This window comes from Rhea pennata, chromosome 7 (genome assembly GCF_028389875.1).
Source record: "Rhea pennata isolate bPtePen1 chromosome 7, bPtePen1.pri, whole genome shotgun sequence".
NCBI lineage: Eukaryota > Metazoa > Chordata > Aves > Rheiformes > Rheidae > Rhea > Rhea pennata.
In genome coordinates, this window is record NC_084669.1 from 23,167,065 (window position 1) to 23,311,243 (window position 144,179).

General features: G+C 39.3%; 2 protein-coding genes and 1 long non-coding RNA gene across 9 annotated transcripts; 1 reads left to right on the forward strand and 2 right to left on the reverse strand.

Moving 5' to 3' along the window:
- Positions 1–9,542: 9,542 nt before the first annotated feature.
- On the reverse strand, positions 9,543–90,432 carry USP54 (ubiquitin specific peptidase 54). 5 transcript variants are annotated; one of them, XM_062579576.1, is made up of 26 exons: positions 90,359–90,432; positions 88,574–88,701; positions 66,694–66,727; positions 65,271–65,381; positions 64,087–64,990; positions 61,982–62,074; positions 51,606–51,740; positions 48,904–49,017; positions 48,667–48,749; positions 45,387–45,492; positions 42,074–42,220; positions 40,860–41,009; positions 39,243–39,411; positions 35,575–35,745; positions 31,289–31,420; positions 30,670–31,050; positions 29,012–29,243; positions 27,677–27,813; positions 24,671–24,844; positions 21,470–21,589; positions 20,168–20,360; positions 16,317–17,770; positions 14,000–14,118; positions 13,201–13,338; positions 11,721–11,907; positions 9,543–10,963 (listed from the first exon to the last, which is right to left on the reverse strand). In XM_062579576.1, the coding sequence occupies exons 5-26, from the start codon at positions 64,231–64,233 to the stop codon at positions 10,305–10,307; spliced, it is 5,241 nt and encodes a 1,746-aa protein (XP_062435560.1). In that variant the 5' UTR covers positions 64,234–64,990; positions 65,271–65,381; positions 66,694–66,727; positions 88,574–88,701; positions 90,359–90,432; the 3' UTR covers positions 9,543–10,304. The 5 variants fall into 5 exon arrangements, with proteins under 5 accessions (XP_062435560.1, XP_062435559.1, XP_062435562.1 ...); XM_062579575.1 differs by lacking the exon at positions 65,271–65,381; XM_062579578.1 differs by lacking the exons at positions 21,470–21,589; positions 65,271–65,381.
- Positions 90,433–113,784: 23,352 nt separating this feature from the next.
- Positions 113,785–119,443, forward strand: LOC134143031 (uncharacterized). Of its 2 annotated transcripts, none has more exons than XR_009959006.1 (3): positions 113,785–114,066; positions 114,608–114,673; positions 119,416–119,443. It is a non-coding gene; the product is annotated as an uncharacterized LOC134143031 (long non-coding RNA). The 2 variants fall into 2 exon arrangements; XR_009959005.1 differs by lacking the exon at positions 119,416–119,443 and adding an exon at positions 115,669–116,089.
- Positions 119,444–121,430: 1,987 nt separating this feature from the next.
- On the reverse strand, positions 121,431–138,432 carry MYOZ1 (myozenin 1). 2 transcript variants are annotated; one of them, XM_062579926.1, is made up of 6 exons: positions 138,232–138,432; positions 136,053–136,154; positions 134,258–134,439; positions 125,440–125,674; positions 122,814–122,973; positions 121,431–121,988 (listed from the first exon to the last, which is right to left on the reverse strand). In XM_062579926.1, the coding sequence occupies exons 2-6, from the start codon at positions 136,126–136,128 to the stop codon at positions 121,757–121,759; spliced, it is 885 nt and encodes a 294-aa protein (XP_062435910.1). In that variant the 5' UTR covers positions 136,129–136,154; positions 138,232–138,432; the 3' UTR covers positions 121,431–121,756. The 2 variants fall into 2 exon arrangements, with proteins under 2 accessions (XP_062435910.1, XP_062435911.1); XM_062579927.1 differs by lacking the exon at positions 136,053–136,154.
- Between the last annotated feature and the right edge of the window lie 5,747 nt (positions 138,433–144,179).

Consider the following 144,179-nt stretch of genomic DNA (forward strand, 5'->3'; position numbering starts at 1 on the left):
TAGCAGCATTCTTTCAAATGAATCCAGTCAGATCTAGGAAACAGCACATAACATATAAGCATATTCATACAAATGCGGTGTATCTGTAGTTGCCACTTTACATTTCCCCTAATAATACAAGTTCTGTACATCTTTTGTATTTAGTTGTACAAACTGCTTCACACTATAGATGAGGAATTTAAGGAAGAAAAGCTGTTCAGAGGTAACAGTTTCCAGCAAGGTGTTTTTCTTGCACTATTCAGGTCAAAGGATGACATCTCAGGTGAGTAACTGCCATCCTGAGCCTGAAAAGCTGTTTGGCTTAAGCACAGATATATTAAAATTGATGGATTATGTGAGAGCTCAGTTTGACTTCATTTTTCATTACACAGCCAAGCACAGTCCAAGCACGTATTTTTGAATGAAATACCACTCTAAACTTAAAGACATTCATCAAAAACAACTGGTAAGCTTAAAGGAATCAGAATTATAATCCTTTGAGGGTATTAATGGAACATGTAAGACTCTAAAGTTTCAGAGAATAGAATTCTATTAATTCCATGTCCACAAGTAAAATGTGCGTGCGCACACACACACGCGAGAGAGAAAACTGAGATATGTAAGAGCATCATAAAAGAAATCATAGATAAAAATTTTGGATTAATCACTAAGCTTTCCAGTAGCAGGAACTGCTGTTTCCATAGCATGTGTGTGTACCAGACAGTTCAGACTACACAGTGAGAGCATGGGATAGGAAGGACAGGTAAATAACTGTTGCTTCTATTGACTTTAGCACTAGTTTAAAGTCAGTCTGCGTGAACAGGGAAGAAAATTAATTCAGACTCTTCTTTAGAATTAAGAGAGGTTCAATAATAAATGCAGTTTGAATGTTTGACCGTGTGAAACACCTGAGAGATTCTCATGAAGGAATTCATTTGTCTGTATACTCCAAAGCAGATAAGGAAGCCTGAAACTTTATCAAGTGTTGTCAGGAACTACCTCTTTTCCTTACCTGAAGTGCAGCTCCAAGAGAAATGCCTCTGAGGTTCTTTAAGCCACTCACTTTTCTCATGAGCCCACAGCAAACATGCATCTTGTCTCCCTGGGGTGTGAAGAGAAAGGGGCTGACACAGATAGAGCTCTGGCTGGGGAAAAAAGTATAACATAATTTTATTTTGTCACGTTACCGTGAGAGAAGGAGACATCATCAGCTTTTGGATAGCCTATTTAGTGCCTGCACACTGAAATGCTTCTAGTCATATCCAGGCATCACCTGAAGAAAAAGCCCATACAGCCAAAAGCTTGCTGTTCTTTTCCCATAAATACATGAGGATGATGTGGTAATGTTCCCTACATATCACACCTCCTTTAAACATTAAAGATGATATTTTGAATGACTATCTTTTGGATAACAATAGTTCTAAAGAGAAGTTAGCTAGCAGTTACCTTGGGGTTTTATGGTTAATTTTTTTAACATTTTCTACTATGGCTCAATAAAACATACAGCATTTACCTTTGTCATTAGGATCAGAACTTACATTAAGGAGAGAGAAAAATAAATAGAGTATAGAACTACACGTAAGCTTTTTAGCCTCACAGTGAAGCTTTTTCATGCAATATTGTCTTTAAATCTACTAGAGACTCTGGAAGGAGCATTCACATTGCCCCCATATACCTACTGTAACATCACAGTGAAAGCAAAGCTAATCGATTCAATGCATCTTGCGCTCAAGGAATAAAACAATTTTCACTATAACCATAATTATTATGATTGCAGGAACTTAAAAATACAGTTACAAATAGACTTCTACCTGGCCTTGCAGGTAGAAGTCAGCATGCCTGGAGGGTCTGACAGGTTACCACAAACCTCACACAAATGCAAGGCAAATAAAACCATTTCTGAAGAGCAGAATCACATTTTGCTTCCTGTTCAGCTTTGCCACCAAGTGGCCATTCCATTCCACTCATTTTAATATCTAAATAAAAAAAAAAGGGGGGGGGGGTGAGAAAGAGTCTGATTCCCATTCTGACTGTATAACCAAACCTTTCATCTCACTAGATTGCTATTTGAAAAACTGCTTTCTTATCAGAGAAAAAAAAAATTCAGCAAGATGCAATCACAAGTCACACCATGGGAATAGGGCCATGTGGGATGCAGATGATCCCTCTCTTACTCCCACTCCATCTCAAAGCAGTACATACTGGAGCTGTGTGAAAAGAGGTTTAAACTTAGAAGTGTCATGTTAAATCCTCAACTTTCATGACACCTTCCCCTGACTGAGCAGTTCAAGATACAGTAGTAAATATATCTGAATAAACAGCCACCTGAGACAACAAGTGCAGTTTAAGTTCATACAGAAATTAGATATAAAATGACTATGTGAAATTTTGTAACTATCTCATGCAGGAGGCCAGATGACCAGAATGGTCCCATCTGACTGTAGAAGCTACATATCTTTAAAACTGGCACAATTCAGTGTCCCAGAATTATCTAATTATCCAACGAGGACTTTTTGAAAACTCTAAGAAATAAATTGAATCACAGGAGATAGAGAGATATGTTCCAGATCCCAAGAGAAAAATACATAGATCAAATCTTGCAGAGATAAACCAGGTCTGAGAGGGGAAGACATGCTATAAGCAGGAGAACAAGATGAGACAAAAAACTTCAAGAGGTTGTTCCATTTTATGGATTCTCACTACTGTATGCTTGAAACTCTCCTTTCTGAATTTCCAGAAATGGTATCATAGTTGGTACAAACTGTGGGACTGCCTCAGAACAAGCCACAATCTTTTTAACGCATTTGACAAATCACCACATCAAGTTTCAGTACAAATACTTGAATGTTTTCTTTTAAAAGGACACAAGATTTCCCTGCTGCCCCAAACCATGTTTTTATGCAGAACCTTATTATGCATAACACCAGGACATCATTCAGAAAGACTGAAAACAGTCTTAGGCCAGTTTCTCCAGCATCGCAAAAATCATCATCACTGCAATATAACCTCTAATTGTCAATGTCAGCTGTCAAAATGGTGAATAGGAATGGGGAGCCAATTACTCCTTCGGTCTCTCCAAGACATTAAGGTATGTCAGCAACGAAAAGGAAAGCCTTTGGGCCAGCTATGTGTTCGTTTTGCACACATACACATGAATGTCACAAGGCTTCATTATTGTTCATCCAGTACTGAAAAGCTGTCTTGATTTTAACAGTAAGAAACAAAAATATCAGATAGCTGCTTTTAAAAACTACAAGCTACTTTTTATTATTGCTCCACCCCGTTACACTCCCTTCCTGTACTCATTTCCTTGATAACCTCTATTTATGAAGAGGCTATAAATACACGGACTACATTTAAAAAGTTAGTCTCGGCCCCAGTCATTCTTAGTATATCACACTTGTGAAAAATAGGATAAATCAATCCAACCTGTGCCACTTAGCCTGAATTTCAGGTGATTTCCTCTTACCATCATCTATCAGTCACACCTCTAATTTCAATCTGGCACCTGATGGTGCCTGAAGCTCTAGCTTAGGTTGCTCAAAACATTGCTCGCTTTTTATGCTTAAAGCATTTCTTCCCCCTCCCTTACTATCTAGTTCAAACTTTTCCTTCCTTAGCTTTAAGCTATTGATCCTTCTCATACCATCTGAGACCAAGCAATTCCCTCCCTTCATTTATCTTACTACCTTGATGGTATTAATAGACTATGATCCAGTCACCTCCATGCACTCTAAAATTGAGTTCACTCTGCTTTTTGCTGTCCTCCTTTGTGTTCTCTCTAGTTTTCTTACAGTCTCCATAAGCAAAAAGAGACTTGACAAAATATTCAAGGTAACAAGGCCTGTGTATGGGACCTTATTGATATAATCAATGATCTTGTTGCTATAAAACCAAAGCTAGGGTGTATACCAATGGATTTTTATTTTGATGAGGTATGTCAATCCGTGAATAAAATGGCCTGTAAATCAGAGAAATCTCATTATTTTAAAAGCAAACTACAGTGGGAACAAACAAAAAAAAGGCAGATATGACGACTCAGTCACTGAAGAGTATATGCTATTCTAACTCTTCTCTCATAAAAACCTGGCCACCATTACTGGATGCCAAGAGTGTAACCATGCCTTCAACCTACCCCTCTGCATCCTTTTACCAAGCTACTGAAACCAAACACTATTAAATATTAATATGGGTTAACAGGAAGTAAGTGATCCATTGGGACTAGATAGCTTAGAAAAGCGTTGAGCCAAAAATGACCCTCAGAAGTGGGCAAGCCTAAGGTCATGCTTAAATTGTTAAACAAATGCAGAAGAGGATATCCCAAAGTAATTCTACATGAGGATTTAAAAGCTTTGCTTCTGTGTTTTGTCCTGAGAACTTCATATATAGTTAGAATTATAAAAACACTGAAAAGACATCGGGCTTTTCGCAGGAAGTATGAAAAGATGACATTACAGGTTTATTTTATGAACTGTTACATCTCAGCTTTTCATATAAATTATATCCTTGTGTTCAAAGCAGTTTATTCTGAAAAGTCAGCTGAGATACTCCCACACACATACTTTTCTCTCTTCTATTCAGATATTGTCATAAATACTTGCCTTCTGTCTGGTATATGATAGCCTCTCCTAAGTCGCTAAGGGGAGTCCACAACTATACCAAAACCAGTAAACAGCTGAAATGTTTCTCTAACATCTATCTGGAGAAACTCATTGTGAACTGCCAAAATGAAAATCCATTTATATATGGTGTCAGCTGATTAGGAACAGTTAATACATGGGGGGCATGAACAATTGGTTATTTCTTGTTAAATATACTTAAAAACACATATCCGAGTTCTAAAACTTGTAACTGGTTTAGTTGCATGACGGTAACCTGCATTTGACTGACATATTTTATATATACAAAGAAAAAGTCTAAACTAGTATAAGAAGTTGGGCTTAGTATGCTATGTTGGAACTACCGGAATTCAAAAGCAAAGTATTTTCAAGCAATAAAACATGGAGCTCCACCACAAACAGAACCTAGAGATTTTTCAAATAGCATATAACTTATGATGATAAATTATACAACCATATATATCACAGCAAACACCTTGTCAGACAAAAAAGGTAGAAACATGCATTCATTAGTTGAATTGGCCTTATACACAACATTTCAGCCAAGTAATTCATGGACACTAAGTCAAGATCTTGTAATTCAAAGCAAGTTACTTGTGTTCTGCTATTTACTCTATAATCTTCACATAGATACTTCATTTTAACATGTTTGTGCTTTAATGTGCTTTAAGATATATACTTAAGACAATCTTGAATACATTCATTGTCCAGTAAACTATTGCTGCTAGTAGTTCTATGTCTGGAATTCCCTTACCTGAACGTTACATAACAATTCGTACAAATCTTTAGTAAAAACCCCTTCAGATAAAGAAACTATAGATAACTCCAGACTACCATCAAAATCATTTGTCAGAGTAGTATAACAATAAAATAAAATTTAACAGTATGAAATAATTCTTAGATTTGGTCTATTACTAAAATGAAGCTTCATTTATGTTCATTATGTTCACTTTTCTCAGGTATTCATATTTAAGATTTTAATATATACACATGTAATACTTCTCAAGCCTATCATTCATGGATGAATCATCTAGGATTAAGCAATCCCAAGGTCAAGATACGTCTCCCTTAATTAACCTAATTTAAGTTAGTTCACAAACGGATACTTGATTCTTATCTCTCATGAGTATATTCAGCACTCGCTCACTCAAGTGTGAATACTTAAACAATATTGCTGATGTCAAATAAAGAAGTTTAGGTTGTTTCAACTGAACTTGCATCCATTTGCATTCACTTCCATAAATATACTAGCAAACATAATCAGTATTCTGAAGTGACTACATGGCTAGTCTTAGTTGGTATTTTTCCATTAATCGAACAGTAATCTTATAAAAGTTTCCTAAATTACATTTTCTTGATTTTTAAGGATAAATTTTTTCTCTTCAATAAGCTAGAAGAATGACACAGATGAAAAAAAACTTCAGCATGGAAGCACGGTGCAAAATAATGCAACAAGACAAGAAGTCGGTCTAGCATGCTTTTGCTAAAAGATGTTCTGAAGCTTTAAAAGGAAACTCTATGACAGCAACTGTGAAAGAACTAGCATAAAAGGAATGTTACAGATGTCTAACTTGGCTTGAAAAGTTTCTGGACTATGCTGTGACAAAATGCTAACGGCAACAAACACAAATAGCTGAAGATCTCATACTTTTGCTTTCCGCCACCCATGGTTCTAAACAGAAGACAGCACAGTGGTAGGAGACTCCAAGATGCATCTAGCATAAAGGAGGTATTTGTAAAATCCAAGCATATTTTTATCTTTGCTCCAGCTGGAATAAACACTTACTTGACCTTTACACTGTTTGTCCAATGTCTGTCTCTATTTATACATATAGCAGTGGTATGTAAGTGTTTCTGCGCAGGTTCTTCTGCAGTAGCATGAACATTATTATTAGAGAGTTCTATAAATTGCCTGCTCTCCAGAATACATGAGTCAATCTTCCCTCTTCGAACGCTTTAGCAGGCCAACTGATGCTGAGGACTCTCTCTGTCCAGGAATCTATCTATTAAAAGAAGGAAAGAAAATTCAGACAGATGAATTACTGAGTACTCTTTGGAAAGATGGAGACATTTGGGGGAGAGACTCAAATGTTCTTTTAGCTCATTCTTTTCACCAATCCATCTGTTCCCCCCACTCTTCAATTCACCAACTCTTTTTCTTTGGCTTCTCTTCTCTTCCCCTCCCTCCAGAAAAGATACACAGATCTGTCCATTTTTCATTTCAGTGCATAAGTCAAATTACTCACTCATGACATAGATGGAAGGGTTTTTTTTTTTTTTTTACTCCATTGCCAAAATAGGTAAATATAAAACATGGTATTAAATGCAAAACCTGCATGATTCTCAGTTTTCTGGAGTGCTGTGTGCAACTTGATACTTCTCACTCCAGCCATCACTGTTAAATCAGTGCAACTCCAGCAATCTTAGTCATCACAGAAAATATCAGCAAGACAGTTCCTTTCCTCTTCCCAAATTCCACACCTTTTAATGTGGGCACAGTGGTCTTCATTTAGGAAGGACTGGGCACTTGCTTTCCCATGTACATAAAGATTGTATTTACACATTTGCTGCTGCTAGAACACCAAGTTACTCTCCATTCTATTATTTTGGTTTTCCTTATATAACTGGCTCCAAACTCATATTAAAAACACATTAGAGATCAGACAAATACAGTGAACGATAATGTTTAATTCTAGGAGAGCTGAAATTAAAATAATTTAAAATATAAATTTTATTTTCCTTTCACTTTAAAAATTCCATCTATTAACCTACACCTTGCAGCTGGTGACAGACAAAGGGATATTTTAGGAAGAAAACCTTGGTCATGCTGCATTAAAGCTTACATACTTTAAGGAGAAAGATTGTTCCAAAACAATTTTTGAATTCATAGGGGAAGCCACCCTCCTCACCTTTCCTGTAGGCAACAATGAGCTACTAAACATACAACTGATTTTCTAGGGTTCAAATAGCCAGTAAATACCACTGAAGAGATTTACAAGTTATCAGTGAGTCAACTGAATTGTAACTTAAGTATTAACTTACGAGTCACTAAGACTTGCAGAGATGAGCTCCAGGTGAAGCAAGCTTTTTTTCAGGTTTGTATTTTCCCCCACAGTAAATATATGACTGAATCTACCTTATTCTATTTTGAAATACTGTCATAACACTGGATATGAAACACTTTGGAGGTTGTGCCCATTTCAAGCATCTAGTCCAGCTAATTGCACAGTGAACAACAAAGATAGGTGTGTGCATGTGCATGCATGTGTTTGTGTGTAATTTTGAAGCCTGGTAGATTAAATTATAATGGAGGTGTGAAAAAACACAGCTAGGCAAATAGCTAGGCTTAAAATAATAATAATAAAAAAACCCACCAAGTGTACACACTTGCTTTAGTTACAAATGCTACATACTACATACTGCTCCTCGAAGCAGTGACTTTACTTTGTGCTTTGGCAGATTATGTTTTTGGTAACTGAGTTCAAGCCTCACTCTGCAGCCTGAATTTTATGGAGCTGTAGGTAAGCAAAGCATCAAATACTTATCTATGCCCTCATTTGGCTGCTGCGGCTACCATAACTTCCTCCAACTGCTACAGGTGACAAAGTACTGAAAGGAAGCAGAGACTGCTTCTGCCCAGGTTCCCTCTACTCCAACCACGCTATTCTACCAACGAGTCAGAGGCAGAGAGACCGGGAAGAGGAACGTTTCTGTCACTTATACACCACACACCGATTCAGCTCCACACTGGAGTCACTTCCTACAAGCAGACTTGTAATTGCTACAGCTAGAAACTTACCAGTATATCGCAGGGAGTCCAAATGGAGCCAGGGAGACTAAGTCCATACGTATTTTGAAATTCAAACTTAAATCAAATAGTTGCTTCAGTAAAATAATGTTCCACTTCTTTATATTTACAAAATTGGATCAGGAGTCCTTAAAAATATCTCAGTAGTACTGTTGAAACCTTTATGTTATTAAGCTGGCAAAAGCATTAAGTGAAAGAGTCAAAATTAGGTAGCACTTTTTTTTTTCTTTTTCTTTTCTCTCTTTTTTTTTTTTTTTTTTTGAAAGGGAGAGATGGATGAACAGGATGTTTTTGTTCTGGTAACTGGAGCTAGTGGGGGAAGTTATGTACAGAAAAAACATGCAACGCAACACAATATAGTTGCAGGAGACTATTACAATAACAGACATAACAGAAATTATTTAGAAACAAGAAACTGAGAGAAGACATTTATTATAATAATTTTGACTCAAAATCTCAGACTGAACAGCAAAAACTGATAAAATTCCATTAAGCACTGAGGTGCAAATCCTGAAATTAACTGGGAATTAAAATTAACACACAGACAATAGAGAGACCAAATTAGCATGTAGTACACTAGAGGGCAGTCTAGACCTTCCACTGGCTGGTTGGGCTAGGGAAAATCAAATTTGCAGTCCTACTCTCAGTTTTAAAGTAAATTTAAAGTAAATCACCACCCTCCCATACTTGTAACATCTCCAGATGCCATACATGAATGCCTTAGCAAGACCAGGAGCGAAGCTCTTATTCAAATCACATTTCTCACCACAGCAGTGAATTCTAAAGACCCTTTTCTATGAGATTAAAACTCCTGGCCGTGTACACTACCACCTTGCACATATTTTATGCCCCCCCCATCATGAAATCACAAAATACTTTCTAAGGGGCATTGGTTATTAGTGCCCTTTAAGAGGGGGGAGTTAAGCACAGAGTAGTGATGAAACACATGAAAATCCAGTAGCAGAATTACACAACTCCTCATCACATCCTTCAATCTAAGTATTTATATAATAAATGTTGTTAATGGACTATAACAAACAACTTAGTTTAGTCAGCGTATAAAAAAAAATAAATCAGCAATTTCAGGCCAACTGATAGTAAAGCCAAACAGCAAAGAAAGCTCATACACAGACAAGTAAATAGAACTATTTTCATAGATTTATTTGAAAAATACTTACAAAAGCAAGTATGTTTGACACTAAAATAGTTAAACTTATTCTGTGTTTACATTGGTATAATTAAGCGTGCAGCATTAACAGTCTTTTCTGTTTGAAGCATTGTTAGTTTGCCTTAAGGAAGTGGGGAAATTTCTGGTTTACTGATGAACAGTGTCTCCCTGCCACTTCCTCAGCAGCAAATATAGCTGTGATCTCTGTCCAAGATCTCAGCACACTGAAAATTGGGTTTGCCTCACTAACTGCCAGCCTGGCAAATGTACATTTATTGGAACCTGGAAGGTAGGTCATTTTTTTCCCCTAGTAAGGAACAGGGGGGAGGAAGGAGAGGAAAACAAAAGGACTGCCTTTGTATACAAAGAATTAACCAAAGCTACATTTAATGAAAGAGTCCTTAAAAACGTCCTTTTGGCCATCCTCCTTTAAAACATGCAAAACATACCCGTAACCAATGCCCCTTAAGCTTATCTTTCCTATAGCACTTTTTTGTTAGGAGAGGCTGGGACTAGTATAGCCATCCATACCCCATCCAGACAGCAGTTCAGTAGTGTCAGGAAGAAATACAGTGCAATTAGTTTCCACATACTGTATAGCTACATTTTAAGACAAAACTGGCACAGATACCAACTGAAGAAGTTTGCCGTCTCTTTATAATCTACACCCAGGCAACAGCTATAGTCTGTTCTCAGGGGGATTTCCAGGGTGCAAGGAGTGGAAAGGATCTCACCAGCCATTATTTTGCATGGTGCCAGTAGCTGCTGTTGCTCGGGCCAGCATATTTCTGTGTGCCTCAGAAGCAGAAGAAAAAGTCCCATCCATCAAGTGAACTGGCAGTATTCGCCTTCTGCCAGGCTGAGGGGTATAGCTGTTCTGTCGCCAGTCTTCCTCTGGGGGCATATCAACTCTCCTTGGACCTGGAGCCTTAGTACAAGAGGGGGGCACAGGACAACCTTGAGGAGCACCAGGATCCCAAGAAGGCTCACGTGGTATTCTTAAAGTGCTATAGTCTGTGCTGCATGGCAGCCTGCAGCTGACTGTATAGGATTCATGCATCTGACGTTGTGAGGGCTGCTGGAGAAAGCCCTCCTGTAACCTTTTGGCAGCCTGGCCAGCATACCCACCCCAGAGCGTGGTTCGTTTATCTGGTAACGTGGCTGTTTGTTTAGCAGTGTAGCTTGTGTTCAGCCAGCGGCCAGTGACACTTGATGCTCCACCTCCTAAATGCGGATTAACAAGAGGCCTTTGCCCCTGGGACAGGGTGCCTTTGGGTGCATAAGGTAGGCTCCCATAGCTCAGTGCCACACCTGGGTAGTCTTCACCTTGGAAAGCTTCACCCCTGTCAGGCACAACCAAAAGTTTCTGGATGATGTTCTTCTGATCTCCTGGGTGGGGTAGGGAGGGAGGGGAAAAAAAGCAGGAGGGGGGAAAGACAAAAGTAAAAGCTTTGCTTAGTTATGTTTTATTTATTGCTGTTTCCTCACAGAACGCAAGTGACAGTAAAAGCTAAACTAAATCACTAGCACTTCCAGTTACTGGTTGACGTGCAATTCTGAATGAAAATTAGCAGCACCTGTTCTAGCATTAATTTTCCTTTCTGCATTTCCTCTTTGCCCTATGCTACAGCTACTGTCACAGGCCTCACAAAACAAAAGATTTCTCTCTTGTGTTATCAAGAAGGAATCCCCCCAAAAAAAATTCAAAGCTGATAGATCAAAACAGTTTTTTTTTACACATGGAAAAAAAAATCTCATGCAGAAATTAGTTACTTCTACCAGTACAACTGTATGTGTGTTCTGCTCGAATTAGTAGCTTGTGGAAAGATTCTTATATGTAACTACATAGTGATGGGTTTTACTCCTACTTTTACACAGAAGAAAATACCTCAAAAATGTGAACATGATTTTATATTAAGTAGTAGTCATCATGTTTCCATAAAGATTATTCCCTTCTGTTACGTCCACTTAGCACAGCATCACTGAACATCTCAAAAGGGACAGAGAAAGAGAATTGATTAATCCTTCCAAATTTCTGGAGGAATTCAGGCAGATAGTGAAACACCATTATGAAAGACAAGCCTTGTAGAGCTGTATTTCAGCAGTACTTCCAATCATGAAGGAGGATGAAAAATCCTGTGATTACCTGATGTTTTACGTGCCTTGCCCACCATGCTGGGCATCAGTGCATCATGGGGTAGGTGCTGCACCTGGTTTGGGTTGTGCTGGGGATCAAAGGGAAACACGGGAGGATCATGGGGGAAAGGAGGGGAGGTGGAGCTGCAAGAACGGTGGCTGGTTTCCACTGGCATTTTCCTCATGTTTGGTGCTTCCTTTTACAAAATGAGAAAGGAGAAGAAAAAAACATAAAATGATGAGTAAACACAAAGTTGGGTTGAATCAAGCAACAACAGTGGTGATCCAAGGAAAGGGATGAGTCACTGGAACAAAAACATGCATCTGTATGTGAAAAAAAAAAAAGCAACTCTAGCCATCCATTAAGGCTCTCACTGCAGCAGTGATCACTTCAACTGACTGGAAATACACCAAGGAAAAGAAAGCCATGGAGTTTTGGTTCACACTGGCACATTAACAGGTAAGTCACTGACTTGAGCCTAGAGACTAACTTGAACAGTAGCAATAGAGAGCCATCAGTCGTCTCCATTATAGGGATAAAACCTTCAACAGAGGGACCAGCGGCCAGCTCGGGGTTTTAACTTGCTTCTGCCACCACTCCCAGGCATATATCAAAGCCCTCAGTAAAGCATGCCGAGGAGCAAATACTCATATTCAAGATTACAAGTTTACATATTCCTGGCTCATGGCAGTCAGCCCAGTCAGAAATTTATCAACCAGCCTGAATAACTAATTTTGCAACTCATACTCTATGCTTATTATGCAGTTGGTTTCAAATCAAATCTTAGACACAGTTAATAAATAAATAAATAAATAAAAATAATTAGATTCAAGCCAAACCTTTGTATTAAGATCTGGTTATGTTGTTGGATCTGGTTGTTACAACAACAATAATCTATTACTGTTTTCCTCACTGGCAGTTTTAACTTACACTTAAGACTGCTTAACAAAGATAACACAGGAAAGTCAATTTCTCTCTATTTTTAGTTGCTTCCTCTATGTAATTGGCAGCATTATGTACCATTACTTAAATTATCTACCCTTTATGCTTACTTTTACTTGCTAAAAATGCCACTTGCTGAATATACTCACAAGAGAGCAGAAACTTTCACATGACTACTGTAATCTCTTTTTAAAGTCACAGGTGTATTAAGAACTTTATTGAAACATAACTCAGAGTCAACAGAAAAAATGTTTTTATACTGGATGACTTTTGGTATCAGCAAGTAATACTAACTTGCAAGCTCATCAGCTGCAATTGGTACAACTCTATGACAACTCCTGAAGAAGATGTTATTTAAATAAAAGTTTATTCTTTTTTCAAAAAAGAGAGCAAAAAATCCACAAAGATATCATCATCTTCCATCACCTTGCTTGCTATCCAGTTGTCTGCTGTCTTATTTATTATCTACTAAAGGCAGACAAAGAAAACACGAATGCTAGATGCAGCTGATGGCTCTTCAGAAAACTGTACATCATATTCAACTTACAAAACTCTGAGAAGAGACCAAGGTCTCCTCTCTGTTTGTGATGACTGTCCCACTGAGACTGCGAGCAATGCGCCGGAAATTCTCTGCACTGTACATTTCCTCCTCTTCTGGTTCCCTATGTTCTCTGGTATACGTGACCTGCAGAAAACAACATAAATTTCAGAAAAGGTCTCTCCGTAACATCAATTTTGCATAGTAATTATCGAGAAGGTATCAACTTAAATCTAACAGACCACAGCAGTGAAATTCTACAACCTTTTCTTTTCTAAAGTCCTTCATTCAGGTCTTAGCTCAGAGTGAGAGAAGCTGGCAACAGATGGAAACTTCTTTCTGTTGTTGACTCTGACCAAGGAATACTACCATCCATCAACAGACTGTAGCAAACACCAAATTAAACTCTAGTCCTTCAAAAAACACAGTGACACAGTCAACGAAAGAAAGTACCAGTTCTAGTGCAGGTGGTGATAATAACAAGACACAGTTTACGTAAGTTGCAACACATAACAGTTCACGATATGTTTGAATAGACTTAGACCTTAAAGTTTTCAGGGGTGCATGACCTTAAGGTCAGAATTTAGATAATTTTATTGCATGCAAGCTGCATGCAGCACAAGTCACTCATATTTTACCTAACTAATCCTGAGCTGGACTGCATTTAAATTTCTCTGATCATTGATTAACATCAATGATTCCACTGCCTTTTTACAACGTGTTCCACTTCTCCCATTGTAAATTCTTTCACTCACACAGTCTTAGCCCTTCCCTCCCTCCCTAGCATGTCTTATTAATGCGTTGTCACCTTGGAGACAGAAGAGACACTGGATCCATACAGACTGCGCTCGATCTCTGCTGTTGGAGTTTTCGAGAGACCCATGCCACTTGTAGCATGCAGCTTCTTCACATTTAGGTTTGCAGAGACTGGGAAAGAAACAAAAATGGTATGGTTAAACTCCAGGCTTGAATGAATATTATGATACAATTTTATCTGTCTTAGATCTGACTCTGGCACAGAAATACAAATATGTACTATACACACAAAATGAGAAGTAATTAGAGATTCTTTTAACATTAATACACAAGCTAACTCACAGAATCCCCTAGGGAAGAAAGTTTGTTACTCCTGTTTCACTTGCCCCTGTGCAGGCTTCTAGGGAACAGTTACTGAACATATAACAGAGTTAAGCTACCTAGGGTAAACAAGACACCATCTTTAAGTTGTGCCTCCCCTCCCCCAGCACACTGTCTATTCCCTTCTAATGCTACAGTTTATCAGCCATTTGTTGTGCTTGTTAACTGTGTAAAAGCATTATTTTTAAACGAAGATGACCATGGTTATTTCATTTCAGTGCAATCCCACAACCAGTAATAAACTGAAACTTCTTAGGAAATATATAGGCAGATCAGTGGCCTAAAAATAAAAATCCATCACAGGGAACCTATCTATAAATAAAGAAAAGTTGAGGTGCTGGTAGCACTGCATTTCCTGCATTGAGAAAGTGTTTGGAAGATTCTCTCTTTGGGCCTTCATTCCCTGGTATAAATCTCTAGTAACAGAACGGTGGCATTTTCACCATGATTCTGAATACAAAGGTCTGACAAAAATAGTTGCTACAGGCCAGAAAGCTTAAAAGACATTTGTACATGAATAGATAATCCAAGACAGAAGTGAGAAAGAGCTGTCCCAGATCCACTCAGGCAAATTTCATCCAGTTCATTACAGTAGATGAATTGGATCAACTCAAGATCCAATCAAAATTTTAACAGAATTTGCCAAATTTAGTAAGAAACATTTGAAAGTCACAGCAAATCAGAAGTAAAGAGCTCACATGGAATTTAAGTTTTGCAGAGTATCTACATCTCACCCCTCAGGTACAAAGTGGGAAAACAGGAGAGAGAAGAGTCAACATAAGAAATACGGGATTTGATGACAGTACCCTTTGGCTCCAGTTAACGCTAAAGCAACTGTTAGATATCTAGAAAGAGGTTCAAAATCAGTATGCTAAGGAGGAACACCTAGAGACCTTCTGATCCAAGCCCATACAAGAGTACCAGTGATGACAGATCTTGCCTAAGCCTAAAAGGAAACCAAAGACCCTGAATGCAAAATGACCTTCTTAAGATGTGTTATCTGGTCTGCCAGTGTACCGCAAGACAAGAGAATTTCATAGAGTATTTGAGCTGTTGAATAAAATCTGTTCAAAAAGAGTTTATTATCAATATTCCCTCTGCCCATAGCCTGGCTTCATCTGTCAGAAAGGATGGAGGCTCCACCCCCATGGGTGCAGGGCAGGAAAAAAAAAACTGCCTTGCATATATATTGCACCACTTTGGTACCTACAAAATTTTGGGTAGCCTTGTATTTGATCAAAAAATTTGTAGCTCTAATGCAATGGCATGGAGCCTAAAGAACTTTGTTTCACTTGTGCTGAGCAGAGAATCAATGCTGTCCTACCCCAGGCAGCAGATTAGGTCAGCTTAAGTGGAACGAGACCACTAGCATCAGACTCTAATTGACTGGGTGGCTCCAGCAATGTCAGAGCTGTTCTCACCAAAAGCAACTGAATATGTTAGCTTGCTTTTGGCACCAACTAATCTAAAAGGTCTCAAAGATAGTGCAGATCGTGCTCCCATGGGACCACTTTCACAAGTAATTTTTCAGAAGCTCTAACAGATCTGTAAACACTTCTATGAGTTTTTCCAGGTGCAGATTAAATTCTCACATATTAATCGGTTAGAATTCACAAATTTGGAAAACATTCACTTTGGACAGAAAAATAGCTTACTGAACTCCAGAGGTGATGTAGGACTTTCAGACAAATTCAGTAGTCTTGGCCTAAACAGCTAGTTCTCTGCTTGAAAATAGGATTAATTATTCCTTTGCTATTCTACAGATACCTTCTGTTTGCCAAGATCAGTGACTATTCTGCAGCCTCCCCAGGCTATGACAGTGCTTCTGTCTTTATGGTCAGAAAGTTTTCAGAATCTGCAACCTGAAACTTTCTGTATCTGTGTACAAATTCATGCCCATTTAACTAAACTGATGTGAAAAGATACCTTCACCTAATAGTGGTGTACGCAGGCAGGTCAACCAAGAAAAACAGCTGCAGAATTCTTACCTGATTGGTCAAATGGATACCTAGCACTGTCCTGTCTTCCCAAGAGAGGTCTAGGGGCCTGAGATGCCTGCAGACTAGTCTGATAGAGGGATTCCAGTTCTGAGAGCTCCTGTTCTGTATCTTGATTCCACTGTGGATGCAGATGTACTGGGATCCTGCTCAAGTCATCTCCAACTGCCCTCTGATCAGAAAGGGATGGACTCCTCCCAGGTACAGGAAGCCATTCAGTTTTCTTATTATCCTTCTGAGAACTGTAATACCTAGTAACGTTATTCACCCAACGGTCCACAGGCATAGAGGCAACCATGCTACTAGCAGCTCCATTGTCCCCCTGCTTCATTCCTCCATCATGACAGTGCCTTTCCAGGTAGGGTGCAGGATCTGCTACATTTTGTCCACCTCTTCTACATAGCTCTTCGCTGTGAGGACAAAGACTCTTAGAAGCAACAAGCTGGGCACTAAAGCCCTCCAAAGAAACTACCCCATCCCTAATATCCACAGATGACTGCAATTTTTCAGAAGACTGGTTTCTGTTCTCTTGGCCTTGATGGATTAGCTGTCTGTAACCAGAGGGTGAAGGGTTGATAAAGGATTTTTGTATTAGATTTGGAGACTTCTCATCCTGACACACTGCAGCAATCCAGCCTTTTTCATGAGCACCCTTCCTCTGGGAGACTGCATGCATTTTCTGAAACTGCTCTGCCAGTGAACGAACATGTCCCTTCATACTAAAAGCCTCAGATTTACAACCTTCTGCTGTGCCATATTCATTCTGTGAGGGTGATAAAATCTCATGGCTGTTTGCTCTGGAGTACTGATTTGTTTTCTGGAAAGGATCCAGGGAGCACTGCAGTGAAGGGGATGAAGCTGCAGGGGTCATTGCATGATAGTCCCCTAAATGATCAATGCTGGCCTGTACTGGAGAACTTGAAAGTTTCGAACAAGGACTGTGCTGGCCATCTTTTCCAGGAGATGCTGCTTGTGGTGAATGTGTACAGGGAAACAGTGTAGGCAAAGACCCAGAGTTTATTGTGTTAGCCTTGGTTTTGTACTGAGATGTGAGAATAGCTGTTATGTTATGAACCTCTTCTAACTTGCTGCTACTGCAGCATTCCCTATAGTCTTTTGGTCCTGTGGCTGTGGTCTCAAATTCCACACTATGGTGGGCATCATTCTCAGTTCTTGCAGACCTCTCTGCCAGCCCTTGCCTACAGGGAAAAGAGGGAACTTGGTCATGAAAATCAGCAGAAGCAGACTGAATGTTTGGAGAGCTCCTGTTGGATGGATTGCTTTCAGAAGGGGGCAAGGAGGAAGACTCTGGATATAATGATGAGTGCAATTCATGGCAGGAAGCAGGTGGGTGGAAGAAAGAACTGGACCCAAATTCCACTTCTTTGTTGGGTTCCAGTGGTACCTCCTGGCTCAGCAGTACTTGGAGCGGGCCAGTCTGTTCACTAAAACACAGAAGGGTAAATGATTAGCAGTAGGTATTGCTTACGTTACCCCTAGGATGCAGAGCTTACACTGTGATGTACACCTCATGGTTTTCTTCACTTAACTGGATTCTAAAGAACTTTGTATTAATTCAACGGGTATATACATGTTAGTTCTTTGTGTCCAAGTCTTATTTTTTTCTACTGTAATTGATCTATTGAATCCATTTCATATTTTAGGAGTATTTTTACTATAAATATGCTTTTTATAAACATCAGTATTCCTGTATAGCACCCTAGGCACTTTAACCAGTAGCCTGAGTGCGTGCATAGAGATAACTATAAGAATAATAAATATAGCATTTATATAAAATAACCCCCCTCCTTTCCAGCATTGACATCTTAGATATTTTTGTGAATATTCTGGACAAGTTCATGATCTGAACATGAACTGACAACATTTCCCATAAGGTCCTCTCTCTTCAGGTAACTCTGTGAAGAATGAGTTGAGAAATGGAAGAAATAGGTTGAAATCTTTCTCCTATTATCTTTGTATTCTCAGCTTTGACATATTTATCCAACAAGTTAAAGTCAGATAAAGTTCAAGTTAAATACATAACTATTACTTTCTAATAATTTATATTTTATATATATTTCCATAGAATTTTTTGTACTTGTCTTATGTACAAATGTAAGACAATTATGTCATTGAGTCACACTTGTGCTTGACATTTTTCTGCACTTAGTTGGCATTTTGACGTGCAGACAGGAAAAAAAAAGTATCAGATCCAAGTGCCTGTGGAAAAAATGGAGAGATACAAACAGCTCATAGAGAACTTAAGGAAATCAGTCTAGTTTAAAAGCAACCAAACTGAAAACTTCTGTTACTCAGAGCACTGTTTATCGTTTACTAGAGTAGCACATTAAAAAAATATGAGTTTGCAGAATCAACGCTGCACTCAAAAACTTGGTGCAATTATTTTAAAGGATAAAAGGACTCTCCTATAACTATGCTTTGTTTCTTTCTTGAAATGCAAAGGATAAAACTTATGAAGAACTGGCTGATATGCATAGCAGAATAACTTTGTCTGTGAGTAATTGCAAACTTTGCACTGTTTACAGAGTTATTTATATCAAAGCAAGACTATAAAACTCTGGTTATGAATAGATTATCTTTTCATTGGCTGCAACATTAACATTTGTTTCAACAGAATTTTTTGCAAAAGTAATGTTCTTTTCACAGAGCAGCAGTGAGTAAGTTCAGCATTAACGGAATTAGTTCAGAAAGTTCCTTTTTCTTTCATTTTCTTAGAATCTGCCAAACTACATAATCGGGGCTTTGCATTTCTCCTGTAAAAGAGGATGTAATGGATCCCTGATTGACAAAAAGATCAGCCCTCATTACATATAATTCAACTACTGCAGGAAAAGAAAAGAACATTTTGAACTATAGCCTGGCAGGTGTGCAAATTAACTGAATTGCAGTATGTAACTGCATGTGGTGTTCTAAAAAAAAGGAAAAGAAAAAGGATTCTCACATGAGATGTCATCTAAGCATCTGGTAGCACAGCATATAAGAAAGGGAAGAGGAAAGAAAAGTAACAAGAAGCAGCCTAGAAACTATGTAGGGATAATCTAGTGTTTGAAGGGAATGGCATGGGAAGAAAGGAAGATTAAGATGCATGCTAAAGAGGGAAGGAACAAAGGATCAGTTAGAGCACAGAGTTCATTGTGCTACAGTTAAAATCAGTACGTAAGAAAGAATCATGAAGAGATGCTGAAGAGGCTGCTAAGGCCAGCCAACAGGCAGCTGGGGAGCACAGAAAAAAAATGAGAAATGGCATAGCGTCAATGAGGGTAGTCAAGGTGATCAGGATCTAGATATGAGAGCTGTACCAGTGCCCCACTAGAGAAATGGACTATAAAAAGATCAATGTATTTGACACCTTTCAGACTACAGACCACTAATACACATGTTGATTGCTGTCCCCTACATAAAAACTGCAACAGCAAGAATTTCACTATAGTACTCTTTTACTGATTGAGTCCTGAAATTACTCCTGATTCTAAAGTTACACATTTCATCTTAATACACACATCCCACACATCCCTGTGTGATCAGGCTAATATAGTATTTATTGTATTCTTTCCCTCAGTGCACAAAATGTTGGTGCTGTCAGGTGCTAGAATTTGCTGTCATAGACCACAATTTGAACATGTGCACAGTGAACTATGCTACAAAAAGAAGAGGTAGCTGACCCTCCTATAATATGATTTAACTTAAGGAAGAAAGAAATGAAGAGTAACACCACAGGATTTGGACTATCCAGGGGAATATATAGAGTCCACTATTTCTTTTCAGATTGTACTGCTCATAGATGCAGCTCAGGTCTGGTCTAGGCGATATACTTGGACTACCTTGTAGACTGGGCCATGGTGCCACCCTGTGGTGGGTGGCAGGTTGGCGGCGGCAGCGGCTGCGATGGCTGTTGGTGCTGCATGCGATCCTGGAGGCTCCGGGCTTTTCGGATACTGATTTGCAGCTTCTTATCGACTAGGGCTCTGCTGTGAGTGCTAGAGCTGGCATCATGCATGGCAAGTCTTAGTTTAGCTAAAATGCAAAAGAAAACACAGCAGAAACAAACAAAAAAAGAAAAAAAAAAGAATAAAATTGGAAAAAAAAAAGAAAAAGATGCAGCAAGAACATAAAACATGGACCATGCGAATATTGCCATGAAAGAGTTCACAAAGATGCTACTGTTTCCTTTAATGCACATTCAGCTTAGCCATGTGTCCAAACAAGTTAATTGAAACTAAACCAAAATGAAGTTGCAAAAAATTATTCATGTTTCAGCCAAACTTCTCATCCCCCTTACACAGATTCTTTCCAGCCCTACCACAATTCTACTTCATTCTTCACCTATCCTTCTCTTGTATCTGGGACTTTCTTTATGTGTAGAAGTAGACAGATGGGATCTGAAATCTAGCATGCATCTTGTTGGAATGGAAGCTAGTATGTATAATAGCAGTACATTAATCTGCAGTCCGTAAGAGTCAATTTTTAGACACAAATGCACAGTAAATACCCACTCTGTCTGCAACTCTTCTGTACAGAAAGGGAAGAGTGTGGAGTGAGACAGCCAGCCAATCATAATGAAAAAGACTGAAAACAAAATGAAATCACATAGCACACATTCCCAAAGGTCACAGAATGCACTTAGCACATCAGCGGCCTGATTTTTTTTTCTCCCCCTGAGACTCAGCTACAGCATAGCTCATTCCTTTTGCTCTAGAAGACTCTAGAGTGGGCTACCTTTTCTTCCTATGCTGCACCTTCCTTGAGGACAGGTGAATTTAATCCCTTTTGTAACTACTGGAAAGAGTTGTGAATTGAGGGCACAGCGGCAGGAGGAGATACCTACACCAGGTGCTCATTGAAATGCACCTATTAGTATCAAAAAGGACATCAGTGCTGAACTAAGCAAGAGTAAAGGAATGCTAACACAAAAAGGAAAGGGGACGAAGGGAAATGGGACTAAAATCCCCAAAAGGTAACACTTGAAAAAGTAAAGGTTCTGTCTCCCAACACCTTCCTAAAGACCAGAAGGATACCCATATTACCACCTGACCATTTAAGGTGATTCATTATTACAGACTTTTTCTCTGTGATATTAGTAAATTGTCAGAAGCGCAACAGCTCAAGCAGTTAGAGTTACTTACATATAGCTTCGTTACATAGAGCCAAAGCTGCAGCACAATCCCCCTTCTGCTCCTGATTCAGCGACTCTTCAAAGATTGAGTCTGCCTCCTGCATGGACTTCTCAAAGCCATCACTCCTCCCTGCAACAGGCAGCACCCTTCATTTTGTTTTTATTCTTTGTGGAATGCTCACTTACCCTCATCCCCATTTGTGAGCACCAAATTCTTCCATATATTGCGTCATTGATGGTAAGCCTCTCACAGAGGCTGCATATATCCCAGACCACCTACTGCAACATCTAAACTTCAACAGAAGTGTAAAATGAGCATCTTAACATATTTAGGTCATACAAGCACACAGTATGAGCTGAAAATTATGTGAACCAGGTTTTTTCCCCTCAAACTTTGTTTACCTGAGAGGGTGTACTAGCTTGATGTGTTATTTTCAGCAACCTAAACCGGTACAAAAGATTGTATGAACATACCACAGACTCAATTCAGATGACTTCTGTCAAGTACAAATTGGCCTGAATTTATAATTATATCTAAATCAAAATGTAAAACAATTAGTAAAACAAACACAGCAGGTCAGGGTTTTCCCTGAACTACATTATCACAAGTCCCCTGCCAGAAATCATCTGTCTCCTCTCCAGATATCCAATTACTTCCATACAAAAGGTCTTCAATCTGAAACACCTGAGATGCCCAGGGGACAATACTCAAGACTTGAGTGTGAGTGTAAATGGCTGCAAGAGACTCTTCTACAAATGCGTATTAAGTGAACACACTCACTGCTGAACAAGGTATTACAGAATACGAAAGTCTAATGGTCTTGTAGCTTTAGGAGGAAAAACACAAGGGGAAAGAGCTGAGAAAAAAAAAGAATTACTAGTCTAGAATTCTTTGCGCAATAAGTAAAAACAAAACAGTGCTGTAGAAAAGGATAAATCATCCTTGGATACAGAAGAGAAAGAAAAAGCACTGTATCCTGGCATAAGAATAATTGAGACAAGAAAATACCTAATCTTTTGTCATTTAATAGACATTATGCAAGTCATGCAGTAAAATGTATAAGATCAAACAAGGCAAGAGAAAATAAAATAAACTAAAAATTCTCAAGCTTTATTTTTTAAATTCTCTTGCTTTGGTAGAAAATATGAGTAATTTTCTCAGTCAAAAAGAAAGTATACTTCTTCAATTTGCATAATATATATGCTATGGCTTGGTCTGCTCCTTAACACCCTCATGGACACATGCAAACAAACTTTCTTATTCCATGAACCCCGAATAATTCTTATGAAAAGCATTGACTGCAGAGAGAAGCGAGAGTTGTTAGTGCAGAGAATCAATCAAGCAGCACCATCAGTTCCAAAATCAAGGCTACTGAGGCTCATAATCAAGGCAAGTATAACTGCAGTTAGCTTTCTTTGTATGAATTTAGCAATTTACTTGAAGGAAATGAGTCACAAATGTTCTGAAGTTCTGTGTACAAGCCTTCCAGGCAGCCAGGCAGTCTGATAATGTTAAGCTATTATATTTCTGACTGGGGTGGGGAGAGGCTTCATGGGAACAAATGAAGATCTTCCCAGCTCCCAAGTCAGTGACTAATAAACTCTTTAAACCTTCTAGTACAGTCTTCCCAGATTTTAAGCACTTTTTTTTTTTTTTTTTTTTTTTTTTTTTTTTTAAATAAGGAAGAGCTTAGCAATCTTTGCTTCTACCAACTAACTCAACAGGAGACCAAAGGGGAATGTCTTGGAGAACTATGCTGCTATCTCTGGGGTAGGGGGAGCAGGGAAGACAATACTTGTGGTCAAGAAGAGAGGTTACATTTTCAAATTTCAAAACATTAGCATTACAAAAATAAACACAACTACTAATTAAAGTATCTGTCCACTTTAGCAGATCAGAATTTTTCAAGTGGTTACTTGCAGGTCACAGCAGAACCATAAGACATAACCAAGCAGCTCACTGACAGCCAGCAGAAGTTACAAGAACATCCCCAGAACCGCATGTTCCCACAGAGATCACAATTTCCAATGCTGTGACACAGTGGCATTGCAGCTGCCACTGAGCAGCTGGCATGCCTGCAGGCTCCAGAGAGCTGGCTGTGATTTGGAGTGACCCCGAGCTGCAGCACACAGGCCCCTCAGCTCTTAAGGCCCTTCCCTACGGCAAGAGGTTTGAACAAGCACTGAGAGCCCAGGAGGCCTGGTAAAACAGGCAAGCACAGGCCAGAGCAACTCAGTGTGTTTGCCCCATGCATTTTCACGCATTCGTGAGGGCAGAGTCTGGGCATCCACAGCACTTGCCTCGGCTCTGCTGACCCACCAAGAGCCCCAGCCTTCAATTTGTTGCCAAGCTTCAGGCTCCATACTCAGCTCTGGCAACGTACTTCATCCCACCTCTGCTGTAACTCCCCTGACTGGCTGACACCATCTGGGAGACTGCAGACTAAAACAAAGGTGCTGCATGTGAATCCTGTCAAGCTCCTTCTGCTTCAGCTTCCTTCTTCCAGTTACACCTCCTTTTCTGCTGCTGTTCCCTGTCAGGATTGTGAGAGGCCAGGGAAAAAGACAGATCCCCTTAATGTTTGACTTCATTTCTTTTTTTTTCTATTCTGGTCCCTTAGGAAAGATGTGTATGCTAAACACTGTCCACACTTTTGACATTAGTCCCAGCAGCAGGAATTATAAAGGCAGGAACAAGCAGAATTATTTAGGCCAGTAATACTGCCAGAAAGAAACAGGAAAAAAAAAAAAAAAGAAAAAAAGAAAAAAAAAAACATGGCCTAATCAGGCAAGCTCTGCTGCAGGTGGACCTAGACAGTCTAAAAGTACAAACTGCTCTGCTGTTTTCAAGAGGTTGGTCAAAGCCTTATGCAAAATCTAGAGATCAACATTGGTAACAGTGCACATCACCACACAAAAACGAAGAGGTGCAAATAGAGTAGAGATATCTCTGCAAAAGGCAGCTTCGCTTTGCTTATTTAAGACATAATTTGGTCAAAATATAACATAGTCTCTAGTTCTCAAATACGTTTTTCTACACGCTATAGGACTGAAATTGATGCTTTTCACCAATAGAAGATAGAAAAATTTTACTCTAAAGGAGGAGGAAGAGAGGGACAGATAGACACTTACAATAGAAAAATGTAAGTCCAGAAGTTCAAAGAACTTCAAAACTACAATCCTGTACAACATACTCCACTCAAAAAGTTACCCTGATTCTGTAGTTCGTCTAGATCCATGAACCTGCTGGGACGAGGATTAAAGCCCATTGCTGCCTCCATTTCCTTTTCTCGTTTCCTGCGTAGTTCTTGCTCCTGTGCTCTCCTTGCCACCTCCTCTTGTAATTCATCCAGTTCACTCTTTAATGGGACAAGCATTTCCCCACCTTAAAAAAAAAAAAACGTTATATTTGATAGCAAAAGATAGAAAACCTCTTAAAGTTGTTTTTCTATATAGTTACTCTATAACAGTACTTTTTTTTTTTTTTTTAATCTTTTCCATAAGCTTATTTTAGGAAAGGAATAAAAAGAAACACAAGACTGGCTAAAGAGCACCTGAAGAACATACAAAATTTGTAATTAGCAAAACAATGCTGAGAGCATACTTATTTTATTCACTGTATGTGGGTTAGGTTTTTTTGAGGAGGCTGGATAGTGCTTCATTGTTACTTCAGTCAGTGGCTACAGAAACCCTTACTTCGACACAAAGGAGAAGATGTACAAATAGCATGTATGAGGAGCAAGGGAAAGCCTTATGCCGACTTAGCAATATTCATGGAATTATGTCTTTAACTCAAATTTGTGGTTTTAAAGATCTCAGTTTATGTATTTCAGACTTGGACTGCACAGTTCAAGTGTTCTCAAATGGTTTTGTTAGATGTGCAATTTATATCAACCTAGTAAAAATTAACAATGTCATAAGAGACTAGGTTGAAAGTGTGGGGAGGTTTGTTTTGTCTTGTTTTTTTAACTCTAAACTGGATCCATAGTAGAGAGCTATATTGTTTCACCTGTACAGGACTCTGTCTGACAGCAATAAATGGATTAAAAGAGCTGTGCATATTTAACAGTGTTGCCAGTAGGTCAAGGGAGGTAATCCTGCCCCTCTACTCAGCCCTGGGGAGGCCTCATCTCGAGTACTGTGTCCAGTTCTGGGCTCCCCAGGACAAGAGAGACATGGAGCTACTGCATGTCCAGCATAGAGCTACGAGGATGATCCGAGGGCTGGAGCATCTGCCCTGTGAGGAACGGCTGTGAGAGCTGGGCCTCTTCAGCCTGGGGAAGAGAAGACTGAGGGGGCATATCTTATCAATGTGTCTATGTACCTGAAGGGAGGGTGTCAAGGGGACGAGGACAAACTCTTTGCAGTTGTCCCGTGTGACAGGACAGGAGGCAATGGGCAGAAATTGAAGCACAGGCAGTTCCGCCTGAAGGTGAGGGGGAATTTCTTCCCTGTGAGAGTGACGGAGCACTGGGACAGGTTGCCCAGAGAGGTTGTGGAGTCTCCTTCTCGGGAGATCTTCAAGGCCTGCCTGGATGCAACCCTGTCTAACATGCTCTAGGTGACCCTGCTTGAGCAGGGGGGTTGGACTAGATAATCTCCAGTGGTCCCCTCCAACCTTACCGATTCTATGATTCTATTAAAAGAAAAAGTAATATTAATTAGGAAGAATACAATGTACATTAGAAAATAGCAGGTTGACCTGCTAGCAGAGCAAGACCATCGAATTTCAGGTTACAAATTCCGTCTTATTAAATTTTACTTTGAAAACTTGGAAGAAGGCATATACGAATGTAAACACAAATAGCTTTTATAAATAATCAAGACCATCCATATGCCAAATCAAAAGCTTCAACTATGAGTTTGAGCATCATCTAGGATACAGCCTTGATATCAATAGGAATTCTGGATCTACTAATAAATGTTGATGCTGGTTTTATCACTAAACTTCACTGGAACTCTTAGCAGAAAAATGGCACTGTCCACCTCTCACAGCTCAGAGCTATTGTCAACAGCACACAGCATTTTCCTATATTATAAATACCTGGTTAGCTTAAAAATACGAGAAGTACTCTAAGTACATCTCAAGACTTAATTTTTTAAAGCAAATTAATAAGCAATGCCAAACAAAATTGAATTGTTATAGTTAGAAAAATCCCACTCTATTATGCTCAGGGAAAGATTTCTTTTTCCCATACTCCAAATCTGTTGTTCATTTACTACTTGTATCTTGCATACTTTGATACAAATTTTACAATATGTGCCACACTCCATCCATCTCTCTGCCCCAAGCAATTTGGTCTCCACTTGCCTCCTCTGTATTACTGACTCCAGTAGAAATGCTGCAGTATTGCTCGCAGCTCCCCTGGAGCACAGCCTGTCCCTGGATCCATTGACCCATGAAACAGAGTGGAACAGAGAGAATCATTTGAAGAGAGAACTCTACATTGATGCTGAATCCTTGAGGCTTCTTATCATGCTTGTAATTTGTAAACAATACTATGCCAAGATAGCCAGATCATTAGCTTTGGTAAGTAAAAGACTCCAACTGAATCTGCGTAAGTAGATGAAAAGGGAAGAAAATAATCACCTATCACAATTTCCTGATACTGCAAAAAGCAGTCTTCATTCTCAATTCAACTATGGCATTTATTCAAAAAATAAAATAAAATAAAAAAAAAAATCTCCCCTCCTCCTTCCCTCCCTTTCCCTTCCCCATACAGTCTCTGGAATAAAATATTTGTTCAGAAGGATAAATGAATGGAATGTATATCTGCAGAAAAGCTCCTCTTTAGCTCAATCTTCTAATTGTTATCCGTTCTCATTTCTGAATTTTAAAAGCCATTATAAGCTTCTTTTCAGGCTTCATCAATCCTACCAAGTTATTATGAATCATTTTTGGGAAGGTATTTTCCACTGATGGCAGAACACTGAATTATGGGAAAGACTAGGAAACACAGCTTTACTTTATTAGTTAAGTCAATGTTTAAAACAAATGCTAGAGCAACATGACCAAAGAAATATTCCAATAAATTTTTTGCAATCCCTTCTGGTAAACTGAAGTCATATCTTGCAAAGCTGTATCGTATTCCTTAACGTTTCTTTTCCCTTTCTTATAATTTCACTGTGAAGATAAACATGTAGAAAGTAAAAAAACTCCTCCAACACAATTTATCTTACAGAACCACTACTGTTGAAGTGAGGAAATACATTTTACCATTTCCAATGGGGTGCTGGCTGTTCACCCAGCTCCCAGTTGAGGTGGACTCCACTTCCAAGATGCTGCTGCTGTGAGACTTCGGAATGTTACGCCAGGCAGGAACCAATCCACCAGCTCGCTTCATATGGACATCCCTCCAAAAAGAGAATAATTACAGTTCATCATCTTACTAATCCTTTCAGGAGAAGCGAACTCTATATTTCTCAGCATCACAAAAATATTTATTTCCTTTTAACCACCACAGCTCCATGGAAAGAATACCTAAAGACTACCATAGGAAAACCTTGGGAGAAACAGGGGAAGACAAGGCAAATGGGGGAGGAGGAAGAATCTAAACTCCTTCACATGTTCTATTTTCCGTATTTGATTCTCTCTTGACACTGGAATCCCTGCAAGTCCCTGAGTGTAAGAAACACCTTCTCCTTAACACAAACCTTCAGTTACACATCTGATACAAAAGAGACAATAAAAATTGCAAAGTCTCCCAACACCTAGCTTTTCCTGTTCATTTGCTACACACCTTAATCCCACAAAGTGTGAAAAGAAGTCACAAAGAAAAGAAGTCTGGTAAGCATGCTCCCCTTGAGAAGAGTGTTTGCAGGTATTGGTATACCTCTTTGCTATTTACCACACATCATTTGCTCAAATCCTCACAGTTGATAACTGTGGAACTTGATAGAAAATCCCTACTAAACAGAGTACTTGTATTTCCATGGGAGAAGGTGAGAAGTAGCAAACACTAAAGACATACTTCGATAGCTGTTATCAGCAGGCTCTTGGACCTTAAAATTTACTGCTCCAGCCTTAAATAATCTTAGATTATGACAGTCAGAGTTGCCAGAGCCAAGGTGGGAAACACATTGTGCTGCCTATTTATTTTTGCATACTAAATATTGCAAATGTCTTGCAAGTCTTCAGTGAAGCTCTCAAACTGAAAAGGTCACAGATATCCCTACAAGACTAACTATTTCTGATTTTGTACAAGGATTATACTACCTAGTTTGATACTTTAGCTTTTAAATCATAATCTAAAGGTACAACTCTGTTTTAGATGCATAATTTTAGCTAACATTTCTCATTCAATCGAATTCCATTTCTCTTCCTTCTCACTGTCAATATTGCAGTAAGAAAAGGAATCAAACTTGTTCAGGTTCTTATTACGATTCTATTTCTTCCCTGCACAAAAAATCCCTGTATCACAACCTAGGATCACCATTTTTGGGGGGTCTGTTAAAAAAAAAAAAAAAAAAAAAAAAAAAAAAAACACTCACTCAACAGTGTTATATAACAACAACGAAAAAACTTTCACAAATGAAATTTGCTAAAATCTACCTGTGGGTGCTTGAGGTTTCCGACAAGGGCAAGTCCAGACTAACTGGGCTGTTGCTGTTGCGTTCACTGCTCTCATAGCCAGACTCCATCCTCTGTATTAGATGAGGACGCTGTTCCACCGTATGCTGTGTTCCCCGGCCAAGCATACCACGCTTATATCTGACACTTGATTGGCTTGATCTCGTTTCTTGAATAGCACGGTCCTTCACCTCATTCTCCATAAATTCTTTACCTGTCAAGATAAAAGAGCACAGGTCAGTAGAAGATCTAAACTTCTTTCTAGTAAATTATCATATTTTAGCTTTTCAACTGTGCTTAAACCAGAAATGTTGCCTTTTGCTGGTCTTACTCGAACTTAGAAGAAGCAAGGAAAAAAAAATGCTTTGATAGTGTTCCTTGTAACATTAATCTATTCAACAAATTTATTTTGGAATCCCCTCTGTGGTATAACTTACCATATTCAATTGATTTTTTGTGCAGAAGAGTAAGAATCAAATCTGGAGAGAAAAAGAAATCCCTTCCTCCCCATAACAATCTGTATTTGTGAAAGATCATTATATAGTACACTTAATTGTGCCATTAGTCTTTTTGGTTTATATTTGTTATTCTATCCTGTCATACCTACTTCAGACACTGCACTTTTTACATTGTTTACTTTGCCATTTACGATTTGAAGAGGCTAACATAATATTAGCTCATGTAAGACAGGCAAAGTGGTTTTTGTGCCCCCCCAATCCTTGCTGGTTTTAATGTGTTCCTACCTTTCTCTGCTTTACTCTCTTTCTTTCCTTTTTCTTTATTTTCCTCCTTTTCTGCAGGCCTCCAAATTTCTACAGCTACATGCCCATTAACCACAAACCTAATGACAGTCACACAAACCTCTTCCTTCTCATCCAAACTCTATTAAGGTATCTCAGAAAAGGAGTGTAGCAGCTCCAATAGCATAAGAGCATACATGACATGAATTGGCAAACACTTGCTCTCCATATCCTTCACAGTTTCAGGAATAAACCTGCTATTGATAGGGAGTAAAACACCATGATATATTTTACAGATCAGAGGAAAGGGAGTGAGGCACTGTGGAAAGAGAGAAAAATGAAGCCCAAATTTGGTTCACAAAAGATTTCACTACCTTCAAAAACCATACAACTGAGGACAAAACTTCTAGACACAAGTTGAAAAGCTGCTACAGTGCAAAATGGTCCCAGATGAATTATCGTTCACTGCCAGGCTCTTATCCTCATAAGAAGCACTCAGCACTAGTACATGAGGTACTCATGTCCCCATAGTCTGAGATGTCACGCAACAAATACCATGATGGGCCAGATGAACCTGAGACCAAACAGAAGACCGTTCCATATGATGAACTTACAGATATGTAACAATCTAGCCCAGGATCTGCTTAAGTAGTGCAGATAGCAATCTTTCTCCTACTATTTCCTTAAGTGTGCAATTTAACAAATGGGAAAACAAACAGAAATATACCGGAAACATGCATACCCACACAGAAACTACTCAAGGACATGACTCACCACTGACCTAAATGCCATGTTCAAAAACACTTCCCTATTTTACTTAAATAAAACCAGATAGTGGGAAAGTTACAAATTCCACACATTAAAGTACTCTGAAATAAATCTTTCTTCTTAACCTCTTACCTGCATCTTCAGAGAAGGGGCTAAGCTGGGTATAGCCACAATGTTTCCTCTTGTCCTTACTGAAGATGCTGTCTATGTTCAGAGACTCTCTTTTGGGTCTCCAGGTTGGCCGGTACCTGCTAGATGAACTAGATTTAGATTCACTGCTGGTACTCTCCATTTCCCAGTCTCGAGAATGTGCAGGCAGGCTTTTTGAGGGTCGTGTTTCTGCCTGATCCATACCACTCCCTCCACGAGGAGAATTCTGGTTGGTTTGAGAAATCTGCTGTGGTCTGCTGTGGATCATATTGCTGACTGTCTCTTTAAATTCCCTCAGTCTGCTGGTGCTGCTGGATGGTTTGGGGGCAGCTCTGGGGGCTTGTTTCTCCTTCAAGGTTTCTCCTGTGGTTTACAAAAGAGACAGCAAAGCAACAAAAATAACTTCAGATTAAACTAGCAGCCCTATTCACAGCATTTTTCTGCAGGCTTAGAGAAGTAATATAAGCAAAAGTAAGGAGATCAAAATGCAGACACAAACATGAAATAGGGAGAGAAATGTACATAAACATTGAGGATAATCAAAAACAAGCAGAAAAGGATGTTTATATTTGAAATAAAAAAAAAAAAAACACACTCTTACCTTCACTATGGTATCCCGATGACTGTGCCTCATCCGCTTTTCGCCGAGAACGGCTAGAACTCCTTTTGCGGTCTGCCAGAGAGCCCTTTTTGGAAATGTGCCTCTGATTACACTCGCTGTCAGTCAGGTGTCCTGAAAGGATAGAAGAACACAGTTTAGATGACAAGAGCCCTTGGACTGAGTGTCCTGTGTGCTAAGAATAGTAGAGCTCTCCTGATTCTCAGGAACAGCAGACGCTCCAATGCTAACTGTCAGTTTTTGGTAAGCAAAACTTTTGCTTTAAATAATGTGTACCCAAAAGTTTTTGGTTTTATTTTCAGGTTTTCTGTTTAGTTGGGGGTTTTTTTTTTAGGTCACAAAAGAGCAATAAGGCCCCTCCAAGGGGTTCTCTGATTAATGAGAGAACTCATCTACAAGGAGAAAAAGTAGTTGACTGCGCCTTGTCTTCCAGCACTCTTACATCTCTAACCACCACAGACACAAACCTTCTGAGCACAGTTTGCTTGCCGCTATTCTGTTCAGTGAAGGCTCAAACACATGAACAATTTACCATGTAATAATACATTACTGCACATCATCAGTTGCTCTGTGCTAACCATTTGCACTCCCTTCGCCTGCAGCAGATACTAAGTAACTCAAGTTAGTTTAGTCTACAATGAAAGAACCTCAGTTAGCTCTCAAGGGCTAAGCCAGCTAATTCAAATCTGCCACAAGCTAAGAGCATACACACAAACCATCAGCATGGATTAGCTGACACACAGCCATGTACCCTTACCATGGCTCATGTGCCCGAGTTCTAACATTCTCTCTTGCACACAATTTATTCCCTTTTACCTCACATCAAATGATAACTGATAGAGTATTTAGATAGGTATGACAGATTTTCGTGTTACCATTTCTTTTTTTTATTTTATAGTTTTCACACATTCACAGTCCTAAACCTGCAAGCACAAACACGTTTGTGACTTTACTCACGTGAGCAGTCCGAAGCAGAGATGCAGGATAAGAAGGGAATTTATGAATAAGCTACAAAGACTTTTCTCTATTGTTTATTCTACCAACTTTCATCGTGCACAGGATGATAAGAAGTGAAAATCTCTATTACCCAATAGCTGATTAACAGTCCCCAGACTGCACAATTGGTTGTTCTGAGCCTGCCCCTTTCTCTAGGGAGGTCGTATCATAAAAGTACAACACTGAACAATATTTGAAGTAGAATTTACAAATAAAATCATACCTTTGAGGCATATTAAAAAGCAAAAGAATAATTCATTTCAGCTATGGTTGCTACAAAAATATAACAATACACAAGTAGGAAGGAATCCAAGAAACAAGAATCAAGCAATACAAAGACTTGCATTTCTATTCATTTGTGAAATAGAGAGTGATTTTGTAGTTCTAACTCTTTAGGAAGACATAGAGAAGGTAGAGGAAACTAAGGAAATAACAAGAGAAATGTTGGCAGTAAAGACAAAGATGTACAGCATTTAGATGATTGGGCATGAGTCAGTCAGTGCTTTGGGAGAAATGCTTTCTTCCACAACATGGACTGTCATATATCTTTTATGGACTGAAAGAACTCTAGTATCTTGTACCTTGTAGAAGCTCCCATCACAAAAAAGGGAGCGTATGTTTTACTTAAGAGTGTAAAACTTCTCTAGTTAAACTTGTTTTCCCCCAAAGTTCTTTCATCCTGGAAAGAGTTTTTGGTTAGCATCTTTTAAGTACTCTAACAAAACAGTTAGAGCAGAGAATCTATTTAAAGATATTTACTTCTCCTGGAGCTAAGGCACTCTAAATACACTAGTTTAAAAGCCCAACTTTTGGAATGAAGGCTGCTAGCTTTGTTAGTATTTTCTCCTTCTTCCATAAACTGCAAATTTGGTCATATTGTTGCTGAATAATTATTAGCCATGGAGCAGAACACATGCTATGCTGTCTTTACCTGGACCCCTCTGGAACACAGTCTAATCCCAGGTAATTCATGAATAAAGGAAATAACTCCCCAGAAATATTAGCTAACAGTTTTCAATCACTTTGTTGGACTGACTGAAATAACAAGCCAGGATTTCTCTCCGAGTGCCTGCCCACACGCATACAATACATCCCTTGCTGAATGCATTGCTAAGTACCTCACACTCCAGGGATCAGATGGTTTAATAAGCAAGAAGTAATATTTGAAAGAAAAGGGGTTTTTTTTTTTTGTTTGTTTGTTTTTTGGTGGAACTGGATAGGGTGGGAGAACATGTTAGAGAAAGGAATGAAATCAAACAAGTCAAGACAGAAGTCCCATGCCCTCCCACTGAGATTTCAGGTGTATGAGTAGGGCAGCCAGAATACGCACATTTTTCTCAGCAGCAGAGGTTGGTAGGAGCAAGAGAGAACTTATGTAGCCACTCTTAATGCCCCCATCCTGAAGCACCCAGGCGCCTGAGGTCATACAACCCAACGGTGGTCCTTCCCAGGAGGATGATGTGATAGGACGGAGTCCATATTATTCTGGGTTGGAGGAGTGGGGTAAATGGCCATTAAATGAAGAATTCTGCTCTTGCCCAGAATGATTCAATAGCAGCAACAGTTGACAGTGATCAGTGTGGATGGCTTTTTTACAGCCTCAAGGATCAGCATTTGATGGCTGAGCAGTTGTATGAGTTGGCAGACTGACTTTTTTTGGAAAGGTGAAAAAAGGGTGAGTGGAAGAAGGGGGGAATGCCCAGATAGGTAACTAGCTAATGGGGACAGACCAGCTACAGCTAAGGCTGAATCAGGGAAGACAAGGTTAACTGAAATTAGGTGGTGAACGACGGGCTAGAGCTGAAGGGAATGACACAGGATAAAATCAGTAGGAGAAGAAAGAAAAAGAAAAGGAAGAAGTCACTAAAAACATAATGTAACAAAGTTACATGCTGAACTTCACCTGCAAACATGCTAGCATTGCAGGGAGGGACCTAATACAATGTTTGTTCCACTTTCTCAGGCTATATAAATAACGTGCCAACAATATTTTCAACTTTTTCTTCTCAGTGCTCTTAAGATCAACATAAGTTCTGTTTCTTCATCACTCTCAAATTCTACTCCAACTTTCTCACACTCTACCTAGAACTACGACTGCAAGCTACAATGCTAAATATTTGATAAAACATTAAAATTATCTTCAGACTATCTATAGCCATGGATTATCAGTTACTAGGACCTCTGATGAAGAAAAGAGTGCTGAAGAAAACCTATTTGAAACTTTTTTTCCCAAGTTTCAGTGTGAAAAATATTTGCTCTATAGATTGTTTCCAATGGACCAGAGATACACATATTGTTACAAGAGAGCAAACATTTTCCAAGCAAAAGGACAAGAACCTGATGCAATAACTGGAGACATTGTTTCAACAAACAGTTGTTGATTCAACGCTTATGGCCTCTTACAGAGCCTTTTCAAGGATTAACTAAGTAAATTTTTGGCTAAATTTAGCAAATCATATTTCTGATGCTTGAGAAGTTTTGATCTTAACTGGTGTACTTTTTCAGAAGTGATGCTGTAAGATAGCACTGAATGTATAAACAGGCTGACTGGGGTCAGCAGACATGAATAATAGAGAAGATCTAAACCTTCAGATTTCCAGTTAACCTCTTTTCAACTACAAAGTCTTCGGGTAGCCTGTTCTGGTGCCTGAAGGAACATAAATAGATAAATTCTCTTCCCACTACAGAGTCTCATTTAATTTGTCTCCACAGCACACGCAGGAAATCATCTTATGCTCCTCACTAGTGTGGTAAATACTGCTAGCACCCACTTACATACAGTGTCCTTAGTGCCCAAGTAAGGGAGTTGCAGGTGATGAGAGCACCTTTCCCAGACAGCCACTATTCCTGCAATGAAGTAACTGCCATAGGTAAGTAAGCAGTGCACACAACACATTAACAGCTAACTACAATGGCACCATACAACAGATTCCAAGTTGCAGAATTTTAGGTGCTAGAGTTTCGAAGAGCAGGTGGGATTGTTGCTAACAACAGTGAGAGATATATTAAGGACCCAAGGAAAGGTGTCTATTTATATTTTTGCCTGGCTAGATACAAAATCTACGGAAGTAGTCTACAAAATACCACAAGACATTTAAAACTACACCCATCTTTGTGAATACAATGGTTCTTTACAAATCAAGCCAAAAACATTTAGGATACTAAAACTGTTTACTATTCTGTTCTATGTTGTATATAAAGAGATTTTTCACTGAGCTTCTCTATAATCATATTTATGACAATGATTACATCAATGTAACAGTATATGCTACCTGTGTCCCTGCTGCTCTGTGAAGCGGCATCATTCTCCACGTTGTAGATGACCGTCCCCTGCGAGTCAGAAGAGAAGTGACTGACCACAGACTCGTGGTGCGCCTGTTTATAAGGATAGCTGTCTGTAGAGGAATCTGTCCTGGTATCGCTCGAGATGGAAGGTTCTCTCCCTAATGAAGGAAACAATGTCAAATTTAAGTCTCAATTTGGGCTAAAAAGTCAGGAGCAACTAAAAAAAGAAAACAGGAATGGAATACAAGAAACTAAAACAGAAGTTTCACTAAAGTTACAAGTTTAACCTAAACAGAAAAACAGAGTATCAAACCCACTCAAACTCAGATTCAAAAACGCTAGAGCTTATGGGAAAGTTTCTTTAGTTTGAGATGGTTAAAAAAACCAACATATCTTCTGTAAACTTTTATTTTTTTTCTTTCTGTTGACTCCAGATTTACCTCTTCATTATGCAAAACTAAACCATGTCCACTGGACTGTCAAAGTACACTTCTGTACCATAAAATTATTATCTAATTCCAAGTCTGTCAAATGTAATTAAAATACGAAATTCCCTGCCCCACAGATCAAAGTTAAAAAATTAGTCAAGTTCAAAATATAAGGATAACAAGACTATCCTAAGTTATAATAGTTAATAACACATTTTAATTATTATGAATCAGAAGGTTATCTAATAAAACTTTACAGTGAAATTTTATCAGTCTAAGGCAAAGTAACATGTTCATTCTTCAAGAAGCCAGTACTGCTCCACTACACTAGTGGAATACTGAGACAGATGAACCATCATGATTCAATTCCAGTACAGCTCTTCCTAAACTCATTAAAACAGGAGAAAAATACAGCCTCCTCCCTCCCTCCCTTTCAGTCCCTACAAGTAACAATCTGAATAGTTATAAAACAGATGTTTTATGTACGTGATGTACACACTCCTTTAGGCTATTAATTTCATATGTTTGTCTCAGTGAAGAAAAAAGAAGAAATTAAAGAAAAAAATATTGTTCTTTTTATTTTGAAAACATTCAGCTTGATGGTGCTTCACATTTTTGGTTACAGCAAGTCTTGTAGTTGATGTCCTGTATAAAGAAACATAATGGCTTCTTCCTGGATAAAAGGTTTACTGGTCTAGTAAAATATAGAATACAGCTGTTACAGGAGATGACAGTCACAGAAATAAAGGTGAATGCAGGCAACAGGAATTAGTGCTGTGGTGCTGCCTGAGTACCAGAAAACAATCTGTAAACTGAATTCTCTAGTCAACAGATTGTCAATAATATTAAGAGGAACTGTTTGTACTTTGCTTCACAGCATTTTGTACCAGCAGCTTTGACAAGCTCTCCTCTGTAATTTGTGGTATCAGATCTTGGTGTGATGGGATTCATTATTAGTCCGCTTCATATAAGTTCAGGAACAGTATTGTGATTTAACAACTTAAAAATAAGCAGATTTATTCATTTCTGAACTATGCACTTTGGATATCTGATAACACTGAAGAGATCAGAAGCAGTCGTAGCTGCACTTACAGAGAGACAAAAAGGCCATTTTAAAGCAGTATATTAAGGTAGAAAGTTTTTCAAAGTACTTTCTTCCAATATCATATTAGATTGACTATATTTAGCTTTCACATGTTCTTTTTCACTCCTGTGTTGATGTCAGCTGGATATCAGCAAGGCTAGAAAATAATTTATTTCATATTTCATAGGAAAACATGTACAGTTAGTTTTCTCCTGGCACTTCAAGCTACAGCGTCTTACGATTTCTCTCATCAGCTTTGTATCAATGTTGAACACTGCAGACAACATGAATAAATGTTGAGGGACTTGCCAAGTCTACTTTTGAGATGAAAGAGCAAGTTACTCACTAAAGCCTCCTGAGTTTCATCTCAAAGGAAGCATCTTTTTATATTTTAATTATATATATATATATTCATCATCAAAGCTTCCAAAAGTCATTTCAGGACACAATAATATAATATATATATATTATATATTATATTATATATATATATTATATTATATTATATATATATTATATTATATATATTATATATATATTATATATTATATAATAATATATAATACTTTGGTGACATTGAGCAGAAGGGTCACCTATGTATTTCCTGCAGACCAACCAGCAGAAGAGCAAGGCCAGTTTACAGCATATATTGACCAAAAGGTTGTAGAGGTGCTCACTATGGATAGACAACATAGAAGGCCCTCTTCTCCCCAGTCCAGACTTCCGAGTTTTCTTCTGAACAGGAAAATAAGTTTATAAATTGCAAAGCATCTTTATCAAGTGATGAGTGAAGGATGTCTTACTACTGTTTCTGTTTACATTTATTTTAAGAGATTGCAGATTTCTTTCATTATTACTAGATTGTCAACATAAAACCAAGCAGACAGCAAATGTTCTCTACAGAGTCATCATCCAGGAAACAGAAGGACAGGACAATTAGCTGTAGCCAGGAAAATTATAAAATATTCTTGGAATTATAGTTGTATAAATAGGCTAAATTCCTGGAAGAAAGGTATTGTATTTATGGTTTTAGTCTCGCCTTGTTTTTCTTGGCAACTTATAAACCCATCTTTTACATGGAATATTTTCTGCAAACATCCAAAAATAGAAAGAAACAATCATCTTTTTCAAAGCCATTACAATATAAACTCACACCCAATTTCTATTCTTCAATCTATTTGGATTGCAATTAAGTCTTTTTCTCAGAATGTATCTATTCCTCTTTAAATGACACCTCAACCTCAGATAGTGTGACCAATGTCCAAAATTTTCCAGAACTTCAATAAATCAATATTCTTCAGATCACTACTGGTAACTTCAGCAGAACTATTTCTAACTTCTGAAGCACCTAATTCGGACATATCCTTCTAGTTCAATGGATTGCCTAAAACGCGTGGAATTCAGGAAGTATTAATACGTTGAAGGCCTCTTAGATGTCAAAAGCTACATGTCTTCAGCCATACATGTTTTCTGACACAGAAGAGACCACAAAGAGTTAACAAGCAAATATGATCTAAGGGCATAAGCCCTTGCCAATCCCTTGCCCATTACTCTCTGGAAAATGAGTTCTCATCTGTTCTGTTACTTTACCTGAGTGAAAGACAAGCGAAAGCCTAATGATAACCTGAAATTGTTTTCTCTAAGGTTTTTAAAACCAGTATTTCTCCCCCTCCCCGCAACACATCCTTTAACCATCCTAGCAAAGGCCTCATTCGTGATGTGGCCTTCAGGTTTCCTTTCCCTTCTGAAACTTCCCTTCTGAATTCAAATTTACAACTTCCTTTAATTTTCATATGTTTGTGCATCTCTGCTCATATTCCCTTCCTGTTAAAACTGCTGACGGATTTATGAACTTAGTCCCTGGAGTCATCAGTTACTGTTCCTCTGTCTACTCCACAAGTCCTTCACTTCTTTTTACAAACTTTTTTTTCTAAAAGTTTACTATCCAAACAATCAGTAGTGACTTGGATTGAAAGAGAGTGGTTCAAATGTAAAACACTGAAATTCCTGTCCAAAATTCTAGATCAGTTTTGACAAGTGACAAAGACCTCTGCTAACAAAAACACACTTAAAATCAAAGAAAAAGTTTTCACACATAGCATTACAGTATAAAAGTATAAGGTATACAGGCCAGACTGCTTACCTGAGTCTTCACTATCATAGCAGATCCTGCTATATTGCTGAAAATCCACTTGGGGGGGCAAGTCTTGTGTTGACACAGGAGTTCCTCTTGGATCTGCATACAGCAGCAGCAAAGGCTGATAATGACCCTTAATGCACTTTGTCACAACATCTTTCCATTTTGGACCAATCTGAATTAACAACAAAAACACACACAAGAACAACAAGACTTTCTGTCATCACTTTTTATCATGAGGTCTTCTTTTTCTCCTATTTCTTTTATACAGATTGATTTTTCACTGACATTTGTTCTTAATTCCTTCCAAATCCAGTACTGAACAGGACTCATCAAGTCTGATTGTTGGTCACATGCTGGAAAACACTTTAAGATGGACATAAATTCTAAAATGTAACTGAAAGCACAACTATCTCTTAAGATGGCATTTTCATATCTGAGATGCATTTAAGAAAAATGGTATTATTTGTGATACCAGTTAGTCGAGAATACAATCTTAGAACACACTGGAACCAGCTCAACTAAAAATCAAGATATTCATCACCTTACAATTAAATGAATTGCAATTTCTGCTAAAAATAGAACTACAATAATACTCCTCTCCTTTCAGAGACCTTTTCTTCCACGCAAAGCTTTTCATCTTATGAAATGTTTTAACTTTTCATCAACAAAAAGAAGGATTTGGTAACCAAATTTCTTAATAAATCAATCAATCCATAAGCATAAACACAATTAACAATAAAGTGCATCTTATCAGATTTCCAGTATCGTGGCAAATTCATGTCAAAGCTAACCACTTTGGTGTGTGACCCTTTCAGCTGTTACAGAATCAATGCAATCATTTTCCATTTTGACAGGTTAGGCAGTAATTCACGTAGCCATGTATTAAGACAGGTTTCATCTAAAAAACTGAACATCTATTCCAATCAATTTGTTCCACACATGGATATTCTACTAAAGTGCTGCAGTACCTATCCCTTGGCAAGGTTTTGCTGCAGGGAAATGTGACTGTGAGGAAATGGAAGGATTAGACCTTTCCCTCTGAGACTCTGCTTGGCAGGACTACAGGAGAAAATTTTCCTTTTTCATGTTTGTGCCTTTATTACAAGAGGGAATAAAGGGAAAGAGGGGTGAAATAAAGCCAAACAAACTAATGGGATATAGTAATGATGTGCTAAGATCCTAACACTGGTGTCCAATGTCAAGGACCTCATCCTTGGTGAGAAAAAAAGGCACTAATATCAGAAAAGGAGAATGTGTTAGAGTACAATCACTACAGAAGACTGGCATCTAGGTATTTCAAAAAAAGAACCTGAAAAGCAGGAACTAAATAGCAATACTGCTTGCCAGTGAGGGAAAGAGAGGTATATAAGCCAGGTGCATATAGTAGGGTTTCAAACAACAGCATAAAGACAAGTCTGGCAGCTAACAGAAAAGAACTAAGGAGAAGGCTTCTGAGACTTCTGGTATACTTTTTTCAGAATGCTTTACTTTCCTCAGAAAAAGGACCAGAGTTAAGTATCTTGAGTGGACAAATACACATCATTTCTGGAAGTCTGTAGAAAACAGACAAGTAGTTAACAAGTTCCTAACAGATTATTTTTCTAAACATTATTTTCTCACCTCTTTGACATGAGCATCATCAAAGTACATCCACTTGCGGATTTTAGTTTGAAAGAAGAAGGTAGAATAATGTTTTCCATAGTAACAGATCATTCCCACCAAATACAGTTCTGAGTGCTTTGCTCTGTCATCAGTTACTCTGAAAAAGAGCTTCAAGACGAGAGATAAGAGAAACAAAAGAAGAACTTAATAAGATGTCCAGCATTGTACACATTGCTTTGTTTTTGAAGACTTCAGAATACTATAGAGATGCATCAGGTGTTTTTACTTCAAGAGATGGAGAGCACAGGGCCATAAACACTTAGCTAATCAATGTTAAAGCAAAACCAATGACATGAACCAGAAACAGCTTCCTGCCAACTCATCACACATCCAAGAACAGTCAGTCTTGAAGACTGTGGCTATCCATTAAGGCAGGCATTTACAACAATGACATAATCCCTTTTTAGAATCCGAAGTATGGTTATACTATGAAAATTTTAGAAGCAGCACTTTGCACTGCAAGAAGTTCCCTGTCTATTCTCTGTGTTATGTTCACTGATTATATCAAATATGATTAAGAACTATTCTTCATTCCTCTTTGCTTTGCAAAAATAATGCAGTTGATAAAGCAAACAGAGCTGACATTTATTCTGACTTTAGCGAAGAGAAATTTAAGACAATAGCCAAATAAAAAATGAACTGAAGATATATATATAGGTCCATAGAATCTGGCATACAAATTGTTTTCTGTTTTTTTAATTGACCACACTTTTTAAAAAAAATACACCAGGCTGATATTTTAGTGCATTACTGCTTTACTATAAGGACCATCTTCTATTTTGTAGTCACATTTCCATTAGCTTGCACTGATCTCATTTCACTATGCACTAATGCATAGATTTTTTTTTTGAATATGATGTCCCACTGTTACAATAATAAAAGAGTTGCCTTGTGTTATACCAAAAATTTAGCTCTCAAAATTCTTCTAATGCAGAATGAATGAATCCTCCAGAAGGATTCCAGGTCTCTACCTCTGGAACTCAAATACTACTTAATTTAACTTATCATTTAATCGTATGATGCCAGCCACCATTTCTCAGAGTCTGCTCAGTTATTTATAACTCCTAAGTATTATGACCATATCTTCAAATGAAGGGAGGATTTAAACAAGTTAAGAATCAAAGCAGGGGAAGGGGGGATGGGGAGAAAAGAAGGGGGAAGAAAATACTCACATCTCCCAGCTTAAGACAAGTGCCCAGGCTGTGAATAACATCCTCAGCAAGATCAGAGTGGTCTGAGTCCCAAACCAAGCCAATAGTGATAATCTGTGGGGAGTTCATCAGCACACGACGAATACGGATCTTTTCCCCACAGTTACTCTGAAGATTTAAATAAAACAAAACACTGAATACATATATTCTATTTATTGTAAGTTAGTTCAAGGCCTGTCCACATTTCAAAAGTATTGTTTCCAAAGAGAAAGCGACATAATGCAGCAAATACAACATGCTCCGTATCAGGACGGCAGACTCACGCCACAGATAAGGAGCGATAGCAAGGGTGTCTGGCATTCACGGGCTTTGAAGTGAAAACTGCGGATTCTTCCTCATGCTACTGATAGGGATTAAAAGGTATGACATCAGTAGATGCTTATGAACAAACACATATGAAAGAATCTGAAGACATTCTTAGAAATTAGAGGAAAAGTTCACTTTCTTTTGATCAAAATCTGAATGATGTTTACAGAGATTGATGCTTTAAATGATTGTGTCAGAAAAATACTTCAAGATGCTGCCTGCTCAAAGCTGGGTGGTTAGTCTGCAAGGTAACTCAAGTATCTCATTTAGACAGGATAACTTTTGGAGATAGGGGTTTGGTTATGCTGCTATTCAAATAGATCTGAGGAGTGGCTGCTAGATGATCAGGAGAATGAGAAGTGCTTCCCTCCCCCATATTGGTTTTTCATTTCCCACTTCCTTTCCCCCTCACTTTTTTCTTTTGCTTTTTAAATAAGCACCAGTGCTTCCTAACTGGCCAGTTTCCCTCACTCTCTAGGCAGAGTACTTTTCAGAGATAAGCTTGCTTGTGAGGCTAACAGGCTTGCAGTGGTCCTTCCAACTCACTGCACGTTGGGATTGTGCACCTCTTTGAAGTGTCATGAAAGAAATTCACTAAATTAAGAGATTATCACTGTAATTTTAGCAAGCAATTCATTATTGTTTTCCTTTTTTCAGGACAACTATGACCAAGTCCCTGTAGAACACTCACTCACTCCCCAGGGCAGTTACACATGCACCTCTGCAAAAAGACTCTCAGTACAAAACTGTTTTTCCTAGAATAGCCTCTCATCTCTACAGAAGCTAGTTTCACAATTGGATCTAATCACGCCTGACACTGCAACCTGGGAAGAGATCATGAAGGATTTTTCCCCACAGCAACAATCTATAAAATTAATCAGGATGTCAGTACCAATAATCAAAAGGGGGGGGGGAGGGGAGAGAAAAAAGCTTGGGTTTATTAAGTACAAGGCAGTGGAAAAAACAGAAAAAGACAAAAAGATTTTTTTACAGGTACAAGAGCGTGATATTTAAATGTACATACGAGGTTTTAATATTAAGATGTCTATATTTGCATGTTTTCAAAGTACAAGTGGTTTTGTGGATTACTTCACAACAACAAACCAATCTCACTTTAAAATTCTCTTCTTTGCTCCAACTAGCTAACTAGAATTTTCTGCAAGATGGAAAGAATGTGGAATCCTGATAAAAAGTCTCCCTTGCATGACTTTTAGGCCACTTTTAGCTAAGCCTCAAGAGAAAAAAATTATCAAATAAACAAAAGGCTTTCAACAAAGACAATGAGCAGTGAGGACTGGCAAGCAATTTTATCTAACTGATAAAATTATTTCACAGTTAAACAGCAGTTCACCTTAAAAAAATACTGTCTTTATGTTACAGTTCCCCTATACTTTGATTATTAAATAGCTAGGCTCACATGAATCTTCTGAACAAAAATCCAGTATCTTCTCATTTCCTTTAGTCGGATAAGTGGACCACCGTTAGCCTTTTAATCCAAAAGAGAAATGCCTACATGACCCCCAGGGAATGGGTATGCAAACCATTCCTGTTAGAGCCTCTATTCCTGCTAGAAGTACCTGTCTTATGTTCACAGCTCAGTTTCATTGAGGATTGCGGAGGCCTCTAACACTACCACTGCATGAAGCAGTAATTATGCAGCCATTTCCCGTTCTCTTCCTCAATACACAGGAAAGTTTGACCATCACTCTCCTTGCTCTTACACAAGGCCCTGGATCTGAACATGCTCAAATTAAAAGGTGGAACAAGACATCAAATTCTTGCTTTTGAAACCAAGCTCTTACAATTTTTTTAAAAAAATCCTCATTTTTATGTTTACATTAAAACTTACGTTAACCGATAAACAGATCAGCTGAATTTAATTCAGCTGAATTTTTTCAGACTTACTGCATAACAAAATGAATTTTAAAAAAAAATTTTAATAAAAAGCAACACTCCATGACTAGCAACTGGACATACACAATCATTTTTAACACTACTTTAACCACTGAAGTGGTTAAACACCACTTTATCATTCACCATGACTACAGCCCATGTTTTCTAGTCATTATCTCCTATACTCTGAAGAGCATACCTGACTCGGAAATCCCAAAACAATACTATCTCAAGTTTTCTGCAATGCGCTTTGCCTGTGACATAGCTCTTGGAGATTCACGACGTAGCCTGCAAGCCCTCATCCAAACCCTCACCCTCATCTGCTGCGGTATTCTCCGGCAGTGAGAACTGGCAGTTCTTTTCTCTTCCCCACTGACCAATGCTTTGACTATACGATGTAGTACAACAGTTTGGTCCACATTTTCATTCATTCCAACTGAGAGGCAGTAACAAAGTCAAATGGAAGTTTATCTAGGCAAAACAGTTCATCCTGGACTTGAGGCTGCAGCGATTAATATAAAAGCTCTGCCAACTGTGCCACAGCATGGTACTACCGGAAAGACTCTACAGGAAGCAAATAATTCTTTTTACATGCTAGCATTATAGATAAAGGATGCTGCCCTCAACTGGCTACTTCACAAAAATAATTACTGCAGAAACTCGGTAAATAGTGCGAACAGCATTCTAAAAAGCATAGCAATAAATAAAAATAATAATAAAAAAAACACTGCCAACTTACAGAGATCTCCTCTAAAACAAGACAGCCTCCAAATACTGTCATTTCTGTTTCTTTAAGTAAGATTCCAGAACTTTCCTCCTATCCTATACCCATTCCTGTTCTTACCGCTTTTATGTCCAGAGACACTCATAACATTCATAGTTTTCCCCTTCCTATGTTAAACGAAGTACTAAATTCAAACCCAGAAAAAACTATCGTATTGACCCCTTTTAACATTATTGTGAGCTAAATTTTGAAAATACTCATGAGTTGCAAGTACACATTGACATAACCTCCTTTGATTAATCCTCTTCTGTCCTTCTTTCCCTCCACTATAAGAGAACTAAGCATACTAACCGGACAGTTTCGTAAGTCTCCCATAGTGCTGGCATTCTGTAGTAGCTCTCCAAACATATCTGGAGTGGGTTTCTCTCGTCTCTCCAGCATACATATAGCTTGATTGCTTCCGTATAGAGAAAGCATGGAAAAATGTAAGTTTAGTAACAAAATTCAATAACAAAATAAAATAAAAACAAAAAAACACATCAAGTAAGAATATTTAAGTTTTATTTAAATTTTATGACAGTGAAACTTAAAATGCACAACATAAAACTGATTAAATATCAAGAACTATCATAATTTTCCTGTTTTCTAATAAATAATACCCTGATACATAATGTCTGCCAATAATCTAAAGAAAAACTGGAACAAGATGGAATGTTAGGTAGCAGCCACAAGGGGGAACGCAACCTGGGTTTAGAGTGTTCTTCATGCACTGGTCAAGTAGTACCCCTGTTGACAGAGATCTACAAGAGAAAAGTAACCAGCAGTTTCCAAGACAACCTTTTTCAGCTCTGTAACTGCATGCCTCTCATCCAAGAAAACAAACAAAGAGAATTTCTCACATCAATAAAAACTTCAAAAACAAATGAACAATTGATTTCTGCCTTTATCAGATTTAGGCAGCTTTTAAACAAACAGCCATCTACTAAAAGAGATACTTCTCTCCTCTAGAATACAGGTAGTAGAACAATTTCAACGCTAGAGCTACTGCTTTACGCACTGTCTCCTTTAGAGAAAGGTCATGGTGACTAGAAGTGTCCCTCAATGACTGAGAAAAGCAAACATCACATCCATCTTCAACATGGACAAGAAGGAGGACACGAGAAACTGCAGGCTGGTCAGTCTCACTCCAGTCTCTGCGGACATGTTGGACACGAAGGATTGGGAGCAGCCAACACAGATTTACCAAGGGCAAACTGCCTGAGCAACTTGATTATCTCCTACCATGAAACAGCAGTATTTTGTATTAGTTTGTAAATGACCAATAACCCATGTAATGAAAGAAGGCTCAGAGGAGATGGACGCAGGCAACATGCCCTTCAAGTTCAGGAAGATGCAATTTGGTAATCACAACTGTTGCACAGAGAATGAACTTTATTTTAGCACAAAGGGGGCCATAGGTTAACTTTTGTTTTAGATAACCAAACGTAAATTTGGTGAAAATGTTTCTTTCCAAGTTGAACAAAGAATGTGAATGTCTCCCTGCGATTAGCCAGATGAGCATGGGGGAAGCGTACACATAGCTCAGCCAACATAGAGCACAAAACCTGAATGACTAACAAAGGAATTTATGAAGAGAGCAACAGGCCGGAGCTGGCTTCCACCCATGTATTCCTTCTTGGCAACAGGAAATGCCCAGTGTTGTGATGGTTAGCATATCATAGACATTGATAATAACAATTTCACTTGCATTGATTTCAATATACTGCTGTATCACTCTGCTAAAGCAAAAATCCTGTGTAATACCAAATATCTTTAAATTAAACTTTAATATTAAACACTGCACTCTCCATATGGGCAGAATATCTTAAAGAATCTGATCAGAGAGTATTGGACTCTGACATTGTTGTCCTGTTCTCTCCTGCTATATTCACACTTCAGTGATCAAAAAAAAGAACAAAGATCTGAAAAAAGCACAAGATGGCCTGTTTTATTGATAATGATTTTTTCTCATTTATTTATGTGTTGGATGAAATCACAAAATAAAGTGGTAGGTAGCATCACTCTGGTAATATTTCACTAATGGCTCAAACTAGTTTATAAGCACTTTGGGGGGTATTTATGGAAAAAAGGCGGATGTACTTGCTAATGTATTGAATCTGTTGAGGCAGATCCAGAGGCACTGTTTCATTTTCCAGATTTAAAACAAAAAGATTTAAGAGGGTCCACAGAGTCACTGTGGAGGAAGGGGAAGTGCAAGGAATATCACTCAATTTTTAGCAAGATTTTGACACAGTGGCCTACAGCATATTTGTGGCCAAAACTGTGTGGTGTGGCTTGGAAGGGTGGAATACAAGGCAGACAAAAATCTAGCTGGACCTTCAGGCCCATAGGATCAAAGCATTATCAGCAATCTGTTATGAATGGTGCTCCTCAGAGGTTGATACTGGGGCTGATGCTACTTAAAATGTGTTTTAAAAATCTGGTAAATGAAATGGAACACAACCTTATCAAGTTCACGGACGACACTAAACCAGAGGGAGCAGTCAACAGGTTAGAGGGCAGGGCTGCTATTCAGAAGGACTGTGACAGGCTAGAGGAATAGACTCTCACAAACCTCATGAAGATCAGTAAAGGAAAATATGAAGCTTTGCACCTGGAACAGAGTATACTAAGCGCAGCAATACTGGCTGGGCACTGAATGGCTAAGGAGCAACTTCCCAGAAAGCTGACTGGCAAGTCAGACCTAAGTGTTCATCACAGTGATGAACACTAACCAAATACTGGGCTTCAGCGCACAGGTTTAGGGATGTGATTACTCCTCTCTACTCAGTAATCATGAGGCCGCATCTAGAATACTGCGACAAGTTTTGTACTTCTCCACCTCTTTTCCAGTACAAAAGAGATATGGATAACTGGAAGAAGTCCAGTAGAGAGCCATAAAAGATGATTATGGGACTGGAACAGATGACTTCTAGAAAAGGCTGAGGACACTGGGTTTATTTAATCTGGACAAAAGTAGGCTAAGCTAGGGAAGACCTAACTGCTTTCTTCAGCTAAATAATGGGGGTTATAGAAAGACGGTGCCAGACTTCATAGCAGGGCAAAGAGAAAGGACAAGAGGAAATAGTCAAAAGCCACAGGAAGGGAAATTCTGACTGGATATAAGGACAGAGTGGGTTGAGCACTGGAGCAGGCAGTCCAGAGAGATGCTAGAATCTTCATCCTTGTAGGTTCTGAAAATTTCACTGGACAAAATCCTGAGCAACCTCATCTAGCTTTGAAATTAGCCCTGCTTTGAGCAAGAAGATGGACCTGATGTCCACCAAAGGTCTCTCCAGCATAAATTATTTTGTGTTTTTTCTTTTCATCTCTTGCTTCTTAACTCACTGAACCCAGTATTAAAATCTTTTTAAATATGAATGAGTCCTGGCCATCAGAGTTAAACAGTTTCAGAAATATCAACAACTAGGCACACTGATCCGTAGCTAAACTGGTATCTTCTGCTCTACTAAACCTCATGGTCTCTATCATAGCTACCAAAACTAAGAACAAATCGCATTCTGAACACGGAATCTTGTGAGTGCCAGTATAAATAAGCCAATTTCTCTTCCCTGTAAAAATGTCAACTCACCAAAGAGAGGTTGTAGAGATGTAATGTACCATCTGGATGAAAGGCAGTGGATCAGAGGTGGCACCACAGCTAGTACAAACACACTAAAGAAAAAGGAATATATTGACAAGGTTAAACTGGTATTTCCACAGCACAACTTCCTTTTGTGTTTTTTTCACCATGATAACACACACCTTAAGAATGAAAATTTGAAATTGGTACTTGGTGATTTGTGTAAAGTAGATACTATTACCTCACCTGTTCAAACAAAGTCATTGCAAACTTCTGATGTGAAACACAATGTGGTGCAGTGCAAATATCTTCCTTTGTCTCATCTGCAATGTGGAAGTGAATTCGCATTAACAGGTTTTCCTAGTCCAAGAGAGAAAAAAAATGAGAAAGCATTAAAATCAATTAAAACATAGATTAAAAGCAAATTAAGTTTAAACTGTAAGAGCATATCAGATGCAACAAATAATGTTATAGTAGAAGTGCTATTTACAGAGATAGAATGCTCTTGCAAAAATTCTTTTTTTTTTGAGTTGCTTAGAAAACAAGTTGGTATTTCTTTGATATAAAACGTCTACCATCTCTCTGATTTGAAATGCTACAGGAAGTAATCAAGTACTTTATCAGCACAGATGAAGATTCTATAATGATTTTTCCTGACTGTTTCTCAAATATCAATGGGTTTGACACAGTGCAATGGGCAGCACTGCTCTGCAGTTTTAAAAACAGAGAGCTGCCACTAGCTAGCAGTTAACTGCTTAATTCTTCCTTATCAATACAAAGTAACTTCAATCAATTCCTATATAGCACAATGACTTTAAAATATGATAAATAATCTACATTCTAGCACAAGAGGCTGGGGATACTTAATAAATGAAGAAGCAGATCATATTCTGTAAGAAACAAAAGCATTAAACATTTTCTAGAAATTATTTCAGACAACTCCATCTGTTTTTACATTCCCAGGAGTTCTTGTTCTAAGACCTTCTTTCCTGCCATTGATGCCAACATGTATCTGAGGGTGCCAGAAGTCTACCGCCACCTCTTCCAGCAGTAGAGTCTTCCCTATCAGCTTGAGCTACCCAGATGGTTCAGAAGTCTGAAATAATCAGGTCAAGATTAATTATTAGGCAAAATAGCTCTGCCCCACTAAAATTTTCCTTGAACTTTAGAATCTAAACTCTTCTTCTGGTATTTAAAATAAATCTCTGCCTCCAGAGCTGAAAAGGTTAACTAAGTGAAAAGCTACAGAATTACCTCTGCTGTCATTGTGCCAACATGGTTAACCTAACATAAACATGCTTCTGGGGACTCTTACTGCAGTATTAGAAGGGCTATTTGGATCTGCATTCTAAAAAACAAAATTAAAATCAGAAGTTCCCATACTCTAATACATACGGACCTCTGTTCATGTGCTATTTGACAGAGCTGTGGTGACAGGAGCTCCTATGTAGGTAGATTTCATTTGTTTAATTTTGTGGCTTTATTGGCATGATCTATTTCCATTTTAGACACATTCAATAAACTTTTTTATTATTATTATTCCCTGTCATGGTATCATCCAAGCACAGGGTAGCCTGAGGTATCGTAAGTTCATTATCAGTCCATTTAGTCTCGGAGAGAAACCACAAAGTCTGCTTACATTTATCTCATTTATATGAGATAAATGCATCTTACAGTGCAACTGTCAAATTAGGTAGGTATAGGAATAAAAGATTCTTTGTACAGGAAAAACTCCAGTCTGAATGATGCTTTACTGAAGTTTTACCTTGCAGTAGTAAAACCTATATATTTATACTTTAGTTAAGAATTAACATCCTTCTCACTATCCATATACACATATCCTTGGTCACATCAGGGACACAATCATTTCCAGGAGGGGGATCAGCCAATATGTCAGCAAGACAAAATTGCCTTCTGATTAAGTTAAAGAAATTTAAAAGACTAAAAAAGGAAAAGCAGGAAATGGGGATAAGGATAAGATCTGAACAGAATGAAAGAGTTTTAGTACAGGAAGAAAGCAGGTAAAAAAATCTAGGGATACAAGATTTGTGTAAAAGTCATCTCCTAGCCACATAGATGAGATAATCAGCCTAAGTAAAATTGTCAGATGGTTTACAAACAGGGTAAGAGAATTATCTGGAGCCAAACCTTTTGTTGTTGCTCACCTCCACTTACAAACAATTGTGTTGCCTGTGCTCACATTTTATAAATACAGGTTGAAGGGGCTGAATTCGGTCTATTTATTTATTTAGACTTCTCCCTTAGCTAGCATTTATAAAAAGGTAATTTCAGGATATCTGGCAAACAAAACACCCTTTCATTCCTTTGAGGTGATCCATAAAACTAGAACCTTGCATCACTCTTGCAGTGCCTAGCGTATCAGTACAATCATCATGAGTATCCAAAAAATAATAGGGGAAAGAAGAACCTCCATCAATATCTTTATTTATATGAAGGTTATAGAAGCAAGCAAGCAATTTGCAACTATTAACAATTTTGCTAATGCTGACAAAGCCTTTTTGGTAATGACTAGCGTTAAGCGTTTTCACAGAAGAAAATTGTATTACTTCCTTTGACCAAGGACACAATGCTTGTGAGGTTTCACCATCACATCCCATATCTTTGCAGAATTCTGCAAAGCATAGAGGCTTTTTTTTTTTTAATACAATTCCTAGCTACACTTGAGACTGCAAGCAGTATGTATGCAAATAAAGATTTAACTGAAAAATGGATAACACTGGTATTTTCATTTCCAATTCACTAGTGACAGCTCAAACCAAATGCTGATTCCCCACTGAAACGCTTCAAGCAGAGGAATTTCACTTTTACAGGCCACATATGCAAAGTTTGTTGGGATTTGAGAGGAGAGAAAAAAAAAGAAAGAAAGAAACATTGTCTAGTGGAGTTTTGCACCTATGTCTGTCAGACCATCTTTCAATTATACTCACAAAACACTCAGCAGCATCATCCATAATGCCCAGCTGGAAGCGCTGCTCATCCTGAAAAGTCTTTGCAAGAGCAGTGCGTAGAGCATCAGAAGGCAATACCTTTTCACTGCTACATTGAAACTGGTTGAAGATACCCTAGAAGAAAAAGTAGTTTTGTTACTGTATTTTCCCACACAAACTCACAAATTATCTGAAAACAAACAAGAAACCCCTAACTCATTTTAATCAAGTAACATATAAAGTTATTTGTATTGTACAGGAAATACAAGAGAAAATCCTAGAGGTTCCTCACAGGAAACCATACCCCCTTTGTGGTGCTTTCCTTCCTTTCCTTTCAAAGAGCAAAAATCCAAGACAGACATGCTGGAGAGCCTAGGGTAAATTTCCCTCTATGTTATCACCCTTGGGTCTTCCCCTAGATTTAATTCCTAAAGTAAATAAAACAGACACCAAAACTATTCCTCGTTTATTATTACTACCTCTCCCTCTCCAAATCACTCTCTCTCTCCCATCCCAACAGCTTTCTTACACATCCAATAGCTTTCCTCTTACAGTCAACTCTTTGACCTCTTAGTCTTTAACAGTCACAACCTGCTGCTTGCAACATTTCATGATTTTACTGTCCATTAAGTCCAAGAATCAGATGTTGTGTGGGTCAGCACGCTCGTGAGAAAACACAGGACATGAACAGTACCTCCTACATTTGGCCAACTGTTCACTTGCTGCCATAAGCCTGCATTTTCAAATCTGTAACTCACAGATTATCTGGGTATTCATTTGAAAGGAACAGTATTTCTACCCAGATGCTTATCACCTGAAGCGTAGGTTAAATGCATGACAGTTCAGTACATAGTCCCAAATGATTTAAACCTGCTTTCTGACATAAATATGTAGTTAAAAAGATCTTCTGAACAGAGTTATTTACCCTCTTAATTTTCACTGTGTCCCTCTACAAAGACAGGAACATAACTCTCGATGCAAGCTCTTAGTTTTAAGTAAAAACTTCTGGTCCTTATTTTCATACAAGTCCATACTCTGTCCCCTCTACCACTCCATTCTACTTTCTATCTTATTTCATATGACAAGCAACTATCTTCATTGTAGTCTGTCTAAAAGTTCTGCTTATTTCTTCCTATAAGACTTTGCTCACAATTTCTCACATCATCCCCAAAGACTGGGGAAAAACTCCGTTCTTGTTGCAAAAGAAAAAAAGAAAATCATCATCAACTATACACCACTTTACTTTTCTGCCTTCTAAACTAGTCTCACAAGAGGGAGAAAGCCAGTCTCGAACTCGTTTGCTGGTTCGGTTTTCTTCCCAATTTATAACAAGAATCCATACTGGCATTCATCTCTTTATCATTTCTTGTCCTTAATTATAGAAAGCTTCTCACTAGTACTCTTAGAATCTGTAGTCACTGAAAATAAATAAGAATTGATAAAGCAAAAGATTGTTTCTTTCATCAGGAAATGAACATGTAAACTGAGAGAAGGTTTGTCAAACTGCAGTCTCGGAAGCTTTGAAGAAGCCGAAAAAAACACAGAACATAGCGGTCATTACAGAGCCAACAAACAAACCTCAGTGTCTATTCAATTTCTGGCTGTAGGAATGGTAGCATTTATAGTGTTGACAGATTAGACAACACACACATAAAATGCCCATTCTTCTTTACTGTTATTTTTATTTGTAGTGTGGTTAGGCTTATGGTGCTCACTCAGAATCAGAAACCACTGTGCTAAAGACCACAGCAATTCTAATATTGCATTTATTACAACATCAAACAATAATGGGGAAAATGGTAACTAAAAAGGAAGCCTGCCGGGCAATAAATCTCATGCTTCACAAGTTTCAGACAATGCTTCTCCTCAATTATTACCTATCTATTTACACACACAAACACATGTACACATAAAATGGAAAAAAATGAAACTGTTCTTTATGATCTTGACTCCAGTTTCTGTTTCTCTAATAATAAAGTCTCATGTTTCATTAGTAAATTTTTTTCAATGGACAAGAAAAAGTCATAACTCCATCCTACTTCAGCACTTTTCATCAAATAATTTAAGCACACTTGAAAATATTTATGACAAGTGCTTCAGTTTCCAGATCTATGAAGTGACACTGATGGCCAGAATTAATGTGTTTCTGAAGCACAGTCAAGAGACCTGCATGAAGGCTAACCCGGGAGAACTGACAGAGTGGCCAAGACCCAACTTACTTCAGCAAAAGCTCTGAAATGGGTTTGCACTTTTGAAAAGTAAACTAAGTAGAAAAAAAAAATTGCAAGCACATCAAAATGCTGATTTCCACCTTTGAGGTAAAGCTGTACATTATTTCGACTTTCGACACACCTACAAAGAGATCCAGCGAGGAAAAAGCGATCTTGATAAGTTTATGTAATTATTTTTGAGTGATTTACAAAATAATTTAATTGTGAAAGAAAATGCAGTATTTTGTATCACAAAATAATCACAGCTGTCACAATTATTGAAAGTTACTGTGTTTTTTAAACAGCAGAAAATTATGAAACCTATTAGCACAACCAAGGCACACAAATGATTCAGAAGTGTCAGAATTTTGGGAAAAAATTAATATATAAAAATCAAGGCGTAAAAGATCCCAACACTATACAGAAGAATTTTTCTTAGAATTTATAATGGCATAGCACTCGATGGTAAAGTCTTCTTCAAGTTAAGAGGACTAAAAAAATGTCTTAAAACCAGCAGGAAATTACACAGTTTAATCAAAGATCAAACTCTATCATGTTATTGCATACTGCAGTTTGGAGTAGCTCTTGGAACATAATATTTTTAGCTTATAGCAAGCCCAGGAAAAGCATCTCAAACAGAGTCAAAACCACTTGGAACACAGTCTTTCTGTGTTGTCCTCCCCCCCCCCACACACACACATTTCGTTTTTCAGGACAGGCTTTTTCCTCACCTTTTCTCCAAAACAAGTCTTTCTTGTCTCTCTGCCTTGACAGAAAGGTGTGGCATTTCCTGCAGTTTCATCATTTTTAGTTATCTAAGCTGAGCCTCTCCTTAATTTCAGATTTTACCCTCAAGCTATATTGTTAATCACTAACATTTGTCCCATACACAGGTCTGGAAGCCAGCTGGAAGCAGGCCAGGAAAGCACTGCTGCTTCTGCCCCAGGAGTTTTCATGCCACCTGTATTCCAAGAGTTTCTGGAACTTATTAAGAACTGAATAAATGAAAATAATGAGAATCATATACAAAACACTCAAACTTCATTCTTCCAAAAACTTCTCTGCCTGAATTTTAAGATAGTGAAAAACCCCATTAGAATGTCCACAGCACTGGGGCTCTCTCTAAATGTGTGCAGTCAAGTACAAATGAGAGAATGTTTAACAACAGCAAAAAGGTGAAAAGACATTGCTAGAAACCTTATAAACAAGTCTTTTCTATTCTACCAGTTTTCACTAACCGAAAGAAAGTGAGTAGAACCAAAAAAAATACAGGCTTAATAGAACGTCTGAACAACTACTAACATGACAGCAGCAGAAAACAGATTTCTGCACTGATGACCTGTTTGCGGCATGTCAGGAACTCAACTAGCCAAGACAGAGAAAAGCATGAGCAAGGATTTTTTTCAGATAGGAAGTATGCATTCTAGTTGTACTGCATTCCTGAGGTCTGTAAAGAAGCCTATCTCCCTCCGTATCTCCTTCTCTACAGATCTTAAAAGGTCTGAAAAGGGTAGCAGAGTCAGCAGAACTAAGAGGCACAAGCATTCTTTAATAAAAATAGATATTACAAAGGAGGCCATCTAGTCAATCCCCAAGTACTAACTCAAAATCAACTATACTTACATAGTTTATTTTATGCCAACTTGCCAACTAGCTCTCAGAGGCATCCAAATCTGGAAATTCCTTAACCACCCCAGGCAATCTATTCCAGGGCATCATTTGTTCATTACCATTCAAAAGTTTTTTTCCTAGTTTCTAGCTGGAATCTTCTTGTTCTATCTACTACAGGTTTGGGCTTCTGATGCACAGCAAAGCAAGGTCGTGCAGAGTCTGTGCTCTTCCTCGCTCCCAAAATCTCTAGTTTGGGAAGTGCAGGAATCAACACAAACTTTCTAAAGCTTCAGAGAACAATTTAAGCTTTGAGACAAGGACTCTTTCACACACAACTATTCAAGCTGAAACCTGGCTTTCTACTTCAAATTGCTAAAATTCACATGCATGATCATAAAATGAGTTTGTTTAAAGGATTAATATAGTAATTAGCATCTGAAGTAACCTGAGCAATCAACATTTTAGAGTCCTTATATTTTATTTTTAAATATTCCGAAGTTCAAATATCCCTGAATCCCTCTATAATTTACTAGACCTGCTCCAAATTGATCTCTAACAGTGTTCTCAATTCACTGTCTCTCTAGGGAAGTAGTATTCAGTTTATTTGAGGTAAACGGACATCTGTAACATATATCTAACCAGAATGATGGAACAAACCTCAGACTTGATCATATGCACATATGACTCCTTAATCAAGTATGTAGAATCAGGCTGGAGTAAGAATAAATGGATGGCTGAAGACAACAGGCAACAGCTCCCGAATCAGGTCAGTATCTATGTACCGTAAGTTTGAATTCTGTCCTTTGTGGTTTTCTGAGGACTAATTTCTTCTCTTCCAGCATTGTGTAAAAGTTCCTTCTGGAGGGGATACTGTAGTAGTTATAGCAGTGCGAAGTTTTTTTCTCAAAAAAAAAAAAAAAAAAAAAATTCCTCCAAAAATCTTTATTAGTCTTATTTTAACAGCTTCTGCATTTTAGCAAAAGCTACAAATATTAACAAGACCAATCCTTGTCCTCTCACTGGTCAACATACCAACATTATTCTTGCTGTCACTCATCTGGGACAGGATTCTTCCATTTTTTAATCTTTCTCTTCAACTTCAAAAGCATGTTCTTCTTACTCCATTACATTCATCTATTTTTTTTCCTTATCTACAGTACCTAATCTTTCATCCAGAACACCACACTCTCCTCTCCTGATGCAGCTTCCTACTCAGTACAACAACCTGTTTCAATAAAAATTCTGGCTGCTAAGATCATTTTTCTCCTATTCAACCACATCAGCCACTACCCATAGTACTTCCATTAACTCCCATTTCATCCTCACATTTTCTCATGTTATACTTGCCTTCAAGAGCCCAAATATCTCTGGCCTTGTATGGTTTTGAATCTTTGGATTCATTTCTGAATCTCCAAGCCTCATAATAGCAAGCCTCAATAATTCATTTATTCCTTCCATTTATAGCCTTTTTTTGCATTTTCTCTCACATTGTGCCCTAAACATTAACACATCCTCCACCTAATGTAGACTATAAAGCCAGACACCCCCTTGCTACCATCAAAATAAAATAAAATACAGTTTCTCCAAGATTTAGCTAAGACAGTGTCAAAGAAAAAAAAGGCAAAAACACACAGAGTCTACACAGCAGTTAGGTGACAATTTATTAACCACTTGATCAAGAAAGAAAGAAATCAAATGAAAATCATTATTTGCAAGCTATAGTTACCAGTTTGTTAACTCAGGACATCAGGTACTTTCTGTTAATTTATTTGTCAGGGAACTAACTCCAAGTGCCAACCGAAAACAAAAACCAAACAAAACCAAAAACAAACTGAAACAATAACAAATTATTTTACTTAGCTTTGCTACTGTTTTACTCTGAAATACTATCCCGATTTGGAAACAGCACTAGACACAAGGATGAAATCTTTACAACTAATCTATTACTTATCCTTTCAACCATTTCATGAACTTTCACAAGCAATCTCTCCCTTTCACGTACGTGTGGTAATCAGAACCATGAATTAGAGTCATTCCCATTCTTTAAAGCATTCTAATATCCTATTGTTCTCAGTTTTCACCTTAGCAAACGTCATTTCTACACAGAAAATTCACATTCTTCCTGCTTTTGTTGTAGATGACAAAACTGCAAAAAGAACAGCCTTAACTGGAATTTATCAATCAATAGAGCATTCTTCTCTGCAAACAACAAAAAAACACTCTGTCCTCTATCCTGGCACTATAGAGCTCCAAGTACAATCCCTGGAAGGAGAACAAACTCTCTGTGGCATGCTCAGTACAGTGGACGGATTTCCCCCTTCCTGCCCCCCTTCCAGCTGTGATAAACAAACACCAAAGCAAAGTCATGCTCTAGAAAATGAAAATAAAACAGAATACAGGAGACTTCAACATTAATAATAAATCAAAAAGCTGTTTTAGTGTTATGCCAGACATACCACATAGCGGTAAAGACAGCTGGTTTACTGAAAAAAACCTTGAATAATGCCATAGCATCTTAAGGAGAAGTGTTTGGGACTCGAGTACAAAGTCTGCAGTTTTTCCTTGTCTTTTTACAGGTGTTGATGCAAAATTCCTTCAAAATAGCCATCAAACATACGTCCGGAATGATTTCAAGGTTCAGTCTACAGCCAAATAAACACAGCCAGGGAACATGGCAAGTTTTAAAACTAATTCACTTCAGAAATTTGTGCCACAAATATCTTCACTAATACTTGATTTGATATTAGATACATTACTCAACTGTCCCATGATCTCTCATTTTATTTATAAAAGTAACTTAAAATTATAAATACTATTTATAGAGCTAGCTGAGCATTTACAGTAAATACTGAGTATGACATCAGAATCCCTAGAAACAGTTGCAGCAAGCCAAGAAAGTGTGAAAAAAAAATAACCTCTTACAGAGCTATCCACAAAGGCTAAATTTAGTCTAGTGAAGACCATTCTCCTCTAAAGTCAATGGGAAGAGAGGGTCTGCTCTGGAGACGCCTGCGAGGGGAATTAGGGGGCGGGAAGCGAACTCTTCACCCCAAGCATTGCCCCTTCCCAGGCTAGGCTGGGATCTGAACATGCTGGCAGGTTTTGGAAGAAGAGTAAAAACCTTCTTGCCTCATCCTGGCTTGGTCTGGACGGGCATCTCTGGCAGACTCACCTGACAGCACACAAGGGTAATTACCTCTTCCCAGACCCTAACAGGAGATTTTTGTTTGATAGAAAACTCCTAATTCTTGGATCCCCACTGGCTCCAGCCAAGTCTTCTCCCTCATCTTGGCAAAGCCTAAGGCTAAGCTAGGTATTACCCTGGCAGGACAAGCGTTACGGGCTTGCAGAGCAGATGGGGGAGAATGAACAGGGAAGGGAACAGATTACCCTGCTGCACTGGAGCACGAAACATGCTCCTGGTGATGTCTGCGGTAATGGGTGTGTATTAAGCACATCATCCCTCGTGTCTTACACAAGTTTATATACTTGTATAGTATATTTATTAACAAATACTTAAAGAAACAGAAAAGAGCAGTTTCAGAACCACTGACCCACCCCAGGGCAACTGAGAGAATAACTTATCTTCAACAACTTTTTTTTTCCCCCTCCTTTCCTCTCTCCTCTGTTGCCTGCTAAAGGAATTTATGAAGATGAATATCACCACAGTTGGGAGTTATTCCCTGTGAATACTTTTATGACTTGGTATTCTCACCTTTTCAGCTGTATGCAATTACTTTTTTTTTTTTGGGGGGGGGTGGGAATGCACTCTCAATTTCACTCAGAGGTAATTGACATCCTTTATTACACATTTTTATAATAATATTTTACTTGATAAGAACATGGAAATGGGGAAAATTCTCAAATATTTACGTATATGAACCAGTATTTCCCATAAATTAATAAAGGTGGAAACTGGTCATTGCATCAGCCAGAGAAAAACTTAGAGCTGTGAGATCCTTTATCTGAAGTTAACAAGCATAAAGGAATCAGGATTGAAACAGTCTTATGACTTCTACATACTTTTTTTGCTCTTACATAATTTGACAATAGATGTCTAAAAACTTTCTAGAGGTTCTGGAATAGACTTGGATAGAACACACTGAAATTTCCCATGAAGAAGACTGCAGATAGTGAAAACACTAACTATGGCTTCGATTAAAGCCAGTTGGAATTTATTTATTTACTTCATTTACTTACTGGTTACTGCCTATATTCAGAAACACTTCTCCAGATGATTCTTAGCTTCTTTATGCATTACCTGAGAATTTTTTATTGTACACACTTTGTTTTGCAAGGTATAGGAATTCTGTGCACAACTAGATGCAAGTTTTTTGAATTATGAAAAGAACTTGAAGGATCTGGTGCAATGCAACAGCACTGTTGAAAACTATGGACTGTAGCACCTTCTGGTTAAATATGGCATTAGTAAAAACTTCAGGTAGGAAGCAAATCAAAAAAAACACCCTCAAAAATCCTCGGGAGCAAGAGGACAAAGCAATTTTTCAAGAGCTACATGATTTAAAAGTGAACATATGGCTGCAGGCATAAAATTTGTGAATTCTGCCACTCTACCTGTCACTTACAAGTTTAAAATAACATATTGCCCACTTCACTAAGACATCAAAAGCAAGGATTTTATTAACTAAACCAAATATTCTCGTCCTCTTTGACTCAATGCCTGCTTTTAGCGCACCTACTCCAAAGATCCTGTCATCTTCTGGTCTTATTGTAGTGCTTTCATTCTAGTACTGCTAATCCAGATGCATCTTTATGCAGTCTGCTTTTCACTACTATTTCCACAAAGTTTCATCCTCTCCCTTTTCATTCCTCCTCCCTCCTTTTCAAGTACTGTCATTCAAAACAAGTTTTCAAACATTATCTTTAAAGTAAAACTTCACAACTCTGTCTCAGAATACAATCTACTTTCATTCAAATGGCAGGACCTGTCCGACCTCCTGGAATCTTCTTGCCATACCTTGCTGCTAGGTTAAACCCTAAAACATCCCAAACTTATTTTCACAATAATTTCCCAAATCCTTTTCTCTCGGTCCTCTTCTTCTCATTTACCAAACAAGGTAAATGCAGCAATCATCTTGTGATACTCAAGGGCATGATCTAAGAATTACTTTCAACTCATTTACCCCACTGAACTCAATGAACTCAAATCAGATCCTAAGTCCTGCCACTTCTTATACAGGAAAGAAAGGATTATATTCCATCTTTCCTTTGTCTCCATAGATTTATTTCTCACTTAGGCTGTGCTATCTTACTCCTAAACTATTGTAATATCCTTGACAATACTGCCGTAAAAACCACCCTGTCTCATCATTTCAACAGATATGCCTTCATAGCTTCCTCTTCAGAAGGGAATTACTTACCTTCTTTCACATCTTATCTTAATAGTCTCGTCTTTGCTCTTCTTTTGCAAGGAAAGATCCCTCAGTGAGGGTCCAAATACTCACTAGATAGCTTTCATTTCAAGCCTGTCTCCGCCAAAGCACCTTAAAGTCACTTAACAGTAGCAAGACAGCTAGTATACTATAAATATTGTCTTCAGATGTTAATTTAATCCTTGCACTCTCCCTCTTTATTTTGCCATATTTATAAAACATGCTGTCTGTCTTTTTTATTACTGCACATAGAAAGCATAGCACAATAAATTCCCCCACAATGCATTTGAATATTTTGCTTAGATTTTACAACCCATTTGTGATCAAAGAAAATGCCTCAGTTCCAGTATCACAGAGGAAAAAAGAAAAAAAAATAACTGCTGAGGTAGATTTAAAGCCAGTATTTTCAGCAGGTTTGGATCACGTCTGTTTCTCCCACCAGATTAGATGGAGCTGTGGGTTTGCAGCAGAAGAATTTAAAGAGGAAGGCACAAAAAACAGGCACTGAAAATTACTGGAAGGAGATAAATGCATTTATCTAAATACATGAAGTCAGCCCAGAATCAGAGGTAAGCCAGCATCTAGCTCTTTCTGTCCAGGCAATATCTATGACAGCTAGTTATTGTATCTGGTATTCGCTAAAACAGACGCCACAAAGAGCAGTTCGTTTAATGCAGACATCAATATTTACAGTGCAAAATACCTCCTAGTCTTACATAATCAAGTTTTGAACAGAAAGGCTTAAAGTTGACGTGCTGACAATAAAAGCAGCTCTTAAGGTAAAATCTGAACAACATACTGACTTTATATGGAACACATAAATATATAAACCAAAAGAAAAAGAAAGAAAAACTCCACACCACCGGAAACAAAGAAAAACGACACTTCAGTGGCTGAACTAATCTTTCAGACAACAGAGGCTCACAGTGACACACACTCAATTGATGAGACTCCTTTTATCTGAAGTTTTGCATAAAATACTTTCGTAATTTATTGGATGATCATACTGAAAAGACAGTACTATCTAAAAGGGTCTGCAGGTGGTATATAATCAGATATACCTTTGCTGTTATCAATTTCCACATGCAAGTTTAATTAGTTAAATATTGGAAATATTTCTGTTTGCCCAATCTTTTCTGTTTATTTATTTATTTTTTTTTACCTTGAGAGCACAGAAGATGCAAGAATCACCCATACATTTGTGTGTTGTGATTTGTCGGAAACTGCGGCGAAAAATGTCCAAGTGCCAGAGAACCTGCAACACACAAAAAAGTACAACTTATTTTATGAATTTATAGAATAAAATATCGCATACACTTTTGACTAGAATTACACACGCTAAATAACTGCAGAAGTACATTAAAGTCAATGAAATCACTTTTAATAAAGTATGCCTTTTATCCAATCACAAGTTGACATTTTCATCTTTCCTCTTCAAGAACTGTAGCATTCATACACATTAACTTACAACAAGACCTCCCTTTGAACTTCTCTCTGCAAGCTTTCAGATGAAAAGCACGGTTCTTTTTCTGTGCAGCAGTGCCAGCTCCAACAGCACTTGCCGCAACTGCTCACGCACACTCGTGCCGCGACACGTGGCCGTGTGGCCACACCGCGAACCTGAGCCCTTCTGTCAGAGACACCCACAGGGACCCAGAGCCCAAGGCACTGGGACGCGGATCCGTCTCGTCGGCAGCTCCAGCCTTTCGACCGGATCGGCAGTAGCACATACCTCAACAAGCTCTTGCAAGTGAAACCAGCCAAATCCTGAAATCCACCACGCATGACACTATTAGAAGTACATTTACATACCACGGATAAGTGGCAGATTTCTAACCCTAGCCAGCGTGGACAGTTATTCTTTCATCTCAGGATAGGTATTGTGCTAAACATCATAACACGCAAAAAAAAAGGACAGCCTACACTGAGCAAGCAACAGAGGCAAAGCTGGCTCTCATAGTGCCAAGTTTTCTTCCTAGCTTTACCACTGAATCTGTGCAACCTCAGTAAGTTATTTAAATTTGTATCTGTAGCTTCATCTACAAAATAGCAATAATACTGACCTCTGAGGTGTTTTACAATCAGCTATTTATATCTATATACACTTATTGCTACCTAATTCAGCTTCAACTAACAATAACAGGACTTCCCTGCAATGTGCAGCCCTCAGTACCCACCAGCCTTTGGTAAGGCAGCAAACTGCATTGAAAAAAACCCTGACCTAAATTGCACTGTGCCAGGTTCCAGAGAGAACCGGAATGGTCAGCCTGACATCCCACTAAATGCTTCCTTCACAGAAACAGAGGGCCTCAACATTTTATTTCTGATTAATTTGTCCAAAACAACTGTCCAGAAAAAAGCATTCTGAAAAACATTTGCACTGTTTCACAAAGTGCTTCCAGCTGTAACAGTTTGTAAACGAGTGAAATGCAGAGCATAAATGTCATGTAAAATTGTATTCAAAAAAAATACATGTATTGAGTATTCAATCAAGTAAATGAACTTTTTTCCCAAAACTTTTTTTTTTTTTTTTTTTAAAGAAATATTTAGTATTAAGGAACAGCAAACAGTCAAGAGCCTATCAGATTAACATTTAATATTAAAAATTTTAAGATGAAAAATACAGAAATGCATATTTTTAGATATACGATTAGCATCTTGTTTTTTTTAATTCAGCTTTGACTACAAATATCATTGATATCCTCTCTCTCTTGACATTTAGAAGTAAACAGTTAATACAGAACAGTACATGAAGGTCGGGTTCCAACGCTTTCACCTTCGTGTAAGGTATGCTGCTGCATACCTTACTTAAATTTACTTTAAGTAGTAGACGTACTGCAAGCTGTAAGTGTTTTACTATTTTAAAATAGTTCTTGTATTTAAAATGGATATATTTTTATCTGTACATGACATATTAAAAGTTCACACAAGTAGAAAAAAATTAAAGTACATTAAATGGTAACTATTCAAAAGTTGCCAGTTTCACCATGAAAAACTGAAAAATGTTATTTTTTGCCCTTTAGCTATCAGTTACAGTAACACAAAAAAGTAGACACTTGTCCTTTAACATAACTCCAACTAAAGCAGCTCAGGATTTCAGCTCCATTCTGTAACACAACTAACCTGCATTTCCAAATGTAGCTTTATTCTATTGAGTCTTGCACACAGTTTTGTAGTCAAGCCTGGCTTATGCGCAGCTTAAGAAAATATTGCAATAGACAGAAAAAGATGACAAAGACAGAAACATTTTACATTCTGTGCTCTTACCTGTAATGCGCTATTCAGGAAGCAACTGTTCTGTCCTGGTTCGTTGCTGAGACCTTTACTGGGGGCTATCGAGGTTGTATTTCGTGGAGTAAACATACCCTGTACATTCCCCCGACCTACAGAAAAATAGTTTTTTTTCCAAGACATTTTCCAATTTTAGCTGTAGAACACGCAGGTTTTGGTCGGCAGAGTATTTTAGCGGATCAGGCCCTTCCCTTCTTTCATCAAAGTTGAAAGCAGAAACAACATCCACTCGTCTTTCAATTACAGTTTAAACAAAATTTATCCTTTCATCAGGACACAAGCAGTTTGTTTCTTTTAAATCCAGCCTAGGATGCTATTCTTCATCTGATGTTTGTGTGTACAAAAACCTCCTTTACAAGCAGCCACATACAAAGTTTGCAGAGGGAAGGAATCCATGGTCTTACAAGATCATCTGTTATGGTATTTCTCCCTTTTCCAAACAGGCAGTGACTTCAGGGAAGAAATGGCAAGTCACTGGTCCCAGGACCAAGAGGAGGGAAAAACAACAGCTACCTGCACTCCCTACACCTCCTTCTGCCTCCAATTAAAAAAAAAAAACAAAAAAAAAAAAACCAAAAAAACCACCTTTTCTAATCCTTTTATAATCTTCCTGCAGAAGATGGAGAAAATCCAATTAGTTAGCAGAGAAACTGAGCCCAAAATAAAACCTTTGCGGCTCCCATTCAGTCGCTTCTATCTCGGGTGATGAAAAAGGCATTACCCTCTCAGGGAAAGGGAAGCAACTCCAGAACTTGAGAGCGAAGAGCTTTAAAACAGCAAAGCGTCTCTGATACAGTTCTTCTAGTTCTGCGTGCAATCTTCAGAAGTTTCTTCTCCTGATCCTTCTTTTGCAATTGGAATGCCCAGCTGTGCCAGAAAGCTTGAGAGAGAGAAAAATAATCAAAGGCTTGCGTCATTTAATTACTCTCTTGGTTTTGTGGTGTTCTGCCAAGACCAGTGTTGCCTCACCTCCCACAATACACAGAATCTCCAAGACAAAGCAAAAATTATAAATCTTCCCCCACCCAAAAAAACGAATAACAAGCAAAAGAAAACAGAGTTCTGAGAACAAATATGTTAGAGGGCTGAAATCTGTTGGAAGGGTTAAGAAGGCATTCTGATTTAAAAACAACAAAAAAAATCCCACTACTCAAACTCACAAATAATATTTGCATGAACTTCATGCCAGTTTTCTTATACATCCTTTGCAATCTTGAAGTACAAAGCATAATTTCACTTCAGCATAAATTTCTTCAAGATCTCCTGCTAATCTGAAAAATAGTAGCAGGCTTTGTAATTCCATGAATGCATGTCACTATATTAATTGTCCATCCTCTAACTGGAATTTTGCAGCAGCTCTGAATTTGGAACACTGCGAAGGGCAAGTTACATGTTTCTCCACTGACTTAGAAGCCCAGAGCTTTCATCACAACAAAATAATTTCCAAATTTTCTTCACCAGAGAAGGTGCTTGTCTGTATCAAAAATTACTTAATCTAGGCACAGGGAAGGTATAACTTCTTCCAAAATACATTGATGCTTCTGAAGAAACCAAACCAATAATTCAGAAGAATGGCTCTTCTAATCACAAGTGAACTTTATTATTCACTTTTGCCCTCATTTTACAGGAAATGTAAAAAAGAATTTCGTCTAACAAATTCCAATTTTACCCATCTAGGGTGAACAGTGGCAAGAGTCCTATAGAAACAGGAACTCCAGGAATTTATGGCAAAATTAAAAAAAAAAAAAAAAAAAAAAAAAGGGTTCTTGCAAGAGTAGCTCATCTATCTTTGCTTTACAGACAATTACATAATATTTTCTCATTCCCAATGACATTTCGGATTATCTCATTATTGGTAGACAAAATAACAATTGAAAATATCTATTATGACTGGCCTGAACAAGAAGATACTACTCCTGTTCTGAAGAAGCAATTGCAACAGGAATTCACTACAAAATACATACAGGTAGAATCCACATATCAGCAAAAAGTAACTCAAAGAATAATTCCAAACAAAGATATTCTGCGAATTTGTGAAGGCAGGTTATTCACCCTCCTCACAATTATAAATTCTTCACCTTCTGCCAAAATATAGACAGAATTTCCCCTGCATCTAAGAATGTGTTACAGCAGCCAAACCCATTCTCTTTTAGTAATTTTTTTTGCACTTCTATTAAATGCATTCTGCAAGTATTAATGAAGTCTCAGCATTGCTACGAGGCAGGCAAATCTCTATTTACAGATGAATACTTGGTTCCCAGTGCACCACACACGAATTTCAGATGCGCTTGCAAGCCTGCCGACACAGAGCATTATCATGCCAGTCGTGCAACATTCCTGAGCGCTGAACATATACAGGATTCATTTCAAAGCAGCTTCAGCCTCCACCCCCTCTCCTTGCTCAAACCCTTAATGAGCCACGAGTCAAACATACTGTGTGAGGTAATTTAGTTTCAAGCAGCAATTTAAGGCTCCCTGTAAACCAACACTACTTGCAATAGGTGCAGCAGCCAGGCTTGGGCAGCAAGAGAGCAGAATGCAATTTGGAATGAGCTGAGGCAAACACTCAGGGTTGTAACTCACAAAGAAAGGCCTTTTCTTCTCCTTTCCACAGCATCTATGAAAACACAGAAAATACAATCCAAAACATGCCCAAAGATAAACAGATGTGAGCAGCACCAAGTGTGTATTTAAATTCAGAACAAGATTCTGCCCTCAAAAGAGTGTCTCTATTAACTGGGACAGCTTGGCTTGAAAAAAATAAAGTTAATACATTTGTCTGTTGATTTCTGTTGTCTTGAGATCAGAATTTAATTGGAGGCTTTGCATTTTGCACACCATCACAGTAAGACAGTGGCAGGATGGCCAGGTGCCCTGCAGGACTACCATTACTGGATCTACACAGGTCTAGCAGCACCAACTTATTTATCCTACATTCTCTATGCTTCTGCACAAGAGTAAGTCATTTAGCCATACAACCTTCACAGAATTAAGAGAATAAGCAAAAAAATATTTATTCTGATCAATAACTGGTTATAATAGAAAGCAGATTCCTGGAAATAAATATCAGTTTTTTTACTTCATCAAGCACTAACCATTATACAATAACTACAAAATGGAATTCTAATTAATTTGAAATATATATGTAAGACAATATTCACACAGATTATGTATGGAACCACTTAGACACTCTGTTCTACCGTAAGAATCACAAAAAAAGAGAAAACAAAAGGAAAAAAAGATCTATGTAAAAAATAACAATCATTATTACAATTATCTGCTTTGCTTTCACCACCTCTGGCAGAACCACCAGCAGGAAAAAAGCTAACCCTTATGTATTTTATGATTATACAATCTTATAAAACATACACACGAGCACACAAAATACAATTACAAACAATAACAGTGACTGGTAATGGAACAAGAAGGGTACTGCTGTGAAAGCCTTTCAGCAGGTGTTCCCCAAACACGCCATTTCTCCCAGGTATTGTGGCTAAACAGCCCCAATGACAAAACTAAAGAAAAGAAAAACAGATTTACTTCCTGAAATGAAGTCACAATAACACTTGGATGCTATACATCACAAACTCTAGAGAATTACATAGTGAAGTGAGTAAAAAATATTTTCATGTATTATTTCCGATTAAAGAAGTTCTTGCAAGACTGTTCCCCTATTAAGAATACATAAAAGGCAACAGCTTTGTAAAGAAAACCCCTACGATTTAATTGCTGATGGGATTTCCCAGTCTTGCACAATATTTCAATATTAGATCACAACAATAGCAGCTCCATGCAACTCTCATATCTTAAAACCAACAAAAACAAAATTAAGCCAAAAAATCAGATGACCAATTCAAAAGCTGTAGCTACAGTATGTCCTAGTGCCATCTTGTAAGACTCCAGGAAACTGAGTTTTAAAGGAAAGAACAGCATTACCACACTTGACAAAACTGTTCTCACAGAAAATAAAAAATGTTCCTGGTTTGTTGCTCAAAACACTACCTTAGAGACACAGCCAACTGAGGCAGATAGCCTAAGAAGTTTTAATGTACTTGAATTTTATTCTATCAAGAATACTATCCACTGGAATAAGGTACAAAAATTAATGTAGTCAGCATGATTAAAGAGCTAACTCAAAAACAGCTAACTATATCCCTGAAAAATTGCAGATTATACATTCTTTATTATTCTTCTTATTATGAAGAAATATGCAAAGAACATACAATAAAGAGATACAATAAGTGAAAATTCAGAGTTCTAGACCTTTCCTCAAATTAATCTAGCCTTCTCGCTGTTTGTCAACAGTGATCTGATGGTGGCAGCACTTCCAGCTATGGAGACCAGCTGGACGGACCAAGGAAGAGCATCCGAAGGGCACCTCTCCCACCGCATCCTCGGTGGTCCATTCCCTGAGTAAAGCCATGGCTCACCTTGTATCTCTGGCCTGAAGAAACATGCCAGCCCATACCAACAAACTTAGTATTTCAAGTAGCATCCTTCTTTATCTGATGAGGTCACACTATTACTGTTCATTTTAAGGGAAAAAATTGTAATGCTCCCCCCTCTTATTTCAGTTTCCTGTCTCTCCACACATTTTAGGCTATTACTTGAGGAACTATTCCAGGAACACGACTGAATTAAAAAAGAGTCACATTCAGAAAGGAGCTGCTTATATCTATCACAAAGTATAGCTGAAAGACCATTTAGGTTTGTTATCACATTATTAAATAAGAGCAGAGGTCCTGAATCTGTTTATATTTAGTGATTTCTATTTGTGAGGACACTTTCAAAACGCAGAACGAATTAAACACTTCAATGTAGGAAAGAAAGATGGACAGAGACAGAAAGACTGTGAACAGGGTAGAGATCTTAAAGTCAATATCCTTAACCAAAATCAGCTACTTCACTGCCAAAGAAGGGAATACAACTTTCTAAGAACACCTCACCTTTGGGGGATCATCATCACCCTTTAGCTAGAAATATTGGGCAGACTTCGTTGTGCACCTAGAGGATACTAACAAAAGCTACAATTATTTCCATTCGTTTCTTTCTCCAGGAAAAGTTTTCGTGATAAGGAAAATGCTTTATGTATGCCTTTTGTCAGACATGATTGCTATGTTGAGAAGAGGAGGAAAGAAAACCTGTGATGCTTTTGCCGTCAAGCTTGCATTTGTTTTTCATTTCAGTCTTCTCTTCAATACCTTCATTATCAGGCCCAGTGCTACCTTCTGTTTACCAAGTAGAACATGGACTCGGCAATATTTGACAGCTCCACTGATGTCTACAACAGGATTGTACTAACCTTACTTATTTTTCTTTCTCGTATGGCAAAATTCCTGATTGGTAAAATGCTGTAAAAATATGACAAAGCTCTGAGCAGCAACAACACAAGGCTAACACCCCAGAACCATGTAAGAGAATAAATGCAGTATTTGTCTAAATTATGATAAATTATCTTTTAGACACCAGGCAAACATTTCCACTTATCAAAGGCAAGGCATTTATCCAAATGTTAGCTTAAAAGCTGCTAATGAATATCATCAGAATGATCTCGGGGTAAAGACTGAAGAAAAGCATTCCCCAAATCCACAGCTGGACTCCTTTACAGCCTACAGGTATGACAAGCCATGCAGATGCCTCCAGGTTTCACAGAAGAGACAAGGAAGGCCCTTTCTACAAGAGACTATCTCAAGATAATGGAAACGAATACTGAAGGGACTAGACAGAACAGTGAGTAAACCAGGCTAACATGTGTCCTCGACTAAAACTGCAGTAATTTCTATCACTACCACTTGTATTTATACAGCCTACAAACCTCTATAAAAAACTGTAAGCAGGACACTGAAGGGGACAAAGAGCTTTTGGGGAATACAGCTCCTTTAAGTGGCAACACTGGCATTTCTGAACTAGTAAACAACTTATTGCTTTTAACAGTGTTCAGAGAGAGAGAAACTCTGAGTACATTTTTTATGAAGAAAGAATGTTTTATATTGACTTTCCAAACAAGCAAATAACCCGTAAAAAAATCCACTATGTTCCTGCTAACTGCTCAGACCAAAAAGGGCTGTGGGGAGACAATGTCCTGCAGAATCACACAAAAGCAAGACTCTGCAAGCTGCAGAGGTCAAGCAGCTTTATACTACATGAAGTTTGTTCATTCTTTATAGCAGGCTGCATTTCTTTAACTTCTTCAACCCAAATGCTCACGTACATATTACAAAACTACAGTAAACTGTGTCTTAAAACAGTCTAATGAAATACTGTGAAGACTTATCTAATCTGAACCATTTGATTTTAAGCTTGACAGCCAGCCAAGTCTTTTTAAAGAGCATCTCTCACAGTAAAAACACAGCAGAAAGCCATTGGTTTTGAACTCCAGAAGGTTCAGTGATGGTGGCGGGCTGGAAATTTCCACCTACTCCAGCTCCAAGAGAATCATTCTAGGATGCTTCCCAACTGCTTGCAGATGCTTCTGGGGGTTAGCAAAGGCTTAGCTGTCACTTCTACAGTCCTTCTCCAAAGCAGTAAGTCAGCTGATGAACACTCGTCTCCTGTTCAAACTTAATTTCACACAGACTTCTATTTAAAATAGAGAAGAAGTATGTCACTTATCCCATATAACTACAATAGAGAGAATTAGGATAGCCAGATACAGATTTTTGTAACACAGATAAGTGGACCCAAACTATCCAGTTGTCTCTTAAATAATTGGAAAAGTTGTTAAAAACCCATCTACTCAATAGCTTTAATACAACATGACAACCACTCAAAGGTAGGTAATAATAATAAAAAAAAAACAAAACAAAACAACAAAAGAAACCCACAGCTCTGAATATCTGAAAGGGAATAGCATTACAGCCTTTCCTGATGAAATCTAACAACTTAACCTGCAAGATGACCTCAAAATTTCTGGAGGAAAGCATCTCTCATTAGACAGCGCGAATTACAAGTGCCTAATGCTGAATAACTGAACAACAGCGGCTTCTCGAGAAGACAAAAGCCAGAGAGATGAGATCATTACTAGAGACGTAAAGGCCACATTATTTACTTTGTGTGGTGCTTATCGCAAAAAAACACTTCACTCCCCAGATAAAACCTTTACTCATATCAAAAACACTGTACTAATAACCCCTGATATCATGCATCATGGGAACTTTCAGTACATGTATTCACCATGGAGGTTATCAGAGGGAGACAACTCCACCAGTTGGCATCCTAGGTCAAAGCCTTCCAGGACCTGCTTGCTCACCCTTCAGTTATACCGATATAAAACATATATCCAGAAGATTTTGTTACCTCAGCAACTTTGCTCTGATAGTTGAAGTGGGAAGGATTTTACAGAACGACGAAAATTTAGCTAGATGGAAATAAATTTAAAAAAATTCTAAATCTTGCATGATAATAAAAGCAGGTAGCTTAAAACACCTAGGTGGAAGAGGACTTCCGAAGCAGTTACTACAACATTTTGTATTACCTTCTACATGAAATCTCAGTTTACTCTCGAAAGACTGTATTTAAAAAACTCTATCTTTTCTGGGTTTGGTGATGAACATTTCATAAATGCAGAATGAGGAAGGGGTTAAACCAGTTTTTAATGCTACTCCATAAGGAATTTTTGGAGTTAGGATAAAAAGGAAAAATATGGCATCCTCAAATATTATGCAAGTTCTCAAAAGCAATCTCCACTCCACCTTACCACTCAGTGCTACATAACGCAGAAAACCAAGGCAAACACGAATAGGGCAGCTGTGAACCATATGGCGAGATGGAGCATTCTAGCCCTGCTTTAGCGAACGCCCAGACAGCCTCCTGCAGCTCATTACTTACTTCCCAACCTTCACCAAGCTTTCCAAAGGAAAGCTTCAAGATGAATTCAGTACTCGATTCAATCTCGAGGTATAAACAAACATTTCTAAAGTAAAATTCTACATTTTACAGCTATCAGCTATAGCAACAAGATTTCATGGTCCTCTCCTCTCCCATCTGCAGAGGCCCATTCACAATCTCTCCTTTCTTCAGTAAGTAATATTACTGACCCAAGAAAACAAATATATCCTATGTTGCCTTGCAAATTCTACCCCAATAATGACTGAAGAGCTACCTGGAAGCCTTCAGTAATATTCAGTAGCATTCAACAACATAAGGCTTAAAGACTGACAATTTTTAAATCCTAAAATCTTGCTGCCACCCTTCCACTTTTTTGCTGCTAAAAGACATCATTTTTTTCAGAATATTCAGCCTCTTCTGAAACAGCTACCTTGCTGTAACTATGAACTCTGCTTCTAATCTTCACATCCCTCTCCCTCCTTAAAGCAGAACACCTCAATCATACGCTGTTTACATTACACCATCACATGTACCTCCACTTCATTAACCAGAAGAGTAATGTTTGAAACAACTGAATGTCTTAATACACAGACATCTGCATACATGTTTGTTTTGGCAAGGAACACAAACAAATCAACTCTAGCACCACCAGTACCCAACTGCAAAGAAGGACAGCTGAGAGCAAGCAAAGGCAGCAGAACGGTGAGAGTAGTGATAGACTTTGACCAAACAGACAGACGGCCAACAGGGGGAAAATAGTCTTTCTGATGGTGTGTTAAGTATCTCTAAGTTGAACACCAGGACGCACTGTCCTCTCCAGGTAGTGCTCAAGGGCAAACAAGACACCTAGGGCAGAATGCAGCTTCCTCAACACGGGCACACAGTGAAACTGGGCACCTCTGGCTATCCAAAACTCACACCCAGGGAGCGCAGCTGTAAAGCAGAGCTACGGGATTCCCATCTCCTTGATCAGCAACTGGGGGCCAGACAATGTACTCTATAGTGCCTGAAAATGACACTAGAGCCTCATTTATGGAATGTGTCCTCTTATTTTCTCTTAGGCTCTGAATAATTTTTGATATTAGAGAGCCAAAAGCTGAAAAATAGTACTTACAGCTTATTCTTACACTGTATCTCGTGTTTGCTTATACTACCATTACCACTTACCAAGATGGCTTGTTACATCAGTGTTCTTGCCAGACTAATACGAAGGTGTAAAACTAAAGCAGTAAAGTGGAACCTGCACAGAAAAAGCATAAGCAGTGTAAAGAAAGAGAGAAGAGTAGTTAAGGATGTCCACACTGGGTCCCAGTGTTAAATAAAACTAAATTCTTATCTTCTGCCCTGTACAGCTGACAAGCAGGACTGCTCCTGCAATTTAAAACATTATACAGATATAGAATTCTACATAAGGAAATAAAACCATGCACCAAGCATCCATGACATGGCAATTTTTCTTTTTTTTTCCCTCTTTTTTTTTTTTTAATTAAAAGCAGTCATCTGTGCTCTATAGCTATAAATAATACTTCAATAGAATCATGAGTGTATGCATACATGCATAAACACTTAATCTCAACTCTGTTTTGAGATTGTTACTATTTAGTTTGGAAGAATTGATAGAACTAACATGAATAGGGAAACTCATTTTTGCTTGATTTGGCTTTGTATATAGAAGTATTTTTCTGCAAAACCCCCTGGAAAACTTCAGAACCTAAGTAAGAACAACATTTGAACATAACACAAGAGCAAGTCTACTGAATCAAAACATCCTGTCTCCAACAGTGGCTAACAGCATATGGGAAGAGTAAAACAAACAAACAAACAAGTCAGGAAAACATACTGTGATACCCTATACCTTACAAACAATCTGGAATAGGCAAGCAGAGGGAGCAGAAATCAAAGTCTGTTTTATTGTTTTCCATAAAACTAGGAGACCAGCGGAAGAAAACATCTGACCAGTGGATTTAGGCAAATTATAGAGGAAAACATTCTCTGTGCAAGCTGGGGCCTAGCTTGGTGGGTTTTTTGGTTTGGGTTTTTGTTTGTTTGTTTTTTGTTTTTGTTTTTTTTGGAAACAGGAAGCAGACAGATATAACCAAGCTTCAAAATTTTACATTCAAATTTGCAGATAGGTCTCTCATCTCTCCTAGCAAATAAAACATTTGTAATACACTGCCATGGCCCCTCTATGGCTTCTGCAGTTCTGCAGCCCAGGGACAGACCTAGCTGATTGGGACCCCGCTGGCTGAGCAGACAGCCATGGACACACCATGCCTCTCTCAACTGCAGCCCAACACACTGCAGGATCTCGTAAAGCAAGCGCCCATGTCACGTGGCTCCGTGTGTTTTAAAGGGTGGGTATCGACAACCAAACGCACAGAGAAAAACACACAGACCTGAACTCAAAGCTAACTATTAAATACAATCAAGGCCATAGAGTGATTCCTGCAAATACAGAAAAGGATTGCCTGCATACCAGGACATGCAGTGACACATGGCACCTGAAATTCTACTTTCACTGAGAAGTCTCTTACAAATGGACAATCTACTCTGCTTGAACTCTGCTATTCTATTTAAATAAGCAGTCACTAGAACCTCACCTAAGAGTTCTTACCGCACACCTTCTTCTATAAACAAAGCCGTAACGGGACAGTCAAAGCACAACCGTTCTCCTAACGAAGGGCCAATTTCAACCAAACTGCCTACAGTCCTAACAAACATTTTTACGCTGGTATAAGACATTCTGAAAGATGTACTAGCATAAAAATTTGAGAATAGAGAAAAAAATACCTACTTCTCAAACAGATGGAAAGAAAGATTTCAAATCCATTTCAACTTATTTCACTGTATGAAATTTAGAGTACCAGGTTAAAACAGGGAAAGATGTTTTCTTTGATTTTCATGTACAACATATTTGTCAGAAATACATTCCAGAAACTAAAACTTTATGTAAAATGTGTTGAGTACACAGAGCAAAATTTCCTAGGTGAAATGCAGCTTGAACCCTATAAACCATTTTCCTGATGTACAGACCCTTCATTTTCAATTAAAAATAAGGTGATGCCATAGTGTTTGTATACAAATTTTCCCAAAACTCCGGTCTCTCTGAATGCAAAGTCTGAAGTCAAATTTCTTACATAATTTTTAAAAGCTTTATTTTCAAAGATTTCTTATATAAGCCTCGGGAGATCCTAGTATTAGGCAACTCATTATATACTGTTCATAAAATCATATACAACTCCTTCCATACAGATTTTATAGTCTTAATTCTAAGACAGTGTCACTCATTCTTCATGTGTATTGCTAGGAAAAAAAAGTTGGTACTCAGTGCATCAAAAGAAGTGATGATACAATTACCTTGTATCAAAAACAGGTTTATGAAGATATTACTAATGCTTTCATTCAGAAAGTTTATTTTATATTCATCAGAAAAATGCTGTGAAACTACTGAATGCAAAAGGGATTATTTTGTGTCCTGCTGTGGCCTGGAGAGAGCCACAAAGCATGAAAGAGACTCTTGTTAAGTACAAGCAGGCTCTGTCTCTAATCGGTCACAGAAGCAGAAGCAGTGCAAATGTAGTATAATACAAGCTGAACAGACTGGTTGGGTGTTGTTGTTTTTTTTTTTTTTTTTTTTAATGATGTCAACAGCTTTGATTTATTTTTCTCTCTGCTTGAAGACGAAATGACATTACTGAGTGGCACCAGAAGCTCCCTATGTAAAAAAGGAAGAAAAAAAAGAAAGAAATTGCCAGAAAGGGGGTATATATCATGAAAGGTGTATTTGCACTTTACTTGGGGATTGATCATGTGGCAGAAAGAAAGACTGCGAAGAGGTAGTTTCCAAAAAAGTTCCTGTCTCTGCAACCAAAACAAATTAAATGTTAAATGTAAAACTGAAACAGAATTCCGTAGAGGCACAGCCAAGTTATAAATACATTTAACCAATCAGTATGTTTGGAGAGGAAAGCACCCTCATGGAATTAGATTATTTTAAAACAGAATGAAAGAAGAACAAGCTTGACAGTATGTACAAAAGCTTGTATATACAAAACGGAGGCCTGACCTGACAGCACTGCAATGTATCTAGCCTACAACAAATGTTAAACACTGCAAATTTCAACACTGCAAAAGTCACTAGAGAAAACAGTAGCCTTGCTCAACTTCAGACAACTGGATTTCAGCTGGGAAAAAAAAAAAAAAAAAAAAAAGGATGCTTACTTTAGAGATTTAATTTTATTTCTTTCAGTAGCAGTTCAACCATTTCAATGTTACTGCAGGGTTGTGTTCTACTGATAAGCAAACAGTTATTTCTGTTACTCTCCCAACCCCATTCTGCGCCAGCGGACAAAATTGCATGCGAAACTACAGACATCGTACAGGGTATTTCAGGGAATGAGCCTTGAAGGGTAAAGCAGAGAGGAGCTTTGGGGAAACATCACACCCAAGAGGTGAGGACAGCTCTGCTGCTGCTCCTGCTCCACAGCACGCTGCAGGGCGCCGGGCTCGCAGGATGGCATCGCCTATGGTCACACTTACTTTCTTGCTTCTACGTGCACGATCCTCTAAGAGGGCACCTCTACAATGTGAAGCCTCCAAGGGCAGAGACCTAAATCTCCATCCCCCTTGGGAAGAAGCCATGGATGCTTAAAGGACAGGACTCGAAGAACTGCTGGGTATGGCAGGCAGAAGAGATGCCTGAGCTGGCCTTATGCATAGCAGAAAACTTTCTTAAGACATCTGGGACCACTAAGTCACTGATAGACTGTGAAGCAGATGCATAGTAGGCAACAGGAGTGCTGGTGCAAGCATGTTTTTGTTCTGTCTTGCGCAGTTCCTTTGAATTTTCCCTTTTTTAAAAGGCTAAATTTCTAGTTCTTGTTTAAATAAAATTTGGCTTTTTTGATTTTAATATTCTTGTGATCTTTTTTAGAGGGGCACCACTAGGGAATGGTTATGCATACCCACCCCATAGCTGCGGTGGGCTCTGTCTCCCACTATAGCGACCCTGAACAGTCTCTTTGACTTGCTTCTTCCCTGAGCCCCGGCTCTGGATCATGCAGCAGCTCCTGCATCAGCACTTTCTTGGGGCCCGTTGCAGGACGGAGCCTTCCCCTTAGAGCTGCAGTACAACAGCAGGGATACGTGCCATGCATTGCACACATCCGCTCTATGCCAAATCCTGTTACAACAATAGTGACTTGTTATGCTCCAGGCTCTCATCTCTAAGCATTGTTACATCCTACAATATAACTTATTTTTCCCCAGAATTCACTAGTTGCCAAAGAAACGTGGCTCTTGCATTTGGTTTGAACTCCTGAGTTGGAAAAGAGAATGGTCCAAGGAAGATTAGCAGCTTGGTACAAAAACAGGTGCATATGCACAGCACCAGCAGGCAATGAAAGGAAAAAACAATTATTATCATGTTTAAAAGTCCTCTCCCTCTCCCAAAAAAATAATCCTCTGACATCTTGAAAAGCAAAATAAAAAAATAAAAAAAAGCTTATCAAAAAGAAATACCGTACCATGACTAAAATCATGCAAGCATTCAGTTGCATTGTCATTATCATCATCCATTGCTTAACCAGCATTATAACATCTACGACTTCCTTATACACAACTGTAAGAGGAGAGGAAATTAAAATATTCTATCCAGACTGCGATTCTGTGTATCCCTCCTGATTAAGCAAAAAATAAAATCATACACATACAAACATATATGCACACATACACAGTGCGTGTGCACACACAATCAAATGGCTGAACTGGAAAGAGTGTTACATTTGTGCTTGATCAGGACTGAAGTTACTCCATTTGAAGCTATACAGTTCTGAGTTTGAGCCAAGATGTACTCTGTTGGGTGACGTTTTTTTTTTTTTTTTTTTTTTTCCATTCACCTAGGAAAGATTTTTTCCTGTCTTTTTAACAGTCTTACTTCTTCCCAGGCCTGTCAAGTTCTCAGTCACAATAGACGAGTACCCAGGTCCCATTGATTAGGGCAGGAAGAGCAATACCTGTACTCTTATGGATCCACATACCTTAGAAACCTAAAGATGACTTGTGGAATTCCAATACATCAATTAAAAGTCTCTTACTATGATCCAAAACATTAGAACTTGAAATCAGGCAATTGAAGAATGGATGAAATGACTTTGTTTCTTGCAGAGAACAGTGTGCCACAGCTATCTCATATCACAGCTCACATCTGGGACAACTCCCAGAAGCAACTGATTAACATTGCTTGGCTCTTGCTGGAGTGGAAAACTGTCATATTGAAAAAGCTTTCCTACGTATGCGTTTGCTCCTCTCTTCACTTTGCATCTTTATTACTAAAAATAAATAAATAAATAAACAAAATTTTAAACATCCTTTTTCTGGTCTTGAAAAAAAGTAATTTTCTTCTGCTTGTATCTATTCAGAAAGATAGTGCAACACATCATTTCCCCTAACATGTCGCTTTGACCATACCACATCGCTATTGCTCCTCCTGTGGTACATCTTTCTCCCTAGCTCTCCCTTCTAAGGGATCTTTACACCTGGCATAATCTTAACATTTCTGTTTTTAAGCACGCCATTAAATCCTGCCACAATAGTTGCTGATGCCAGTCATTTGTTGCATTTCCAAGCAAGCACTGCTGTGCTCTCTCCCCCAGAGAGGATGGAAACACACCTAAAACATCTACAAAACTATCCTGTTAGTCCTCCTTCAAATCACTCCCTTCCTGCCAGGCAGAGCGAAAGCTCAGCAGTCAGGCAGCAGGTGTGCCAAAACCACCGTTCACCCTGACAGCCACCACAGGCTGTTTCCTTTACTTCTCTAGCTGTTTATCATATTTCTGTGGCCTCAGCTGGGAGCTCTCTAAACTGGAATCGCTCTATTTTGTTTTCGTAAGGTCGAGATACTGAATACAACCTGTAGGTAGCATTACGTTACACACAGGTAACTTCAGATAACCCACGAGACCCTGTATGTTTAGCATAGAGCTTTTTCTGCTTTGCAAAGAAAAAAAAACGATTCCAACAGCGAGTTAAGAAAAAATAAATAGGTTAGTGATTACCAGGTCCTAAGACTTCTGCAACTCCCAAAAAGTACAGTGTGCTAAGAACAAACATCCATAAAAAGTTTTTATATCAGGAAAAAAAAAAGGCAAGAAAAAGTGAGGAGAGGGGAGGAAAAAAAAAAAAAAAAAAAAAAAAGCAGCTTCTTAATCTTTCAGCCCTTAAGTTGTCAGGTGGGCAGTCCCTGCGTCCTCCTTTCAGGCTGACTTCACATTTAGCAAATCACCCAGCAGCACAAATCTGAACTTGCATCAAGACTGCAAGTTCCCGACGGCCTCTGTGCCCTGCCCGGGCAGCGGGCGGGCGAGATGGGGCCGCGCCACCCGCGGGAGCACTGCGCTGGGCACACAGGCCCCAAAGGCGCGCAGCCACCCAAGGGGGCATCACCACCCCAGCCCCCAGGCAGGCAGCCAGCACCTCCTCCCCTGGCTCACTGAGAGATCCCAGAAGCAAATCCAGCTCACAAAATCCGCACTTGGGGGTGGGGAGAGGCTGCTATTTTCCCCATCGGTTTTGTGGGCTGGATTAACTCCCTAAGAAGTTAGAGCCGGGGCAGGGGGAGCAAGCACGGCGTGCAGGAGAACAGCACCTGCTCTGTCGCTTGTGGCTCAGCCCAGCCCTGGCACACTACAGTCAATCCATCAGACAGCCTAAAACCAAACTACAACTATTAAAATATTTTTTTCATCAAAAAGCACTGAAATACATTAAAACATTGAAGCAGGCAGAATGAGTTTGTTTTTACTATACAACACGATGAGCAGTAGAAATGTATGTAGCTTTTTTTCCCCTGGTGACAGGAATCCTAAAACTAGATTTAACATTTTGTGGAATCACAGCTTCTGTTTACCATCACCAAATGTATGTATGTATGTATGTGTATGAAAAATATATATATATATTTTTAATCTATAAACTTATGTACTTGTACATCATGCCAAGCTGAAGCAAAAAAAATGTAAGGGATAGTAGACAGATTTTCAAAATTCACAGAATAATTGCTATTTACTTTGGAACCGAGACATTTTACGGAAGGAAGGAGATCAGGAAAGCAGCCAAAGCAAGTTCTTGCTCTCAAAAATCAACACGTTACAAAAAAGAAAAGAAAAGAAAGAGCCCTACATATATTTAATACCTTATTTCACTAAGAGTTTTCTTTCAAAGACAGAACTCAAGAATAGCAAGTAGAGGGAAATAAAACTACATCTAAAGTATGAAAAAAAATAGTCTTGAGAGCTTGTGGCTAGGCATAGCTATGCTATAAAATAACTAAGATAGAAAATGAACTGCCAAAATCCATTCCAGTTTTGACAAATATTAAGGTGAGAAAAGACTCAGACCGGATTCATGTTTGGGTTTACTAAGGATACTATCAGTCAGTAGAAGCTATGGTATGACAAAGCAGAGGCATCTTTTGGCTTAAAAAGTGTATTTCAGACAGGCAGCAGAACACAAATAAAATGCACACAGCTTTAGCCAGCAGTATTAGATTACTCATAAAGATACTAATAAACATTTTTTCTTTACATCCTAGAAACAAAGACAATCCACAATGAAAAGTAAAATTTTCTACTCTTTAGTATAATATATAGTAGAGATTCCTGTGACAACTTGAATCCAATCAAAAGAAACATTAATAGTCACAGCAGTGGTGACACTGAATTAAAGCAATGGATTTTAAACTTAGTAAGACCTACCTTTAGAAGCATGTTCTACTGTGTATATTCCATATTGTTATTGCAAAAAAAGTTGGAGACCAGAGCGTGTAGAAAAAAATTCACAGAAGACCCACTGTTAGAGTAACTGCTCTGAGTAATACTTGCATGGAAAAATTATTTAAGAGAAGAGGAAGGAGCTAGCACAGGGAGGGAGGGGACAACCACCCCTTTCAAACAATAGGAAGCTGTTAAAACAAAAACACAAGGGCCTCCCTCAGCACAGGAAAGTCTAGTTTGCAAAGCGTTGTCCCCACTGCCACCAACCAGGAGTGCAGCGCGGAGGAGGGAGATGGGGCTGGAGGCCAGTTCCCCCCCACCAGGGGCAACAGGCGGTGGGAACAGGCCCCGAAACCCAGAGCAAAGCTGCACCAAGCCTTTTATAAAAGGCACCAGGCAAGGGGAGAGGGGGAGGGAAAAAAGGAAAAGGGAAGAAAGAAGAGACAGACATGCTGCAATGGATTACCTTTTTACAGCACATTTTGCAAGGCAGTGCTCATTTCAGCCAAGTGCGACAAGTGAACGTTGTTTAGTTAAACATGAAAGGTGTTTTCCTCATAGGCGAGGCTGATAATCACATAAGCGATGTGCAACACGGAGCAGTTAAGAAGGAAACAAAGATTGCATCAGTTTTGATCCCTCAGTTTAGAATGTCATGGCTGCAATGTACATGTTTGTTTATTTTTATTTTTTTAAGGAACAATTATTCCAGGACAATTCCTGGAATGATCACGTACCTTTCAAAGCCAGTGATACTAAACAGAAAAAAAAAAAAAAAAAAAAAAAAAGTCTGTCTAGAAAAATAGCTTCCTCCTCCCCAGAACTACCACAGGCTCAATTTTATATTAAAAGTGGCGTTACTACATGATTATTCTCCAACTCTTACAGTACAGCTCCAGGGATACCAGTGCCATCCACACTCAGCATCAATTTGTTCTTCTAACACGGTCACATTCATGGCACAGACAGGGAACACTACAGTGCATACTCAAAACCAACATAACTTTAAAGAAAATTTTCTTTACGTTAGGAAAACGGTGCACACTATCGTCCTTCTCTCCTACTACAATACAACGCTAACAGAATCAGATTGAAACATAAGGCTGTTTTGGACCATACAAGGTACTGAAGATACTATCCCCACCGGGATCATTTACCTAACAGAAACAAACAGTGTAAAAAGGAAGCAGTTAGAATACAATTAAACCATTTTGCCTTAAAAAAACAATCCAGTCTTGCCGGATAGAAGGGGCTGAGCCAAGTTTTAACTCTATCGTTCCATTACTGATCCAGTGTTGGTCAGACAATAGCAGCAGCAAGAAAGGAAAGATACGCAGCAATGGCACAGTACTCTTAGCCATGTTTTACCTTGCAATTCTTCTATATATCTCTTAAGATTTGGATTTGTGTGGGCATATTTCAAATCAAATAATTTTTCAAAGAATCCTAATATTGGCAGAATATGAACATAAAACAGGATAATTTCCAGCAATCATGCTGGGCTCAAAATATGTTCTACAGCTGCCTATGGTTAAAACAGCATGTTAACTCTGTGGCTCTCTTTCTTCAAACAGCTTGTTTCAAGGAAGCCAAACCACTTAAAAGTGTGTTTCCAATACCAACGCAGTTCTTTTCCAGGCAAAAGCAATACATCAATCCTCAATTTTGTCATACAGAAAGACTGACCAAGGCTCTTAAATATCTCACACCGTTACTTTGATCTGCAGGTTTCCTTTCAAATATCAGTACAAGTCTCACCAAGAGTTCGTAAAGTCCATTTGTTTTGCTAGCGTTATGTACTGGGTTCAACGACCTTAAGCTGCTGAACGCCCACTCAAACAAAACCCTAGTCCTCCAGGTTCCCTTCCTCCTCCTCACTCCCAAAGAGGTTGCGTTGACTACTTTTTCTCAGACAAAAAAAGACATACAGCTAGCTCAAGACTCCATTGATTTCCTCACTGAGATGATGTGTGCCAACATGCACGAAATGGCAGCAGTCAATATCAATATTGCTATCAACACCACCAAGAGTTTTGTGATTGTTACCAACCTGTATCAATCTTTATGATTCCAATTTGCTTCAGCCTCAGTTTTCATCATTTTGGACCACCTACTTCCCAGCTTTTTGTTGAAATGCGTCAGGCAACCAGCTGTTACCAGCTTGGTAACAGCTAAAAACAGGGATTAAAGCATGGACTTTTCCGAATACCTGCTCTGACACCATCCAGTAATGGAGACTAAGCAACCTGTCTAAACTGCAATCCAATCCTCACACTGCAGTGTGTGAAAAAAACGTGAAAAGCATTTCTAGAGTATCTCTTTAAAACAAGATCAATTCTGCTTCCATCATACCTAAAATTAAAATCAAACCATTAAAAACCATACAGCATCAAAGAATAGGTAAGGGTACAGTTAAGAGAAATGCCTCTGCATCAAGTGGCAAATACTTCATTCCCTACTGCCAAAAGTCAAATGGTTCATAGAACAGAGTCCCATTCCCTGAACAGAAGCAAGGGGACACAGCCCTAGCCGAAGCACAACAGCACTGCTTAGTTTAAGAGAGCTTTGCCAAACATCAGCTAAGCACCTGACCCACCGCCACAAAATCCAAGTAGGAATTCAGAGCAATTTTTGCGTTTCTGCATAGGACAGGAAAGAGAAGGGGGGAGGAACAAAAACAACAGAACAAAATCAGTGTATTTGCACTCTTCCAACATCCTTTCACTTAAATTAGGACAATAAGGCAACCATCAAACAACTACAGTCAAGTACTGCAGCCCCTAGGGCTACTTGGACCTGACAGCAGTGCTAGTAATTATACAGCCATTCCCACAGCTGCCTCGGGACTGCAATGAGGCAGGAAAATCCAGTAAGATGAAGCAATAGATGTAAGCCTGGAATCTCTCTCTCCGCCTTACTTTTCTGTTCCAGTTTAAAACGCAGAAATCTGAGAAGCAAAGGTGTTTGCAGGCAACCCTATCTACTAGAGGCATGTATCCCCACAATACACATTCACTGTGGCAAGATAAAGGGACACAGTCCAAGAAAATGACAACAAATGTATGTTAAAATCTGAAGGAACAAAGTGTAGTTGACAAACAGAGCAGCAACAATCATTCTTCTAATACTGAAAACAATCATTTTCCCAATGTCTGCAAAGTCATATGATTTCAGCTTGCAGATCACGTAGCTTCCTTTCTGGCAATGACTATACTAGCCATTCCTCTCACCTCTAAATTATTTTCCGCCATCGCACTCCCACTCATAGAGCTGTAAACGTCAGTACATTTACTATAGTTTAAATATCCTATGTTTGTGTACGTGGAGAAGTTCGTCAGGAATAACTGCTATGCTATGAACTTGGCTATTCCACACCAAAGATGTAGTTTCATGACCCGCTTCCAGCAATGAAGCCTGTTTCAGAAGTTCCCATCCTCCTTTCACAGGTTACTCATTTCTGTTCTCATTTGATACTCTGCGCTGCAAATTGCAGCCTGTGTGTAATCCCATTACAAACTGTATCTCTAGAATAACCTGGGTTAAAAACAACCCTCTCATACAAAATGAAGCAGGCTATTTTTTATTATTTCAGTTATTCAAATTACAGAGGAGCCATACAGAAAGCAGGTCCAAGTGGCACAACAGAGAGACCAGCAAACTGCATACTGGAGAGAGCAATAGTCATTACAGTAGCTTCTCTGATCAGCTTTCCCGTCAAAACAAGATATTGTACAGATGCAGTAACTCCCTACATGGTTTTACAACACAGCTACACCAATCTGACAGCTGCCACCAGGGGGGATGCCTCCTCATCACATGCTCCTTCTGCTCCCCTTGCACTAACCCTAACACTGGAATAGAAATGATAGCTTTTCTCAAGCTAGTTCACTCAAGGATCAGAGAACGAAGCCTGGTGAGCAATGTCTTCTGACAACGGCCAGGAGACAGATTTTCTTACACAGGTAACACTACTGCCTGCTCAATCTGCACACAGATGCCTGTGTGGCAATGATTAATACAGACTAAAGGTGTGGTTTCATGCAACTGTGAGAAACTCTTAAGAGAGTGAGTGTGTCACTGTTTACTTTCCCCGGTCTCATGCTCCCACTGCTTCCGCGTGTTGCACTGGACAGACAGAGAACTGCGAGCCGGTTCTGCGAGCTTCTCCGACAGAGCACCAGCAAACCATGCAGCTGAACAAGAAGCGAGGAGGACCACGGAGCTGATGCTGACTAACAGGACCAGCCCTTTCCTGCAGCAGCTGCAGTGAAATTGCATGAAGTTAACATCAGACTGTGCTCGAGGAAAGACTAGTGCAAAACAGTTACCGTAAATTAAAATCCCCAGTTAACATTTTGTAGCTTACTTGGTATAAATAAGACCTTTCATCTAGAACAGGGATTTTTAAGCAAACAGTCTGCATTCTCTGGACTCCTAACGAGTCCGTATAAAGTAACAACAACAAGCAGCAGCAAACTTAGTCATATAGACATTTACCTCTTTCATTGAAAAGTTTCCTGAGGTCAAAAAAACTAATTCTGTGAAGTGTACACAAAGCAGTGACTACCCACAATTTATTCTGGAGAGGGGCTGGAGTGGGACACATTGAGGAAAGGAAGCTTGTGTTCCCACATCAGCAGAGCAAAAAGCTGGGGGGGGGGAACCCTCTTTTAACACAAGTCTAACAAACTTCAGGAAAATATGTTCAAAAATATTAGGTGAACACATATGCTGTACTCAGCTGACCCTCTCCACATGGCAGGAGAACTGCTTCAACATTGGCTGAAAAAAAAATGCATGGCAAAATCTTAATTTTATTCTTTGTCAGCTTGCCTTGGTAGTGTAGATGAAGCCTTGAATCTGAGTGTAGCCACATAATGAAAACTGACAGAAAAAAACAATATTGCTTTCTCCTTTGTGGTTTGAGCTATTCTTTCATTACTCACTCTAAGTAACCTGATTTTAAAGTAGCTTGTAAATTAAAAGATGAGAGAAAAGCTTTTTTGCTTTTCTCACTATTTCTCAAGGATAACCAAATATACTACTGTTTGTTTTGGTCACTATCAACAGAGAATCAGAAATAGTTTTCAAGACCATATTCAAAGACTAGTTAATGTTGGGCATAAAGACCATGGCCCTTCTGCTTTCCTGTAGCTTTCCTACTGCTCTTTCTCATCTGTGAGCAACCCTTTCCAGTCTGCTCACACAGGCATTTGTGTGGCCACACAGGGAAGCAGGTCAGGGGAAACAGTGCACGTGTGGGAGAAGACAGGCAGCACACGTTAGCTCAGATCAGCTCCTCAACCTGTTCCCTACATAGTCCCATATATATATGTGTAGGATGGCTTGAGGTAGTAGTGCCAGTTAAATTATTTGAGAAAAAATGGCCTGTATGCTAAAACAAAATTTAAAATAACTTTATAAATAAATTTAGGATGCAGTAGTGTATAAAGTTCTGTCCTTGGCTATCAGGAACACTATCACTGTAATTCCCCTTCAGAATCTCATAGCTTGAAAAGTGAAGGCAGCCCACTTATAACTCTTAGTAGATATACAAACAAACAGAAAACCTCAATATTTTCATTGAACTAAAAATCTGTCTTTTTTTCTGCCTTGTGTCTACATACTAGAAAGCACATAGCCCTCACTGACACAAGTCTTTCTTTTGGCAGATGACTAAAAACAAAAAGAAATACTGGGCGAAAAAGCAAGCATTAGTAACTCGAGCTCATCATTATGAACATATCTTGCCAGCAGCTCCTTGACTTTTTAAATCTAGTAACTCTTACTCAGTGCTCTGCACAAATTCCAACTATAACATTGGAAGGGATGGGAGTCTACTAAACAGTCAAAGTTTAACAGCTAAAGAAACATGTCTGGGCAGTGAAATATCCCTCTTTAGCAAATGTGGATCCCCACAAATACTAGATTTCTTGTTGTTACTATAATCTTTTTAAAAAGTGCATTGCATATTTATTCCAAGTGACTGCAAAATACAGTGCACTGCATTTAATCCATACTGGGTTTTGTGACTTCCACATAACACAAGGAGAGTCAGAAGCACATTCTGTGAATATCCTATCAGAAAGAGATGGTAAAAGGTCCTCTTGAACACATCAAGGTATAGATGCCAATTAACCACCATATTAAACATCTTGGTCAAAGCAATTTCTTTGAATAAATGTGATTCTGTCATGTCCAAAGCCACATACAAGTCCCATGTCACCTGCAATTACAAAGTTATTGCTCCTATCTGCTTGTCTCATTTTACCACCACCACTGCAAGAAGGTACTATGCTCTCAAATCCATTACCTCTTAGAATTGGTTCCCAGTCCATTTAAGAAATGACTTGGATTAACAAAGACATACTATTGAGGCTGCTTCCTTTAACCCTGCCTGTTATTTCGCTGAAAAAGTTTCAGCATTTTTCACAAGAATGGCTTGAAAGGGAGGTGGTTACTATTAGCAGAGAAGTAGTGGTGTCTGTCACAGATGGGTCAGATAAGAACACTATTTTATGGCCTAAAAGGCACAGCACAAAATTTGCAATTTTGTAGGAGAAAAGATCTCTTATGATTTAATTCTGACCCAAAGACATTCAGGAATTAATCTACAGGTTAAGTCTGGAATCAGAAATATTTCTGATTATCTGTTTCCCTGTTTAGAATATGCACATGGTATTGTATCAGCCTACCTGGAGTGATATATTCATCTCCTCTTTAACTAACGCCATCTAATCCTCAGAAAATTTTGAGTTTCAATTGCAGCACCAAATCTGTAAACCTTGATAGAGCAGTATTTCTGCAATGCTGTGGACCGGACTGAAACCTTGCAAGAAAGTCTTGAGAAGGAAGATTATCAAAGTTTATTTCACTGCCTGCATCACTAAAACTGATACTTTTCAGGCTCTCTTATATGACATAAAAAAGCAGATTACAGTTTGGAGGTGGAAGATTCACTTTGGAAACTTACCTACGTCAATATGACATCAAATGAAAGAAAGCTTAAAAGCAATTTTTTCCTAATAATAGACAATTGTCTCCTTCCATATTCTAGTTCCTCAGCTTTATTAGTTCACTTTTCTATCAATTTAACAACAGAAAAAAACAAAATCACAAAGCCAAGGTTATGAACAATGTAATGAGACTCAAAATCTTACCTTATGTCATTTTAAATTTCCTGCACTAATTATTTTCCTTTGTGTCTTATTTTTAGTATTTGTCCTATGATTGAACCTTGGCAGACTGACATGCAATCAGGCTCCCAAGAGCATTTAAATCCATGCTACAATACTGAATTAATGAAAACAAGTCAGTGACACAGGTAACTCCAGGAATCACCCCACCCACAGTAAAAAACAGTATTTCTAAACAAATTTTAATTTGCATTTCAAAAACGTGAATTTCTCTATCAAAACCTGCTATTTTAAATAAGAAAGTGACTATTTCTTAAATTATCTTTCTTTCCTCCTTGAAATGTTCTGTGTTTCATTAAAAGAGCTACTAATTTTTAAATTTGCAAGCACCTGCAAAAGCTCTTAGATACTCAAAATCCAGTAACATTTTCAATCTGCTGTGTTGCTAGAAATAAATTTATAATGCATATACACAATCATACATATTAGATTTATTGTTTGTTTCACAACAACTGGTGAAAGGAAATTTTCTGAAGATGCCAGAATATCAGCAAGCTCTAAAGCAACATTTTAAACTAGTGTGGGGGCAGAGAGACAGAGAACTTCTAGACATTGAATCACTTCCCCAAAAATCTATGGAAAGGTCCATCCATAACAGCAATAGGTGCTATAATGAAAAAATACATTTTGCAGTTAAAGAGATTTTCAGGTAGAAAAGTAATTTACCTGATTTCGCTCTGCAGCCTAATCCTACTATGTCCTGGATTACTTATTTGTTCACCTTAGCCTGGCATCCTAAAGCCGCATCACCCCTCTGGACTGCAAATCCGCTTCTGGCAGAACACTGGTACTCTCTGCATAAGTATAGTTAAAAAAAAATATATATATACACTAATTAAAGATGAAAGCAACATAACATACATACAGAAGTTACCCTCCACCAGATCTAAGGAGCACACAACCCACAACTACATATTAATGTACCTAAATATAAAGAATCTTTTAGTCTTACACCATGACAAAGCAACATACTTAGCCCCTTAAAAAACCCACAGCTAATAAAAGTCATCTGGCCCAATACATATTACAGGATGAAGCCCTCTGAGGCCATTCCAGCCATGTAGGAAGCTCACTACAAAGAGCAGAATACCAAGTAGAATATGAACATCAGCAGCTACATTTAGATAGTAAAAACATCATCTGTTGCATACTGATTAGATTGAAACATTGTCAAGGCAATAGAGGAAAGAAGTCTATATAAAACAGATTCACAGGTGTGCAACCAAATCTAAAAATAACAGGTATCCTAACAAATACATATGGCCAAGTATATACAAGTATTTTTCTTTACTACAAGGAGGAGTAGCTCCAGACTCCTGCTCTGCAGGTTTCGCATCTTAGTCTGCTTTGGAATTTGGTGCAGAAACCAGATGTGGTGGAGAGGAGGAACCAACCTGGGCCCCAGCAATTCAGGTTTCAAAAGCAAGTCTTTGCCTATCTTTTAAGCATAAGAACACTAGAGACCTTCCTTGAGCTAAGACTCAAGCCTGATAAAGCCTTGCTTCACTTTACCACATCCTTGTGCTATGGGAGGGAAAACAGCAAGAGACTCTCCTGCTAACTTTGTCTTCAGCCAGTATTTCCCTTAGCAGGGAAACTCACGGGTACTAATTTCAGCCAATTTTAATTTCTTTGGTGTAAAGTGAACATATTAGGCCAGAAATTAGAATAACAAGCATACTTAGTATGATTAAATGAAAGCTAAAAGAAAGGTTTCAACGTCCACTCTATCCAAAAGGGAAAAAAAATTTTTTGAAACCACCACCAGCAAACACAATTGCTGCCTGTAGGAAGACTGTGGCAGTGTGAACTCCATACAGGTTTGTACAACACTCCCACCAGATAGACAGGGTTAGTCGTTACTGTCCTTCACACAAGTGGGCTATAACCTTCCCGTTGGCAGCTGGAGGGGAGAGAGCAGTGGAAGACACCCTGCTCCCCTCCTCGTCCTCCGGGCTCTCGTGTCTTGGTCTGTCTCGACCCACCAAGGTATCACCAGTCAAACTGAAGATAGCACCTTCTATCAAGGACGGTGTTAAGCACAGCCCAGCGCCGTGAGAAACAGAAACAACTCCGGCGGTACCTGGTGTAAATTACCAGCTCAGCAATGGTTTCAACGGGGAGATACAAACGAGCTGTGCAAGTGTGCGCCTGCTGGGAAAACGCTAGGAAAAAAAATAGTCGCAAACGACGAAACACTGCACAAAGCACGTTCCTCCAGTGCAATTTTTTGGAGGAGAAAGAAAATAATCTTTCCTTGGCTTCCACAGCAGCAAGCGCTGCGCTGCCTGCCGCGGACAGACGTCCCAAGCGAGCCCCGCGCCAGGCGCCCCCTTCCGCTCCGCGCCGCCCGCACCCCGCCGCCTCTCGGCGCACTTTCCCGCGCGGCCTCCGCGCCGCGCGCCCGGGACAGCCAGGTGCGCATCGCCCGCGCCCGCCCTCCGCACGTACCTGCGGCGCGGAGCCCCCCCGCCTTCCCGCTCCCTCCGGGCCGCGCCGCCGCCGCCGCCGCCGCCAGGCGCGCCGCCCCCGGGCGCGCCCCCGCCGCCGCCCCGGCGCGCGCCCCCGAGCGCAGCGCGGGCAGCCCGGCCACGGCGGCGGGAGGCGCCGCGGCCCCGCCCCCGGTGACGTCACCGCCGGGCGCGCGCACCTGACCCGCCGCGGCCGCCCGCCTCCCCCGGCGGGTGGCGCCTTAAAGGGGCCGCGCCCCGCGCGCCCCCGCCAGCCCGGGCAGCGCCGGCCGGCGATGGCGGGCGACGCCCAGCGCCGCGGGGTGCGGCGGCCCCGGCCCCGGCCCCGGCCCCGTCCCCGCCACTGCGGCGGGCAGAGGCGCAGGCCGTACCGGGCACGCGTGTGGCTGCCCGGGCAGCGCTTCTCCCTGCCCTGCTGCCGCGCCGGGCACCTGCTGCTCCCTGCGCCAGGAAGAGTCGTATTTCAGGGCTGCTGCTTATATGAAGCATTTAGGCAAGAAAAACACCCGACTCTCTCCCGGCAGACTTCAGCAGCATGCTCTAAATATTTCACTACCTGTCCTCCCTTTCTTTCAGTCTTTCTTTAAGGAAAAAGAAACACGCCACAACCAGATACACTTCTCCGATGCATTTCCCACCCAAGAATCCAACCAGCAGCAACGCTCACGCTTCTCAAGAGCATGCCTTTCCTCTTCTTCCACCCCCACGATGCAGCGCCTGTTTGTCCGCTGGCTAACGGGGGCATGCCCGTTCCCGCGATCGTTTACAGAACCAGGCATGCAAACATCAACACTTATTTTTAATGCTAGACCGAGATATCGCAATTCCTCCAAAGAAACAGCCCAATTCAACACGGTACAAAACCGATAACCACTTGGGTTGGACCACCAGGGTTTACAAACGGGATCCACTCAAAGTGTAACTGGATCAAACCAAATAACTATCATTAATCTCTTCCCTCATGAAAATCAACAGTCCTCCTACCCCAGCTCAGCGCTCCTCTGAACTATGAGATGTGCTGCAGGACGAGGAACCTCGTAATTGCTATCTGTATCACTTCTGCACAACCGGGCAAGAATCAATTCACATGGAAGAGAGAAGAAACAAATGGAAGTCAGCAACACTCAAGTTTCCTGCTCAAGAATCAGACTTGAACATGAATACAGTAGGGTCCTCTTCTGCATCATTCTTCCTATATCTAATCTACACGGAAAAAGCCATTGTACTACAATATACCCAGTCACAAAAACACAGCAGCTGCTTTTAAACCTAGAAGAAATTGCTGACGATTCTCAAGGTGCAGCCATTCGAGCACCTCCTAATTTCTTTCACTGCTGTCAGCACAAATCCAGTAGTCTAGACTGGCTACCAGGTTTAATCATTGTGTCCTCTAACTTCCAGGACAACTTTGAGCAAATCAGCTCATCTCATTCTGCTCCAATTCCTCATCTGTAAAATGTCACCAGACGACAGTTACTTTCCCATCTCTCATCCAGGACTTCAGTGCTGCTTTCAGTCTTACTTCCAGGTATCAAAGAAATCATAATAGAAGAAAATGTCACCCATTCTCCAACAAGTATCATAAAGATTTTATTTAACCTACTATAGGCATTTCCAAACAATTATTTCATTCTAGGGAAGACCTCCTTTGTACCGACTCCTGTGCAGGGATTGCAACGTCAATTATATCAGCACACATCAAAACCGGCATTGGCCTCGGGAAGGGCAGCGTTCAGAGAAGAAGATGAAAGAAAGCATTCTGGTCTGCATGTAGGTGCCGGCTGAGTTATGCTTTGAGACAACCTTTTGTATCCTCCCAACACAGATTTTGCTTCTTGTTTTGGTAGTGAGGAAGATACCCCAGAAGATACATTTATTAAATTACTTGAATTACAGTCAACTCTCTTTTTCAACTACAGGGATTATTCATTTTGTTGTGACACTATGTCTCAAACAATTCTCTATGGTAATATGCTACAATAGTTTTATCACAATTGTTAGTTAAAATAAATTGATGTTGATGGTAAACACCACTGTTTAACACCTTTAGAAGAAGGGCCTATCATCCTTTCAGCTTCCTAAGCTGCAACTCCAAGAGTAAAATAAGTTTTCTTGCATTTTCATTTTCCATAATGTTTCTCCACTTAGAACAAAATAATCAATGACCGAACTGTCTAAAGAAACAAACTAAACAGTTGTATCTACACTATAAGTTTTTTTTTTTTTTTTTTTTTTTTTTTTTGTTAAGGCCTTGCCAAAAGCTAGGTTGCCAATTCAATAGTGCTAGCTTCAGTTATTAAATGAAGAATTTCTACCAGTTCAGCACTTCATTCTCTAAAATTTCTGTAGCAAACAAGCAAGGTTTTTATTTGAAAATATATTTAGAACCAATGAACTTAGGTCCTGAAATTTAAATAGGTTTAAATATACTTCTCCCTCAGTAAAAATATATTGTGATCAAATTTTTTTTATTTTAAAAAGTTATATCGAAAAGCCCCAGCTGATTGTTATCCATCCGGCTTGTCCTTTTAACCACCGAGCTCCCACGCCGACGGAGCCAGCCGCGCAGCGGCAGCCAGAGCCTGGAAGTCGGCTCCTCACAGCGCGCAGCGCAACCATTGTCTCCTGCATGTTTGCAGCGCTCCTGCTTATCTAGACTATTGTGTCGCCTTCCTGTCGGCGTCCCCTGGAACCAGCGGTCAAATTGGACCAGTGTATTTATACAAATTATAATCCAACAGAGCTATCCAGTGACAGTGTTAATATTCACATCATAATAACTACAGCTCAGTTCTTTTGTACAGTAAAATTAAAATAGATTCTAGACATGATTTTGTTGTACGTGAAGACCATTGGATTTTTTTTTTCTCCAAAAGTCAGAAACCTAAATAAAGTCTCATTTTACTACCCAAAGTATATTAGGTGCTTTTTAAGAGCACTAGCTGCTGTGTTTCTCACATGAGACAAATGCCATTTAATTTTAGTATAAGGAGAGCATTCAAACTCCAACTTTATGGTGAAAATGGAAATAGGTGTATTTGTCTCATCGCCCATGTTTATGCATTTTGAAAAAACTCTCATGGAAATTCAGCTGAAGAGTAACAGCTTTGTATGGTAGTCTGTGCTAAAGAAAACAAAATGGAGAATTACAAATGTTTAAAAAACGTTTATAGGGATTATAACCAACTCTTGTTTGTTTTCCTTTACTTTTCACATTAGACTTATAATAGTTTCAAACAGCAAAAATCTTAAAATAAAAAATGAGCCACATCCCATTGCAGAAACACATCAGCACCCACTGCTGTGTCAGGAATGGACCTTCTGTTCTTCTGCTTTCCTGAGAACTGAAATCTATTACTCAAACTTCAGATTTATTGAGCCATCATTAAATTGCAAGTTCAGACTGCAGTTCTGTTAAGAGTCACCACAGCATCATACTTCCTCATTAAGATTTATAAATTTTATTTTAAACATAAGTTATAATTCCACAAAAAATAAGACAAATGCGCCTTATTTTAAAAGGAGGGCATCCAACAACGTAATGCAGCATTCCACTGTGAGAAGTATCCTTCCTTCACAAAATAAGGTGTATTTTTTTTTTGTTCAAGAGTAAGTTAATCATTATCTTCCTTTTATTAGGTTTAACACAGAAAGTGCAACATGGCACACCATAAAGTCAAGCAGATGGTCGGTTCTTACTCAGTGGATTTTCAAAAGTGCATAAGCAAGGTAGAAGTTCAAGTCCATGAAAACTAAATGATTATGGCAACTATATTCCATCTAATTAAAAAAAAAAAAAGCCATGAATTTTCTGATCTACCTATAGCTATTTAGAGCACTTTTTCCTGCTTTAAAAAGCAACAAGAAAGATACAATGTGAAACAATTACGTTGGTCTCACTTAAATCTTCATGAAAATGAAAAAAAAAAAAAAAGATTTTCTGTATACGTGTTCCACATGCTGCTCAAACATTATTTGCTGTCTTGTCTCCAGCATTACAGGAATTACAGGATGGATTTTCTAAAATTAATATTGGACTTATACTTTTTTAGACTTCTCTTGGTGGGGATTTTAAGTACTGGAAAAGAGTTTTTTCAGTAAATCAATATTCTACAATATGAGCATTGTATATTTTCCGACCAACTACAGCCCTTCTAATATCCCCACTGATCCATCAGACCTTGCATAAGCATGAAAACTTACCTTCAGGTTACATACTTGGAAGACAGGAATATAGCGAACACAATTTTGCCACTCCACCATCCCTTCACAGTTCTTCTGAACCCTTTCATTAGCTCCTGCATGCTGCCCAGATTGTGCCATATGGCATTATTTAAGTCACATCCTACACAGCTTGGTGACAACCATCCCTGCCACAGATTTCCAAAACTAGAAAGGCTATGCATTGACCAACAGCTTTCTGCAGCTGCAGACTTCATTGCTGCACCGAGGAAGAGCAGTTCCATCACCCTACCCCAGACAGCTGGCACAAGCTCAGCAGCACCGCAGCGCTCCCAAGCCTCCTGCCGCTCTGACTCTGATCATTTGAATTGCACCAAACTGTTTTTTCCTCATATACTCAGAAGCATCACTACTGCTTAAAGCTGGTTAATGAGAGATTGCAACATTTTGCAATTTCTATACCATGGTGTGTGTGTCCTTGTTATACATTCCTCCTACATAGTTGTTTCATCCTTGCAACACCAGTGGCACATACTGTTGGCATCCTCTGAGAGACATTAACATTTTTGGGCACATTTTTCATAGAACATTTTATCATCGTGGGTATTCACCAGCAATAAATAGCACTTCTTTGCTTGCCATTACAGTAAGGGTCTCGTGTATTCCAAATATCTACGTTATTTGCTAAATTCATAAAGGTAGCTCTAAATTTTCAATTTAAAAATAAGAATTCTGGCTCTCAAGGTTAAAAAGAATACCATTTAAATATGATCAAAGCCTGAACGAGCACAAACCTGTGAGTTCTTCCCCATGTATCTATCTTTAAGCTTAAAAGCTAATGATCAGCATTTAAATAATCAATGTTAGTAATCACTTTCTTGCAAGTAGTAAGAACAAAACCATCCAACTAGAAAAGTAAGTTATGTGATGATGAAAAACCATTAGAATTTACAGAATTTAGGCCAAATTCCCTGCTGGATGGAGTAGCAAAACAGTAGGATATGATCAACCAATGATCTAGCAGAAGAAAAATAGGAGTTAAAAATTATCCCCTTAGATCAAAACCATTAATATATATATTTTTCACATCACCTCTGAGCTTTTTCCATGATATTCAAGAAAACTCCGCCTGTACTGAAAGCTTGAGTATGTTTCCCTGCAGAATGTAGGGCCCCTAAGCCACCAAATGAGACCTCTTGCCTTGTGTTTAAGGGCTGCTCACTCCCTCGAACCCAGCTGTCAGAACTTTCAGGTTCCCTCACAGAAACATCTAAAAATGGTAATGAAGTAATATGAAAAACCATGCCAAATATGCAAATTGCAGGCAGCACAGAGTAAGTTATTAGAAAGAAGGATCACCAAATGATGGAATTTGCTTCATATTTATCTAAACAAAAAGCTCCATTAAAAAGTGCCTGAGGCTGTCATGAATTCCACTCACAGGCACAGAATTCAAGTTTTGCATGCTATGCTCTACACAGGTTGTTGGCTTCAACTCATGCGATCCTTTATACCTCTTCGAGAAAATAGAAACTAAAATTGCTAACCAGGGTAATTTCCAAGTGTGATGACTAAAGCAGTGCGTTCTAGGGTATAATAATGCAAATACAGACTTGAAATATGCTAACACCACATGTTACAGCCTCAGGTAAGTGAGCATTCACTCACTTCTCAGTGGAGAAATACGCAGTGGAAATTGGGAAAGATTTCATAAACAAAACAATTAGCTACAGTAAACTCCCTGTTTTCTTTCAATAATATGTTGAGTCCCCAAAGAGCTCAGCTGACAACTGAAGTTACTATGAGAGAGAAATAAAACCTGACTAGTGACAGGCCTGTCAAGGCTATAAACTAGGTACAGAGCCAAAAATCTTGTGTGATGTACCTAGGGCTTATGGAATGAGGAACCAACAAAACCGAAATAAAGGCTACTGAGTTAGAAGACTTAAGTGGAAAGACTGGCAGTTTGGGCCTGTCCGCATCATTACTTTGACTAGTGGATACTGTCTTAGGGTAGATCGTCTCCATGTGCACACTGCTGCTTTTTCGATCAGTAACATGAAAAACACTAAATGACTTTATACTTTTATAGATATTGTTCATTAGTTTTAAAATAGTGTTGTTCTTCAAAACACAGTTACCTTGGGGGTCAAGCTTAGCTCAGTTGGTTAGAGCGTGGTGCTAGTAATGCCAAGGCCGTGAGCTCAATCGCCGTATAGGCCACTTGTTTCCTCGCTGCACAGGGGTGTTGGACTAGATGATCTCCAGAGGTCCCTCCCAACCCTACTGATTCTATGATTTTATGAAAAAATTCCTTGCGAGAAGCAACTGTCAACTGTTCCAGAAACTAATCCTTTTGCTCTGCAATTGGCATTTTTTGCCACAATTTAAGTTCACTTGTATTCTCCTACCTATCACAGATTTATACTTGACAACTTCCTACCTTCTTGAAATAGCTTATTATGTATAGAAAAAATATTATGCCTTCAAGTCCTTTCCTTTTGAGACTAGCATCTCCTCCCTTCAAATTCCTTCAGTCTTTCCTCTGAAGTCCTGTTTTCTAGACCACAAATCATTTGATTACTCTTCCTGCACCCTTCATCCACATGAATTACATTTTCTTGAAGCATATGCTCAGACTGGATGCAATACTTCAGTTGGGGACTTACCTGTAGGTAGGTAGGAGTGGGTGGGTGTGGGGGAAATGTGTTTTACATTATTACACATAATATATAAACCTATACTATAAACATACAAATATTGTATTACATATATTTACTTACTTATTTTACATCTTATATGTACATAAATATATTTATAGTATACATAATATATTAACATGCAAGTTTATATAATATACAAATATATAAAAAATATATTTATCTCTCCCAATATAATGTTTGCCTTATACAATAGCAAGATTTCTGCAGAATTGTCACCTAATTACTTGCTCCTTATCTTATATTTGTATATTAATGTTTTCTGCTTATGTGTAGAACTTCAGTTTGTTCATACTTATTTCCTAATATTTTCTCAAATTTTTCAAAATAATTTGGGACCTTTAAACTTGTCTTCCAATATACTTGCACTCCCTCCAAGTTTGGGGGGCATTTTTAATCTATCAGTTTTGTAAGCATACTTCCAATTCTGCCATCAAGTTCATTAATTAAAACACTGAAGTGAACCAGAATTCATATAGACTCAACAGACCATGGACATTCAACATATCCATTTCCTTTTGATAGCCAATCATTAATAATCACCTACTGGGCACAGTCATCAACAAGTTTTACATCTACTCTACAACAGTTTCTTTCAGTATCTTTTCTCAAACGTTTATAAGAATATCACATGAAGTAGTGCCAAAGACCTCACTAACATGTTAACATTCCCTGTTTTCTTGTCAATTCCCATGCCTTATTATCACGTTACAGATGAAAATTAAACTTGCATGACAATTTATTCTTTCTAAATTCATAGTGGTTGAGAGTCATTTTCTTGTTTTCTCCCAGAGGCTTATACTTTGTGCAAGAATTTGTTCAAAACACTGAAGACAGAAGGACTGGCCTATTATTCCCTGGCTCCTTCCCCTTTACCTATTTTCTTTTCCAGTTTTCCAGTATCTCAAGTAATTGCTAGTAGTACTGAGATAGCTTCAGTCACTTAAAAAAATATATATATATATGAATTTCATCAGGTGTAGCCTAAGAAATAAGTTATCTGAATAACTTACCTGAGTACTAAGAAGAAAGGAAAGTACCAGCTTTGCATTTGTCATCAAGCTCTTGTATGTGCTTTATGCTTTTTATTTTCTTCTTACAAAATTGCTCTGCCTATCAAAAGTCATATTATAGAACTATGACAGGCATTTTTAGGCAACTAGAAACACTGTAGTAGAGGACACCTCTCCAGGCATCAGTGCTGTAGTGCTGCTTATAGACTTCACAGAGACCTCATGAAATTAAGGGTTTAACAAGAAACAGGTATTCTAAACTGGGTGGTAATTTCTAGTTCAGAGGCAATACAGAGTAGTTCTGCAACAGGACAGTAAAACTGACAGAACCAGGACTTTGTTGTAATCCAGACTTGCCATCACACTAGCTAGGGCTAGACCAACTAGAGGACCCTTGCAGCATATAATTAACATAAAAGCTGCACTAAAAATCTGACTCTGTACACCCAACGAAGTAGTTATAGCTAGTCTGGCTGAGTGAATGTGGGTACTCTGTCTACATGTACATATACATACAGTGAATAAAAGACTGCAGAATAAAATCTAGATAAAACTTGACATTGATGAGATTGCAGAATTATGACTCCAGGGATGCATTTATTCCGACAGCCCAGTGCACAAAACGAGAACTTTCTGTACACTCCTACATAGTTACACCATTACATTCACAAATGTTAGTTACTTGCTATCATCGCCCAGAATGAAACTACATAATAATAGTCTTATTATAGTACATGCGTATGTGGAAGTGGCAGCTTAAGATTTAAATGCTTGATTTAATTATTTAAAAATAGCAGTAAAGAGTAGGAAAAAGAATTTAAAGAGATCAGCAGCTGAGTGTAGCCATGCTGATTTTTGCCAGATAAGAATGCTTAGGCATCTACTCAGTTAAGTGCATTGTAGGGTATTTACCACGCACCCAATTTCCTTTTCACAGGCATTCACAGGCACAATGATTACACAAAACAGAACACTGTTTGTTATCTTCTGTGTTCACTAAGCATACTTGTAGCCTTCTAGCTCTTCCCTGTATTGAAAAAAAATCTCATTTTGCAATAACAGAGACAAAAATAGTAAGAGAAAGTAATACAACTGCAAATTAAAATAAACAAAAACAACCTATCAGGAAAACATGGAAGGATATTTAGTACCCAAAACCATCTTAACAATTAATTAGATTCTCTAGAACCATCCAAAAATTATACAATATATTGGATGAATTTACGACTATACATTATAAATAACAGAGAAAAATCTAATGAGTTTAACTTTAACGGGGGAAAAAAATGAAACTACGACCCATGTAGGCTAAGATGGTAAAGTAGTACTGACATTTCTGGGATCCCCCAAGTGCATCTACTTAATATTACTAACGCTTTAAAGAAAAAATACCATTCCAGATATATTCTGCTTTTATCCATCAGAGAGGAACAATGATGAATCATTGGTTTGTCATGACCTAATATACTGATCATCAGATGACCTGCATTAACTGATAAATGCATGCCTACTCTAATTATACTGAAAAGTAAAACACATTAGTATAAAACACCGATGAATTAGCTATATAAATAAGGGAAATCTCAGATAATATATTAACAAAAGAAAATCTTCATTGCAATTGTTCAGTAACTAATTTATAGATCATCCCATTTTATTCACGAATCAAAGTAATCTACAATGACAAATATTTAGGCTTCAAATCTTTTTTGTGATAGAGGTGCACTTAAAAAAAATAAAAGCAAGCATGCAAAAATACATACAAACATTTAGACTAAAAGGTCAGTGTGTTGAAAATTTGTAAGAATGTTACAAATTAATCTATCAAATCCTTCTACCAATATTGAACACTAACTAATCATCATTAGATAGCGTTCCACTATCCACTATCAAGTGTGCTAGAATTCAGTAAATTTTGAAACAGACATTAATTTACTTCATTAAAAAAAATCATACATTGTTGTCATTTAATTATTACAGCCCTTATAACTTAATCATTTCAGCTGAGAGTTCAAGAACTTAATGTGTTCAGAAAAAGTAACCTGGTAACTGGCATACCTTGCAGGAAGACTGTAGACATAATTTGCACTGCTGCTTCATATGTCACAACTATTTCTGTGGATAAAAAAACCAAAGAGACATTGATACAGGATTCTAACATTATCCTTAGAGAGAAGTAAAAGCTCTTTTATATCTAGCTCACTATCTGCTACATGATTAGCTTCTGTGATATACTCACAACCACGCTGGAATTTAATTCTAATACATATTTACGTTAACAATTCCCTAGCAGAATTTGAATTAGTTAATACAGTCAGGAACCAGCTGTATTCACAATGCTTGTTTACACTATATTTTAGCCACAAGCTGAGTACCACCTTCTGTATGGTCAGAACCCACAACAAGAAATAGTCACTGCTGATTAATCTATGCTTAGAGAAAGACCGAAATATGCAGTTGAGCTACTGAATTAGATTTAATTTCTATCATTTGTGTACAGATAAGCACATAGGCAACAAGAGCAAGATCATCTGCTAATTCGTAACAATATATTCACTGTAATGTAATATAACTATGGTACTTTGTATATCCTCCAAGAATATTTTTTTCCACCAGAAAAAACTAGCATATTTTTGAACAATTTCTGTAAAAAGACAAGCAGAGTAAGAGCTAGTTGTTCCAATGCTGTCACGTCCACAGTTCAGTGAGAACAGGAACCTGAACTCCTAAATCCAATTCCTAGTTCTGTGCTAACAACCTCCAACAAGCAAAGCCTCTGTGTCCCTCAGTTCTCTTTATCTGTAACATATCCTACTAAAGGGGAAACATAATAGTTAATATCTGGACCTAAACCTTAAAAAAAAAAAAAAATCAAGAAAGAGTTCATTTATATTAATTTGAAATTTCAAGCAGCAAGAGGAATATTGCCTGCCTATGTAGCAGACCCAACAAATGAATCCTCCGCCCCTTGCTTGCCAGCGAAACCCCAGTTGCCAGCCCCCCCGGCCGGCGAGGCAGCGGCGCCACGGAAGGAAGCTGACCCCCCTTGCAGCAGGCTGGGGCCCACAGGGCGGCTGCGCGCGGCTCTTCCACGCAGGCTGATGCAATAAAGTGGAAACTAATGCCATAGTGGCCCTGTTCTTGTTCCTCTACAATTTTAGGTCCTGTCATCTTTTCCAGAACATCATCCCACCCACAGTTACTTTTTGAAAGGCTGAGCTAAACCTGATGACGTTAGCAAAGCAAAGCAAACCGCGTGCGTTCCTTTCTTAAGCAAGAGCCTGCTTTCACCCACAGACAGAACACGCCGACCTGCTCTCCTGGTTATTTACTTCCCCTTTGATGGGTCAATAGTTTTCCAGTTTCAAATTTGGCTACTTTGAAACTGTGAAGGTTAAACTGATTACTTTTTTTTTTTTTAATGAGACCCAGCTCCATTTAAAAATGTGCTTATATGGTACCGAATACACAGAGGTTTTGCCAACATATATTTTGGCAAACAGAGACATTTATTATCCCTGCTTAATAAGATACAACAAGAATTAATCTAGAGCAAGGACGGAAGACAGAAGAACTTAGACAATGTCCAGCCTCACTAAAACCCACCTTCTATAAGCAAGCTAAAAAAACCCCACAATTTCACAGAGCACAATGGGATAATTTAATTCAAATATAATCTCTGCAAAGCTGTAGCCAAACACTTGGGATAGAGGTGCCAGGGTCCTGTTCACCTACCTCAGAGGAAGTAAGTTACCTGCAGCTACACAAAATTTTAAAGTATTATGTGTATAAATTCATGATGCTCCTAAAGCTCAACTCTCACCCTTCCCTGTTGGCAACTACCAATCTGCCTATGCAAAGAGACAACGAAGAAGCTATGACACTAAGTGCAAATATACAGGCTCGGAATAATAATTACCTACAACCCTGTCGTCAAATTGAGGGCAAAGAGGAGGAGAGAACCACAAAAACTGAAAAACTAATCTATTCTGGGGAACAACCAATGGCAAAAAAAAAAAAAAAAAAAAAAAAGAGGCTGGTGAAAGTTCAAAGAATCAGAAATGTAAAATCAGCAACCTGCAGGAGAACCCCAAATAGACCATTCCCCTACTCATTACTGCCCTGATGACTAAACACAAAAAACTCCAAAGCAATTTCACCCTGAAAGTACACAAAGATACCAGTATTTCCTCCAAGAAGATATGTTTCTTTATGAAATGTCAAGTGGATTCTTGGCAGTGGTATAGGTTGCTTACTCCAACTTTCAATCTTCAAAATTTCAATTTTAAAGACATTAATCTGCCAACAGGGCAAGAGGGTAACAAGCTGTGACATTAAGTCCAAATAAGCTTATAGACAGGCACAAGATTTGGCACTGAATTTCTTAAGGAGTATGCAGATAACAGGCAAATATTATACACAACTTTTGTTGGTTTGGGGGATCTTTTTTCCCAAATACAGAAATCAAAAGTACATTTAAGTGAATGGTGTTATTTTGGTATATATGTTTTTCCCTTCTCAAGTGATTTGGATAATTATAGTATGCAAAGGATGCTGAACATTGAAAGGAACTATTAAGTAAGTAGACTTTGCAGGTGTGTCATTTGTTTTGGAAAATCCTAGACATGAAAAAAACAAATGAAGCATGAATCTATTTGACGATTATTTTCTTCAGGAAAATTCTATCCTTACAGAAAGTTAAAAATGTACACGTTCCAAAATCCAGAATTCAAGGCATAAAATATTAGCTTTGTCGAGACTTTGTAAGGCTCCATTAAGGTTATTACGTTTTTACAAGATCGGTAAGAAAATCATCGTTGATTGGCACGGTACAAAGAACACTTTTCCAGAAGTGCAGGGACAGAGGAAAATTCCTCTAGAGAAAAATGGAAAGTTCTGCGTAGCAGTCATTGTTGCAGACATGCTTTTTCTGCAAGAGGTACATTGTGCTACTACTTCCTTTCTTTCTGAAGAGGTAAGCTGCTCATGATATAAATATTAAGGACAGAGATAGCCTTTGCAGTCAGAAGCCTTCATGTTGTCCTGAGCTAGGGCATCTATGAAGAGAAGGTAAAATCCTGTCTTTCATTAAGAGAAACTGAAAGTTATCATTCTTCTCAAGAAGATCAAAAGTTTTTCACAGCCTCTTTAGAGGAGCCTAGAATTGTTCATCATCAGTTTTTGAAAGATTGAAATCAGCATCACTGCTTCTGATCAATTTGATTATCTGACCTGCTAACAGGAACTCCCCCGTGATGGAGCTAATACAACTTCTCCCCTCCACCCCCAAATAAAAAACAACAACAAAAAAATGCATTAACCAAACAGGTTAATACACGTACCATAAAGATACTAAGCATAAGGGTGAGTGGAAGATGCTTCATTTAGCTGGACGTCACTGTCACTTGTACTCACTAGGGGTTTTTTGTTTTAAGACCAAAGAGCGATTGCAGAACTATTCCAACTACTTGACTGCACTGCCCAGCAACGGCAGGAGCAGAGGGGAGGCAAATTCCATCCTCAATTTCAGCACTAAAATTCTACATACAGCCTCCCTGACCACGGTCTTCAGGCTAGGGGATATGAGGTGCAACTATTTCTGGAAGTACTTTTCCATCGTTCCCAACTGCTCACCTTCCAAAGCAAGCCGCTGAATCTCACTTACGCAGTCACACCAGAAAGCGCTGCCAGCATCCACGTCATAGCAATGTACTTCGTCAAACCAGGGAGTCTTGGCGAGGAGAACACAACTACGGAGTAACAGGGGTTCTGCTAACATATTCAGCTGATTTTTTATTTTATGCTTTTTTCAAGGACACTTAACACTAAAGAGCCTATTTGATCCTCTTCCACTTCAAAAGGGTAATACTGAAATATAAAAGGGATATTTAAGAGTAAACTGAGGTCAATTTTGTTTATCACCAGTTTCATCAAGAAAATAGTAATATTAAACAGAGAACCAAGATTATTTCTTCTCCAGACCTTCTGCAATTTTAAATAGGTGGTAACCTCTTCATAAAACTGTACTAATATATTAGAAAGGCTTAAATTATTTTAGTTTCTATAATTCTGTTCTTCTTGCGATATAACTATGAAGACAAAAGGACATTATTTTTAAAAAGTCTCAAAACAGTAATTCGTCTGATTTTTTTTTATATCACTTTTTTAATCTCCTTAAAAACTGGTTGTAATTAAATGAAAATTATTTTTAGCCTCTTTCTGTCTTTGTTTATAGTAAAAGCAATTAAAAAGCAAAATAATCCCAAGAGCTTAGTGGAAGCAACATACCCAGCAACAGGCACACGTATACAGTGCCTTGGTGACTTCCTGCTCAAAAGTCATGCTATACTCAGAAGATAGGCTTGACCTTTTTTTTCATTTTTATTAGGAGAAAGAGTATATTGGCTCTCTCGTTTTAATTTTTCTTGAGCACGTTATACTTAAGTTATGCTAAATCTTGCCAACCGCTAGAGTTTGTTCTGAAAAATATTTTGCAATGTGTCAGAAACCTCTCTTTCTTGTACAAAATTAATGCCTGCTTACCCCAAATAAGCAATTTATTAAATTAACAATTTCTTAAAATATTAGAACCTATAATTTCATAGGTTGGTAAAGTCTTCTGAGGAAAATAGCTTGAACCATGCTAAATCTTTACAGAGGTATTCTTCAAAGCAAGCTCAATTACTTTTAATTTATAATTTAATACGATTTATTCACGTCTTTGCATAGCAGTATGCACCTCTGCATTTAGTGTTCATGCCATTACTCAGATTAGTTCCAGACAAATTGGAATAAGAGAAAGGGAAGCCCATGAATAGGCACTTGTAAGATTACTGCACACTTTTTTTTATTGATATCATCAAAATAAAGTAGAGGGGTAGAGACATGAGCAAAAAAGCCCACATAACCATTTTCAAACAGACAAAGCTAACTTTGAAGCAAAATAAGCTAGACTGATATTAAATGTTTCCTGCTATAAAACTCAAAATGAAGAAAATCCAACAATTAAGTGAAAGAGTTTAAGCTTATTTAAAAATACTTTGTTTTAGACTTTAGATTCCTATTTAACTAAATATTTACATAGATTTTGATTCATTTGATATGTATAGATGAGAAAAAAAGGTCAAAGCTTAAAGTTTGTTGGTGAATGACATATCAAATCCTAATTCCTGTACAAACAATACGTACACTACTTATCAGAGGAAAAAAAATGTACGATTTTATAAGTGACACTTGAAGTAACGCTTTTCACAACAGTGTTTAGCCATTCAGCTGGGAACGGCACTGCAAGCATCACGCATTTTCCACCTCCTCTCTCCGAAACCTCACGTATCTCTCTGCAGAGTAAGCCTGACAGAGAAGATCTTGCCAGTACTGCTCTTCTACATAGAAACATTCCCAGCTCCACACTACCAGAAAAAGCAATTTCAACATGAAATTTTCGCTCTTTAATAACGGAAATCTCTCTGTCCTGGTAGAGTTAACAAGGCTCTATCATCTTCTGCCTACGAACACAGCCAAGTCCTACAGGAGCAAGGATTGAAGACAGTGAAACAGCCCAGGTACCTTTTCAACCTGCAGCTGTGATACCAGACAAACAGGCACAGGAGAACAGATTACAAGCAAAAAAAATGAAACGAGAAAAAGAGAATAGAGAAATGGCAAACTGCTTAATTTATGAGATAATTATATTGCTGAGTAGGGCCTCTACAATTATGAGTAACAGTAATGGACTGATAGATTAAGCTACCTTGCTACCTCTCCCCAAAAAGAAGAAACTTTTGCTTTAAGAAAACACATTTGCAAAAACAAAACATGATGGTTTTGGAAAAGGGGCTATTTTCTTATCAAATTTATAGTTTTAAATGTGGCTATCTAAAAGAAAAAAATAATATAAATACATTTTGTTAATAGGAAATTTATATTCTCTACTTAACTATTCTCTCCCAGAACAGTAAATTTTAAATAAAATGGCAAAAATGATTTTTTTTTGAAAAGCTTGTCTGAAAAATTAATCTAAGGATGTTTAGACTAAAGAATTTAAGCAAATTAGGAGCAACTGAAGCCAGCACTTTCAATGAAAATTGTTGCCCACTCTGCAGTATTTTGACATATGTCAAGAATATTCATAGAAACTCTCCAGATATCATCAAGTTCAATATTATATAAGTGCTGAATAGATTGGTTGGGCATAATGATGTCCATAACAGATGTTGCAGAGAATGCTGTATTTTAGCAATCATGTTTTGTGAAGCTTTCCTGTATATTTATTAGCATGCCTCAGGTACAACAGAATGAAGTTCTAAGGAACAGTTACAGTACATAATCAACACTTTTCTTGTATTCCCCCCCCCCTTTTTCTGCCCCTCCCTCTGACCTATTTTCTTGAATAACATGCATTTCTATTGAGGGCACTAACTTGTTTCCATGTCATAGTAACAGCTCGTGTTCCAATGTGCTAAGAGATACATTAGCTGTTGTCTATTGATCCATTTATAAATTCGTTCTACTGGGAACACCAGCAGGAAAATCAGAAAGTCATTTGCTATCTTATGCTTCGTGACATACTTTACTCAATAATGATTTCTCAGAATACATTTATTTTAACATTTTATGAAAATACTTACGGAAGAATCCTCCTCTTCAAGCAGTCTTCCACAAGTCTGAATCACTCGTGTATTTTTAGTCCATTCATTGTTTTCAAAAATGAAAACGTAATAAATCACATACCAAATTTTAAAAGAAAAAACCAAAACCATAAAAAGCACATGCACCAAACAAGATCTGCTGCCCACACTCATCTACCTTCTACAGCGTAGTAGAAACTAACAAGCAAGGTGGTCTCTGCTCAAGAGTGTAAATGCCAATCCCAGGCTGAAGCAGAGATACAAAACAAGGCCAGTTTCCCCTTGCTTCCCTGAAGGCTTCTCATCTGTGAACCTTTTTTCCCGCCATTGACTACACAATGTATACTTCAATATAAATTTGGGTGAGCTTCCCTTTAGCATACATTAAGCTTTAATGCTTCTCTTCTCAAAAATCTTCTTTAATCCAAACTGTACCATAGAAAAAAGAACTCTAGACAAATTGTGATTATTTTGCACTTACTACAGATTATCCTACCTGCTTCTACTGTTTCTACTATTAACCTTCAGACCAGTAATTACTTAATGCTTATTTGCAATATATCTATACAGAAAAAAAAACCACGTGTGCCAGTTTCATAGGCTTGACTACACTTTAAAAATAGATGTTTACAACAAACCCACATTCACTGTTCCAATTTAAAAGGGATTGGAAAGCAGTTGAGCCTTATAGCTCAGAAAATTCAGATGGTTAAAGACCACAGGGGAAAATAATTCTAAAAGTAAGGCTTTTAGCCCGCAAACCTGGGGACAAGTTTAACCAAATCTACGCATCAAACCTGTCATGACAGAATATAACAAGCCAGAGCCTACTGAAAAATATTTAAGCAAAAGAGCACCAGGATTCATGTCTTGTCACACTTCTGCAGCCAACAACTCACCAAAGCCTTATCTGCAATTCTTTCCAAATCTTTTCCTACCAGTCTTTACTTTTATCATTTATAAGAAGTCTTAAGACATCTCCACTGCTGCTTAATTTTCATTGTCTGCTCTTCATCTTTGGAAAAGGCTCTAGAAATGAATACTAAATTTAAAAATATTAAAGGTCACAACACAAAATATTGTACAACCCACTCCACTGATAAGCAGATTCCTCCGCCCTCTGCATCATTCTGCATCACGCTAACGAAGAATTGTCAAGTTTAACTTCACTCGAGCATCCCATGGAAGCTGGTTGTTGCTAATTTAAACAGCAGTGGAAACTGAACAGTTTAGACCAAAATAAACTCATATTTAAGAGGCATAATGCAGGTAAGGTTTACATGCTTATATCCATCACAAAGAAGAACATGAAATGGTATCATTTCAAGCTTGGAAACATGTTCAGAAGAAGGAACCATTCACAATTTTAAAAATGAGATTGTTTTAAATTGTTTTTAAAAAATGGATTGTGCAATTCTTGAAAAAGCAAAGATTTAGATTTTCTGCTTTTTTAAGGAGAACCCTGGGAAACCACATGCAGTGCAATAACAGGGATGGGAAAAAAATGACAAAACAGATATTGACCACATCCTGTGGAACAGGAATGCTATGTAAAAAAAAGGAGGATATTGCTCTAAGTGAGGTACTTAGATCCAAAAGTGGGGTAGAAAAGAAACGGGTCCAATGATATAACAGACAGCATGATTATATAAGCCTCATTTCATTAGTAAACTAGGCAGAAAATTATTTTTATTATTGCCTGCAGAAGCAAATGACCAAAATTGGTTTCCTCACAAAACTTTTTGAATCCATTGCCACATGAACGTAGAGATGTCAAAAATAATTACATTCCTATAAGTTACATGAAAACTGATGGTCAAGCAGAGGAAAAAGACACAATTTGCATGTTTAGTGATGGAGAAGTAGGCAAAAATCCTCCTTTATATTTTCCATTTGGCAGTATGTCAATCAGTACAAATCAGCCACAACACTGTCTCTTGTTACAGAGGAAAATGGGGTTATGGACTGGAGGAAAACGATAAGGAGATAAAAAGACAAATCCAAATCCATAGGAATGCAAGTGTTACTTCTGCAGCTCACAGAAATTATGATCTGCAGATATTAACTTGTTTTAATAGCCTTACAACCCGAGAAGAACACAGACATGTATTTACATTTCTTGACCTCCTCCTGTTATGTAGGTTGCCTAGAAACATTTTACATCAGAACAAATGGAAAAATGCATTATGCTGTCCTATCTGGCTACTCCAAATATTTTGTTTAGCCTATTTTATGAAACCTATGGAAAAGAAATTATTTTCCTCTATGCTTTTACAACATTGAGCAGAGTGAAGCTGTTCAGTGAAGAACAAATCAAGTAGACATGCAATAAGGATAATATACTCTGAAAAAGTCTCCATAGGTAAATGCAAATGTGGATGCAACATGCAGAGATGTTGGTGGGATGACTACTAATCATATTTCATTTATTTTCTTAGCAGCAGCCTGAAGCTATTAATAATTCCCAGTACGCTACTTAGAGCTGTGGATTCATTTTCCAGTTAATGGCAGCAATAGGTTCTTAGTTAATGGTCTTAAGATAATGCTGGATTTTGCCATATGGTTGGATTTCTATGAGGGTTTCCCATGAAAAGCCAGAGAGTGCAAGAAATTGTTGCTATATTTAACTTCAGTGTCCTCACATGCACGCCAGACAATTGGAATGGACAGCGTTCTAGTATTTACAAGTGCAAACGATGCTCAATATTTACCGCATGTTCTGCTTAAGAGGACTACAGGGATTTTAAGCAAGAGAACATATGGATAGATCAGAGGATTGGTAATAGAGTACTGAGCATTTCACCTCGAGGTCATTGGTTCAAATCTAGACTGGTTAGTAATGAAGGAAAGCTATTATCGTCTGAGAGCTCTAGCCTTTGTAAATTGATTTGTCAGGCTCAGTCCTGTTCCCATCAAACACAAAACTCACCAACATAATTTGCATTCCTGCAGACAGTTTCATCCCAGCTAAGTAAGTATAAATCGAATAGAAACAGAGCTAATCTCTTCCTCCCCAGGCACTGTCTGCAGGTGAGGAGATAGTGTCAGAGCAATGGTGAAAATCATACCACCAATAAACACAGCACATCATTCCATGGATAATGATGACTTTCATCTCCCAGATTCCCAATTATAACTACCTCTTCATCCGTATCAAGTGTTTTGTGTTTTTACATTAAATAAAGAAGGGAAGGAAGAAAAGACAACAATATAAGGGTTCTGAAACTGAAATTTTTGCAATGCTGCTTACAGATATTTCTTTGAATATCTTGTTCAAAGATGCATTTCATGAAGCTGAAGGTTTTGGAGAAAATGGTCATAGTCCTCTCTAAACAAAATTGAATTTATCATCTATTTTGTTATGAGATATTTGTATACCAAGGCAAAAATGTTTAAATAATACTTGCAGCAACAACACTTCAAACTATTTCCTGCAGACAAATTCAATTCAGAAATGGCTTTATTTACAAGATACCACAAATGAGACTAAAGAAATCATGATTTTAAGGTACTCCTTTATGGCAATGCTAAACAGAAAAGTTAAGGATTTGTCCACAACAGCACATCATTTTTCACATGCTTTCATAATTTGAACAAAAATAGCCTTAAGCACCAAACCCCTATGTCTAGCCCATCACAGTTCCATTGCCTTTTAATAGTTTGGCAACAACCACACCAAGCCCTCTGTAGGTATCACAGCTCTCCATTTTACCAGGTAGTAACTGCCACAAAAGTGAGACATAGAGTTTTAATGTAATACCATGAAGATCACCTTCATTTCACATTGTTAGGGCATTAGACAACAAAATTTACTGAAAGTTTTGCATTCTGTGAGCACAAAACATTATTTATAACATCTAAGACTGCAACTGAATACATCCGGTTCAGAAATTTCAAAAGTGTGGAAAAATAAACATAAAACAGGTCTTCCTGTGCTCCTTGCAACCTCTGTATTTTCTACTAAGTTGTTGGTAACAAATCAAAGCCTTTCTTTTCCAACAGCTCCAGAAACTAAACTCATACCATAACTTTAGGAAAACCACGACAGGTTAACTTCCCAACTGGACAGTAAGCTGAGTTTTTGAGCTGGCATGTAGTACATTGCTGTAAAATCAAATTAGCACAGCCTAGTGATAGCTAAGCTTAGCCAAGTACTGCTCCTGTGACCCAGAGCCCATAGCTGGTAAGATCCACCTAAATCTCTTAACTTTCTCAGGTCACAGAACCCCACCCATCCAATGACACAACACAGCGAAAAGATGGGGAAGGAATAAATTGCATGCTAAAGTTGCATGTCACATCACACAATAAGAGATCTATATAATACCTCATGTGACTTCGAAAATAGCGTCCAGAAGCAAACATAAGGCAGCAGCCAGAACGCATTCCTTGTAGGGTGCACGGCTGGGAAAGTGGAGTGCCTATAGAGTCTTATAAAATAAAGACTGCCTGTTACTTGACTTGCAGTAACAGGAATAACAGAGATATATTGGTGTAAGACTACTAAAATTCCTAGAAAGCCAACAGCAAGATTCCTTGCCTCTCCTCTCTGCCACCCAGCACTGCCTGTCTGTGCTAGGGAACAACCTTCAAAGATGGAAATACGCAGTAACTTTGTAATGGCAACTGCAGCTGATATTGATAGAAAAGAAAGAAATTCAGACAAACTTTATACAAAGGCAAGAATGGGAGTATTTCAACAGAGAGCAAATCAACATAAACTGTTTGAATAAATGTGGGTGGAACATATGTTAGAAGCTAAAGAATATGTAAGGAATTCAGATGGATAGAAATTAAGTTTCAGAAGGATGGAGGAGAAAACTGAAAAAGCTAGCAAGGTCAGTCCTACAGGCGCTAATAAGCGAGTTTACTGTAAGACACATATTTTATTATTTCTGAATAATAAGTAAGCACATAAAACAGTTGTGACTATTTACCTCATCCTCTTACCTCCATTTCCCTTTTTGTATCTCCTGCTGCATTTTGCATATACTGTAAGTTATTCATGACAGCAGTGACTGTTCTTTATATAGATATGTTTATACAGCACTCAAACACAAAGGAGTTTAAATTCTGACTATGGTGGATAGAATCTACTGTAACTACAATAAAGTGATACCTAAGAGTTCTGCTACTATTCTGCCATCTCTAGGTAACAATGTTTTTGAAGCTTCACAAACTTGGGGGGCAGGGACACTTTCTCTTTTATGTACTCTCCATGAAAATTCACATAAGAAGGTGTAACACCTAATAACATCATCAGGACTGGATAAAGAAGGATTTAAATTCCCATTATCCTTTTTAATGAGCTCGTGACTACAGTCTCAAAATAGATTACTAACCCAGAACAGAGAGAAGAACTGGCATAATTTTATTCACATTGACTGAAAGAAATGAGCTAAAATGCTATTACAGCTGTCAGTAGCATAAAGAAAGCAGAATTTCTCAGTTCTCTGGGATAGATATAAGTAAATTTGTCTGTATAGTAAATTTGTCAGAGAACACTGTTGCAAAGGCCTTCCTTACTGGCATTGCAGAGGTTAGCAAAGAAAGGCTATTTAATTCAGTTTGAATGACATGCAGCGTGCTTGATTAAATATATTCTTGATTACAGTTTAAGGAGTACCCTGTCTAGTGAAACTGTCATTATTTGTTCCAATTCCTTTATCAGAACAGATTTCAAGAGACTTTTCTTAAGCCCAAAGCACATTTTTGACAAATTTTTTTAAAGTCTCATGTTCAAGCTATGTATCACCAATCACCAATCTATCTTTCAGCAGAGTAGTACTTTTTCTCCTTCCAGAAAAAAAAAATACACACACACAAAACTATGTATCTTGCTATTATTGCAATTGCTATTGTTTTCCAAAATTGCTACTCAATTTTATGTGTATTGCAGCACAAAATCTTTCGGTCTCAACAGTGGCACAGGCTTAGAAGTTTGTTTCCATGCATATTTCTTTCTTCCAAATTACATAAAAGATTACAGAACTGGGGGTGAGTCCCGTTTCACATGTATATTTTTTCCACGACTGTAACTCTCAGAATTTGTTCTGCCGTTTGAAAAGCATTTTGAACTCTTGCCACACTCATAGTCAGCCACTAAAACACTGACAGCAATTTTACTCGGCCAAAAGACCAGAAAGCTGTTGTGCCTGCAACTTCCCAAAAACAGGAGGTATATCTTGCTTCAGTTTTTTTTTAGGGCTGTAATCCCCACATAGTCTTCATACTGAAGAACAGGTTTCAAGGAAAATCAGATGCTGCAAAAGCAAAAAACTTCCACTTTTCTTTTTGCTTTTAGAAAAAAAAATCTTTAGAAAAAAATACCCCAAAATGTTTTTGCCTAATTGAACGAGCATAATCAATACGATACTTCAAACAAGCAGCATCTTCCACTCAGGAACTTCTACCTAAGTTTCATTTCTGACAGCAGCTGGCCGCGGCGGAGTCATCAGGCAGCGCAAGGCGACGCCGGCGCTGGTAGTTGCGAGGCCGCCCGCCCCCAGGCGACCTCGCGGGCTCTCGCCCGCCTCCGACTCCCCCCGGAGCCGCCGGCCGCTCCCCGCCCGCCGCCCCCCGGCCGCGCAGCGCGTCCCGCGGCGCCTCGCCGGGGCGCCGCGCGGGATGCGCGCTGCGGACACTCCGCGGCAGGTGCGGGCAGCCGGGCGGGCGGGCGGCGCGTCCCTACCTGCCGGCGTCGGGTCCCGCCACGGCCCGCAGCGTCCCGCCCCTCGGCGCCGCTGCTATGGCGACCGGCCGCCGCCGCCCCCACCGCAACCGCCTCTCGCGAGACGCCGCCATCTTCCCGCCGGCCGCGCCGCGGGGCTGCCTCTCGCGAGAGGGTGGCGGCGCCGCGCCGCGGCCGGCCCGGTTCAGTCCGGTTCAGTCCGGTTCTCCCGCAGCCGGCGAGCGGCGTCCCGCGCCCCCGCCTGCCCGTGCCCCCGGGGCGGGAGCGTTGCGGCTCCTGCCTGCAGCTTCGTGCCGGGGCGGCGGGGAGCGGGCGGCGCGGCCGCGCTGGAGGGAGTCGCGCGGGTGTAACGGTCTTTCCCAACAGCAAAACGCGTTTGGGGGGAAAAGGTCCTGGTGGAGTGTGTATGGTTTCTGAGAACTGGGAAATGCGGAGAAATGCAGCCATAGCCAAAGGTAGCGACACGTTCACATCTCTCAAAAGTCTCCGTGTAGCTCGTGTTAGAGCTGCCTTTAGTCACAGGTGGGAGCCGAGACCTTGCTGTTCGGTGCTGTTCGTGCAAGTACCGCCAACAAAAGTGAGACCAGAGCAAGGTCTGGGAGGAGTGGAATAACTTAATGCATAAAACATACTTGGACTTTGAGGAATGTAAGACAATGTGTAGAATTCACATTAAACTTGCATTCTCTGGACTGCATGAGCCACACGTTATGGAACGTAATTTTCCTGTTGCTGGTGCAGAGTATTGGCAATAACCCTGAGGTAGCAGTGGTTTCGGTGATAGCAAGAAACGCATTTCAAGCCCACTGAAACTTACTTTCAATTCTGGGTCATGGATGTAGAGAGACAGAAAACGACCAGGAGACCATGATTTTGTATGAGCATTTGGGATCTCAGTGCTACGGTTGCCACAGCCTGGATAGACAATGTAATGAGTTACTCGAACTGAAACATGAAAGCATGAGGGCTAATGCCCCTTCTTTTATGCCCTTATAGGTCAGTGTTCATGAAATCTGGGACGCATCTTTTTGTAACAGCTGTTCGAGTAGTACCACCAATTCTGTAAGTTGTGAGGAAATTCTTATCCAGCTGTTGATCTTTTTTTTTTTTCCATGTGTGAAGTGAGTAAGTTGATGCATAATACTCTATATTTGAAAGATGTACCTTTGCTTGCCAGAATCACCAGCTTCTGGTAATTCGGGTATACCTTCAGTGGTGTGCCAGATGCATAGGCTATGCCTGGAGGATCAACCCTTGATCTGTCCAGAGCAAACACTTACACATACTAGAACTGTTTGAATGTATAGGGTATCTGTAGTCCTGCTTTGTTGTGCTCGTGTGAATAGTAGACTTTTCTTTCCATGGTTGTTAATACGGCATCCTAAGCAACACTAAAATAATACAAAAAGAAACATCTGCGCATTTGGAAGGAGAGTTGTTTACATGTTGTGACTTCCTATCCCTTTTCAATCTTTTGCTTTGGGAATCAGGCCAACAGTATTAGAAGAGAGAGCAAATAAGGGAGGCCTCAAGTCTCTCTTAGGGACCAGAAATAATTAAGAGAAGTATTTAGAGACAGCAGATATAATGAAGCCCTGAATCCATGCTAGCTTAAAGTCTATTAAAATATGGCTGTTTTTATAATAGAATATGGACGTAATTACTCATATGAGACAGGCACTGAGGAGTGCGTGTCTCATATCAAGAAGCGTTCTTCAGCAAAGAAGCGGTCTTCAGTGTAATTGAATTTGTATAGCATCTGTGAGCAGGGGAGGTTCTGTGCGGTTTGTCCTTAGGCTGACCAGTGGAAAGTTTCTTTGGTCCTTTCTCTTCCAGGGGCCACCTTGTTTTCCCTGCAGTGAGTGATGCATGATGAGATTGTGGCTTAAGGCAGGAGCTTCCCCTAGTAAGAGGGGGAAGTCAACAGAGTCCTTATTTACCCTTTTGTGCAAAGAGATACTATCCACCAAATGTTTCACAGTATAAACAAAGCATTGCTCAGTGGGTAGCCTTTTTCATTGCTATTAATGCCCTTGTTGTATTGTTTCCTTTCCCAGCACCAAATCCAAGAATCTGGAGTGAAACAGTGGTGCTGCCCTTGGCACATGTCTGTGCCAGGGAAGAGTATAGACCTTTCTCAGGCTTTCATAATGTGGTTGTGTCTTCCCTTCACCTGTTCAAATGTCCAAAATAGATGCATTCTCAGAAAGCATTGTTAGAGAAGCAATAAAGAATAACTGTTTTGGGTTTGCACTAAAAGAACAACTTCTAAACATAAATTAATCTGTCCCTATTTTATGCATTCATTTGTTCATTGTGATTTTTGAGAGGAGAGCTTATTATAACTGTCTGGAGCTATATTTCTGTGTTTTTAAAGTGTGGTTGTTCCTACCTGTGATTTATTTGTGTGAATTCTCCCTGAAAGTAGATCAGATGGCATTTTTTTCCAAGTGAAAACAGACCTTTAAAAATGAAAAATCTTTGCACAAAATATTTTGGTTTTTTTCATTAAATTAAAAAGTGAGAACCTAAAAAAAAAAGCCTGCATTTTCTTTGTTTTAAAAGTTGGGAAAAGTGCATTAAAAGTTTTGATATAAAATAATGTGCTTCTTAAAAGTTTAATTGAAAATACTTTCTTTTTCTAACCACCTCACCTGGAGGCTATTGTTTAGAAATGACTTGACAGACCCATTCATTGTAATTGTGGGAAACCAAAGTGACATTTCTTGTTATGAAAGAGATTTTTTTCTTTAACTCTTAAGTAATACAGTTTCCTCAAGGGAGTAACAAACAAGTACAGGAACTAAAAACAGTTTCTCCATTACTAAAATTATATGGCATAAGAGGGTATGCAGAACCTGACAAATTTATCTAGCAGACAAAAGGGAGAGTTTATATTTGAGAACTTGTTTGTTAACCTGATTGCAGTTTTGATTGCCCTTAAGACCATCCTTTCGGAGTATTTTATGTAGTTCTCTTCCCTTTACTGCATATGTCAATTTACATAATATATGTATTTGAGCAAGTACTTGGACTCATTAGAGCATCACGTAAGCGGTACTGAAAATGGATTATCATTAGAAAGATGACACTCGTTGCATGTTAAATACAGAGCAAGAGGTGCTGCACAAAGGCACTGCTAATTAATTATATTAGGTGAAGACTCTTTTACTAGTAAGATTTATGATGCCATGAATATGATTAACTGTCTCAAATCCCACATACTCAGCAGGTCACAAAAGCTGCCGAGGTTCCACAATACGTGTGCTATCTTCTGCATGTGCTGGCAAATTCTGGTTGACTAGTCCAGCATAACCCCAAGACAGAACAGGCAGCTTGTCTGAACTGGTTTATAACCTACAATTTGTGGATTTGGGCATAGATGAGATTGCCTATAAATGGATTTATGTGCTGTGAGCCAGCAGTCTGGCTTGCAAACTTTGCTAATGTACATTCAAGAGAAATTAGCATAAATGCTGGTGGACAGCTATGGACCCTACATCTCTGTAGACGTGCTCACTCCAGCTTTTTGTGCCATGGGGGAGTCCTTTGAAAGTGAGACATTTGCCAGACACTTGTGGCAGTCAGTCTTCTGTGGAAGAGAACATAGACTTGCAGACAAGCTAGGCAGGAGAAAAAAAAAAAAAAAAAAAAAAAAAAAAAAAAAAAAGTGAAATGAATGTTCAAGCCTTGCCAGCTGAGTCACTACTTCAGAGGCAAAGACTGCCACCTTTAGTCTTCTTTGCTCCATGATAGAATAATCATATTGAGGCTCTGATTGTCTGACTGCTGCCATCTTGTACAAGAGAAAGAAATGCACTTTATATATTCACAGTATGATGAAAAAAAATCAAACAAGACAAACCCCATATTCTGCTAATAGCCTGAAACTGTTCCAAATTGTTTGAGGGAGAGTGAGGGAGAGTCGCTAAACATAATGACAAAGGCATCTACTCTAAATGCTCTGTCAATAACAACATCAAATGGAATTCCCAGATGTTAGTTTTATGAATTATATCATCATCACCTACTGGCAAGCTGCTCGTATGAGAGGGACGATTATGAGATGCCAGACTTCTCATTAGGGAGTACCTTGCAGTTAAAAGGGAAAGATTTTCTGCGTAACACAGAAAAGCATGCCAGTTGTGCCATTAGCTGTGAAATATTTTATGCCCTCAGCTATAACTTCAAGAAGATTTTTAAACACGTGAATCCATATTTATGGATAGTATTGCTGAGATTTGTTAATCACCTTTCTTTTATATTAAAAAGTAGGCGCTACTTTTTCACACATTTTCAGTATGGCTTGGATACTTCATCATATAAGTTGCCTTACATGACAATGATAGAAACATTTCAGAGCCTGCAAACTGTGAGATAGTATTCCTAAAAGTAATACTGTAAAAAAGGTAAGATAAACCATTTTTTTTTCTAAAAGAGAGATTTGGATGTCACAAAATACTGTCCAACCTGTTTTTCTTGGACATTTTCTTATATTTAACATGTATATTAAATATATTTCTGGTTACTGCTTAGTAGTATATAAGTTTAATATCCAGTACATCATCTGTGAGGGGACTATATCCTGCCTTTACAAGAGGATGGACTGAATAATCTAGTAAGTCTTTTTCATCTCTTAACTACTGTGAGCAGTTAACTGGGTCTCCAGTCTGTTGTTCCCAGTATGCCAGTATGTGAGGGAAATCCACTGTAATTAAATCTTATAAAATCCTCTTGCTCCCAGTGTAAGTAATTCTCCATTGTAGGAGATCCCCCTGAGTCTACAGCAAGCCCAAGGAAAACAAAGAGCAGGAGTGATTGTTTACTTCCTCTTAAATATTTGATCATTTTGGACAAACTTCTGCCCTGATTGCAGTAGCTGCAAACCTCACTGAAATTAACAGAACTGTGCCAAGTATTTACTGATTTTTCTCGCTTTTAATATTTGAATAGTGACTACTAAACTAACATATATATGTTAGGTCATATAAACAGCAAGACAATATTCTGAATTGTTCTACAAAATGTACTGCTGGATTTTCCATTTTGTACTAGAAGTAAAAGCACATAAATCCCACTTGACAGGCTTTGAGACTGGAAGTGTACTGGCAAAAGAAGAGCTGTATGCCTCATTAAGCAGATTTACCAAAACTGAAAGATCCTTCTAGCTTACAAGTATGAACTATTGCAATATTAATAATTTGCAATGATGGAGCACTAGTAAATATTCCAAACACATTGCAACTTCTTATTGCCATTTAGGGAATGGGATAATCAGGCAACACAGATGAAACGTCCAAGAGCACATTTTAAATCAATGATTGCTTTGGGACTAGACTCAGTCCTTTGACCTACTTGCTGGCCAATGATGCCTTCCTTGTGTATGGGAACCCTGGAACTATTCCACTGTGCTGCTCCAGCAGTTCTTACTTTCTCCTGTATGTTTGAGGACCTATTTCATCTTTTTTTCTGTGCTTAAACGGATTTAAATGCTTGGTGTGACTATAAATGATTGTAATTCCCAGACATTTTGGTGTCAGGTCCCTGAGGGCACCAACAGTCCTTAACGGCCCTGACAAGGCTCCCCTGGGGCCTCCACCCCCCCCTGCCCATGACCCAGGAGCCCCATTTCAGCTCAGCCTTGGGCTTTGGTTGTCCCTGAGCTGTGCTGTAGGTGTGCCTGTCTGCAGCCTTGTTTCCTGGGTGAACCTGAGAACTGTGCTGTAGTTAGCTTGTCTCCTGGATGGACTTCGGACCTGCATTGTAGCTTTTTTCGAGCCCTGTCTCCTTTTGCTCCTTACAAGACTCCCTGGATGGCCCCTGAACATGATGCATCCCCTTGATCATCTGGGACTCTCGATGGACGCTGTTAACAGCACTCGCTCTGCCCGCTGTGTTTGGATGCTGTGGGACTGTGCCTGGTTGGTGAGGACAACTGCTGCACTGGTGTCACCCCGGCTTGTCTTCCCTCTTAGCAGCAGGCCCTCACTATGCCCTGACAAGTGGAAGTGGCCCACATCTTGGGAGAGCCACTGCTGGGAACAGTCATCCAGGTACCGACATGGTTTGCTTCTGCTACTCCTGATGTACGTACTGTGAGAACATCATGCATTTATATAACAAATCACGTCCATCTATGTCAGAACAGCCTAAAATCGCTTTCAGAAAAGGGGAGATAATGAAGTGCATATTTGATATATTTGGTGTATTTTGCTTAATAACACCAAGTTTTCTCTGAAGCTTCTTCTGTTTTCTGCAGGGACACTTCTGACATTGTCTTTGTTGCCTGGATTTGTGTAGTGTTAGAATACTTTTCCAACTGGAAAATAAATGGTTTTTCTTCTGTTTTCCCTTAATTTCAATGCAATTGGAAAAGTTAGACTGGTTAAAAATGTTAGAAAATCCACAGCAATCTTAACCCCAGACAGAGATCAAATACTGAAAAAAATAATCATTTGGTAGAATATGAGGATTTTCAATTTAAATGTTTTTCCACTGAAATTTGCATGGGTTTATAAAGACACCAGAATGGAAATCACTGTAGGAAATGTCTTTTCAACTAATTCCTGGGTCCATCTTATCCAAAGAAATGACTGAAGTCTTTCTGAGGATTTGTTTCCAATTAAAACTTTAAATATTTTGTAGGAAAACATAAAAAAGACAGGTTTTTCCATTTTTGTTGAAATTTTCTTCAGCAGATCAAAACATTATCATAATGTTTTTAAATTTAGTCACAAAACTGAGCTGTGAATACTTACAAATCATCAAGTAGGACATATAGTAAGTGTTCTTGAACCATTTCAGCAGAATGGTTAGGAAGTTACTTCATTCATGACTTTCGCAGTTAATTGTTTTAGAAATCTCATCTTCGCTACTGCGGTAGCCCTTGAAATATCTTTCTAAAGGAATGCAATAAATCTGTTCTTATAACTTTACAAAGAGAATAAATGTCAACAATATAGTTGCAATGATTTCTAGAAAAGGAAAGAAGAAAATCTTCTAATTTAAACGAAGAACATCAGTGGCGCTGTCCCTGCAAGTAAATTATTTAATCTTTTTTATAAGAGGAAATGTAGACCAGAAGAAGACACCAGGACTGAGAATTCCAAGCAGTCTCCGTGCTGGCTGAACTATGAAGCGGCAGTTTTGTATGTCATGCATCAGGGTGCAAATACCCATGAAACAGAGGCATTTCATGAAGAAAAATAAAATTCTTTGTTTGTTTTCCACAGAACCTGCCTTTCTTCCTAACTGTTTGGTACTGGTACAATTCTTAACAAGAAATAAAATAGATTTTTGGGACTGTGTATTTGAATAAATAACGCACTGGGATAAGTATTGGAGTACTTCAGTTGAAATTGTGGCTATCTGTCTTTCTTACTCTGTAACTATGTGCACATCATGTCACTTGAGTGTGCCTCAGTTTCCTCCCCACCTTTTCCCTTCCTGGTTTGTCTATATGAAAAAAATTGCTTGAGCTATCACCTATTTCCCATTCTGGAGAATTGAGGAATCTCAGGTGACAGTGAAATAGTTTAATGTCTGTTATATTGACAGGCTGACTTGCTATTCTATCTCTCAAAACACCTTTGATCCTCTTGAAGTGCATGTACTATTCCTCTGAAAGTCATCATTCCTCACCATCAGTTTTGAGGTCTTTGTGCAGGACACCTTGATTTATACCTGCCTATCTTATGACCATCCTTATCAGTCCCTGATCTTTCTTCCCATGATAACAGCCTACTTTTGAGATTGAAACTGTTGTTATTACTGATCCCCAAAGCAGCACTTTCTTTAAAAGAGAAAAACAGACTTTTTTTTTCCTCTTGGTGCTTTATTACTTGTTAATATATGACAAAACAGATTTATTATTGAGCAGACAGGCAGCATTTAGCATCTCTAAACAGAAAAACACTTCCCAATTTTGCCCTTTGTTTTTGCCCTGGTGAATAAAAAGCTCCCTTCCCTCATACTGTTTCTGATATGGATTAACATCACAGCAAAGATAAGTTTAGAACCGACTAGGAACTTGTCTGGGTTAAGAGCAAAATAAAGGAAGGACTAGAGTTGCATTTTTCAGCTCCCTACCGTTAATTTGCAAATAAACAGGGCTGAGAAAAAAAGAAGGACCTGGGGGCCAGGGGTTTATAGCTCTTCTGTTTCACCACTCCTTGGCACATTGACCTCAATATGGTACTCGGAGGATTCTCCCGAAGGCATCCAAGGTATTGGGGTTCTGTTGAAGGAGGGTCTGTTGCTGAAATTTTGATTATATAACATGATAGATTCTGGAAGCAAAGGGCCAATTTCAAACTGAGGCACTTTGAAGGTCATCCGTTTGGCTGCTTTCTCATAACCCCCATAAGGCATGGCAGTCCTGGCATAGGGGAACAAATGGAGTTAGCACACAAGAAAGAAGTAAAGAATGGAACCAGATCAAAAATTAAAGCCATCAAGACTAAATTTTACTAGTGTTTCTGTGTCACTGGCCAACAGATTCTGCCTAAGAACATACACATCTTATTGCCTCTGTGCTAAAAAAGATAAACCAACTTTGTACTCCTGTGCACTTCCTTCGCCCCTGCTGCATGAACCTCCATCAAACCATATACCTTCCACACCTATCAGTACCACATACACATAGGAGGCAGAGGCTGTGTTACTGCAGAAAGGAGTGGGATTTGGGTTTGTCCTGGGTTCTAGTGTTCTGAGGCCATGGAGGTGGGTAACAAAATGTAGAGGTTAACGGAAAGTTGTCGCTGCACAAGAAATATCTTGATAACTCATTTTTTATCAGAAGGGTCAGGAAGAGCCTGAGCTTTTATCTGAAGTAATGTGAAGTATATGGCTTCTGATCTCAAGTATTTTTCTGGAACTCTTGAACTTGAAATGGCTGCAGTAATAAACAGTGGCAAGCCAAATCTTCCCAGATCAAACAGGGGGAAAGGAAGGAGAAATAGGATTAAAGTCATGTCATCCTGCTACACAAGTTTTATATCTACAAGCTGAATTCAAATCTCTAGCTTTTAATGTAGTTTCTGTTTGTAGGCCTCCAAACTTTGAATCCATAGGAGACTGAGAAGCAAAATGGCATATCACTAAAACTTGCTCACACTGCTTTAAACAGAAAACACGGTGGGCAATGTTTAGGGTTATATTTCTTATGCAAAGTAAATTGAATTAAATATCCAAGTAGGCTTACCTATTAAAAGACTTGTAATGGGGGAGATCAGCTTTGGGACTATATGACAGTAAGTCAATCGTGAACTGACATTTGTCCTGAGGGCTGATACCCATTGCCCGTTCCCAGGGGGAGATGTAAGTTTTAAAGACTGTGACTTTCTTCCCTCCTGACTTGCCATCTGTAAATAGAGGAAAGAAAAACACTCTGCTCAGACGACACTTACTCCAAATACATCACCTTTCTATTTTGTGCTACTGAGGTTGAGGCAACAGCTTTGTCTCCTGATCCTGCAACTTCCAAATCAAATCCTAGTATTTACAGTTAGCTTTTTCTTAAAAGAGACCATGTTGTCGACCATTTCTATGCTTATTCACAAAAGCATGTGTACTACAGTGTGAGAACTACTGATCCATGAATTTGCATTACAGCATGTATCTGAAAGCTAATTTTTCATTGTTCCATCTGGTTGCTCAAATAGAAACCTCTTTCTCCAAGAAGAAATGTCTATGCCCCCTCATCTCTTCCACTACCTCAGGGAAAGCTTTTATGCAAGCTAAAATGCACTCTAATTTCAGAATTAACTTCTGTCTTCTGTATGTGGTCATAGCAGACATAAGCCCTCTCTCCCCCCAGATCTCACCTTCAGAGGGATCAAAGCAAGTCCTGACTGTAAACATTCCAGAAGTGGACTCAAACTTTGCAGTTGACTCTTCTCTAGCTTATCAAGCTAAAGCCTTTAACTATTATATTTCAGCGTATTTGCAGCCCATAGCCATCTTTACTTTCTTGGAAGTCTATTCTTGAATGTTTTAAAGTTACCATCTTTCTTGTGTGAATATTTTTATAAGTTGGTATTTTCTTTGTAGTTACATGAGTATACACTCATATTTTCCCCTCCTGAGCCAGAATGCCAGAGGGAAGTCTGGCTCAAACACCAAGCCTCAGGGTGACTAAAGGTTGTTTGAAAACCTGATGGGATATCTGTGCAAGTTAAAGTCGTGTCTGTGGTAGAGCTGCACTTTGTTGCTGTAAAACCAAATATTTGATCACCAGAAAAATTTTAGGCTGGTTTCTGGCTGCTTCATTAATTAACCAGGTGACCTGAGAAAAGCATTTTCATTCTGTGTGCTTCACTTTTTCCAGCTGTGTATAATACCATCTTGCCAATAAAAGTATTGATTGTATAGTGATATGCAGCACACTTCGAAGACTCTCATCCTCCAGACATTTTAAGGCTGCAGAGTGTTCCTTTCCCACCAATGACTTTTAGTTTGATAAGGTCAGATAGCAAGTTAATGGAGTTAATAGACATTCTGATGCTTTCATGACTATAATTTGCATAGAAAACAAAGCTTTGTGAAGTAAGTGGCAAAGTATGAACACTAATACTTTTATCTGAAATATTATTCTTTATCACATCTTCTTTCTTGGACTTGTTTATTTTCTTCAGACTTTGCCAAATCCTGGGCCTTTCTGATTCCGGAAAATTACAGCTATACAAAAGAATCTGATTTACATTAAAAAAAAAAAAAAAAAAAAAAAAACCTACCCCCTCCTTTCTGTGTGAAGGATGTAAAATAGGTACTTTAGAAGTAAATTGATTGCTAGGGTTGAAAGATAAAGCAGTTGGGATCCATCCACATTGGGATGGTGCTAATCATCCTTCTTCCTGAATACAGAAATAGGATAACAGTAGAGAAGAATCACCTATAAGAAGACAGAGTCTACACAAATTTCGTTTTCACAGTGATATTCAGAAATGTTAACAATGATTTGATACAAAATGTCGTTTGTCCAGAATGTAAATGAAAAAAACTTGGATTTTACATGTCCTTTAAGTTAGTTGTTCATTTAATGTACAACTCTGCCCAGTTCCTCTGCAAATTTGCCTTTTTTTTGTTAAAGTCCCATAGGAACCATTAAAACGACCATTCTGTATACTCAGGAAGAGATTTACAATCCAGTGTCACCTGCCTAAAATGATACCACAAAAAGAGGATGTCAGGCTGATCTTATTACAAGGAATTTGATTCCAGAGGTTTCTGGCTGAACTAAATGGACGATAAAATTAAGCAAGGACTAATTTTAAAGAAAAATACTGTGCCTCATAAAGATACTGCTTCAGCAGACTAGTGATGATCACCAGAAATATTGCTGTTAATTTCTGAGGATTATCTAAGAAGTGATGTTCCTTTAGGTGAAAAATTTGATTAGAAATTAGGACCTATATACTCAGACTGACGTGTCAGATCATACTAATGGGCTGAAGAGCTGCTACTACTGCTATCTCTAGCAGTTGTCAGTGTGGAACATTTTGGAAGAAAAAGTAGAGCCCCATGTTGTATAACGTGCAATACTAGCACACTGTTACATCAACCTTAAGAACTCAAGAGTTCTCAAAAATTCCCAGAATTTCTTTGATTCAGCCAAAGCAGATTATTTCTGCTTCTTGCCTATGAAGAAGCCACACAAACATGCAAATAAAACTCTCACACCAAAGGAGATTCAATTCTAAGTTTTGCAGCTGAGCTTAGTTTGGAAGAATTAAGATTTTAACCAAATTAATTTACCTGTCTCCAAGAGTAAGACTGGCCCAAGCTCTGATAGCTTTATCTATTTCTTATTCTTGCAGAGGGATACTTGCCTTTCTCTGTACCATCGCCGCCTCCTCCACCACTTCCAGCTGATTCCCCAGCATGACCCCCTTCACTGTCCCCAGGGCCTCCTTTGCTTCCAGGCCTAGGTGGAACTGGGGGATACTGGTGCTTGCTGGAGCCATGCTGCCCTGCTGTTACTCCTCCTACCATCCGCCCTTGGGCATAGCCGTGAGCATCTCCCCCATAATGCCCTCCTGATGGGATGAACTTCTGAAAGTGATCCTAGAGCAGGAGAACAGAAAGTAAGAATCACTAATCCATTTACATTTGCAGGCATGGGTCTTAAAACATATACTCCTGAGTCCCCAAGGTCTTCTCAGACTTGTGTCTCAATTAGAAAGGCAATGGCAGAAGAGAGCATAGGTTATTCCCTATATTCAATATAGGAGCAGTTATGGAAAAACAGCAATGGCAACTAAAGGTCACTTTTTAACGGGCACCTTATAGTCATTTTGTATGATCAGGCTGAGAAGAGAGGGATCTGTGTACTCTCTGCAGCACTGATCAGCACGAAATACAGGAGGTAGGGAGAAGAAGTGTGTTTGCCAGAACAGGTAGAGGTTCAGATTGAGATACATTAATTAAGTTGTGGGAAAGCAAGTGGAAAAGAAACCAGGAGGTGTTTCATGTTGAGATTAAGATAGCCCGGCAGAGTCAGCTAGGTTATAGTTTGGGAGCTAAGTGTTAAAAGGCCGTAGAACCTGTGACAACATAAAACCATGCAAGATGACAGGAAATACATCAGTTTTCCATATCCGTGAAAGTCTGTAAGGAGAGAGATATTTACACATTGAGAAAGACTTAAGAGATAGCAGCCGTGAAAGGCTTTCTTGAGACCACAAGAGGAAAATGACAGAAAGGAGGAGTTTTATTTTTAGCAATATGTGCAATAACAAACCAAATCTGACCACTTACAAGGCAAGAGAGAAAGCTGTATCCATCAGAAAAATAAAGCTGATCTTACTGTCCAGGCTCTGTTCTCTCTAGTTCAGGCTAGTGCGTGCAGACCTGCAGTACATAGTGGAAGAGCAAATCGTCCATGCTGAATTTGTAGACTCTGTGGTGCCAGCACAGGGGCATATCTTAGCCCAAAGCAATTTAATAAATATTTCTGTGGAACAGAAACCAATATAATATTTACAGGAAAATGTTTTATGCATTACAGCCCACATGGCTTTATAACACAAGTTATGTAGTGTATGTATCACATATAGTCTTTCCTGTTGGACTAGGTGATTTGTTACAGGTACCTGAAAAAGTAATAGATACAGCTGAAGCTGGATGAATCTGTGGCCTCTCATGTTGCAATTTTGCTTGTGTAAATTCTTGTCCTGCCATCAATGGGAGACCAGAGTCCCAATCCCACGGCTCTCAAATGGTTAAAGCTTTCTCAGGGCTCTTACACCTAGTACAGTTTAGCAATAAGAAGATTTCCAGGCTGTAAACAGACTTCCAAGGCCAGCTGTTTGGTCAGCTAAAAATAGATGAGACGTGAAAACCCCACAAGGCTCAAGGCAGAATTATCTAACTCTCTGCTCGTGTGTCTCCAGCAACAGTGTCCAGGGTTTCACAGCAGGTCACCAGGCTGCAGCCCAGGCTTGGAGCCAGCTGCAGGCTGAAGTGGCAGAGCTGGTGCCCCCAGGGCCTTTAGGGACTGTCTGTTCTGCTGGTTGTAGGGAATTCCCTTTTTAGGAACGAGGAGATAATGTTCCCCTGAATGTCAGGAAGCACTGGGAAGGGAGACAATCGTGAGCATGAAGCGTAGGCTGCACATAGGAGCTAAAGCTGATTTTTTCAGTTGTGCCTTAGAAGCTATGTAACAGTAGAAAAGCAAACTGAAACGAGTTTTTTTGAGGTAAAGATCAGAATGAGGTCATCTCAGAATTTTACTGTATATGCAAGGTTAATGCATCTACTTATTTGCTTCTCCACAGCTCAGTAATTTCAAAACAGGATTTGTATTGGTTTTCCTTCAAGTTTTGCCCACACTGTGTGCCCTTCTCGAGAATCAAATGCTTATTTCTCTTTTCCTCTGCTTGCTAACATGCACTGTCAAAAAACATCACAAAACGTAAGCATAAAATAACTACAGTAAAAAGGGCTGGTTTGATTCTGCACATAGCAGTATTTGATGTGGCCAGGAAGGGACATCATTGTCTTGTCATCTCATTTTAAATTGTGATATTATCAGTAAGTGGGAGTGAAGTTTCTCTGATACATAAGGTTTGCCTCAGGAAAGCCAGACTTAAATCCCATTTAGATAGAAGTGAAATTAGCTTGATGGATTTCAGCCTAGTTCATGGCTCTTCGTGGACCTACTGAGAAAACATCAGCAGACCTCTCCATTCAGACGTTAAGACCCATTTTCTATACAGTACCACTGGTCCACTCACCTGCTAAAATAAGAATCTCTTTTTCATTAGTTTTGAATGCCACAATAGATTGTCTGAGTTACAGGGGAATCTCCTTCTTCTATTACAAGAGGCAAAGGCTGGTTCTTGTTTTTTTTTTTTTTTTTGTTTTTTTTTTTCCTTTTTTTTTTCTTTTTTTTTTTTTTTTTTTAATCTTGAACCTTGCTGAATTCAAACCGGCTGACTCCAAGAGAGCAGAGCTCAGGAAGGGTAGCCTTGAGCAGGAGCCTGGATGTAGCCAAAGCTGAGTAAGTGCAGCCATGTCTACTTAGGCCAGGCCTGTGTTCAGGGGTTTTAAAGTGAAGTATGGTATACACTTGAGGGGACTCTGTCAATTGGCCATTGCTAACGGAATGTGGAGTTTTTACTTACATGCGTATTCCCATCACAAAATCCACCATCCCATATAGTTTTGAATGATGGTCCTGTTTGCAGTCCCAGGAGAGAAGCCCAGGAATGTCAACTGAGGAGGCAGATTCCCTTCTCCTCTTGCCCCTGAAAGCAGTTCCCACACCCCTCCAGGGTAGGGCCTGCCCTGTCTGCATGTTGCAGGAGGCAATGGAGGCTCTCATTCCCTGGGCATCCCTATATCCACTCTAACAAGAGAATAGTTGTGGCAAGTTCATATGTTGCATGGTCCTTTGGGTTGGCTAAAACAAATTGGGCTCATGTGTCTTTGAAGTCCTTAGCACAAACTGAGAGCCTAGATTCAATAAATTCTGAATTTTCTAGGATTACTGTATGTGTCACACAAAAAATAGATGATGAAAGATGATCCACTAATGGAGCTGGGATCTCTAAGTATCTCAAGGCCCTGACGTCACTGCAGGCAGTCTCCAGGAAAAGACACTGTGTGCTCCCCCTCTGCTCCTACCCTAAAGAGAATGATTGAAACCACCAAATGTGTTTCTATTTCCACCTCACTGATGAAGAACTTCCAAAAAGCTTGATGCCTGTGTGGTTACTAACATGTCTGAAGTTACTGTGACTCCCTCCCCTCAGCAGCAGCCATTCAAATACTCCTTAATGGTGGGATGGGAGATTTAAAATTCAAACATTGAGATATAGAAGAGAAAAAATGACTGCCTAAGACTGCCTGTTGTTTTTATCAAAGAAACAGGGTAAAGGGGTGCCCCGATTCCTTCATTTGAAGTTGCACAGCCTTACCCTCATGATTCACATTTATAAAAAGGAATGAAAATAAAAAGTGACCTTCAGTTTTAAGATATAGTATGCTAATAGTTTTTTTTTTTTTTTTTTTGATCATCCTTCCCCAAGGAGTCCCATAGTTTAATGGTTTGAGCTCCTGTCCTCTATTCCCAGCTCTTCTTCTGACTTATTATTTAATCTTGGGTAATTTAATCTGGGAAATTTAATAATTTTTACACCTCTGTGCCTGAATTTACCAGTCTAAGTGAGAATTTTCATCTAATACTACACAAAAAATATTTATCTCATTTGTATACTTTATATCATCCTTGTTGCATTCTCTTTTTGATGAAAGAAATTGAATCTCTGCCTCTGCTCAGTTGAAAGTTTTCTCACAGTGTTCCATGAAGATTACTTTCCTTCTCTGTCCCTTCTCTGTCATTCTCATTTCCACGCCAATGACTTCTTGAGCAAGAAGGCCTCAGACTTCATGTTGACTTCTAGATTTTGGATATAGGTGGGACTCTAGCTCTTCTACACCAATCCAGCTCCAGCACAGCAGGTCTTACTTCATTAAAAGCTTTTTATCTCAGCTGGCTAACTCCACTTAGGTCATGACCTGAGACTCTTCCATATCTCAGCTTGTGTCCATCCTTTTCAAGAGGTTCAAGAGGTTTAATCTTCCCTGCAGAACAGACTTTCTAGGAATAATGCTTAACATTTGCCCTTTAGCCCTATCTCCAGTGATCTTCGTAGTCCTTCATAAACAGAACCATCAGTGCACACTTGTGCCTTAAACCAAGTAGTTGCGTGATGAGATCTTCCACTCCTCCATCCTTATTCTTTCCGATATAAACTGTATCACCTCTGGCTATTTAGCGTGTAAGAACTCTAAGGCAGGATATTTGTCTGCTTCTGTCTGTAGTACTGGTTTGGGCATTGTAACTTAACCACTTCCATTTGCTTCCTTCCACCTCTGCCTACTCTTCCAGGTTCTCTTGTTCAACAGCAAAAGTAATTCAGGTTTACTCCTGCCATTGTCCAAAGGAACAGTAATCCAGCTCTTTAACCCCTTCTTACTTCTCAAGTTTTGTTTCACATCTGGTCTCTTACTCTGATCTGAAGAGATGACCTGACCTGAAGTCCAGCAGAAATTGCCTGCCAATACACGGTCATGTGTTGTTTCCATACAAGTGTTGCCAGGACATAAGAACTGCATTTATTTTAACTTACTGCCTAGTCTGAGAATCTGTCAAGCTCTTCTTTGTAGTACTGCTAATAACTGTCTCTTCATATATCTGTTATTCCATCTTCCTAATGGTTTTAATTTAAAATCTGATATGTAAAGCAGAAAGAAGAAAAAAAAAAAGATAGCTAGAAATCAAGTCTTCCTATAAACTGTTTCCTGCATGTAACTCAAATCAGAAAAGTGTAACCATGCTTTTGTTTTTGAGTGCTTTCATTACGTAATGATAGACAGGAAGGTCTTGCACAGACGTTTCCCAAAGCAGGGGTTGGACCATGAGTTGGAGTTATGGCAATAGTGAGTGGGGTTGTAACACTAAGACATATTCAGTTTCACATGGTCTTGACATATTTCAGACCAAACATATCAATATCAAGTGGAGACAAGTCTGTGAACTGCTGATCTAATTGCTAAACAGCAAAGCAGGATTTCAGAGACCCAGAGATGATAATACCCAAACCTTCTCTGTGATATTGAATAATTAATTCATCTACATGGTTCATTTTCATTCTGTAAATGAATGAAATAATTTTCTTCCTGCAATGGTTGATCAGCTGCTACAGTAATACAGTACATAGCAGATAGGATTTCATAATAGTCTTTAAATAGTAATAAATTGCATTTCACAGCTCCCTAGTGAGGTTGATAGTACCCTCTGAGAGAGGCTAGAGTAGAGTACCACAGTTCCTGCAACTCAGTGGCACATCCTGGACTAAGGAGAAGAGATCCTTATGGTTTATTCTCACTAGCCAGAGCCCAGCAGAGCTCATCTTCTGCAGCATGACACCAAACAGGTAGGACATCTCATGAATTCTCCTCACTTGGCAGGTTATCAGTGTGCTAAAAGTGTCTGACCTTCAGACCTCCCTGAAAACATCTCCTTGTACTGTGTATTTGCAAGGAAAGAGAGACAATACTGAAGACTGCTAGGCAACAAGCAGTGCATTTCATTGTGCTTGGGTTAGGAATGTTCAGTCCTTTTGACTCTGGCTTTAGCTCCTTTGCCTTTAACTGGATGGATGGAGCCACAGTAGTAATGAGAGTCACAGGCTCTCTCTTTTGCGTGGGACCATCTCATTCATGCACACACAGTGTATAGATTTTTTCTGCTAGAGGTAAAGAGAGTGATCTGATTGTCCAGTGTGGTTGTTTGGAAGGGGAAGAGTAGGAGGGAAGCAGGAGGGTAGATTGATGACATGGCACTATTGAGATTTTCTCCCTTTTGTGGAAGGTTTATAGCTCCAGCGTAGGCTATTCTGAGAACCCTTATCTGGGTTGGATTTATTTTTAATAACCTTTCTCTTTGTCTGTTTTATATTGCATTGCTTTGCTGTTCAAAAAATTTTTCTTTTATTTGGGAAAAGAAATAATCTATCTGTACTCCATCTCAGTCCTTTCTTGTCCTCTTTTGCCATGTTTGTCCTGAGAATTTTCTAAGATAGCTAAGAAATCCATGATGTAAAAGCAGAAAACACCTCACCAGCTTTAAACCCCTCTAGTGTCCCTCTAGTGTCTCAAAGTCTCAATTGCTTCTTTGGGGTGGGGAGCAAAGAATGTGAAAACTAACTGGAAGGAGCAAGTAACTGGAAATAGCAGAGGAATTCTCTACTCTGACATTAGCTTCCTCCTGCACTTCCCTTTCGTTTAATCCTCCCTTTCTTCATCATCATGTGAGCAGAGTCAGGGAGAAGAATGGAAAGAAACAGACAACTAAGCAAATACTACAATCAAAAGGACTTTTTGATGAAGTTGATTTTGAGTCGTAGTCAAGTGCTGTCCTGACAGTTTGGAAGGTGACAGTGAGGCCACCAATCTGCTGCTGTTACCTGCCCAAGAACAACCAGCTTTCCAAGAAGACGGTTCAGTTGCTGCAATTGCTCAGCTGTTCCTGTCATTGCTCTGGCTGCCAGCAAAAGTGCTAATTCATGCTGGCTGTGGTGACAAGAACAGTTATCCACAGAGGCAATGGATGCAGCTGAGCAAGAGTCCTTGGACAAAGCACACCAGGCAGCCAGCACATGATAACAATTATGTCTGTGGTCCTGCTAAACTGGCCCTGAGCAAGGGCCGTACGGCAGACTGAGCTCTTCCTGCACTAACCAGTGGAGAGCCTGCATTAACTAATGGTATCTACCACAAACGTGGAGAAAAGATAGACCTGCAAGTGAAACGGAGCATTTTAAAGCAGAGTATGAGCTGCTGTTTGGAGACCCTGCCATCATTACTGTATAGCAAAGCCACACAGAAAATGCTAGATTTGTTAGGGCTTTCTCCCAGCCTCCATATACATTTCTTCACAGCAAAGCATCCTACAGTCTTGCTCAAAGAACAGGAATGATCTCCCAGAATTTGCAGCAAAAGAGGTTTGCGGCAGAAAGCATACAGAACAACTGTTGGGTTTTGATGAATAAAACACAATAAAGTAGGAAAGGCAGCTTGAGAAAAGAAATGATTGTTACCAACCTTTGTAATCTGTCTTGGAGACCCAGTGTCTCAGTTAAGAGTTTGGGGCCTCTCTGTTTCTGCAAGTCCAGTTTTGAGCCCATTCATCACAATTTTTTCACTTTGTATTTCTTCGGTTAGATACCGGAAAGTGACACTTTTGCAGAATTTTGGACTTCAGCCTTTTTATTTCCTTTATTTTATCACTCTGCCTCTGATCCCCACTGCAATCTTCAGATTTCTGACATAGAAATTTGGGCTTCATGTCTTTTGGGAGCTCTAAGATTGCTGAGTATTTATAATAACATTTGCATTTCAGTAGGATTTTCAGTCTGAAAAGCCCAAAGGTTGAACACCCCTCTCACATATTTTCTAGGGGATAGCTCATTAAAGAGATGAACAGCTTGAGGCACAGGGATGATGAAACTGCCCAAAATCCAACAGTACCAGATATAGTTACTATATCTGGTCTGCCATCCCTGATCTGTAATATGACCTACTGTTATCATTTTAATGACATATTTGATCTTTCAGCACATTTCCACATCCTGCTTGCCAAATTGTCATTTTTACAAGTGAGCTACAAAGACTTATTTTGTGTTCCTTTTGAAAATATGAGAGGGCTGAAAAAATAGGGTGTTTTTGTTTAGCACAACATTTTCTTCATCTTGAATTTCTTTTCCTTCAATTTCCTTGGACTGGAAAATAGATACCATAAAGGGATAAAATGACAGTAAATAAAGTTTAAAGAACAAACAGAAGTGAAGGTGTTAAGTTAGAACACCTACAATCCTGAGACCTTTTCTGTTTTTTTACTGAACTCCTGACAGTCATGTGAAAGGAAAGTTCTGTTCGTAAAAGTGTAAATATTTTCAAAAGACCTTACTTCAGTCACCTCACTGAAGAGAGAAGCCTTAGCTCAAAGGTTAAATAACAAAATTTACAGCTGGGAAAGGGGAAATATACCATATTTGACAGAAAAACGCACTACCAAAAAACAAACATGGCTTCTAGCAAATCAACTGAAGGTATTGCAGTGTCAGTAGAGGTTTTTATCCAAATTTTCTTTTATGGAACTTCTTGCAGAAATGAGCAGAGGACTGTGCCCAGAAAAAAGAATACAAGTATATCCTAGGCTAAAAACAGAACTATGTCAACTGGAGCAGAAGTCAGATCTGAATGGATCATTTCCTTCTTGTAAAAGAAATGGAACTGGTACATCAACAATTAGTCACGCCCTGTGCAGCTCTGAACACTTGCACATCACACAGTCCCCGCCAGTGGTGGTCACTTCTCCATCAGTGATACCAAGTGTTCCCCAAAGGAAAGTAACACTGCTGCCAAACTGAAATTAAACTCTTGTAATCTTGTCTTTTCCCTGCACTACCTTGCCAGCAGATCCTCAACACACATACACACGCACACACACGCACGCACAAGTACTCCCTCACCCCGGAGTGTCTGCCTCTCTCCACGGCAGGGGAGAGCTTAGGCACCCTTCATTCCTGCTCCCCTTGGGTGTATGGAGCAGCTTTTCAGTTTTAATCTCCAACCTACCACAGAATTGTCGACAAAGGCGTCAGGGTTATTCTCATAAATGAATTTCTCCACTCTCAGCTGACGTAATTTGAACATCTTGGATCCTTTGTTAGTGAGGAGAGAAAGCTCTTCTAGCATCACATCTCGGGGGATGCTGATCTTCTTCCCCAGATTCAGCTTGGACACCTCCTGTGGCATGGCTACAAAACATATCAGATAGGACACTTCAGGAGGAGTTCTGGTCCAGATCTCTTGCCCATTGCTTCCCAGCATCAGAACATTCAAAGCAGCCAAATTCTCTTCTAAATTAAAATTTTTCAGAAAATAACCTGTGCACCAAATTTCTTGCAGTGATGACAGTTTAGATATAGGTGGGTGCAATTTACACTGGATTGCAATCAAGGCAAATCTGTACAGATAGGAGTTATGTAAGGGTGGAGCTGGATGCATGAATCCCACATCTGAAATACCTCCGTCAGAGCAGTGGGATTGCTTAGTATTGCCTCAAAATGCACCACTGGCTTGCCTGGTTACCAGCCTATACTCCCCTCTTCTGGAGTTAGATGAGTGGTGGTCAGCTTATAGTGCTGACAAAATAATAAGCACAGACAGCCCTGGGGTGCTTTCGTTTAAATATTATCCCGTAACCATGGCAAAATGTAATGTTATTATATCTTTTTGTTTGAAGGGGAATTTTTAAAGGAAAAAGAGATTGGAGTTCTCTTCAATTCTTAATACTCCTGTTATTGGACGAGTCCTTTTCCATATAATTTGGTCCCACCAATTCACCATCAAAACAAGGCATTCAAATATTTTCAGTGTAAAAAACTTGCAGAAATGAAGTTGAAGCTTTTCGTTATTCAGAAACAAGCAATTCTACTTAGGCTTTCTTTTTCCCATGTCAAGCAATGATAAGACAACTTACCCACCTCTGTTTCTCATGCACAACAGAGAATGAACCTCCATTCTTAATCTGGTATGAAATTGATATCAGCACAGTAATTTTCATTTATTTAAATTTCTTTCTTTTTTTTTTCTTTTTTTTTCCCCTCTGAAGAGCCGGTTCTGTATAGCAGTATTCTGCAGCACAGGAGGAAATGCCCTTTTACTGATTTTTTGATTTTTAATTGCTTGTTTACTTAAATGCAGGATTTAGGGACATATACTCTAGCAAAGAAGTTTATGCAGCCTTTTTAGGACATTGAAGAAAGTGACAGTAAAGAATTGCTACTGTTCAAAATCGCTGCAAATATCAGCCATGCTGTCAAAAGTAGAGAAAAGATGAGGATCACACTTGATTAAAACTCACCTTATACGCAGGTATTCTGTAGAAACAAAAGTATCCCAGGGTACATCCCTCCTGCTGTATTAGCCCTACTGACAAAATTTGACTTTTCCCACTAGTAAGTGCTGGTGTCAAAGGAATTCTCTCACACAGAGGAAAACCAAATCAAAGGTGATGAGAGAAAAGATCAACATGGAACATAACTCTGCACTGCAATGTTGATATCTATAAATGATCATATTATCTTTCTATCCATACTGGTATGCATCCAGATTACTGCCATAGGAGAAGGTTGTTTTACAAAGTGTAATCCAGACTAGAATTTGACCTGAGTGTGTATACAATGCTTTTGAAAAGCAAATTACAAAATTTGATGTCATTACAGGGTGAGCTTTTGTAATGGTGGCCCTGCCTCCTGGTATGTTCGCTGCGTATTTTTCTCTCAGCCAGATAGGGTGTGAGATTTTAAAGGCTGAAATTCAGGTTGCAATCCAAACAGTTCTTTTATATGCAGTTTACATATCTTACCTTCATGTGTCAGCTTCCCAATGAGTTTAGTGGACTTTTTCCTTTTAACAGGAGCAGGAGTCCCTGCTAGGGGCATTCCCACAAAGGGTTCTCTGCTTTGCTCTAAACACACAGAAGGAAATGCAGAATGAAACACTGGAAAGGTCTCTCTTGCCCCTCTTAGTTTCTATCTAGAGTTAAGAGACACAGGGTTCTCATTTCACATACAGATTCTTTTCCATCTCTCCCACAGGAAAGAGAATATCATCCCAGTATCATTCTGTCTGGGTGTCATCCCAGACAGAATATCAGCATCAGGCCATCGCAGTGCTCTGTGCAGACTTCATATTACGACATAAAATATGACAACAGATCATAGCAGAAGCATAACTTCACTACCACATAGCATTGCCATCCAGAGTAGGCGTTACAATCGCAGCATTGCAGTCTCCCGGCACCCATGTATGCCATGATGGTACTGTGTTATCATGCTGTGCTGCAGTGTAGAATGTCAGTTTGAAAAAATGCTCTGTTACGACTTAACGTCATTGTAATGCCATCTGGATATCATTAGGTGGTAACACATATTCTTGTATGAATATGTTGGGTCTGCCCATGAACTATGTGGGAACATTTTGAATAATGTATATGCTTGGTTTGGATATTTGGATAGTCCCATTAGAACTGGAATAGCTCCTCAGAAAGCCAGGCTGCAAGTTGTGCAGGAAAAAAAAAAAAAAAGGCAAAAAAAAAAGCGCTATGTAATTCTCTTTTATTTACATCATTATGATGATTTATTACAAAAGAGCTGAGAGAAGAAGGCACAGGCATTCGGTTAGAGTTGTAGTTGTTTTAGGTGCAAGTTGTTTTAAGTCACACCCATATCTTATGTATTCATCCTATTGCATAGCATTTTGGAGGGCGGCAGGGGAAAGAGGGAGATTTCTTCTTGCACTGTTTCCCATCTCTGTCCCCAGGTAGGATGAGAGATCTGTACTGCAAAGATGGGAAAAATTAGGAGAAATCCCAGCAGTTTCACTTCAGGCAGCTTCTCATAGTCCTTCTTGGAGGTTATCACGCACAGTGCAAGTCAAGCTGATGTCTCATTTTAGCACTGTGCTTGCTCAAGTAACAGTATATAAGGAGACAGATCCTCACCAAATAAATGACCAAACTTCCACCGGGTTCAGCAATAGCAGATTGTAACTAACCATTTCTGTCCTTGTGCCTTTTTACACCTTTAATTGTGCACTGTGCACACTGCCCTCATTATGATCAAGACATTTTATGTTCTAAATATTTGCAGTTTTCTTCCACCATTACTCCTTTCAGAACATGATTTTTTAGAGGTGGTGACAACTGCTAAAAGCAGCCTGGCCAGAAGAAACGTGCTCCGATTACACTGGCAGATATTCTCTTGGATTAAGTTTTCTTTCTGATTTCCAAGTTTGATTTTTTTATTGAGATGCTGCCTGTGTGGTTCACATCACAGAAGAGCCCATCCTGGGGTATTCCCAAAGCGAGTGTGAGCAGGTGCAGCCATAAAGCACGCGCCACGCATTCTCCTCGAGCAGCCGGACATCTGCTTGGCTATATAAAAGAAGCAGGCCCTGCTTGACAGGAAAGGGGCAATGCTGCCAGGAGACAAGGGGAGAAGGGAGTTTCAGGGAGTTTATGGCTCATCTGATGGGTCACAAGACTGGCAAAGTGAAGGGAAAACGTCTGCGTCCCCCGGACACGGAGTCCTTGGGGCAGGCAGGGAAAGCTGGCCCAGCTGGGGAGCTGTGCCCCTCCAGCACGCCCGTTCCCGAGGAGCAGCGAGGGCAGGTTTATCCCATTCGGCTCTCCTTTGCTATTCCAGCAGGATCAGGGAGCTCATGCAGTCGGTCTGGTGTGAGGAAAGGGGCAGCAGCCTCCCACTGTGCGCAGGGCCCAGAGGCACACTGGCCCCCCTGTTCGGTCTGCCACCCCAGAGCAGCGAGGCTGCCAGAGCCTCAGCCCCGATCCTCCCCACTCTCATGCACAAGACCAGGGCCACGATTGCCCTTTTCTCCCATCAGCTCTATCCCTTGGTGTAATTCCTCTCTCTTTTTCTGCTTCATTCTTTGCAGCAGTCATTTCCTTGGCTTTGCTGCAAACCAACTAGTCTTTACCCTCTTCAGCCCCTGCTCTAAACTATTTTGCTGCCAGATCAACTCACCTTAGGCTTGCAGTGCCAGGCTCAGACCAGCTCACGTGCCTGCCCCGGAGCTCGGCAGCAGGCTGGCGGTGCGTGGGCCCCGTCCTCCCGGCCCGTCTTTGGGCACTGTGGGGACGCTTGTCCAGCAGCCCCGCTCACCCAGGGTGCCGGGGTGCAGGCGGGCTCTGCCTGGCGCTAAGTGCTGGTGTGGAGTGCCGTGAATTTGACTCCTGAAGGCTGCTCGCACAGGCATCCTGCGGTTATTAATAGCTGACAGCCCAGCGAGCAGGGTCTCAGATAGCACCGCCGCCAGCCCCGAGGAAAGGGGAGAGGAAAAGGTTGCACCTCAGGCCTCCTACAGTCACTGCCTCAGTTCCCAGGAAGACTGGGCACCCTATTCTGCATAAGTGCCTCACTCCTTCCCTTCTGTTCCAATCAACATGCCATTCCTCTCCCTCCTCCTATTGCACTTCAGTAATACCTCCTCAATATCCTATTTCTCTGTAACGCCTCAAGAACTCTCTCAGGTTTTGCTCTTTTTTTATACCCTTCCCTCTGCTCCCTCCTCACTCCATCATTCAACCCAGCTTCCTCCAGGCTCTCATATTCCTAAAATGCCAGGGATTCAAATAATACATCAGAGAGCATAGAAGAATAAAAATAATTATACTTGTGAAACAAGAACTAGTAGGAAAACCACAAAGTTTAGAAAGCTATTTACAGAGTCTTAGGAAGTTGCTATGTAATGTGGGTAGAAAACCCAATAGAATCAAGTAGCAAGTAGACTTCCTTCACATTTCCCAATTCATGGCAGAAATAGGGCTGATTACCCACATGTAGTGTAGCTTTGTGCATGTAAGAGATTGCTCTACTGTAGTCTCTGCTCATTCTGAGGCAATACTACCTGTTTTTTTCCCCATGCCCAACTAGGTTATGCTTCTAGAAGGAAGGAAAGTTATCTCATTTTACTGAATTACTCTAAGATGCACAAACTTTTAAGCTTCTGTGTACAGCAGGAATATTGCAGAAAATAATATTCTTTCCTATTTCACATCAAAGGAAAACCAGGCTGTCCACTGAATAAACATAGAGTCTATTGGGGGAAAAAAAAACCCCACCAAAGCTGTGACTGTAGTAGAGAATCATCTGCACAGACTTGCAAATAAAGTTGATATAAAGGATCATCGGGAGACAGTTCCTTTCCCTTTCTCCTATGCTTTGTACAGTTGTTTTAGCCTGCACCAGCAGGGTGTAAAACTTCCCAGTCTGATTAGTGTTTTGCAATCACAAGGCATTAACACCCCAGTGCTGTTTAAAGAGTCCTTTATAAAAGTGCTGTAGCCTGTGTCTGTGGACGGGAGGTGAAGACCTCTGGACAATAATCACCTTTTATCCCTGTAACTTGGAGCCAGGAGATGTATGATAATCATCTCTTGGCCTAAAGTTTCCCATTTTTCTCTTGCTTGCCTCCGCATAATCACTGCATATACACCACATCTTTGTGCCTATGGCATAGCCCTTTTTCTGCTCCCTTCATACCACTGTAGCAATTTGCTAGAAGTTTTCCACCATCCCAAAGAGTGCTGCTTCTTTCACTGAGCCCAGCAGATACAGCAGGATGACTCACAGGGGCTGGATGGTCCAGATCCTCCCCCCACACTCCCATGCTGGTGATCTAGGACTAGCTCTGTGGAGCTATGCCGGTGTAAAACACATGTGGGGGTGGCACAACTGAACTGTAAGTACCTAGTGTGCGTGGTGGATACCATCACAGAGCCTCACACCTGGTGAAGGCATTTACATCTGCACAAAGCTGGTGGGTGTCAAATACTGTAACAACTGACCATCTGTCTGCACTTTGCACCCACTCTGCACAAGGGCAAGTGGTCACAGAAGAGCAAGGCCCTTGGTGTTGGCCAAAGCCTCTGCAGGCCATACAACAAGGAATATTTTTTCACCACATTTATTTCGCTTGGGGTGATTGAGGACCATGCTGGGTATTTGCCCAAGGTGACCACTGTCTGTTATGGAAGTCAATAGTGCTCTTTGGGATGCTGTACATACCCCTGGGTGCTCTCCTTTTGAAGTACTTCACTTGTACACCAAGTCTAGGTCTTGAGTGGGAAGCAGAAAGGGTGGTGAAGAACTAGAAGCAAGAGCCAGGCTGAGCAGAGAGAGGAGAGAAGAAACTGGGAGTAGAAACCACAGGGCAGGGGCTTTGTCCAAAGCTCAGAAACAGGTTGAAGCTGAAAAGATCGATCAAGGAGACTTATTGCTTAGATGCTGGTGGCCAGCATTTATGTCCCTTCACCAGTCATTGGACTCCTCAGAAACTGCATTAGCAAAATGCAAAGTCTAGGCCAGCCTGTTGTCCTGACTTTTCAGTGGTGGTGGTGTGCCTGTGGCCGTTGTGAGGCTCTGATCCCTGAAGAAACTGGCCAGCTCCAGTTTGAAAGGTGATACGTAGCTCTCATTCTGTGCTATGTAAAGTCCCGTTCTGTCCTTGCAAGCCTCATCCTCCAGAGGTTATTTCCATCTGCATGTCCATACACAGGGTGAGCTGCAGAACCTGAGAGTGCACCTAGAGGGTGCTGCACGGAGTCTGAGCCCTGCACCCCAAGGGAGATGTAAGATTTATCCTTCTCCTATGACACCAGGATTCATAAGGTGATTTGGATAAAGCAGTCTTGCATCTGACACTCGTACACCAATGCCCATCTTTAATTGGGATTTTTACCTCCCGCTCTGTCTTCAAACAAAATGATATATCGATTTTCAGTTGCTAGTTTAAGAACTAAATCTTGCTCCTTTCTCCTCTCTGTGGGCAGTTTCTCCTGAGAGATAGAAAAGTGTAGTTCAGTAGCCTAGAAATGTCACTAGTGTGTCTAGCAGAGAAAGATTGATTTCATTTATGTCCTGCCATGATGCCAGGCTTAGCAGCTCAGTGGCTTTTTTCCCTGAGAACATTGTCCCCATGTGATATCTCTGCCTCCTGTAATAGGATGAAATCTGTGTGGAAAAGAGGTAATGGAGGGCTCTTACTGTTATCGCACCCACTCATACTACTCAAGGTTTGAAATCATTACGAGTCTGGCTTGTTGAGTGGCTTTTTTTTTTTTTTTTTTTTTTTTTTTTTTTTTTTTTTCCTCTTCCTGGACTGTAGTGAGCTGTAGTGAGATTTGGGAACTAAATTCAATCCATGCTTGAGTACATGGAGTTCCCACTTAGGTCAGCGGGGTAGTACATGTGCTGCCTGCAGGACATTTCAGCACTTCAGGGAAGAGTTTTTAATCATACAAGGAACTGTATCTCACTGTGCCAACCTCCCTCTTTCCAAATATACCCTTTGCTTAAAAGGCCTTAGGAACAGCCTGCACGAAGTTTTGCTTTCTCTGACCTATATTTTCACTTTTTTCCCCTAAATCTCAGGGTTCTTTATTTCAATTCAGAAATGTTAATGTTTCCAAAATCATTTTAAGAGCAGCAGGTAAGATCTATCTCGTCACACAGTGCTGGATAGACATAAATAGTAGTAAGACAGGAGTCCTCAGCATGGGTGTTTCCTGAGCACACTTTGATCACGTTAAAGTCAAGCAAACAGAGTCAGTCTGGCAAATAGCTATTACCATTTCATATTCCAAAGATACAGAGTTCAATCTTGACCCCGTTCCCCTTTTTCCCTGGCAGCTAGGACTGGCACAAGCTGAAAGTTTTCGCAGGCTGCAGATCTCCACCCCAGTTGGATCTGTTCCGAAAAAAAGTTGCAAAACTCCTACCTTGGCTTTTTCCCCCCTCAGGAAGGGAGTAGGGAGGGAGAGAAGAAGGAGGGGAAGGGGAAGATCCTAGAAGGGCTTTGTTATTTTGAAATATTTCATAAAGGTTTAATTTCTTCCACTTTTACAAAGACATGAAGAAGACTTGTCAGTAATTTCTTGTAGCGACACAAGAGAAGTAGACGGTTAACACCAGGCTCTCCCCTGCTGCTAGGAGAGCACAGAGCGGTAGGGCTCAGGCAGAAACGTGTAGGATTTGGTCACAGGGCTGGGGTGGGTGTTGAAAAGGCTGTGGTGCTGCAGGCGCGTTCCTCACCGGGCAGCCCGTTCGCCTGCGTGCCCCACGCGCTGCCGCCCAGGAATCCCTCCAAGCTGCGGCAAACCTCCCGCCGCCAAAACTCCCCAGTATGGGGCTGCCCTTCTCCTCTAGTACGTGGCACTTAGCAACACCATATGTGAATGCCGAAAGAGGATAGATTAAGAAGGGAGGATTTCTTAAGATTTTAAACCCTCCAGACTTAACTCCACACCAGGTGAATGCTAAAACGGCAGATAACTGGAGAACGGTGGCAACACCTAGTGGCCGTTGAAGTTATAGGTCTGTACTGCCTGGGAATATCCTTTTCCTTTGCACGTGCCACATAGCAGCTCAGCTTGGTGCTTTGCTGGACACTTCTTTTGGGTATGGTTGCTTGGAGGTAGATATCTCCGTTGGGCACTTTACCATTTTCTGGTTTTAAACTACTCACTGGATTCAAATTCGGGAGTTCAAATTCTCCCCTAGCCTCCTGCGTAGCTGTTCAGTAATCCTTCGTCTTTGCTTTCAGATGGTAACCTCAGGACTGACTATCTCGCCACCTTCGAAAGTCTGGCTGTCTGGCTCTTTCTGACATGATCTGCTACAAGGGGAAATGACTCTCACTTGAGAAGGTTGTAGAGGTTAACAGGGAGTTTAATCAGAGCCCTGGACCCAGCAGCTGTACTGCAATGTGTCATACCATCTGGAGTAACTCATAATCCCAGTATGTCAGCTTTATTAAGAAAAACAAGATGCAGTCCTAATCTGCAGCCTGTGCATCTGTAGGCTCTTTGGAAACTGTGCTTACGGGAGGTCTTGAAGCTCAGGCTTGGCGTTGGCAGACATCACTGCCTTTTTGTGTTCCCTGTCCACAGATCAATCAGAAATATGCTAGATAGTCCCAAACACATAACGTAAGGGCCCCCTCTTAGTAATTAACTGGAGAAGCATCCACAAAATGATCCCTGGACAAGTGCCCATGGTCTGCAAACTAATCCTACTGCTAATCTCCACCTCTTCTTCAGAGCTCAGGAATTGCTGTCTGTGGCTAAAAGCATCTCTGAAAAGAAGACCTGCTAATATTTGTCCTGCACTGAGGGCACTGAATCTCTCAGGGCCCAGAAATTTAGTAGACTTTAACATAAATTGGGTTAGGGTTAGGTTTTGAGCCCCAGGAGGATATATTCAGGTTTTTTTAATGATAAGGATCTCTTGCTTATTGTTAAGAATAAGTTGAGTCATACAGTGAGAGTTTGTATTTGGTCTTGGGGAGCTGACAAACTGCCATTAATACCAGATTTACAAGCAGAGGGCAGGGTTCAGGCTAGAACAGACCAGTAAGCTGAGGCTAAGGCTGGGGCAGTCAGAGGTTGCTTGAGAAGGATGAGAACAGTGATAATGGGGATGATTGTGGCTGGGATTCAGGTGACAGGGATTAGTTAGGTGCTGTTTCTTCTGCGTGTGGAAATGGCCACCTTGTGAACTCTTGCATGGTGACAGCGAGAGCCATCAGACTATTTCTGGAGTGGAAGTTGATTGGGTCTCCTGTTCAAGGTTAAGGTGGGAGCAAGGCTGTGGTTAGAGTTTGGCCAAGCAGGAACTGGTGAATTACTTTTAGAGCTATTGTCAACAGAGGCCTACATTTTTTGTTTGAGAGATGGTGTGTGTAGTGATCACTAGACATGGGTTTGGATTACAGTAAAGTGCTTTCAGCTAGCCTGGACTGGATGTGGTTGTGGCTGGGAATAGAAGAGGCTGCCAGGCTGCAACTGGGTTATGCTACCAAGCTCTCCCTGTCAGATCCAGTGATATTTGCTGCTATAGGATGAAGGCTGAAGTTGGGGATCCCTCTAACAAGCAGTTAGGGCTGGCAGGAGCCAGGAAACGAAGATTAAGGC

What these genes read in the sequence shown, in the direction of transcription:
- USP54 (XM_062579575.1), bottom strand. Translation starts at nt 64,233, where the DNA reads ATGTCTTGGAAAAAAAACTATTTTTCTGTAGGTCGGGGGAATGTACAG. An exon ending in CAATGACTTTGTTTGAACAG is followed by an intron (nt 48,750 to 48,903) that starts GTGAGGTAATAG and finishes CTTTTTCTTTAG; the next exon opens with TGTGTTTGTACTAGCTGTGG. An exon ending in ACCATGGCCCAGTCTACAAG is followed by an intron (nt 17,771 to 20,167) that starts GTAGTCCAAGTA and finishes TCTGTGTTTTAG; the next exon opens with TGAACAGACTGGCCCGCTCC.
- MYOZ1 (XM_062579926.1), bottom strand. Translation starts at nt 136,128, where the DNA reads ATGCCCCTAGCAGGGACTCCTGCTCCTGTTAAAAGGAAAAAGTCCACT. An exon ending in CCTTTGTCGACAATTCTGTG is followed by an intron (nt 125,675 to 134,257) that starts GTAGGTTGGAGA and finishes CTCCTGCTCTAG; the next exon opens with GATCACTTTCAGAAGTTCAT. An exon ending in CATTACAAGTCTTTTAATAG is followed by an intron (nt 121,989 to 122,813) that starts GTAAGCCTACTT and finishes CCCCTATGCCAG; the next exon opens with GACTGCCATGCCTTATGGGG.